General features: G+C 40.3%; 1 protein-coding gene across 2 annotated transcripts; it reads right to left on the bottom strand.

Moving 5' to 3' along the window:
* Nucleotides 1-35,874: 35,874 nt before the first annotated feature.
* On the bottom strand, nucleotides 35,875-104,707 carry LOC137331559 (solute carrier family 25 member 36). 2 transcript variants are annotated; one of them, XM_067995432.1, is made up of 7 exons: nucleotides 104,484-104,706; nucleotides 74,323-74,493; nucleotides 62,545-62,622; nucleotides 57,366-57,466; nucleotides 42,856-42,922; nucleotides 41,007-41,296; nucleotides 35,875-38,456 (listed from the first exon to the last, which is right to left on the bottom strand). In XM_067995432.1, the coding sequence occupies exons 1-7, from the start codon at nucleotides 104,522-104,524 to the stop codon at nucleotides 38,263-38,265; spliced, it is 942 nt and encodes a 313-aa protein (XP_067851533.1). In that variant the 5' UTR covers nucleotides 104,525-104,706; the 3' UTR covers nucleotides 35,875-38,262. The 2 variants fall into 2 exon arrangements, with proteins under 2 accessions (XP_067851533.1, XP_067851535.1); XM_067995434.1 differs by lacking the exon at nucleotides 62,545-62,622 and having other exon boundaries at nucleotides 104,484-104,707.
* Nucleotides 104,708-110,432: the final 5,725 nt, after the last annotated feature.

The raw sequence follows: 110,432 nt of genomic DNA, 5'->3' as shown, positions 1-110,432 counted from the left end.
CCCCAGGGTTTGCAAAGGGAAAATTGACAGAATCCTGTTCCTGATTGCTATACAGTGACCTCTGCTGGAAGTGTGTGTGTAGACCTCAGGCCCCAAATATAATGTTTCCTGAATCAAATTTCCTTTAACCTGAATCTGTATGAAAGGAAGATTACAAAACATAGTTCACAGTCTCCAGTATCTGACTTGATCTCCTTTGCATCAGGAGGTAGTAAGTATCAAACAAATAATGTACAACCTAACCAGCTCCCTGTAGCACATTCTAACACACTCTAACAGTATTGAATATCACTGCAGCATGGAATAAGGTTTTCCTTCTACATAAAGTATTGTAATTTTGCAAGTTTGGTTCAGGAGGTTCTCAAAAGAAATTAACAAATCAGGGACCAAGGAAATTAAAGAAATTTGAACTAGCCATGAGCACTCCCTGATTTACTGAATGAGCAAATATAATGTGTGGTGTGGTACTGAGTCAGACACGCCCAGAAAGCCCCAGATTTTATTCCTACTCTGAGCTGAGTTAACTACCTCAGGTAGGGTGTCAGTGGGTGCTGCATTTAGCCTCAGGGTCCTGGGGTTAGCAAGAGGAAAAACAATCTGCTAGGGATCCTGTTTCTCACAGCTAACCAGTCATCACTGCTGTAAAGTGTGTGATGTCAGGTGAGGATAGCATCTGGTAGACTTAGACACAAATTTTGACCATTTGCCTGAGGTACTGGAAGACTGTTAGTAGCAGGGACCATGTTCCTGCATTTATCACAGCCTCGAGGAAAAAAACAAAATAAAATGGGAAAAAGACAACTCCTAAGAGGGGTCAGCGGGAAAATCCAGTGTAGAATTGAGCCACAAAGACCAAAAGGTCTAAGGTTCAATATTTGCTGGGTTTTTTTCCTCACCAATTTTCTAAGCTTCGCTGCTCTTCTTAAGGGATTGTCTCTTTGTTGGGATATCATTCGATGGGCATAGGTCACCCTCTGGTAGCTTGGCAGTATCAGTAGGCTATTTCACTGCAGGTTGGAGGGAGGGGGGGCGGTGGGCATCACATCCAAGCCTGATAACTGCCCTCATCTGGTGTCCGCCCACAAATACTTCTAGCAGGGGCTTGCTGGATAGCAACCAAGAGCAGGAACCTGGCTGATTTTCCTCAGACTAACCCAGAGGCACTGAGCCCAATTGTAATACGTCTAACAGCCGAGGTTTGCTAACTAGAACAGACTGGGGTCAAACCTAGGACTTTCCTTGTCTGCATGGCTCAGCTACTCAATAGATAAACTTGCTGAACCATTGGGGAGCTTGCATAATCTGTTATGAGTTATAGCAACAGGAGGAGGTACTAAAAATGACCTTAGCGTCACTGGGCTAAGGAAGGGAAAAATCAACAGGATACTGATTTTTATCCAGCCATCTTGCTGGAAAGTACACCTGTGCAAAATTCTCAGTTCAAAACCATAGGAATACAACACCAAGACTTCCAGCAACTTTCTCTGTTATTCTGATGAGCTGCCCACATTAGGAATTATGTTGTCTATGGTAGGGACTTTCCAGTATTCGGTCACAATTACGGTTGTGTAATTATCACATGCAGCCTATCAGAAATTATATCCATATGAGCCATTTACTGGTCACAGTGGAAAACTTTCCTTCATATAAGGAATTCCGGTTCAGAGCTACCGAACTGGTTACACAGAATAAAAAAGTGAATGCTGTAATTAATTAGAACATTTTGTAACTGAAATAAATTACCAATTTTATCAAAAAAAACTATTAATATTCCCCCTGCCTACAATAAACAGCATACCAGGATACGATGTTCGTTACAATATTTTTTAGACCTTAGGCCTAAATTTTCCTCTGTGCCAGTTTACTGATGGAGGGAAGGGTGAGGGGGTCGGGGTGGGACTTCCATCCATCGCTATAACCCTGTTGCAGTACAAAAAGGAGAAGGAGGCACCATTAATTGGCACAGGAGCTCAGAAGAGGTATTTTGAAAAACATTTAGTAGACAAAAGCCATGGGGCCTTGCAAAAGAAGTAAGAGGACTTTAAGAGAGAGAGCGGAGTCCTCTCCCTCCAACGTTCTGCTGAGCATGATTACTGTTGAGGATTTACCGCCATCCCCCTCCTAGCAGTTCCTGAGGTCAAAGATTTCATGGACAGAAGACAGGGAAATTGGTTGGACTGCCGCACCCCTCCTTCCTGCCATCATTTACATGTGGTGGGGCAGTGGAGGGGCAACTAGCTGCCTTGCCTGCTGGAGCAGGTGGAGGAAAATAAGGTCAGGGTGGAGATGCAGTGATAACCACACTGCCGAATTATCCCCCATTTTCTGAAGCTATACCGACTTGCGGCGATATAGTAGAGAAAAACCCAAACCCTGGTCTCCAAAGCTCTGAGTTAACTCACTTGGTTCACAAAGGTGGTTAAGCTTATCTTCCATTTGGGTTTGATCCATTACCTGATACCACTTTGAATATTCTCTCCAAAACCAATATCTAATACAGAGAATGAAGTCCACGAAAATATATTGCACTGATACAGTCAAACCTGTTATAAGGATTTCTAACCTGCCTCCAGAAAATTTGCGTACAAGTAGAATTGATTACCCTGCTTTGATCTCGCTCTGAAAGCTTTTCTCATTTTTCTTGCATATGCCTCCCTATTTCTGCTTTCCCACTCACTTAGTCTTCTTCTCACATCCACTTGCCATTTCTCCTTCATGCGGATGAAATGGCTGCACAACTTTTTACTCACAAAGGAATATGGTAAAGTCAGGGATGGAGTTAAGACAGTGAAACAAGCAATTGAACTGCAGTTATACAGGGCCTTGGTGAGACCACACTTGGAGTATTGTGTGCAGTTTTGGTCTCCTTACCCAAGAAAGGATATACTTGCCATAGAGGGAGTGGAGCGAAGGTTCATCAGACTGATTCCTGGGATGGCAGGACTGTTGTATGAGGAAAGATTGGGTCGACTCGGCCTGTATTCACTCGAGTTTAGAAGAATGAGAGGGGATCTCATTGAAACGTATAAAATTCTGACAGGACTAGACAGACTGGATGCAGGGAGGATGTTTCCCCTGGCTGTGGGGTCCAGAAGGAGGGGTCACAGTCTCAGGATACGGGATAGGACATTTAGGACTGAGATGAGGAGAAATTTCTTCACTCAGAGGGTGGTGAACCTGTGGAATTCTCTACCACAGAACGCTGTGGAGGCCAAGTCACTGAATATATTTAAAAAGGAGCTAGATAGATTTCTAGACACAAAAGGCATCAAGGGGTATGGGGAGAGCGCGGGAATATGGTATTGAGATAAAGGATCAGCCATGATCATATTGAATGGTGGAGCAAGCTCGAAGGGCCGAATGGGCTACTCCTGCTCCTATTTTCTATGTTTCTATGTTTTATATTACATTTCTTCCAAAAAGCTTAGAAAATATCTTTCATTTGGGAGGAAGGAATGGCTGGCTATCAAGACTAATATTTAAACATTATTATGCATTTTCAAGACTAATATCATTATATATTTTCAGGTTTTATCTCCTGTCTGTGCTGAATTGTCTAATCTCAACCGGTTAGGAATAGAGTGCAACAATTGACCTCAGAACCCTTGGAGGGAAGGAAATCAGCCAGAGTTGCCCATCATTATTGCTATCTAGTGGCCCCTGCTACAACTGTATGTGCATAGACTTCAGGCGAGGATGGGATTCGATCGGGCTATGATGACTTCCATGGTAAAATAGCCTATCAACACTCCCTTGTCAAGAATCATGCATAAATAATGGCCACATAGGGGAGGTACAAGGCAAGCTATTGGCAACCCGACCATGGAACGACAACCTGGCAAGGTGCTAACGTCTTCAGGAGAGTTGAGGAGTAGAGAGAAACTTACAGGTAAAAACATTTTTAGGCCTTTTGAGGTGACCCTTTAAGAGTGAGGCATAAAATATCCATTATTTTTCCAGAGGTATCCTTTGGTGTCATTTTTCCCCTTGCCATTGCATTTATGTGTTTTTCACTTGTAAAACCCAAGGACACTGAATAACACATTCTCTCTTCTTGAAACTGCAGTGGAATCAATAAAAATGAAATGCACAGTCACACTCGATCAATAAACACCTGAAAGTATTATTATCTAGCTATCTTTAAGATTTCTAGCTGGTTCTCCACAAGCAGCAGCCTGATTGTTATGATAGTGTACCATGCTTGACTATTACCTCCTTTAATGTACATAAAGAACACTTGATTTATCTGCACATCCAGTGGCTGGTTTCTTCATTCGCCACTCCAATCCTGAATTGTCCCCAGACCATTTTAAACTTTAAAAAGTAAAAAGGAAGAGCTTGAATAGGTTAAAGAAAAGATAAATTTAAAGCTTTAAAAAAAAGGACAGAAATAGTAGGAGTAAAAAAATCAGGCAAGCAAAATATTTTTATTTTTATGTAGAATTGTATTTTAACTATTCAAATTTGTAGTTTAGGGTTAATATTACTGTGATAAGCTATTCCTGAATAAAGCTATTAAGCAGCTATATTACTGTCACAGTGTCACAGTAAGCAAGCTGAAAACAAAAAGCCTTCCCTCCATCATAAGGTCAGAAATGGGGATATTCGCTGTGTTCAGCTCCATTCGCAACCCCTCAGATAATGAAGCAGTCCGAGCCCGCATGCAGCAAGACCTGGACAACATCCAGGCTTGGGCTGATAAGTGGCAAGTAACATTTGCGCCAGATAAGTGCCAGGCAATGAACATCTCCAACAAGAGAGAGTCTAACCACCTCCCCTTGACATTCAATGGCATTACCATCGCCGAATCCCCCACCATCAACATCCTGGGGGTCACCATTGATCAGAAACTTAACTGGATCAGCCATATAAATACTGTGGCTACAAGAGCAGGTCAGAGGCCGGGTATTCTGCGGCGAGTGACTCACCTCCTGACTCCCCAAGGGCACAAGTCAGGAGTGTGATGGAATACTCTCCACTTGCCTGGATGAATCAGTTCCAACAACACTCAAGAAGCTTGACACCATCCAGGACAAAGCAGCCCGCTTGATTGGCACCCCATCCACCATCCTAAACATTCACTCCCTTCACCATCAGCGCACTGTGGCTGCAGTGAGTACCATCCACAGGATGCACTGCAGCAACTCGCCAAGGCTTCTTCGACAGCACCTCCCAAACCCACGACCTCTACCACCTAGAAGGACAAGAGCAGCAGGTACATGGGAACAACACCACCTGCACGATCCCCTTCAAGTCATACACCATCCTGACTTGGAAATATATCGCCATTCTTTCATCGTCGCTGGGTCAAAATCCTGGAACTCTCTTCCTAACAGCACTGTGGGAGAACCTTCACCACACGGACTGCAGAGGTTCAAGAAGGCAGTTCACCACCACCTTCTCAAGGACAATTAGGGATGGGCAATAAATGCCGGCCTTGCCAGCGAAGTCCACATCCCATGAACGAATAAAAAAAAAAGTTCCCAGAACCTGCTAGCAGTTTAAGGGTTAAGCCTTCTTCTGCTTCTAACTCACAGCTTTGTTTTCCCAAATTTTGAAACTTTAATCAATTTAATCTTTAAAAAATTCATTTTCAATTGGAACATAAGAAATAGGAGTAGAAGTAGGCCATATGGCCCCTCGAGCCTGCTCCGCCATTCAATGAGATCATGGCTGGTCTTCGACCTCAACTCCACTCTTTCCTGCCCTATCCCCATATCCCTTGATTTCCTTAGTGTCCAAAAATGTACCGATCCCAATCTTGAATATACTCAACAACTGAGCATCCAGACCCTGGGGTAGAGAATTCCAAAGATTCACAACCCTCTGAGTGAAGAAATTATTGTATCTTTGACATCACTGAAGAAATGCTTGATCCCTTCTCTTTCAAAGTATTTGGCAGGTACTTCAAGGTTTAAATCAGAAGTTACAGATAAAACGAAATGATATTTTAGCCTCACTTTTTCCCCAGAGATTCTATCTGAAGCAATCCTAATGGACAATCTATGATATGTAACTTTTAAAAAACCTTCTAATAATAATTAAACTCTACCCAACTTAATCTCCGAGGGGGAGGTTGGAGATTTCCTCTGGAAAATATGGATGGAGGATTTCCACTGATCATTATATTTAGTGAACTGTAAATTTGTTCTTTTATAATGCATTTATGATTTTTCTGGAAATAGTAAATATTACAATGTTGCTAACACATGGCAACCAGAGAAAATCTTTCCCCATTGGTAGAACTTCCATATAAACTCAGATTTTTTTCCTGGTCATTGAAGATAATCAAATTAAAATTTTAAGGTATCAACTTAACAATGCAATCTATGCTTTTCAACCTAGATTCCATTGATGATATTTTCTCTCCCACAAAGTTTGGAAATACCTGGATTCTGCTTGATGTCTGCATCTGAAGACGTTGCTAATGTTGGAACTCATCGTGCAAAGAACTATGTACCCAGGCCTTTCTGCAGCACAGTGCATTGGAACTCCAATTTGCAGCATTAACACAGTGCCTTTGTGCTATCATTAATTTTTCCTCCTTTATCCACCAATTTTCTCTCCTTCCCTCCTGAAAGTACGGACTCCTTGCAAGGGTATGGCTCGACGGTACTTCACCCAAATGCTCATTCTCCGTGTGCAAGCCTAGATGGTGAGTGTTGGCAGGCTAAACTTGTTCCAGTCATCTTCCAACATTCACACAAGTACTTCCAGCCGGGATTATTTGATAGCAATCAAGAACGAGAATCCTGGTTGATTTTTGAATTCCCTAACCCAGAGGAGCTTAAAACAATTGAAGCACCGCCTACCGACCCTGACTAGCTGAGAGCAAATAACACAACATAAATAGGGCATCAAGTGAAAATTTTTAGGATATTAATTTAACATTAAAATTTATGTTATTGAACTCCAGATCTACAGATGGCATTTTCAGGGTCCCTTTTCTTTCCTAGTGGAGAAGTGACCAGCACTGATCCTGGCTCTGATGGCACAGTTGACATAAACTCATCATGTGAGGAACCATGGACCTAGGCCCACATCAGTAGATGTGTACCACCTACAAGGTGCACTGCAGCAACTCACCAAGGCGTCTTCAACAGCCCTCCCAAACTCATGACCTCTACCACCTAGAACGACAAGGGCAGCAGGCACATGGGAACAACACCACCTGCATGTTCCCCTCCAAGTCACACACCATCCTGACTTGGAAATATCTCATCGTTCCTTCATCAAACTCCTGGAGCTCCCTACCTAACAGTACTGTGGGAGAACCTTCACCACACGGACTGCAGTGGTTCAAAAAGGCAGCTCACCACCACTTTTTCAAGGGCAATTAGGGATGGGCAATAAATGCTGGCCTTGCCAGCGACGCCCATATCCCATGAATGAATTTAAAAAAATTCTACCATACTGTGGCACAGCAAGTTAAAGCTGTAATTTGAGTATTAGCATGTCAGCCTTGGCTTAGTGGTAGTGCTCTTACCTCTGAGTCACAAAGGTCATTGGTTCAAGTGTTGAACTCATAATTATGTGCCCAAAGATTTGAGCACATAATCTAGGCTGACACTTCATTGCAGCATTGAGAAAGTGGTGTATTGTTCGGGGTTCCATTGAGAAATGAAATGTTAAACTGAGGCCCGGTCTGCCCTCACAGGTGGATGTGACAGATCCCACTGCACTATTTGATGAGCAGGGGAGTTCTGCTGTTGTCCTGACCAACATTTATTCCTCGACTAACACCACCAAAACAGATTATTTGGTCATTTATCTCATTGCTATTTGTGGGACCTTGTTGTGTGCAAATTAATTGCTGTGTTTTCCTACATTGCAACAGTGACTACACTTCGAAAGTACTTCATCAGCTGTGACACATTTTGGGATGTCCTGAGGGCATGAAAAGCATTATATAAATTCAAGTTATTTCTTTCTATTTTGTTCTGTTGATTTTTCATACTCCCTCTCTTGAAGATATAGACCAGGAATTTCCTCAGATCTAGCCCCACACCTCCACTGTAATTTTGCCAGAAGTGCAGCAGAAACCTGTTTAAATGCATAAATGGAGTTTCCAGTCCATTTCCAGTGAAGTTATGGCAGTGGGGCAGGACCAGCTCCAAGGAAATTCCTGGCCATTGACTCTTGTTACCCTCCTATAAATGTCCAACTTCCTGTTCTTCACATATGAACCTAGACAGAGGGAATGTCAGCAGAATTCTCGATCATGGTGGGAATCATAATGACACTGAACCTTCATAGCCTTCACCTAATTCGGAACTCTGTGACCCAAGTCCTTTTCCATGCAAAGTTCTGCACACTCATCACCCACATCCTTGTAAAGCTCCAGAGTGTGTCCCAGGACATCCAATTGCAAGGTGCCTGGCCTTGCTCCACCCTTATTGGGAAATCTTTTGGGAAATATGGACCCAGCCATATTTCTGCCCATCTGACTCTGCATTGCTGCTTGTTCCCTGCTCTCTCTGCTCCAAAGGCTAACTTTTCAATCCCGATACCCTGTAAGCTGGAATTCCTTTCTGAAACCACTTCTGTTTAATACCTTTCTCCTTGCTTTCAAAAGCTCCTGAAAACCTATCTTTTGAACCATGCCATTGATCCCACTCCCAACTAAATTCCTGCTCTTCCTGCTTGCTGTCTACCACTCAGCCTTTTAAAGTGCTCTGAGGCACTCTTCCAAACCAGGAATGTGATGAATTAGAGATGGTTTTTTAAAATCATAATAGACATTATGGGGGTGATATTAGGAGGCAAATGCAGGTGCGTTGGGGGCAGGGGAGCTCCGAAAATTGCACAAATCCCGTTCGGGTTCGGAAGCCAGCTCCAACCCACCGGCTTCTGAGTTTCCCAGGGACCCACCTGTGTGCGCACGGGCGACCCGAAAATGGAAGTCCCGCCGGCAATGAAAGCCGGCAGGAAGACAGTTAAAGAGCCAAATGTACCTCACTGAGGTACTTAAGGCACTTTACCTGTGACAGATGAAGGGATTAGAAAGATTTTTTAACTTACCTGGGCGGCTTGCCCACCGCTTCTGATTCATGCCTGGTGAAGGGCTGGATCAGGGAAAAAGAAACTAAATACATTAAATAAAAAACCATTACAATGAAGTGAAAACACTAAATGCACCTACCTTTGTAACCTGCTCCGACATCTGATGTCTCCCACTCCAACGTCCCCCTCTTCACCCTCCCGATCTCACCCTCCCGATGTCTCCCTGATCTTCCCCTCTCCCCTCCTGATCTTCCGTTCCAGCGCCGGATGATGTCTGGCTCGCTCTCTTTCCTGACCCCCCTTGCGTTGCAGCTCCTGATGGCAGCCAGCCTGTAAATCAGGCTAGCTGCCGGCACGAAACCCGGAGAGGACGTTAACCAGTATTAATCAACGTGCGATGGCGTCGGAAACGGTAAGTTTGGTTCATGCAGGTTTGCCACGCACCCAATCACCCTCCCGCCTCCCTGCTAATATCGGGGCCTATGGGTCCAATTTTGTGGTACCTTTGCAGTACTGGCGAGCCAGTAGCTTTTAAAGGGCTTCTGCTCACATTTAAAACGGAGTAACATTGAATACTGGGGAAAATTAAAATGGCTTGGTGCACAATGGAGGGCAGAAAATACAAGGAAAGAACTGTCCCTTTCAAGGATGTTGGTCCTGAGGTGCTGCATCAGGAGGTGCAATGAAAGAACGTTTCTCCCTTGGAAACAGAGGGGCATCCTCCCATCGGGCTCAATGGTCAAAATGCCTAGGGGGGAGGTGGCAGAGTGAGTGAATGCAATCTGCCACATCCATAGGTGAAAAAAATCATTTTCAGTACTCATGAAAATTGCCAAGGTATGATTATGTAGAATGCATCGACCCTTAAGTAAATGGCCACAGGATGCATGCCACAAATACTTAACTTTCAACTTGTTGCTTCAATGAGGCAACATGCAAAGCACTCAGGCATGCTTTCAGCTCTTTGGCACAAGTCCAAATTGCTGCAAGGCAGACTTTGATAATAGCGCACAAATCTACTTCTAATGACCCAGATAAATTTTGCAAGTTGGGACCACCAAACACTTTATCCACATAAGCTACTTGATGCTGAATGTTTAGAGACACAAAAGGTGGCATGTAGGCTGGGCACTTCCGAATTTCAACATATGTAAGTTATGTATCTGCTCGCAGGAAAAGGCCATACACATTAGACAGGAACAACAGTGACTAATCGTGAGCCTCTCAACTTTCACACATTGACTCAGTATAAAGAATCATCTGTCCATATTCTGGGATCAGAACCCATATAGTGAATTCATTCTTCTTCCACTCACTCACTCACTGACACAGATATAAATGACACAGCAGTAGTGTGACTCACAATCTTGGAGGTTAATGAATTGTCAGCACTGATGGTATTTCTGTGGAAATGTCTGCAGCCCAGATTGTTCCAGACTCACAACGTTTTGCCTTCATAATAGCAGTCACTGCATTTCAAAGCAATTGATTATTTTCAGTGTTTTGAGATGTATCTTCATGATCAGATGCTATAGAAATGAAACTATTATTTACTTAAAACTGATTACTTGAGAGTGAGAATAGAAGATGGGACTGGGGAAATTACGCATTGAATTCCCACAATTTGAACTCTTTCAATCAGATTCATTTGCTTAAAGTGTTAAACTAAGTCACCTGCATTAAATATTCAGAGCTAGAACGGAGGATCCAATCATCAAACTCTTCAAACAGAGTTTGTACAGCTTACAGCATTTCGCTTTGGGTGAAATTGTCTCTTTCAATTCACCTTTCTGTCAGAATTGTCGCTCATGTAATAGGTTATAGCTGTGTCCCCAGATGAGTGACAGAATTGGGACTGATTTTAAAAATATAATTCAAGGTCTTACAGTGTATAATGTTTCCTTTTTAACCTTCCATGGGGGAATATTTTCTCCGTGCTTTATGTGTAAAGAAATTATTAAAACCATATATCGAGAATGGAATCTTACCACATGTATGACCATAGCTAATTCTTAACAAATTCTTCATTAAAAATGGAAAAATTGTATGTTTCTTTTTCTTTCTTTTCACACAGATATATTTAAAGTATATGTAATGTTAAATATTATTTTAGAAAACTACCAGTGTCTTTTAATAACAATTTAGTAAGAGATCTTTCTTTACGCTCACAGGAAACAATATAATCCGTGTATTTTTTTCCTATCTTTTAATTTATCTGTTATTTATAGAGATTTTGTAACCTGAGTAAACTCCTTAGGATTTCAAAATATACTTTGGCTGAGGCCCTGGCCCTGGGATAGCAGTCTCGAAACACAATACATGTTACAAACAGACACTACACAACTGTGACTAATACAGAAATACAGCACAATAGATAACATTGATTTACACATTGTGATATCAATTTAGTGGGATAAAACTGTAAAGTACTGAGATGGCAATAGTTTTTAATCCTAGATTTATAAGTGTGCGTTGTTGAGATTTGTTCTATCTCTGTGCATTGGTATTTTCACAGGCCATCTCTTCTCCGAATTCCACTCTTGGCTTATTGAAGAAACAGATGGCTTTACTGCTGAATTCAATGGTGTATTGGTGTGTGTGAGAATGCTAGAGTTTAATTAACTTTCTGGTATGTCGTTTCGGAGACGTCATCGGTCATATTTCAATAGAAAAGTCGCAGTAAATTCAGTGTGTTTATGGAGTTTACCCAGTTAAAGTTTTATAAACTGTGGCATATAAATAAAAATTGGCTTTTATTTTCCTTTGAGTCCTGTTAAATCTAACCTAACGATTTCTGGTGTGTGCTGAATTAGCTGATTTCAAGAAGGGGATGAGATCAGTAGGTTTTCTACAATTGGCCTCAGTGCCTTGGGCTAAGGAGAGAAAAAGCCAGTCAAGGGTGCATACTATTCAGGGAAACTTGCTGGTAAATGCGCTTGTATGAGGATGTCAAATGAGGATAGGTACGGGCCTGGCTGTGATGGTCCTCCAAGGTAGAATAGACTAGTGGCACTCATTGCTTTTCTCGATTTTTTACTCTTCTGTCCCTCCCACCCCAACCCCCGTCCCAGTGCCGGACAGCACCTGATGTCACTGCTTCTTTCCAGGCTCAGGAGCGCTGGGATTTCCTGTCCTACCTCATTAACATGGTCCAGGGGCACCTAAGTGCAGGCTCACCTGGAGCTGGTGGAAGGGGCAGGAAATTTAAGTGCAGATGTAGAGAGGGGGGTGGGGGAAGTGTCAGGCCTCCAACATCAGGGAGATCAGTAGTCAGCAAACCTCAATTATGTCCAAATATCCTGACAGCATTAGGTTTGTAGAAGGAAAATGGAGGCGGGGAAACTGGGAATGCCCCCTCCTGCTTATTTGAATCTCAGAGATGGGCCTGCTCCTAGTGCAGACACAGGCCCAGCTCTATTCCCAGGGAAGCTCCAGAAATCCTGCAGCAATGTAAAAGGGAAAGAGACCCTTTTTCCTGACTTTGGTACCTGGGGCAAGGGTCAGGAAAATCAACCCTTCCGAGTCATGCTGAGATACGGTTCCATGGGAGCAACCCTTCTGTACCTCTCAAGTGGCTATTCTACATGTGAGCAGGTTATACAACAGTGGAGTGCTGAGTCCAACATCACACACTGGATAACAATTAGGAGCAGGAAGTCTGATTTTTACCTCCCGAACCCAGGAGAATTGAAGCCAAATGTAGCAGCCCTACAGCCACTCCAGCTCAGACCTGCTAACTCAGCACAGACCAGGGGTCAAACATACAAACTTCCTCCTCTGTATGGATAGACTCATGGGTCCACCAGGAGGGTCTTCAATTCAATCCGTGGTTTAATTTGGCATCTCCCATTAACTTTCAATGATACTCTGCGGGTGATTTTAATCTAACTTGCCCGTCGGGAAACTGACGGGATCAGGAGGAACACTAGTTTTACACCACATCCGATTTTACTCTCCATTTAAGTTAGTGGAGAGTAAAGTCAGATGGGATGGAAAATCAGCGTTGCACTAAATCCTGTCAGTTTCCCGATGGGCGGGTTAGGTTAAAATTGCCTACTCACTGTCAAAGCTTGCATGTGAAGAACAGCAACTTGGATAATGTATTTGAAGGTGAGCGGTACCTGCTAAACTGTACCCCAGCAAGAGTCAACTCCTTTGAGAGGGGAGGGCATTGAAGATATGGGCAAGAAAAGAAAAAGGAATGAGTTTTTCTTATTTAAGTTAATACATTATTCAACTGTTTCCTCCAGTAACTCACAATTTAATCTTTTCAGCTTGCTGGGAATCATGCTGGAAATTTCCTCAGAGATTCTCCCAATTGACCACTGTATCTTCAGCGGAAGATTGATGGAAACTCCAGGTAAATGCGTAAATGTGCTGTCCGCCGATCTTCTGCTGAAGTTACAGCAGCTGATCGGGAGAATTCCTGGCAATAATTTAAAAATTCAGTAAAAACAAGTACATTGAGGGGAAAAAGAAGCAGTTTGACATAATTATTAATTTTTGTCTGAAATATTAAGTTTTGAGATACTTATCCAGAATTACATTTCCTTGGAATGTTAAAAGCTTGGCTTCTCAATATTCCAGATTAAATTTGTCCACATGTATAATCTAACGTAATAGATGGCTGGCAATGAACTACAAGGCAACAATTCAATCTTGCAGTTCTGATGAAATCATAAACCAGGAAAGCAAAGCGCAGATGATTTATGAATATCCATAGAAGTGCTCAACTGAATAATTGCCTTAACCTCAATGACACATATTTGAATTATTTATAGTATACAGTTTTTGTAGCTTACTTTGAAATAATAATGCCCATTTTTTATTTTTCTTATCATTATGTGGTGGACACAGCACAGATAGAATGTAATCATGATGTAATTAAAATTATATTAAAATTGATATTAGGTAGAGCCTGAAAATAAATATACAATCATGAGACTAGCACGAACATTATATCATATTTTTATCTTGTCAGCTGGTTGCCAGGATACTTATAATATATCATCTAATGATCGCTTAACAAGCTCCTTGTTAAAGAAACATTTCTATTTCTAATCCAATCGGGCCGATTTTTTAACCCTATATTTGATTAAAATGGGAATTCAGAACCTATACAAATAATTAGGAAAGAATAGCTAATCCTAGTTTGACAGACTATTATCTTTATTTTTATTCCCTCACTCTCTGATTGCCAGCTCTCTCTTGTGAGCACTCAATGACTGGCTGCTTTCAATCTGCATGCCTGACCGTACATACTTTCATATTATTGGAGATGGGACAGAATTTGTTGAAGATCATTTGCTGCTCCATTGCTATGTGACAAAGGTTCAATTCCGTAGTTTCAATTCTGTTTTATCTATGTCGATGCAAGCTGTTGTTGTCGCCTATAAATTTTGGCTGTGGTGAGGACACCTGTTAAAGTTGTATGATGGAGGTCATGTTTGGAATCCCTCTGTATGTGTTATCTGGAAGAGAAGGATAAGGAGGAAGCTCTTTGGGATGAATAAGCAGTAAGGCAACACCAGAGGAGGATAGCACCAACTCAGAGGTACTCAGATGACTGGGTTTATAGACCCCGATGGAACTTCCTGGATCGTAGGAACAATGCTTCCAGAGGCTTTGGTTTAGTAGGAAGGTCATCAGAGGGCTATGTCATCTGCTGGGGTAAGACCTAAAACCCTGGTCTTGAACCTCTATCGCACTGCGTCAGTGAAGATCACCATGGCACTCAAGTTCTACATCAACGGAGAACTGCAGGGGGCCACTAGAGACATAGCTTGCACCAGCCAGTCAACTGTACATCAGTGCATCCACCAAGTGATGGATGCCTTGTTTGCCAGGGAAATCAATTCATCATCTTCTCCATGGACAGCAGGGAGCAGCAAGCATGTGTTCTTGGCTTCTACTGACTCGCTGGTTTGCGAAGGGTGCAGGGTGTGATTGATGGGACATACGCAGGCCTGTAGAGAGGAGTGCCCCTTCCATTAATTGAAAGGGGTACTACTCCATCAATGTCCAGCGAGTGTGCAAACACCAATACAAAATCATGCAGCTGAATGCCAGGTCCCCAGGCAGCTCACACAATGCCTTCATCCTCAAACAATCTATGGAGCAGCGAGCACTGTTGGTTCGCCATTGGGAGCAATTTCCGGCCCAAAAAGTTTTTTAAAAGTGTATCCATTTAGGCATACTTTACAGTGGCTGCTTTTATACTGATACTGGTGCAGATTTCACCACAAACATATATTAATCAGTTTTACAGTGAAAATTTGGTGTCACATTAGTGCCCTAAAGGCCACTATTGTAATACAAAAACCGCATTATTGCCCATGAGTTATTGAGATATTTCTCACAAGTGAAACACCAATACCAGGTACGATATTCTATTTTATGGATACCAATATTAAAAAAATGTTTTTTTTAAAAAAATGTTACAAAACTTAATTGAAAGGAGACCAGCAGAGACCACCCTAATGGAGGGCAAGGCATGAGAAGCAGCCTTGCCATTGGTTCTTGGTTTATTGCTGTCGTGCAGACATGGTCATGTCTCTCAATTGTTATCAAATGTATGTAATTGTTTTCTGATAATAGTGGTATAAAGTAAGAACTTGGGGGACTGAATATTGCAGTCTGCACAATTAGCAGATCTATCTTAAAATACAAAAACAACCATAGGAGCAATTCTACTTTTGAACAAACAAAAAACAAAATCAGATGTCAGACATCAAAAATTATTTGCACCAAATATTAATCTTAAAAGGTTGGCCTTTTTTCTTCTTTTTCTTTCAATGCTCTGCACTTTCTGTCTGAAAGTGCTATCTTTTGCTGGTTGATGGCAGCCTTTCAGTTCTTTATCCAGGTCCTTCAAATATGAGCCCAATGAATTTGGCAGACTATTCAACAGGTGGGTTTCGAAGCTGAACCCATCCCATTCCCGCCTGACTAACACGCATACTCAAATTTGACTGCAGAGGTTACTGGTTAACTACTGCCAATGTGGAGTTCTCCAGGAAAATGGCGGTGGGCAGGAATGGAGCAGTAAGTACAGCACTGTAATTTTCATGCATCTACTGCTCCATTACTGCCAAGCAGAATGACTTAAGATCAGCCATATTGGAGATTAAGGAATTTCTAAAGCCTCCATTGTTGCCCAGCTGAAACCAATGAACTCATCATGGATTGACTGTGGGACCTTCATAATCAGTATGCGTCAGTACCAAACCCAAGGATGGACTTACTATTTGATCCATCAGGGGAGCGTAGAGTTGGTCTTAAGTATGCCAGATCGGATTCTATTATCTTTCCCCCATATATAAAATAGAACATGTGATGGTTGCCTATGGTTTAGAACTTACACATCAGTTGCATGCTGAGTCAGCACGGGTATAAAATCCCATCCAGCATCGCCACTTTCTATTTCCCATTTGATTTTTCCATTCTTAAACTAATATTTATGATTGCATTGCTCTTGGCGTTCTTCATTTCTTCTTGAACAAAATGCACCACTGAAACTATTACTGTAAAGTGTGGAATATTGAAATATTAATGATGTGTAAAGAAGCATGCATTACAACTCAATATAAAAAGGAAAAAATTAATCTATATTTTTCCTTCAGCAAAATAAATATGCAATGATAGAAAAAGAAAAGAAAATCAGCCACAAATCTAAATTTGCCTTGAGGCAGGTGAAGCAGGGCAGTCCCACTTAAACCTGCACAGATACAAAAATGAAATCAAGTTATAAGAAAATAAACTTTGAAAAGATTACAGTTTGATCGTGATTTAGTAGGCATTTATCTTTCCTGACATGATAATTTTGGACCAGGAGTTGTGTTGTTCAGCCCCGAAGTGGCACATATTAGAAACAATGTTTATTGGATTTTCTTTCTGTGTTCTATAGCACCTGATCATATCTCTCAGAAACATCCCGAAGCACTTCACATTGTTTTCAAGTGTAGTGATTTAGGCAAATACAGCAGCCAAGTTGTACACAGCAAGATACCACAAACAGCAATTAGAACCATTGAAGTTTAACAGCACAGCTCAGAAAGAAGCCTTACAGCCCTACATATTTGGGCCGTCTCTTTGCTAGAGTAATAAAAAAAGAACTTGCATTTATATAGCGCCTTTACAATCTCAGGATGTCCCAAAGCACTTTACAGCCAATTAAATACTTTTTAAAAGTGTAGTCACTGTTGTACTGTAGGAAATGCGGCAGCCAATTTGCACACAAGGTCCCACAAATAGCAATGAGATGATGACCAGATAATCTATTTTTAGTTATGTTGGTTGAGGGATAAATATTGGCCAGGACACCGGGAAGAACTCCCCTGCTCTTCTTTGAAAAGTGCCATGGGATCTTTTCCATCCACCTGAAAGGGAAGATGAGGCCTTAGTTTAACATCTCATCTGAAAGACGTTACCTCCGACAGTGCAGCATTCCCTCAGCATCCACAGTCTTTTGGGGGAGAGCATTCCAGATTTCCAATACCTTTTCTTTTTAAAAGTGTTTCCTGATTTCACTCCTAAAAAGGTCTAGCTCTAATTTCAAGATTGTATCCTATTATTCTGGATTCCCCCACTATTGCCATGCTCTCTCCCCATAGCCCTGTATCTTCTTCCATTTCATATATTTGTCCATTTTACTCCTAAACAATGCAACAGTGTCTGTCCCAACTACTTTCTTTCACAAAGCATATAATGCTCCAACAATCTGCAGTGTAAAGAAGTTTCTCCTAACCCCTCTCCTCATGCTTGTAGTGACAATTTTAAATTGATGACCCCCTCATCACTGACTCCTCAACGTTTGATGAATGACCAGTTAAACTGGTTGAGGGAAGAATGTTCCTCCTTCATGGTGCCAGCAATTCTCAAGACCCCATCCCATGCTGCAAAATCTGAAGACTTCCACAATAGTGCTGCCAAATACCAGGTCCACTCCCTTAATGCTGCTAAGCCTCAGGACCCAACTCCTGTGTTATTATGCCCCGAGTCTTCTCCAATGCTGCAAAACTCAAAGACTCTCCCATGCTGTTAAACTCCAGGAGCACCCATTTATTGATGCGAAACTTTAGGACCCCCTCCATGGCTGCTAAGCCCCAAGACTCCCACAGTAGCGTTGTCAAACTTCAGTGTGCTCACCCCAATCCAGTCACATTTCAGGTCGCCTACCTCAGTGCTGTTAAACTGCAGGACATAGGAACATAGAAAATAGAAGCAGGAGTAGGCCATTCGGCCCTTCGAGCCTGCTCCGCCATGCAATGTGATCATGGCTGATCCTCTATCTCAATACCATATTCCCGCTCTCTCCCCATACCCCTTGATGCCTTTTGTGTCTAGAAATCTAGCTAGCTCCTTCTTAAATATATTCAGTGACATGGCTTTCACAGCCTTCTGTGGTAGAGAATTCCACAGGTTCATCACCCTCTGAGTGAAGAAATTTCTCCTCATCTCAGTCTTAAATGTCCTATCCCGTATCCTGAGACAGTGACCCCTCGTTCTGGACCCCTCCCCCAGCCAGGGGAAACATCCTCCCTGCATCCAGTCTGTCTAGCCCTGTCAGAATTTTATATATTTCAATGAGATCCCCTCTCATTCTTCTAAACTCGAGTGAATACAGGCCGAGTCAACCTAATGTCTCCTCATACCACAGTCCTGCCATCCCAGGAATCAGTCTGGTGAATCTTTGCTGTACTCCCTCTATTGCAAGTATATCCTTTCTTAGGTAAGGAGACCAAAACTGCTCACAATACTCCAGGTGTGGTCTCACGAAGGCCCTGTATACTGCAGTAAGACATCCTTGCTCCTGTACTCAAATCCTCTTGCAATGAAGGCCAAAATACAATTTGCCTTCCTAACTGCTTGCTGCACCTGCATGTTTGCTTTCAGTGACTGGTGTACAAGGACACCCAGGTGCCTTTGTACATCAACATTTCCCAATCTATCAACATTTAAATAATACTCTGCCTTTCTGTTTTTCCTTCTGAAATGGATAACTTCACATTTATCCATATTATACTGCTTCTATCATGTATTTGCCCACTCACTCAACTTGTCTAAATCGCCTTGAAGCCTCTTTGCATCCTCCTCACATCTCACGATCCCACCTAGTTTTGTGTCGTCAGCAAACTTGGAAATATTATATTTGGATCCCCCATCCAAATCATTGATATATATTGTGAATAGCTGGGGGCCCAGCACTGATCCCTGCGGTACCTCACTAGTCACCACCTGCCACCCCAAAAAAGACCCATTTATTCCTACTCTCTGTTTCCTGTCTGTTAACCATTTTTCAATCCATGCCACTATATTACCACCAATCCCATGTGCACACTAACCTCTTATGTGGGACTTTATCAAAGGCCTTCTGAAAATTCAAATAAACCACATCCACTGGTTCTCCCTTATCTATTCTACCAGTTACATCCTCAAAAAACTCCAGTAGGTTTGTCAAACATGATACCCCTTTCATAAATCCATGTTGACTTTGTCTAATCCCGCTGATATTTTCTAAGTGTCCTGTTATCACATCCTTTATAATAGACTCTAGCATTTTCCCTACTACTATGGCTAACTGGTCTGTAGTTCCTGGTTTTCTCTCTCCCTCCTTTTTAAATAGTGGGGTTACATTTGCCACCCTCCAATCTGCAGGAACTGTTCCATAATCTATAGAATTTTGGAAGATGACAGCTAATGGATCCACTATTTCCAAGGCTACCTCTTTTAGTACTCTGGGATGCAGATTATCAGGCCCTGGGGATTTAGTCCCATTAATTTCTCCAGCACTATTTTTTTTACTAACACTAATTTCCTTTAATTCCTCCTTCTCACTGGTCCCTTGGTTCCCTAGCATTTCTGGGAAGTTATTTGTGTCCTCTTTCGTGAAGACAGAACCAAAGTATTTGTTTAATTGCTCTGCCATTTCCCTGTTCGCCATTATAAATTCTCCCTTTTCTGACTGTAAGGGACCATCCCTCACTGCTAAAAACCCAGGACCACCTTCCCTCCCCACCCAGTCCAACAGCGCTACCAAACCCAGGACCTCCGACCTCAGTGTTGCAAAACCCAGGACATACCTTGTCAGTCCTGTCAAATCTGAGAACCCCCAAGCCAACCCTGTTCTGCCAAACTCAAGGACCATCCCTATTACTATAAACCTCTCGCCCCCTACCATTCTTGAACTGCTAAAAACAAGAAACTCTATCCAGCTGCAAAACACCAGGCACTTACCTCCAACTTGGTACATCTTTTCTATCACCTTGCTGCACATCTTGGACTTTAAAAAGGTAAGAGAAGAATTGGGTGTATAGGAAAAATTAATATATATTCATTAAGACCAATGATTAATAGCTTTCACTGAAAAATTGACAATCAGAAAATTCAATCCTCAAAACACTGGTAAAAATCTCAGAATACCCTGTAATAAATTGGAACTTCTCTTATTCAGTCACCGTACATCAGTAATCCTGATAATATTACATTGTGTGTTACATGGCACAACACTTCAGCTGTTTTATCCTTTACACTGGATTCTTGAGAGAAGGAAGGAATCATTCAAGATGCCAACTGGAGATCCCTTTACCCTTTGCTATCTTTAGCCAAGCAGTGAATTAAAATAATAGATATTTTAAAGTTTTGTTAAACCTTTAAAAACCTTCCTTGAAACCTTTTTAAAAGTCAAGGACCCATACCTTGTTTTCCATAGTATAATACAGCACAGGAAGCCGTTCGGCCCATCGTGCCTGTGCTAGCTCTTTGAAAGAGATATCCAATTAGTCCCACTCCCCTGCTTTTTCCCCATAGCCCTGTAAAATTTTTTTTCCCTCAAGTATGTATCCAATTCCCTTTGAAAGTTACTATTGAATCTGGTTCCACCACCCTTTCAGGCAGTGCATTCCAGGTCATAAAAACACGCTGTGTAAAAAAATGTTTCCTCATGTCGCCTGTGGTTCTTTTACCAATCACCTTAAATCTGTGTCCTCTGGTTACCGACCCTTCTGCCACTGGAAACAGTTTCTCCTTTTTCACTCTACCAAAACCATTCATGATTTTGAACACCTCTATCAAATCACCTCTTAATCTTCTCTGCTCTAAGGAGAACAACCCCAGCATCTCCAGACTCTCCACATAACTGAAGTCCCTTATTCCTGGTACCAATCTAGTAAATCTCTTCTGCACACCCGCTACAGCCTTGACATCCTTCCTAAAGTGTGGCACCCAGAATTGAACACAATACTACATCGGAGACCTAATCAGTATTTTATAAAGGTTTAGCATAACTTCCCTGCTTTTGTACTCTATGCCTCTATTAATAAAGCTAAGGATCCCATATGCTTTTTTTTAAACAGCCTTCTCAACTTGTACTGCCACCTTCAAAGATTTGTGCACATACACCACTAGGTCTCTGTTCCTGCACTCCTTTAAAATTGTACCATTTAGGTAATATTGCCTCTCTTCATTCTTCCTATCAAAATGTATCACTTCACACTTCTCTGCATTAATTTCATCTGTCATGTGTCCGCCCATTTCACCAGTCTGTCTACGTCCTCCTGATGTGCATAACTATCATCCACATTGTTTACTACATTTCCAAGTTTTGTGACATCTGCAAAATTTGAAATTATACCCAAGTCCAGATCGTTAATATATAGCAAAAGGAGCAGTAGTCCTAATAACAACCCCTGGGGAACTCCACTGTATACTTCCCTCCATCTGAAAAACAACAGTTCACTACTATTCTCTGCTTTCTGTCCCTTAGCCAATTTTGTATCCATGCTGCCGCTGCCCCTTTAATCCCATGGACTTTAATTTTGCTAACAAGTCTATCATGTGGTACTTTATCAAATGCCCTTTGTAAGTCCATATACACATCAACCGCACTACTCTCATCAATTCTCTCCATTACTTCATCAAAGAACTCAATTAAATTAGTCAAACACGATATTCCTTCAACAAATCTATGCTGACTTTCATTTATTAGCCCATACTTTTCCACGAGCCAATTAATTTTGTCCCAGACTATTGTCTTTAAAAGTTTCCATACCACTGACATTAGGCTGACTGGCCTGTAATTGTTGGGTTTATCCCTCTCCCCTTTTTTGAACAGGAGTGTAACACCTGCAATCTTCCAGTCCTCTGGCATCGCCCCCATATTTATGGAGGATTGGAAGATTGTGGCCAGAGTCTCTTCAAATTTCACCCTTACTTCCCTCTAGTAACCTAGGATGCATCCCATCTGGACTGGGTGACTTTTCTACTTTTGAGGACTGCCAACCTTTTAAGTACCTCCGCTTTATTTATTTTTAACCTATCCAATATGACTACTACTTCCTCCTCTACAGCTACATTGTCAGCATCCTCTTCTCTAGTGAAGACCAATGCGAAGTATTCATTTAGTGCCTCAGCCATACCCTTTGCCTCCACAAGAGGATCTGCTTTTTTGTCCCTAATTGACCCCAATCTTCCTTTGACTACCCTTTTACTATTTATGTGTTTCTAAAAGACTTTTGGGTTTCCTTTTATGTTAGCTGCTAATCTATTCTCATACTCTCTTTGCCCCTCTAATTTCCATTTTTAGATCTCCTCCATATTTTCTGTATTCAGCTTTGATCTCTACTATATTATGAACTTTACATTTGTCATAAGCCTCCTTTTTCTATTTCATTTTAATCTCTATATCTTAGTAATCCAGGGAGCTGTAGCTTTGGATGCCCTTCCTTTCCACCTTGTGGGAATGTTTCTACTCTGCACCCAAACCATCTCCTCCTTGAAGGTCTCCCACAGTGTTCAATTTCTGTTTTGCCTAACAATTTTTGATTCCAATCCACCTGGGCAAGATCCCTTTTTAACTCACTGAAATTAGCCCTCCTCCAGTTAAGTATTTTTATGCTTGATTGTTCCTTGTCCTTTTCTGTCTATAACAATTCTAAACCTGCTGATATAATCACTGCTCCTCAAAAGCGCTGCCACTGAAACATGCTCCGACGTCATTCCTCAGAACTAGATCCAGCACTGCTTCCTTCTTCGTTGGGCTGGAAACACACATATCAAGAAAGCTCTTTTCTACACATTTCAAGAATTCCTCCCCCTCTTTGCTCTTTACATAGTTACTATCTCAGTCCATATTGGGACAATTGAAGTCACCCATTATCACTACTCTATAGTTCTTGCATCTCTGTGTAATTTGCCTGCAAATTTGCTCCTCTATTTCCTTCTCAATGTTTGGTGGCCTATAGTATATAGCATAATAGCACCTCAATTGTTCCTTAATTCTAACCAAATAGATTCTGTCTTTGACCCCTCAATGACATCATCCCTTTCTAGTGTTATAATAGTTTCTTTGATCAATACTGCCACCACCACCCCCCTCCTTTTCTTTCCTTCCCTATCTTTCCTAAATATCTTGTAGACAGGAATATTAAGTTCCCAATCCTCCCCTTCTTTGAGCCAGGTCTAGGACCTGTTGTCCTGAACACGCTCAAGAAATTCGCTACCTTTCTGACATGAGCTCGTCTGCTTATCCCAATCAATATGAAAGTTAAAATCCCCCATTAAACCACTCTGCCTTTGCTACATGCTTGTCTAATCTCTGCATTTATACATCTGCTACTTTACAGCTTAAAACCAGGGGGCCTATACACATCGCCCACTACAATCTTAAATCCTTATCTATTTCTTAATTCTACTCATATAGTCTACACTGCCTAGTTACCTCTCATTATATCCTTTCTTATCATTGAAGTAATTTCATCCTTAATCACTGGGGCTACTCCTCCCCCTCTACCAGTTTCCTTATCCTTCCTATAGACCTTATACCCTGGTCTATTTAGTTTCCAGTCAAAACCATCTTGCAGCCTTGCAGGAATTACAAATTATTGTAATTTTACTCTTCAGTGAAGCAGAACACTTTTTCTCAACTGGCATGTTCATGAATGGGTGATTTTATGAATGGGCAATAGTGGTAATATGTGCTATCTCGCTTCCACTATAACATCAGCATGGTATGAATACTTGATATGTGTAGACACGACAAAGGCTTTCCTTTGTCTGGGGCTGCAGTCCTGCTGTTCCAGTTGTTCTGTTGGTGGCACTCTTCCACCTTTGTGTGAGGGCTTGATGCATGTTTGAGGATACTGTGAGTGTTGCTGGGCATTGCAGGGTGGGTTTAAACAGGGCTACTGAAGTTATTACTTCCCAGTATAATTTTCCCACCAATTTCTCCCCTCCTCTGCTAAAGCTGATGACCCATGTCATCAGAATGCCAGTCCTTCACCAAATGGCCACTTTTCATGTGTGAACCTAGACAGTGAGTATCAGCTATTTGACTCTGAAGGGCATCACTGCCAAAACTAATGTGATTCTGTCATCCACTGTCAAAACTTGCTCCCGAGAGTACAGGGATGTGGTAGGCACCATAAAATAGGTAGTACAGGGTCTATGAAAGGTGGCTTAATGGCTGAAAGACCTTTTCTTGTTCCATTCTCTGTCATCTGTTCTTATAATGTCTACATATGTAAACTTTCTACATAGGTACCAACCTGGAAAAACTAGCAAAAGCTGATCACTGGCTTCAAAAGCACTGGCATCTCAAAACCAGCTCTAAACATAGACCCATAAAATATAGTTACGTTGAAAGTGCAACAGACTTGTCACTGCTAAAGTGCAGGTGCAGCCAATATTTCATTAACTGTATAGTGGAAGAGTGCAGCAAAAGTTGTGGTAATTGTCCTTCATTTCTTATGGAGAGATTGTGCATTATTATGGCTATGTCTTGGTGCTCTATGTTGTTAAACCTGACTCTTTAAACAGTTGTCAGTGAATAGCAATTTTCTCTTCCTGCCTCAGTTCACAAAAGCACACTTCCCTTATTTCATCATAGAGGTTGAGCTCGAAGCTGCACCATGTTTCAAGGCAATGTTTGCTTATTGGCAATTGGGACTGAATCAACAACTTACATTTATATAGCACTTTTAACATAGTAAAATGTCCCAAGGCGCTTCACAGGAGCATAATCAAAAAAAAATTGACACCGAGCCACATAACAAAAAAGAGGTAGGTTTTAAGGAGCGTCTTAAAGTAGGAGAGAGGGTTAGAGAGGCGGAGAGGTTTAGGGAAGGAATTCCAGAGCATAGGCCCTGGGCAGCTGAAGGTAAGGCTGCCAATGGTGGAGCAATTAAAATGGGAGATGTGCAAGAGGCAAGAATTGGAGGAACGCAGAGATCTCAGAGGGTTCTAGGGCTGGAGGACGTTACGGAGGTAGGGAGGGGGCGAGGCCATGGAGGGATTTGAAAACAAGGATGAGAATTTTAAAATCGAGGCGTTGCCCGACCAGGAGCCAATGTAGTTCAGCGAGCACAGGGGTGATGGGAGAAGGGGACTTAGTGCGAGTTAGGATACGGGCAGCAGAGTTTTGGATGAGCTCAGGTTTATGGAGGGTGCAAGATGGAAGGCCAGCCAGGAGAACATTGGAATACTCAAGTCTAGAGGTAACAAAGGCACGGATGGGGGTTTCAGCAGCAGATGAGCTGAGGCAGAGGCAGAAACGGGCGATGTTACGGAGATGGAAGTAGGCAGTTTTGGTGATGGAGTGGATATGTGATCAGAAGCTCACCTCTCAGTCAATTAGGACACCAAGGTTGCGAATGATCTGGTTCAGCCTTAGACAGTGGGCAGGGAGACGGTTGGAGTTGGTGGCTAGGGAATGGAGTTTGTGGCAGGAACTGAAGACAACTGCTTCGGTCTTCCCAATATTTAGTTGGAGGAAATTTTTGCTCATCCAGTCGGACAAGTAGTGTGACAAACGAGAGACGGTGGAGGGATCGAGAGAGGTGGTGTGAGGTAGAGCTGGGTTTCATCAGCATACATGTGGAATCTAATGTTGTATTTTCAGCATGCTTAACACACTGTATGCAGCAACTTAGTAATTGACTAATAGGAACAGAAAATGGTTAGCGTTTTCTGGCCAATTTAAACGATTGTCTGATTTAAACGTGGGCGGTGTAAGTGGTGGGGACTGTACCTGCATGGTTTTACCAAATCTCATTTACTATAATGTGCATTGGCTTTCTAGGAGGCAATTAGTCTACCATTTTGCCAAGCAGCCTTACAAAAGAGCTAATCGTTTTAGTTGACAATGCAGAGAAGTTATTAGCTGCCCTATAAATCTCAAAGAATGCAAGGTTACTTGTGACCACTAACCACAATTCCAGTAAATGGGCTCCTAGAATTTAACAAGTTGACATTCTGCTCTTCTACTGTTCTTGTACACACCCACACAACTGTTTCATGTTCTACAAACGAATACTTCTCTGCACTGCCACCCTGTGTCTTAAAATGATAAGGATTATATGTTACACTACTTAGTAGAGGTTGATAGTTAGAGGGAAATTATACAAGTATTTTTTTAAAACGGTTCCTGCTGCGCCGCAATCATTTTATTTAAATGAACACCTAATTAATTATTTTACTGGATGAATCAAAATTGAAAATCCCACAGCATTTTCTACCAAAATTCATTATATTAAATGTAAATTCTGCATGATTATTGTACCAGTATTTGCACGTTTTACCAGGTTTGCTGTCTGAAGTTACTTCTCCATAATAGATTTCAGTTCTTTTATAATTTCTACAAACTACTGCAAGTTAAAAAAGGAAATGTCAAAGCAAGAGCAGATGCTTTTAAGGAGAACTATTTTCTCCCCATCACTAGTGAAGTCATTGACGACTGGTATGATTCTACAGCTGACAGTCACCCTCCAGTACCTCACCAAGTGTGCATTCATGGGAGTTTTGACAGCAAGGAGCTCAATCAATTTAGGTGACAGCCTTGGCTCAGTTGGAGCGCTCTCACCTCAGGAGTAAAATGGTTGTGGGTTCAAGCCCCACTCGAGAAACTTGAGCACCTAATCCAGGCTGGCACTTCAGTGCAGTACTGAGGGAGTACTACACTGTCAGAGGTGCCATCTTTCAGATGAAACATTAAACCAAGGCCCGTCTGCCCTCTCACGTGGGCATAAAAGATCCCATGGTACTATTCGAAGAGCAGGGGAGTCCGCCCCAGCACGCTGGCCAATTTTTATCCCTCAACCAACACCACTGAAACAGATTACCTGCTCATTACTGTTTGCAGGAGCTTGCTGTGCGCAAATTGGCTGCCGTGTTCTCCTATATTACAAGTGACTACACTTCAAAAGTACATAATTGGCTGTAAAGTGCTTTGGGAAGTCCTGGAGGTTGTGAAAGGTGCAAGTCTTTCTTTCTTTATCACTCCCACCAGACATTCATGCGTGATTCCAGTGGGGTTGGTGGATAGTAATCAAGAGTGGGAACTTTGGCCAATTTGTTCTCCGTAATCCAAGCGTACCAAGCATTAAATGTATTACTACCCCTCAGCTGAGATTGGCTGACTCAGTACAGACGAGGGATCAATTGAATCTTCCTGGTCTGTCTGGCTGCGACTTTCTGAAAATTGGTGAAGCTAGGGTCAGTAAAGTGAGGACTTTTTGTCCTAAGTACTTCCATAATTTCATGGTGAAAAAAAGTTTTAAAAACAAATCAAATTTCTCAGCTAAAGAGGTGCCTTCTGTGTTGGCTTGCTTTTCCATTGGGCCACCCTGATATCATCACTGATGGAAATCCCTGGAGTACATGCACTGATTACAAAGGAGGAGTGCATCTTTGAATTGACTTGGGGATCAATCCTGAATCAGCTAACCCTAGGATATTATGCCACCAGTGGAGTATATTGAGAATGTACTGTAAATAGCTTAAACAAAGTTGTTTTGCTGCAGAAAGTGGCACAGCATTACCAGAGCTCCAATGTGCTGTTTCACAAAATTCTAGAGTATAGGTCCATGGCAGCAAATATCTTGCCCAGCATGCTAGAAGGACAGAGGCTAGCAAATTCTAGGTTACTCTTATCCATCTACTGATTGCTGGATTAAGAGCAGCAGAGGCCTGGGCAGTCAGCAGCCTACTTGCTAGCCAGGGTATGCCTTGGTGATAGTTGGAACAGGGGAAAAAATGTCAATATATAACAGCAGCTTTAGAGATAGGGGCAGAGCATAATTCCCACTCCGAAAACAAAATCTATTTTGAGAAAATATTTGGGAATACTAATTTAATTTACAATGGCTTCTTATATCCACACAATAGCTTTTTACAAACTTATCTTACCCCTTTAATCACACAATTTATAACTAATATGCAACCACTTCCTATGTTGTAGGTAGGCAAGCAGTTTAATACAATAGTCAATAGATTATGTACAGTGAAAAATCCTGAAAAAAGTTGAATCACATGACATATTGTCTTTTAAAGAGCTTACATAGAACGTACAGCACAGAAACAGGCTATTCGGCCCAACAGGTCCATGCCGGTGTTTATGCTCCACACGAGTCTCCTCCCTTCTTCATCTAACCCTATCAGCATATCCTTCTATTCTTTTTTCCCTCTGGTTTATCTAGCTTCCTCTTAAATGCATCTATGCTAGTCACCTCAATTACTCCTTGTGGTAGTTTGATCCAAATTCTATCCACTCTGGGTAAAAAAATTCTCTTGAATTCCCTATTGGATTTATTAGTGACTATCTTATATTTATGGCCCCTTTTTATGGTCTCCCCCGCAAGTGGAAACATCTCTATATCTACCCTATCAAACCCTTTCATTATTTTAAAGACCTCTATCAGGTCACCCCTCAGTCTCCTCTCTTCTAGAGAAAATAGCCACAGCCTGCTCAGTCTTTCTTGATAGGTATAATCTCTCAGTTCTGGTATCATCCTAGTAAATCTTATCTGCACTTTCTCCAGTACCTCTATATCCTTTTTATAATATGGAGACAACAACTGTTCACAATACTTCAAGTGTGGTCTAACCAAGGTTCTATAAAAGTTTAGCATAACTTTCTGCTTTTCAATTATATCCCTCTAGAATCCAAGTGCGTGGTTTGCTTTTTTTAAAAAATTGCTTTATTAACCTGTGTCACTACTTTTAAGTGATGTATCTATCCCCAGATCCCTCTGCTCCTCTACCCCATTTAGACTCTATTGTCCAAGGAGTATGTGGCCCCCTTATTCTTCCTACCAAAATGTACCACCTCACACTTATCTAAACTGAAATTCATTTGCCAATTGCACACCCATTCTGCAATCTTATTAATGTCTTCCTGTATTTTGTTGCAGACCTCCTCGATATTATCTATACCCTCAATTTGGTGGTGTCCTCAAATTTTGAAATTGCTTGTTTGAATAACTTGCAATTACAATAAGTTTTGAAATCCAGCAACAAACAAAAAAGGTCCACTCTTGGAAATATGCATTCTGGTCATTAAAAAACAAACATTCTCTGATCACAGATCCTCAAAATTCTGTGTAGGAACAGAATCAGAATCCAAACATTTTTTTAAAAAAACATTTCTTACTCCTGTCATCTCAACAGCTTATATGCATTTACACAATATATTATTGGAGAATCTAAGGGTGCTCAGATCTTACAAAATAATGCATTTTCCTTAAAAGGTAAACGTAATCCTCTCCATTGTGGCTTGAAGCAGGTGACAGTTTGGGTGAGTCTAGAATCAAAATGTAGCATCTGGCAACCACGAGCAGCACCTGGAGCAACTGGCTGATGCACCTGTTCAACACTGCTGAGAAGTCCTAGAAAAGAGTAAAGAAAGGTCTTAGTAAATTCTCAGATCTCCAAGGTGGACAAGGTAATCCTGGGACAAATGATGTGGACAAGGCAATCTCATTCTCTAATCTTGTTGGCAATCTAACCTCATCTCTCACCCAGTCACAGAAATTTGTGGAACAAGGAAATGCTGATTTCCAAGTTTCTGTAAAAAAAATACAAATTGAAGAATCCTGAAAAACACTGAATCACATAGGACATTGATGTTGATATCTGACAATGTCTTTTAAACTGCTTGAACAAGTTTCAAAATCTAGCAACAAAACCAAGAAAGGTCCAGTTTTGGAAATGTGTCCACATTTGATTTAATAATTGAGTTAGAACTCGTATCTAATACCTTGCCATTAGTTTGTAATTCAAAAGGTTTTGTAAATCTGTGAACCGTAAACCATCCTTACATTAATTTGTTGTGAATCCTTAGAACAGTGAATGTGAAACAGAATTGGGAAAATTAGAGAAAGCCATTACCTTGGATTCTGAACTTACACACACACACACAATGAAGTGATGATCCACACCAATTAAAAACAGCAGTCACAGTGACTATTTTCAATTTTATTGACGTTTCACAACATTCACAAATATGCACAAAATAGTAACAGCTAAAACTATATAGGCAAAATGAAAATTAGTTGTAAATCAGCTTGTTAGTGTACCAAATTCAGATGCCAAATTAATAATCAACTCTTCCATTAGGTCACATTGTTCTAATGGTTTCCTACTTTTCAAAGCTAAGATATGCATAATAATACGAGTAACTGCTTGACAGATAAAGGTTTTCAATACTTGCATATGGGGAGCTTGGGAGACAATTTTCTCACTCCAAAATCAAAAAGGTTACTGAGAAGTGGTGGGGCTTCATTGTACAAATAAATATAAAAAGCTACTAGCGTTGAAACATGGACCAGTTTGTAAGATTGAACACTTTTTTGCATTATAAAATACTGGATTTCAGAAAAGCAGTTTAACTATATCTGAAGTATACAGCTCTAACACACTGACTTCACCTCTATTCTACGTGACAAATTTCTGTGGTGGTTGGAGGTGGGGGAAGGAAGGCTGATTGATAGATAATGTCTTAACATTTTAGAATTCATCGGTGTATCATCAGCACAAAATGAAGGCAACTGAACAGCAACGACAAGGAGAAAATTCCATCCACTGGTTGGAAGCTGCCTCAAATTTACAATCTTGCGATTGTACACAATGAAAGGGTGGTGGGGAAATCAATTTATAAGGATGCATTAGACTTTGCCCTTAACTATCGAAGAGATTTGCTGAATAAGCATTATGTATGTAAACATACAAATAGATTCTACGAACACCAAAACAGGATCTCGTACTATAAAGTTATCCTAACTTTGTAATAACCTTAAATATACAGGTGTAGAGTTTCCGCTTTGGGCGCAATCGATAATTGGGCACAAATTCGGCCCGAAAATTGCACCGGTTCGTAAAATTGAGTTTCCGCTAAAATGAATTTGCATAAATCACAAACTTAATCTTCCATGAACCAGAGCAATCCAATAGATTAATAAAGCGTATTCAGTTTTTTTCTGTGCAAAAAAAACTATTCATTGATGTACTTGAGTAGTAACTTGAGCAGTTTTATTAATACAGCTGAAACTAGGTTTATCACAAAAGATAAGCATTTTTAACATGAGTAACCTGATTTTAAATCACTGAAAATGACTTAAAACTATACTGAACCATTTACTACTTTCATTGGTGTACACTAGTCAGTATCTTAGTAAATTAAATATTTTTTAATATGTAAAAATGTTTAAAACATGACTATTAGTGCCTGTGTGCCCAAGAAAACGAGCTTACTTTGAAGACCCTCCACAAACGGTGGAAACTCGCCATCCTCATTATTTTGATCTGGGGGCATGGTCAATTTTGTGGGCTGGGCTGGCTTCAGGTGCAATGATTTGTGAACCAGCACAAAAGATCATGGAAACTCGATTTATGCCTGATGTAAATCGCGCTCGATTTTCCGCAATCTTTTCCGCTGGTTTGGGCGGCTGATCAATCAGCTGATAAAACTAGAACAATCTAGCAGAAAATCTATCCCCATAAGTTCTTACTATAGGAATCCATGTTTTTGTTCCCTTGTGCAGAAATTAGCATCATTTTAATAATCTAGTTGCACTCCAATATCTATGTTCAAATCAAATTAATTATAGGCTTGTGTTCTGGTAATGTTTTCTAATGGGTAACTAGCATTTTAACGTGTAAAAAGACAAGTGAACATTAAAACTTATTACTCAATACAAAAAAAGTATGCTTTCCAGCTATTAGACACAAACATTAAGGTTTACATCACAGAAATGTCACCTAAATACTTCTTTCTGCTTTAATTTAAAATAACCGCTTTTGCTCCACAAAGTGTTAGTGTTACACATGAATTTTTTTTTGCAATACCGTCGCATTGAAATGTTTAATATTGCACTGTGAAAATCTTTAATAGCTCACAATCTCAATCACATGATCAGACATTCATTCAGTATTTGTTTACTACAGTAAAACTTTAAAAACTGTACTACAACCATCCAGAAATATGTTGAGCAACAAAGAAATGTGGTTGGAAAAAATTTAACTGTAAACACCAATTCAAATTTTAGCTAAAGAAAACAATGCACAGACTAAGTCTTCATGAAGTTATGTGATGCATTTGCTATTGAAAACCAATGACCAAAGCTGGGGCGACAAAAGATGAAAAACATTAGGGGAATCAAAATTAATTTAAATATACACATTTACATACATTATAATTTATGTCTGTGCAAGACCGTGCCAGTGTAGGAGCTACTGGCTGAGCTTCCTCCTTCTTTGTCAAACATACACAAACTATCCTCATCTTCCCTTCATTTGATCCAAAAGGTGCTATACCCCCTTGAGTTGTAACAGGAGCATGATCAGAGCCTGGCACTTTTCCATTCTTTTCAATGCTATGCTGTGATTAGCTGGCAAGAAATACACGTCTGTGCAGCAGGTTCAAATAGCTTTTGCTCCTCCTCTAACAGAACATTCAACTACTGCCCAATTTAGTTACCTGGCTGACAGCAGGTAATAAAAAGGCATCGAATGGAAGAGATTTAAAGGGTTATCAAGACTGGAATTCAAATGCAGGCCATCCTGCTGGAGAATCTAGTTCTCTACTAGCAAAGCTATTTAGCTTTGTAACACCGCCAACATTTCCTACGTTATCATTATAAAAACAGAAAATGTTGGGGAAGCTCAGCAAGTCAGGCAGCATCTGTGGAGAAAGAAACAGAGTTAACGTTTCAGGTTGAAGACCTTTTGTCAGAACTGGAAGATGTTAAGAGTTAAAGTTTTTGAGCAAGTACAGAGCCAGGGAGTTTAATCATTTAATCACTCGCGCCCTCTACCCTATCACAGACCTTCCCTTTTGTTCTTTCCTCTCCTCCCCCCCTTCCCCTGGCTCTGTATTTGGGAAATGCTATGAAGAGAGACTGGGAAGATTGGGTTTGTTTTCCTTGGAGCAGAGGAGGCTGAGGGGGGACATGATTGAGGTGTACAAAATTATGAGGGGCATAGATAGGATGGATACTAAGGAGCTTTTTCCCTTCGTTGAGGGTTCTATAACAAGGGGGCATAGATTCAAGGTAAAAGGCGGGAGGTTTAGAGGGGATTTGAGAAAGAACTTTTTCACCCAGAGGGTGGTTGGAGTCTGGAACTCACTGCCTGAGAGGGTTGTGGAGGCAGGAACCCTCACAACATTCAAGAAGCATTTGGATGAGCACTTGAAATGCCATAGCATACAAGGCCACGGACCAAATGCTGGAATATGGGATTAAATTAGACTGGGCTTGATGGCCGGCGCGGACACGATGGGCCGAAGGGCCTCTATCCGTGCTGTATAACTCTATGACTATGACTCTATAAAAACTTTAACATCTTCCAGTTCTGATGAAAGGTCTTTGACCTGAAACATTAACCCTGTTTCATTCTCCACAGATGCTGCCTGATTTGCTGAGCTTCTCCAGCATTTTCTGTTTTTATTTCAGATTTCCAGCATCCACAGTATTTTGCTTTCGTTCTCATTATTATGTTCAAATAACCAACGTATTAATATTTGCTCTAGTAAATCAAATGCTCGGCTGGTTTCAACATTAATTTGCTGACAAGGGCACTTCAAAAACGGATTACAAAAGATGTGATTGTGCAGAGTACGTCTCCTTGGACCCAGTAATATTTATGAATTGGCTAATCTTAATTAATGGTTATTATGGTCCAATAGTAAAACTTATTTTGCACAAAAGGCCATCAAAAAGTATGATTAACAACAGATCAATTTTATACATCAGCAATTAGATGAATCAGAGTTTAAAATCAAACAAACAATCGTAAAAGTTTCATAAATAAGTGGACAGAAACTTCCTAATGCCTTGCCCCTTACTTCTACCATTTATAGTCAGATCGTTCTTATGCAAATAAGCTAAAAATCAACATTTACAAGATGCATATGTGGCAAATGTCTTATTGTTTGCCTCATACGGTAGGAGTTTCCAGTAAATAATGGAAACGTTAATCCTATACACAAAACATTTAAAAGTATTCACCGTTAGAAATTACCTGACACAGGAAACCTTGAAGCGGCAGTTGGCAAAGTATACTCAAAGCAACATGCAGTGAAAAAGTCATTACATTTAAACAGAATGGAAGAAAAAACACACACACACAACTTAAGAACTTCTTGAGAACATGACTCGATCAGCATTTCCTCAAGCTGGTAAAGGGAGTGTAAGTAACCTTTAGCATTGTTCCCCCACTTCAGATAGTCAAATTAAACTGTCTGATGCAAGGTTTTTTTCAAAAAATACCCTCAACAATTTACTTAGAATTTATAAATTCAGTTACTTTTATGCCCAATCTTGTTGAATGTCCCAGATATTATAAAAGAGGGGGAAAAAAAAAGTAATATAATTTGTGAATATCATTACTCTTTGGTGGCTAAAAGGGGGAAATACATAACATGATGTGGTACTATCAATGAACAGATCAGGAAGATCTCAGGTTTAAATTCCCATATCTGTTAACTTAGCTTAACTCAACCGGGCAGGTGAGGGGAGCACTAGAACTGGCCTGGGATAGAAGTGACAAAATCAGCCAGAATTCCCACTACTGACTCCTTATAGAAATATGTAAGTAGGCATCAGATGAGGATAGGATTAGGCTTGACTGTAATGGTATATCTCCATGGACCAATACACTCAAACTCACTGACCACACTTAAGACACTAAGAATGGGCACTTGGGTGAGACACAGGAGGTCCACAACATCTGCGAAACTACACTTCTGCGTGAGTCACCTCCTTCAAGCAAATGGGGGGTGGGCGGTGGCTTGAATATTTCTCAGGTCTGCTAATTGGTTTTTGTGCAGAAAAATATTCTGTGAAATGTCCAAGAAGTGATTCAGGCAATGCAACTCATTACCTATATGCTTCTATTCCTTCTCTTTTAATCAGTCTACAAAAGCAGCCATCCCCTCCAGTTGTGTTTATACAAATACCTGTACACAAAACAGCATTGTTTCTTTCAGATTCTGTATTAAGGACAGATAAAACTTTAGACAAAGGAGTGGATTAACATGAATAGATCAGCATACCTTTTAAGCTTAATACAGTCTTCGCTTCCCCAAATTAATTGAGAAAAATACCGTGGCTTGTTCCTCACTGCAGTAGAATTAATTTGAGATCTCCTAATAGTTCAACTTGATCTTAAATTATGTTTACAATTATTTGAACAAATAAATACAAAAAACTTTGTCCAATAAACTGGATCAAAAAGGTATTATTTAGCAGTAAACCTAGGCAGAACATCCTTTTACTCAGACCAAAATCTATTAATACAGAAAGGCATTAAGATTCTATACAAGTATGGGGACAAGAATGTTTGTGCTGCATTGAATGGACATCAAAACTAGAGTGACTAAATCTGAGCCATGTAAAACAAACTCTGAGTTCTTCCTTAAATGGAGTGCACAGAGATATTGTGAATCTGAAACTGTGGATGAGAGGCATATTTGTGTGAACTTGTAAACACGTTTTCTTCTAGCTGTTTAAATATTCTTGTGCGACAGGTCAATATACTGTATTTAGTTAGAGACATGCAGGAATACCACATACAATGTATATTAATGAAATTGTAGTAGCATTTGCTAATATTCCATTTTTAATCCTTTGCAATGCAAAAGCATCCAAAGCACATGAAGACTTTGAAGAATTAATGATCTTGTACAGAGTACGTACATACATTATTTGCATCCAAGGATGCATTATGCAAAAGGATCAAGCACACTTTAGGACTGGAATTGAACAGCAATATTGTTGCAAAGTATCAGTCTTTTACTAAATTGGCATATTTACTTTAGATATACTGTAGAATGTCAAATTCTGTTAACAGTTGGAGTGATCACATAATTATTGGTATTGTTGTAGAATTAAAACAACAATGACTAGGAGATGAAAGAGCTGCATAATCCCAGCTCAAGTGCAGACCAGATTCTTCCACGGTACGACGCAATCAGTAATGAGAAATAACCATTAAAAAATTAAAGAGTCCTCGGCTTTATAGCTCAATACAAGTCTTGTGCGTTTGAGATTCTGGATGGTTAATATTTCTGAAAATAGATTTACACTTACAAATAGGTGATGACTAAACTGTAAAATCACATTAATATTGCCTTGCAACTTGTTTTTTTGATGAAGTTATTCTGCTCTAGTACCACAACTTGCCAAATGCACCCACACTTCAATCAGTTGTATTGAAAAATGTCTTAATTGAGTTGTAAACAAATTGTGTGAGACACATCTTTCAGTTATCTCATTTCTTTCTGTACACAGTGCACTGATCAGACTTCTGTTTCTTAAACCGTCAAAATGTTAAACTCCATTTCTGTTCCCCAGCTCAATAGAATCTGTTTTATGTACAAAGATTTGGATAAACAAAATTGCACTCTATCAAATTATGGAGAGATCTTAGCACGGTCTCTTAAGTTCCATATTATGATCAGAGGAAACACCTCAAATGAGGTTTAAAAATTTTTTTAAAAACATTTTGTTCAGCAGGTTTCAACAAATGCAAAAATGTAGGTTGCAAATACTTAAGAGTATGCTATTCTCGTCCAAAATCCAAAAATACATAAATTATATAACGTAGAGCATGGGTCTAGAAGTGATTTATACTGCACAATGCACAGCTTTATCACTGGAAACTAATTGTACTCCAGAGTGAACAGACTTTTTTTGAAAGTTTTTTTTGTTAAGAACATAATTTTGACGATTTATGAACTGAAACCATCAGAACAAACAAAATCCACAAGGTAGAAAGGCCACAAAGTGCTTGAGGAAATTTTCTAGACAAAGCCACCTACTTCAGAAAATAATTCACATTTGCAATATATACTGGAGTATTACATATTTTCTTCTTCAAACTGCTCCATTTGTTGAACATTAGCATCCCTTTTTGCAGGCATCTATAGGCTGATTACATGTTGATTGTTTCTGCAATCATTCTTGAAGTAGATTTCTGTTTCTCAAACAATTCTCAATACAGCCTATATATATCCCACAATAAGTACATGCAACTTTTTAAGGGGAACACTAAACAAATCAATCTTAAATTATCTTGCTTTATATTCATTTACCTTCATATTTTAGATGCCAAGTAAACAAATTCTAAAAATATTTAGTAGTCATCAACAGAGGTGCACATCATCAAGTTTAGTTACATTTCTGCAGAGTTGGCTATTAAAGTAACTGATACACAGCAATGTTACTGTGCAAACCTGTTGTAATTTCCCTAAAGGAAACACTGTGAAGACTATTTTTCTGCTGCTCTGAGAGAAACTCTTGTACCAGGACACTAGATTGCAATTGATGCATTTCTGGCTTTATTCAAAAATTGTAAAATAAACCATAGAAAGCACCACTACGATGCAATATTCTATAGGCTTTAATATTGAATGAAGAATGTAAAACATCTTCGCTAAATTTTCACTTCAAAATGTGATTAATAAAGGTTGCTATAGAAAATATGGGTGAGAACCTCAACTCCCATTGATTACTGACTGCTTCCAACATTATTGGAACAGTGTGCATGATAACAAGGGTATTTTTTTGCACATAGTATTATCAGCGAAGTGATGGGGCTGTAAGAATTATGTTTGTATGATTAAAAAAGGTATTCAGCTAAACCACTAAAATTGAATGCTTTAGGGGAAAAAAAATCATAATACTGATACTATACTATAACGAAACATGGTACATAAAGAAACACTGAACTAGGATAATGTAAAATTTAGATTTGTTCAACTGTTCCCCTTCAAGTGAAGTGATTCTGTCTTTTTAAGACAATGCCATAGGGACTAATGGCTCCTGGATCAGAGCAGGTTTTCTTCAGGTATCAGACATTCTGTGTCTTAACAGCAGCTTAAATCTTCACAATTGATTCATCTTTCTCAGCATTAAAATCTATCTGGGGTTTTCTGGTCCAGTCAAATCCTTTGGTCTTCCATGTTCTCACATTAAATCAGCTTTTTCATTATCCATCAAGCAGGTAAACTACAAGCTCATAGGTGGCCATCATTATAGCGGTGTTTGGAATCTGTCTGACCAGATGAGTGGTAAGACCACGATAGAGTGATCTGTAACCTTCTTCAGATATTACTAATGAGAATGTCTGAAAAAAGGATCTGTATTTTGTTCCTTCTTCTCGTAGCCTAGTTCTTATGACCTCTGTATAAAAGAAATTTTAAACAATCAATTTATGATCAAAAAATGCTCCTCTTAACAGTGGCATTGTCTAGTCTCATTTCACATGGGACCTTAAGAGCCAATAAATACTTTCATACAGTCACTAGGGTGGATTTAAACCTGATTTCCAGCACTGAAAGAAAATGTTCACATCCACTATACACTCAATCTCTTCCACTTCCTGTGCCTGTTACCCCCTTTGCATTTATAAATTCCATTTGATTGGGCAAGAAGGTGGCAGATGGAGTATAATGTGGGGAACTGTGAAATTAATCACTTTGGTGGAAAGAATAGAACAGCAGATTTTTTTTTAAAAAGTGAGAGACCAAGAAATGTTGGTTTTCAGAGGGAATTGGGTGTCCTTGTGCACAAATCACAGAAAGTTACCATGCAGGTACAGCAAGCAATTAGGAAGGCAAATGGTATGTTAGCTGGGTGGAGTATAAGAGTAAGGAGCTCTTGCTATAATTATGTAGGGCTCCAGTGAGACCACACCTGGAAAACTGTGTACAGATTTGGTCTCCTTATCTAAGGAAGGATATACTTGCCTTAGAGGGGGCGCAAAAAAGGTTCACTAGATTGAATCCTGTGATGAGAGGGTTGACCCACGCATAGAGATTGAGTAGAATGGGCCTACATTCTCTGCTTAAGAATAATAAGAGGGGGTCTCATTAAAATGTATAAAATTCTTAGAGGGCTTGACAGGGTAGATGCTGAGAGGCTGTTTCCAGGCTGGAGAGTCTAGAACTAGGAGTCATAGTCTCAAGATAAGGGGATGGTCATTTAGGGCTGAGATGAGGAAAAATTTCTTCACTAAGTTGTGAATCTTTGGAATTCTCTACCCCAGAGGACTGTGGATGCCCAGTTGTTGAGTATATTCAAGACTGAGATTGATAGATTTTGGGACACTAAGGGAATCAAGGGATATGGGGCTAGGTCGGGAAAGTGGAGTTGAGGAGACTCAGCCATGATCTTACTGAATGGCGGAGCAGGCTCGAGGGGCCATATGCCCTACTCCTGCTTCTATTTCTTATATTATTACATTTCTGTACATGTAGTTTACAGAACATTGCATTTGTGCTGGGTAAATCAGATATTCCAAGAGATGTTGAAAACCATTAAAACTGCATAGGAATCAAAAATTAATGTCAAATATAAGGCAATGACTTGAAATCTACATCCAGGTTACTGACTCCCATTAACCTCATTTCAACATTTCTGATCAAGATAGGGAAGGGAGCGGGTGGGTGCTTGGAGTTGGGATCCCCCATTGGTACACCGTCGGCAGGGTGGTCTGTACCCCTGGTGTTGACTTGCCTGTTTTCCACCTAACCACTTTACAGCTCATCTTTCTTGTGGCCGTTCTACCCCCGCCCCCCCACCACCACCTCACTGTGTTCCTTCTTATGAGCTGTTCATCTGTAATATTTTCTGGTTTCTGATGGGCAATGCCTGAAATGCTGACTTGTCACTTCTGTCCACAGATGCAGTGCCTGACTTGCTGAGTGTTTCCAGCATTTCCTGTACTTGTTTGATTTCCAGCTGCTGCAGTATTTTAGTTTTTGTTTCAGGGTATAGTGAAAGTCTGTCCTCTTTTTAAAAAGTGCTGCTGAGACACACAAATGCTGGTGAAAGTTACTAGGAGTCTGTTCATTACAAAGTGTAGATCTAATACAACAACAGCCTTTACTGTGGCAAAACGTCCCAAGGCACTTCACAGGGGTGTTATCAAACAAAATTTAACACAACCACTTAAGACAGGTGACCAAAATCTTGCTCAAAGAGGTAAGTTTTAAGGAGCATCTTAAAAGGGAGAGGGAGGTAGAGAGGCGGTGAGATTTAGGGAGGGAATTCCAGAGTTTAGGACCTAGGCAGCTGAAGGCACGGTCACCAATGATGGAACGATGAAAATCGGTTGCGCAAGAGGCCAGAATTGGAGGTGCATAGAGCTGGAGGAGGTTACAGATAGAGAGGGGCGAGGCCATGGAGGGATTTGAATACAAGGATGAGAAATTAAAAATTTTAAAATACTGCTAAAAGAATGGTCATTAACAACTACTGAAAATAATGCTCAGCCTTAATAGTCAGCCAATGAAATGAGAAAAGACCAGATTTACATTTAGATAAACTATATTTGAGTTTTTAAAATTTACTATATGTTAGTATTCAACAGTTAGTTTAGTATTATACAGTTTTTGTGGACCGGTATAACTTTTTCACATATGCAACTAGGAAAATGGGCTTGAGGCTATCAACAAGTCATGGCTCCATAGTGTTATATACCGAGTCAGAAATAGTTTTAACTCAAGTCAAAGATATCCCCCACAAAAGAAATCATGAGGGAATCTGGGGATAGTAAACGGGCAGGAACAGCAAAGGAGAAATGAGGGCGCACTGATATTTCATCAGAATATGTTTTACCTACCCTAGGTTTAACTGGAATAGCCTATTAAGATGTATATAAAAGCTATAACAGGCTGGGAAAAGCACCAAAAAAACTTAAAGATTCAGATGCACACAAAAGATACTAACCATGTGGATATGCTATACTGGTGGCGCATGTTTTAGATGTTGCAGCGGCTAGCATCAGGCCAATAAAGTCAGAGGCATATTTCACAGAATCTTCTTCAGGATCCATGTTTGAAGATGCCTTTGATTGCATCAGTTTTTGCTTTATGCTTTCATAAATTACAAAGTGAATCACAGTCTCAGAGATGCCTGCGTAGGAAGCGGACATTCCTCTGTAGAAGCCTCTGATACCATCAGAGCGATAAACTCTTCGCACACATTCAAAAGCACTCATTCGCCTTTCGCCTCGGTTCCTACAAAACAAAAAATGGACAAAGAGATAGTAATTCCAATTAAACAATGTCTATACAGGTTTTCAATACCTTCTGTACGTCTCAACAGAACTTGAATTGAAGAGCTAGATAGATGGCAATTCTTTGACGGGTGGCCAATCCAGTCCAAAGAACAAAACAGACAACTTCATCAGCCCTTAATACATAACACTGTAAAAAACACACAATATTAGATGCCTTTCATTTGTGGTAATTAGTTAAGTGGTGATTATGTCATTAGGATTTCCCCAGCATTGAAGAAAAAGATGTTTCTCTGATTTAGCATTTGCTATCCTTCTATTTAAAATTCTATTTGTACAAAAATGATAGCGTTTTGAAATTCAAACTGTGCTAAGCAACAGCAGTGCAGTCCCTTAATGTTGCAGTTGTACTTAATATGAAAGCATGAGGCACTACTATATAAATGCTAAGCCTTCCTGTCTCCACATTTTTCTAGGACACATTCTTATATGGATTCTCATAGCAGAAGTCGCACAATGGGTTATCACAACACACTGGGGTCCATCATTTAGGGAAAAAATAGGATTCCGAGATTCCATTTTATAGCAATAAAAAAAACATACGTACTGCATTTATTTACAGAAAACAAAGATAAAAATACAACCCAGGTCTTCTCAGAAACAACCAGTAATACTTTATAATACATGAATCAGAGTGGGAATAGTTGAGACTATATGATTACATATCAAGGACAAGTAGGGCAACTCCACCCCTCCCCCAACCCCCACCCAAGAAACCTGACATCACCCTCACTTTCACAACGACAGCTTCTGTGCTATCATAAAATAGAGAACTTATTGTCTATATTTATGGAGCTGCTGGTCTAGAATTTACAATGCTGATAATATATTCACATTTTCTCTCAGCAGTTCTTTGATGGCCTAGATCCATCTATCAGTTATCTCTGGTGTACATGGAAAAGTAGATATGGCTAAAGTTAGTACAGGAATGCACTATTATAAACTTGTGCGCTAGTGCATGTGATAATGAATGGAATACCTTTATGTGAATGAACTTAATGTCTGTGCAAGCAAATTAAATTGCATGTTGCTTTATCATTCTGGGAAAGGAATAATTTTTAAAGTTATGGTATTTGCCTCGAGAGACTGCTTCACAATGTGACATCAATATCACGTGGTTTCACATGCAGTGTGCACCATCTATACTTATATGCAAGTTTCCACATGCAATTTAGCATAAACACGCTGATCTCCGTGTATTGTTACAGATATGAATGTAACAATCAATTTTTTTGTAAAATACAAAGGCTCAGGCATTTTACCAAGTCGCATATTTAATACAGCAAATCGATACAAAGGATCAAGACATCAATTTTGAAAAATGTTGTTGTTCATTAGCTGTTTGTGAAACTTCGAACAGCACTTGCTTAACTTTTTAAAGGGAACAATTTGTTCTTTTGCTAACAGTTGCATGACAATATGCAGAGTATGATAACAAGTTTGATTTTCTTCCCATTAGTAAAAAGTGCTGTATTAAACAAATAAAAAGAATTTATTTACCGTGCATCCAGTTGCAAACGTGTCTTTATTAGCCAGATGGGATTGGTGGCTGTAATTGCAGTAAAGCCTGAGAAGAAGTAACAAATACTCAAAACCAAGACGATCAACACTGAATTCGAGCTGATTTTAATGATCTGCTCAAGCTTAAGTAAATCCACATTTTAATATCTACTGCATATAAATTGCACATTGGCAATTTATGAATTCTGTAATGGTTTACTTTTCAAACTGACAAATGCGCTCAGTTTACTGAAATAATAAATCAAGTATGACTGTCATTGTAAAATGGAAGTATGTATGCGTAAGCAGGCCTGCACTTGAACCAAATTTCACTTGTCATGGTGCCAGTCTCCCAGAATAGAAATACTAGTTACAAATGAGGGATGGGAGAAAAAATAAGGGGGAAGAATTGCTTTGGTCATAATGAGATTGGAAACCACACTCTTTTTGAATGTATTTATGATATCACGGCAAATGGTGATCAGTCCAATTTTCCCAGAAAAGTTTTAACAACTTTGATGAATATTTTTCTCTAATTAACAAATGCTGGTGCCACAGACTTCCACCATTTACTATATACATTAAATGAAAAAAAATCTAGAGTCAGTCAATACAATTTGCAATTAGAGGTAATATTGTCCTTTACCAAATCTAACTGATAGAAGTATTATGCTGGAAACTAAACTAGTTCTCCAAAGCAAATTCTATTTACAAGAATTTTGAACATGTTTAAATTTATTTTTGACTTCAATTTTTTTTAAAAAATGGGACTATTAGTAAGCTCTTCTGATAACTTAATGAGTAAAAGCATCAATCTGTGTGGTACTGAACTATTGAGAACAATTTAGTTCCAGGTTTGATCCTCAGTTTATGCTAGTTGATCTCTGCCAAAATGGCAGTCAACTGACCTAAGTGTCCCCAGGTTAAAAGAAGTTAGCCAAAGCTCCTGCCCCTGATCCTTATCAAGGACCCCAATTAGAAAGAGAGAGTTGCATGCACGTTGGACGAGGATGCAACATGCTCAACTACAATGTCCACCCACGGTAAAATAACCTATTGACACTTATTGTGCAGGCTCACACTGATGAATGGTCACTTAGGTGAGGTACCAGATGACTGTTGGCATCTGTTGGAACGGAGGGTAGAAAATATGGAGTAAAAAAAAAATGTTTGTTGGTGTCTCACACATACCACAAGCTGTGCTAGTCACTTGTGTGAAATGAGTAGAAATAAAAAGTACCTCAATATGAGGATGACGTTGACACATTCTATCATAATTATTAGCAACATCCATGCCAATGTCATCTACAAACAATCAAAGTCTTAACTGCAAAAGAAAATGCTGACCTATAAACCTTTTAATTATTTCCCAGACAGGCTTCAAAGTAACAAGTCTACACTGTTACTAGACATTTTCACATTACCGTTGAGAAATTAGCTTAAAGTTTCTTAAAATCTACATTTTAAAAAAGTTACTGTAAGAAACCACTGTGCAACAAAAAGTGTTTCTTTACCTAAATACATTATAAACTAATATCCAGGAAGTCTTGAGCTGATTTTAAATTTTACAAGGCAAGGCAGCCCAACAAACAACTGCTTCCTGAATTTACTGTGGGGCAGATCAGTATTGATACCAGCCAACTAATTCTGTGACTTGAACTCCTGACTTCCAAGTAGCACTGGTTTTAATCTCCCCCATATTGATGAGCCGACAGGTAACCTTCAGCTGGGAAACGCTGCTCTGTTACTAATTCTAGTACTTGGTAAGTGTGCTCAGTAAATCAGAGATATAGTCATGATGGAGTGAAAAAAACAATATCATCTCAGGGGTTTCACACTAAAGATATGTACCTTGTGGCATTCTACCTGGTAGTTAGACCAAGTGGGTCTAACTATTGCTCTTTGTTATTGGTATAATCAAGAAGGTCTGGTACACAGGGCTGTAAAGAAAGTTGTAAGTGCTGCACTACATTGACAACATTCTTCACATAGAGATTTATCAATAAAAGGCAGCTTTATAACAAGGACAATCATCCTTTTCAAATTTCATTCTCGGGATGTGGGAGTCACCGGCAAGGCCAGCATTTATTGCCCATCTTTAGTCACCCCATGACGTTGCTAGTGGGCCTTCTTTTTGAACCGCTGCAGTCCGTGTTGAAAGCATTATTCTTTGTAGCAGTTCGATATAACGGAGTGGCTTGCTAAGCCACTTCAGGAAGGCAGTTATGAGAGTTAACCATGTCTGTGTGGGACTGGGATACATATAGGTCAGACCAGACAAGGGTGGTGGGTTTTCTTCTCTAAAAAGGACATTAGTGAAAAATGGGGTTTGTAATGAGACTGCTAGAACTGGGTTCTTTTGAATTCCCCAAGACACTCAAACAGCGAATGAGAGATGACCTTCACCACCCATCGCTGATCTGAAGTCTCATGAATTGAATGTTGTAAACAGTAGCATAGTACAATGTAACAAACACACACACACGACTTAAAATAAAAAGAAATGTAGTGCATGTTTTGAATGACAAATGCAATATTTAGAACCTGGAACAACACAACTTAAGCTATTAAATACTACAGAAGCACGTTACACTATAGGCTGCAATTGGTGCTCAGTTCAGTACTCACACAGTTAAAGCCAGTCCTTATTTCTGCTTAGAGTGATGAGAGGAAGTGATCTGATTGATGTGTAGCATGGGATGACAGGATTTCACTCTTTTCTTGGGATAAATGTACAGTATATGCCTAAAATAGACACAGGCTTTCTGTATCACGATGACAAGCAGTAACCTTATCAGGTGAATTTGCAATACTGTACCTTCTTGTAGAATTCAAAATAATTAATTGCAAGTCTCATTCAAGTTGTGTTTTTTCCCCCTTTTTGAATGACTGTGAATTAAAAACAGGGCTAAGAGATGATAATGTAAAAGCTTATACTTAAACATCGGAGTACTGAATTTTTGCTATTTGCAGCATAGCAAGGTAGATAAACTGCAAAATACCATTAAAGGAGTACACTTACAAAATCATCACCATCAGTACTACAAAGTGGAAAAGTACTACACTATAATCAAAAAGAACAGAATGTAGTTTATTAACAATGCTTTGAAACAGGTAAAAATGCTAACCTTGTCTTATTGTCAGAATGTAGCAAATATGCACAGTAAGTCAATGAGAAAAAAATTTACATCAGCAGCCTTTAAGAGATTACATTTTTATTTCTAGAGGAGTCTACCATTAAAGAATCATGGAGGATCTCCAAAGCTTTTATGATCTTAGAGTATATTCTTCCTCACTCATGCTACATGTGGGCGGCACCCCCAAGCAGTATAGGATGTGTCAACTGTAATGAACATCAATGGAGTTACATTAATGAATCTCTTTCCACATAACACTAACAGATTTTATCTCCTCTTTATAGTAAAAGCATTTGGAGTGAAAATGAAACAGGATCACTGAATTTATTTAAAGCAAATACAAAGTATTGAATATATATTTGTGTAAATAAAAGATACATGATAACTACTCTTCTAAGCACATGTATTTCTTGGTCAAAAACACTTGGGCCCTGAATTTTCACAAATGTTTTCCCAATCTCCTGCCATTACATCAGTGGGAGATCATCAGAATCCTGGAGAAACTGGAAATAGCAGTTTTTAGGCGTTTCTCTGGGGGTTTGGCCCATTTCCTGCCACGAACCCAATGTCAATTCCAAGCGTGAAATTTTACCCTCCTAAAACAAAGAACTGCACATGACAAACAGAACAAATACCATCCAATGGGTAAGAAACATTGAATTTCAGCAGTTTGCATGGTGCTAGTGTGGGTGAACTAAATATATAGTTTTTGTTTTAGTTCCCAAAGGGATAAAATTCCTGACTTCTTTGTCAAAAATTCACACAGCCAATGTGAATATAAAATGGGATATCCTGTTGTGTGTTTGCACCCATGACTTCACTAAAATTGGCAAAGATAGACATTTCACTTCAAGAGTTTTCAATGAATTGTGTCATGATCACAAGATGCAGACTGTCCACTGCAACTCCCCTCAGAGTGTCTGATCTTTGGTGTAGTCGAGGAGAAAACAGCTGGCAACTGATCCACCCTGGGCTGCTCAATCAAATCTCACTGTGGCTGTGAGAGCAGCAAAGACATGTTATTGTGGGGAGGGGGAAAGAGAACAATCAAAGATGAAAGTTTTCCAGACAAGACTGCATTTATTAGCAGTAAAATTAACATTTTCTTCCTTTTCTCAATTTTACGCTTCTACGAGCATCAGCAGCATAAGTGGCTATTCATGTTTGAGCCTCAGTATGTTATTCAATCAGGGAAGGCACAATGACAAAGATATCGGCTTATTTTAGGCGATCTTAAACAGGATTAAAACAATTTTTGAAAAATAGCTTCAGCCAGCTGTGTTTTTGGCAGTTGAGAGGAACCTAGTGCTCTGAAGCAAAATTGGTATGTGGTGACCAATACACATAACTGGCTGCATGAAATCAGACCTAGTCATCATATCCAATGGAAAAAGTTTGTCCTAAATGTTTTTTTTTGTCATTTTGAGGCATATTGAGCTACACAAAATACTGAGGCATTTAGGGGAAATCCATTAATGATGCAAAACTCAGTCTAGAGAAAATGTATGTAAAAAAGTCAATGGGGCAAATTTTGAGCCCATTAACACACCCTTTGCGTGCATGTCCCAAGTCATAAATTGGGCATGTGCTCACCCAATTTTGTGGCACAATTTGAACAATGAGGCCATACTACTGGCATGTATGATCTCATTAAAATATTTAAATCCAATGTGAAATCGACAGCCTCCATAGCCCTCCCCCTCTTCTCTTTGCATCCTCCCCCCACCTTATGTGCCAGCAATGTTGTGTTTGTCAGACTGGCCTCCTTTGCATTGCCCTCCTTCCTTCTGTTCTACCGTCAGAGGCAGAGCCTTTAGTAGTCTTTACTAGACATTATGGAACTCCCTCCCTAAATCCATCTGCCCTGCTCCTTCTCCCTCCACACCTTCAAAAGACTTTTAAAAACCTACCTCTTTGAACATCCCTTATGTCACCCCTTATGCAGTGCTTTTCATCTGTGAAACACCTTGGGACGTTTTACTACACTAAATGTGTTATTTAAATACAAGTTGCCATGCATTCTGAGCATGGAATACTTTAAACAGAAGTAAAAAATGAAACAAAACATGAAAATGATATTTTAAAATTCTGCCTTCAATTTATTCACTAAATTGACTACACCTGAGTTTCCCTCCCCAGTAAAAGAATTTAATTCTGATAATAAAACATCTTTTACAAGTTAATGCCACCACTACTTCATGCATCTTCCACAATCATAGCATAAAAACAAAAAAGTAACATGGAACAAAAGGACATGAAGAGCTTTCCCCTTCACAGTCTGAGAATGGGAAGGGCTCAGAGCTCAGGACATCCTACCATTTTCCTCCGTGGTTTGGGTGTATTTACTCAAGAATCTCTTACAACGGACTGTTGAAAATTCTTCAAGATTTTACCCACCCTCATGAAGGCAGGTGAAAAGTTACTTAAGTTATTTTTCTGCAGCTTCAAAATGCAACTCCTCCTCCCCCTACAACATGAAAATAGCTTTAGTGTGGTTTAAGTAAACATTAGAATTCTCATCTCAAAAAATTGGCTTCCATTTATACTTTTTGAAAGTGTCAAGTCATAAAGGATTAATTGCTAGGTGGGGGAAATGGGTGACAATGTTTTGGCACACAGCTTGCTTTATCCTTGGGACCTAGGTTGAATCCAATCCGGACAGATGCGATCAAAGCCTCCTCCACTAAATTCACTTAAGCAGTTTCAATTCAATTCCTAGTAGCTATTGGCCCAAGACACAAGTCACCCTAATTTGACCAGTTCACTCAGAGGCAACAGAATGGTTGGTGTGGAAACAGAAAATTTCACGTGAATGCAGGGAGCTCTCTTCTGAAATTGGTAATGCACAATGTTGTTGCAGAATAGAGAGAACTTTATTTTGAATTTGACCTGGGAGTGCTTGTTGCTGCTGCTGATTGCTTGAAATGGAAAATTGTTCCAATTCTTAACCCCTCATCTTGAGCAGCACAAACGATTTAAAAACAATTGCTAGAATTGGGGAATTCAACGTTTTACCAGTTCATTAGAAAATTTAAGAAAATAATTTGGGATATGAATTTAAGTATTTTGGTATTAGTTAAGGTGAAGGATTTCAGTGCTGGGGAATAAAAGTCTTTTCCTCTGCGGGCATTCTATCAGAATCACGGACTTGTCACAGCAACAACAACTTGCATTTATATAATGCCTTTAATGTAGTAAAGCATCCCATGGTGCTTCACAGGAGCATTATCAAACAAAATTTGACAGCGATCCACGTATCTGGAAAGGTAGCCAAAAGCTTGGTCAAAGGGGTTAGATTTTAAAGGAATTCCAGAGCTTAAGGCCTAGGTAGCTGAAGGCACGGCCGTCAACGGTAGTGCGATGAAAATCGGAGATAAGCAAGAGGCCAGAACTGGAGGAGTGCAGAGGCTGTAGGAGGATTCAGAGATAGGAATAGGAAAGCCACACAGACTTAACAGTAAGGTCGCTCTGCTCTGCTAATCATGAGAATGCTGTCCCACACTTATCACATACAAGGACATAGGTTTCAGATCACAGGAGACTCCACTGTTTTGCTGTGAACAAAATTTCTAAGTGTTGGGAACAAGCCTGAACTGTAACATAACCAGCAGAGAGATACAAGATTTTTATACCACCAGTCTGGGCTAGATTTAACCACAAGCTTTCTGAGGTGAAAAGTCAGCCTGCTAACCGACTCCGTCAGTCAGCTTTGTAATTTTCTTTTCAAGGGACTCTGTATTAAAAAAGTAAACAGGAGAAAGTGAGGTTAAATTTGATTTTTTAAAAAGGAGAAATTTTCTGAATGGGTTAACATCAAGTATGATGTGTTCTGGTTAGCTTCTCTTATTCACCGTATCAGAACCAATTATGTCCATTTGATAGGAATACGGTATTTCCTTGCCTTGCCTGCAGTGATTAGTTGCCGTTCGGTACCAAGGTCATTTTTTACCCGATCGTGTACTTGAACTGTCTTTTCCACTTCTAATTTTAAGATTTATTTTCCCCAGGGAAAAGCCTCTAACAAGTTGAATTCCCCTTTCCTTTGAATTCCAAATTCCTGGAATGTGCGAATCAAAATGCTATTGCATAAAAAGGTCAGATAGATCATTCAGTAACTTATTATTCATTCAAATGAGAGTTTAACTGCTACAATCTGATAAACTTGCAGAGTAATGATCTTTCAAACAGACATACTGCTGATCAATGAAAGAACTTGAGACTTTAAGATATAATTGTTCATATAAAATGACAGTACTCTGTGTTAATATAGAAGAAATAGGTATTAATAAAGGAAGATAATCATCTCTTATGTTTCCAACAAATGACAAGGTTAGCATTTTCTATCTGAAATTTTTATTACAAAAACATCTTATTACCTTTCTTTTTCAGCAGATTTTCCAAACCACCCACTGTAACTAAAACAAGCCTCCTTCTCTAGCAATTCTCATACTTGGTCACTGAGGCTTCTAGACTATTACGCCAAATAAGAATTGAAAATGCTGGAAAAAAAATACTAAAATTCTTTTTTCCATGTACATTATTTTTAGCTGTTCCCTACAATTTCATATCAAAATAAAAATAATTGTGTTGTAATGCAAGGCATGTGTGAAAATATCAACTAACCAGTGAGGTTAAAGAGAACAATGGCCATCCAAGCTGAAGACAGATCCTCATACCACAAGGAATCCACTGTGACTGATTGCCACCATGAAAGTTTGAACACATTTTTTGGTTTCAAGATATTTCTCTAATATGGTTAACAAATAAACTTAGGCCGACAAAATAAACAGAAAATGATACCATATCCATGCACTGCTAGTTTATTTCACACAAGAATGTTTTGTATTTCTACGTAATGGTACTTGTGAATTATGAATCTTTTACTATTATTCCTAGTAAAATAACATAACCTGGATTTTGTTAAAATCTTTGCAGTGCTGTTGATGGTTTTAAAAAGCAGTTTATACCACCATGCCACCAATGAAATAATCCTTACATTTTAGGCAAAAGGGTGAAAGATACATTAACTGGATAGCAAATGAAAGGCGAAAGAAATTATTCTTCCGTGGCCTATTCTGCAGTTTCTTCTTTTACCTTTCTGCCCAATTTCCTCCTATTTTGAAGGTACTGACGCAAACTGGGATATAGTTACAGGATTGCCAGGCATCATCTGGTATTTTGTCTAAGTGGACATTCTTTAGGTATGAGACTAGACAGTGAATATGAGAAAAGGCTTGCGAGGAATATCAAGGACAACACCAAACATTTTTACAAATATATTAAGAGAAAGAGGATGGCTAAGAGTAACTTGGGCCCCTTAATGAAGACACAGGCAATATTGTAATTGGAAATCAGGAAATGGCAGACTTACTAAATAGCCACTTTGTATCGATTTTAACACCAGCGGATGAGGAAAAAATACCAGAGATACAAGGAAAACTAAAAATAAATCAAGGGGAGGAACTAACTAGATTCAATATTAGTTAAAAAATGGTGACAGAGAAACTAATGTTGTTAAAAGGCAGACAAATCTCCAGGACTCTATGGTTTCCAGCCCAGGGTATTAAAAGATGTAGGTGAGGAAATTGTTGATGTGTTGATCATGATTGTCAAAAACACTCAATTCAGGAACTGTCCCCTTGGATTGGAAAATTGCCAATGTCGCTCCACTATTTAAGAAGGGTAAGAGAGATAAACTAGGAAATTGTAGGCTCATTAGTCTAAAGTCAGTTGTGGGGAAGTTATTAGAATCTGTTATTAGGGACAGTTTGACTAAGCATTTGGACAAATATGAGCTGATCAGAGAGCCAGCATGGATTTGTAAAGGGCAAGTCATACCTAACATGCCTAGTTAAGTTTTTTGAGGAGGTGACTAACGTGGTAGATAAAGAATTGTCTATGGATGTTATTTATATGGACTTCCAGAAAGAATTCAACAAGGTTCCGCCATAAGAGACTGTTAACAAAAATGAGAGTGCATGGAAATGGAGGCAACCTATTGGTTTGGAAATAGAATTGGTTAGGAGGTAGGAGAGAGAGTAGGGATAGTGGGTATGTACTCAAATTGGCAAGACGTGACTAGTGGTGTCCGCCAGGGAACTGTACAAGGGCCATAGCTTTTCATATTTATAAATGGCTTGGATGAAGGAATAGAGCGCCGTATATCAAGTTTGCTGATGACACTAAAGTTAGGTGGCACAGTAAGCAGTGTACATGGGAGTGGAAAGTTGCACTGGGACATTGATAGATTAATTGAGTGGGCAAAACTGTGGCAGATAGAGTTCAATGTGGGAAAGTAGGAATGAGGTCATCCACTTTGGACCCAAGATAGATAGATTGGAGTATTTTCTAAATGGCAAGAACCTAGGAACTGTGGATGAGCATAGAGATTTAGGGGTCCATGCACAGAAATCACTAAAAGCTAGTGGACAGGTGCAAAAAATAATTTAAAAGGCGAATGGAATGTTGGCCTTTATCTCAAGAGGGCTGGAATACAAAGGGGTGGAAGTTATGTTGCAGCTGTAGAGCCCTGGTTAGACCCCATCTGGAGTACTGCATTCAGTTCTGGGCACCGTACCTCAAGAAGGATATACTGGCCTTGGAGGGGGTGCAGCGCAGATTCACCAGAATGATAACGGGGCTAAAAGGCTTAAGTTATGAGCACATGTTGCATAGACTAGGCTTGTATAGAGTATAGAAGATTAAGGGGTGATCTAATTGAGGTGTTTAAGATGACTGATAGAGAGAAACTATCTACCCTATTTCCTCTGGTGGGAGAGTTCAGAAAGGGGCCATAACCTTAAAATTAGAGCTCGACCGTTCAGGGGTGATGTCAGAAAGCACTTCTTCATGCAAAGGGTAGTGGAAATCTGGAATTTTCTCCCCCAAAAAACTGTTGAGGCTAGATCAATTGAAAATTTCAAAACAGAGATTGATAGATTTTTGTTAGGCAAAGGTATTAAAGTGATACAGGACCAAGGCGGGTAGATAGAGTTAAGATACAGATCTGCCATTATCGACTTGAATGGCAGAACAGGCTCGAGGGGCTGAATGGCCTACTCCTGTTTCTATGCTCATTGTGCCATTTTACGATGGGCAGGGTGGGGCGGCACAACAAGCGGGAATTATACTGCCATTACCTGATATCCGTACACATACGCCCTTCAAAAGGCGCTGTCACTGGATGGGAATTAACAGTGGGAACTCTAGCTGAAATTTCCGCCGTCCCACTGCAACCCAGGCACGTGAAAGCAAATTGTAGCATCATGGTTTCCCTGGCTGTGAGCAATTAATTCAGTACAGGCCAGGGATCAAACCTGGGACCTTCCTGGTCTGTGAGACTCAGTACTACTTAGAATTTATCCATTAAGCAAATCAGTAAAAGCTCATTCAATGCTTAATTTTCACTATTCATTTTTGAAAGATTTGGAAAAAGCTATTAGACCATAGATTGTGTTAGATATTGTGAACCACAACACCTATGGCAAGATGTCGAGTAGGGTAAGCAATTTGGAGATTTTTGCCACCTTACAACAGCAAGTGTTCAGTCTTAGTCTGTCATAGAACCATAGACAGTTACAGCATGGAAGGAGGCCATTTGGCCCATCGAGTCCATGCCAGCTCTATGCAAGACCAATACAGCGGGTCCCACTCCCCCACCCTATCCCCATAGCCCTGCAATTTTTTTCTTTTCAAGTAATTATCCAGTTCCCTTTTGATGGCCATGATTGAATCTGCCTCTACCACCCTCTCAGGCACTGCATTCCAGATCCTAACCACTCGCTGTGTAAAAAAAAAAATTCCTCATGTGGTCTTTGGTTCTTCTGCCAATCACCTTAAATCTATGTCCTCTGGTTCTTGACCATTTCGCCAATGAGTACAGCTTCTCTCCATCTACTCCGTCTAGGCCCTTCACGGTTTTGAATACCTCTTATCAAATCTCCTCGCAACCTTCCCTGTTCCAAGGAGAACAACCCCAGCTTCTCCAGTCTATCCAAGTAACTAAAGTCCCTCAACCCTGGAATCATTCTAGTAAATCTCTGCTGCACACTCTCTAAGGCCTTCAAATCTTTCCTAAAGTGCGGTGTCCAGAACGGGACACAATACTCCAGTTGTGGCCGAACCAGTGTTTTATAAAGGTTCATCATGACTTCCTTGCTTTTGTACTCTATGCCTCTATTTATAAAGCCCAGGATCACGTATGCTTTTTAAACTGCTTTCTCAACCTGCCCTGCCACCTTCAATGATTTGTGTACATATACCCCCAGATCACTGTGTTCCTGTACCCCTTTTAGAATTGTGCCCTTTAGTTTATATTGCCTCTCCTCATTCTTCCTACCGAAATATATCACCTTGCATTTTTCTGCATTAAATTTCATCTGCCCTGTGTCTGGCCACGCCACCAGCCAGTCTATATCCTCTTGAAGTCTATCACTATCCTCCTCACTGTTCACTACCCTTCCAAATTTTGTGTCATCTGCAAATTTGGAAATTGTGTCCTGCACACCCAAGTCCAAGTCGTTACTATATATCAAGAAAAATAGCGGTCCTAGTACCAACCCCTGGGGATCACCACTGAACTCCTCCCTCAAAAAAACAACCGTTCACCACTACTCTCTGCTTCCTGTTATTTCGCCAATTCTGTATCCATGCTGCTACTGCCCTTTTTATTCCATGGGCTTCAATCTTGATGACAAGCCTATTATGTGGCACTTTATCAAATGCCTTTTGAAAGTCCATATACACCATTGAGTTTTTTGATGAGGGCAATCAAGTTAGTTAAACACAATTTGCCTTTAACGAATCCGTGCTGGCTTTCCCTAATCAATCCACACTTGTCCACGTGACTGCTAATTCTGTTCAGGATTATCATTTCTAAAAGTTTCCCCACCACCGAGGTTAAACTGACTGGCATATAGTTGCTGGGTTTATCCTTACACCCTTTTTTGAACAAGGGTGTAACATTTGCAATTCTCCAGTCCTCTGGAACCACCCCCATATCTACGGATGTTTGGAAGATTATGGCCAGCACCTCCACAATTTCCACCCTTACTTCCCTCAGCAACCTAGGACGCATCCCATCTGAACCGGGTGACATCTACTTCAAGTACAGCTAGCCTTTCTAGCACCTCCTTTTAATCAATTTTTAGCCTATCCAGTATCTAAACTATATCTACCTTTACTGAGACTCTGGCAGCATCTTCTTCCTTGGTAAAGACAGATGCAAAGTGTTCATTTAGTACCTCCATCATGCCCTCTGCCTCCATGAGTAGATCTCCATTTTGGTCCCTAATCGGCCCCACCCCTCCTCTTATTATCCATTTCCATGCCGATGGAAGACTTTTGGATTCCCTTTTATGTTGGTCGCCCGTCTATTCTTGTACTCTCTCTTTGCCCCTCTTATTTCCTTTTTCACTTCCCCTCTGAACTTTCCATATTCTGCCTGGTTCTCACTTGTGTTATCAACCTGACATTTGTCATATGTCCCTTTATTCTGCTTCATCTTACTCTCTATCTCTTTTGTCATCCAGGGAGCTCTGGCTTTAGTTGCCCTACCTTTCTCCCTCGTGGGGATGTACCTAGACTGTATCCGAACCATCTCCTCTTTAAAGGCTGCCCATAATTCAATTACAGTTTGCCAGCCAATATTTGATTCCAATTTACCCATGCTAGATCTGTTCTCATCCCAGTGAAATTGGACCTCCTCCAATTGAGTATTTTTACTTTAGAGTGGTCCATATCCATTTTCATAGCGATTCTAAATCTTACGATACTATGATCGCTGTTCCCCAAATGTTTCCCCACTGACACTTGCTCCACTTGGCACGCCTCATTCCCCAGAACCAAATCCAGCAATGCCTCCTTCCTCATTGGGCTGGAAACGTACTGGTCAAGAAAGTTCTCAACACACTTCAAAAATTCCTCCCTGTCTTTGCCCCTTATTACTATCCCAGTCTCTTTTAGGATAATTGAAGTCCCCCGTTATCACTACTCTATAGTTCCTACACCTCTAATTTCCCTGCACATTTGCTCCTCTATATCCTCCCCACTAGTTGGTGGCCTATAGAATACACCCAGTAGTGTAATGGCACCTCTATTGTTTCTTATGTCAACTATGTTAATAGTTATTTAATTTTTTAAAAATCATTTTCAAAATTGCTTCTACCTTTTTGATAAAGAGTCCTGTTAGTTGTAGGCAAGACTACATTTTATCACAGGAGTAACATATCATGTAAGTGTTCACTTTCATACAGTGGGCCTGCAGTTATCCCTTTTCTTAATTTTGTAGTTTTAACTTGATGATATGATGTAATCGTACTAATGATCAAAATTACACAGGGAAAATAAATTAATGAAAAATCTTCTCTGCCTATAAAGTAGAGTGTTAAGAATTTGTCTAATTGTTTTAGATGAAAACACTGTTCTCCAGGCATAAAATGTCATTCCATAATCAAGTTTATAAGTTTGAAAAAGTTGCCATTGTTTTCTCTCCTTTACTCTAAAAGCTCTTATGATAACTTTGAACTTAAATTTAATAATTATGGGGCTGAGATTTCCAATATGATGGCTCTTTTTAAACATATTATTACAGCTAGCTTTGGTGGATGATTTCCTTGTTAAATAGATTAAGACTACACAGTTTTAAAAAGTTTAAATCACTGAAAACTGCAGGGAGGAGATAAGGGAGAGACTGGCTCAGATTACATGCAACAGGGGATAGTAATCTAGTCAGATAAGGATGATTATACAGTGTCTATTGAAGTTGTCGTTCTCCCCCCTCCCACGCCTCCACTAAAATTATTCAGACATGAGCATGTTGTTTGAAAAATTGCGGGTTAACGCAAATCTGTAAACAACTTCTAAAAGGTTTCATTGTCCTCAAAACGAAGTCAGAAATTATGTTTTAATCGGCAAGTCTTTTGTTCTCAAGTACGAGATAATTAACAATGTTCTTCAGACGACGAGATTTTCTTAAAAACTGATTCTTCGAACTATGTTCGAATCACACAATGATCTTCTCTGTATTAAAAAGCATTTATATGAAAAGTGGATTTTTAAAATCAAATATTAAACACTGTCCATAAATTTTCCTTGTGCATCCATAGACATCAGACTCCAATTTCATTAAATAAAATGCTGAAATGAAACAAAACAGCAGACTACAATACACTTGTAACTGTCATGAGACACTTTACATATAAAAGATGTGTCAACATATTTTTGACTCACGCAGTTTTAAAATTCACCCAATCTTACAATTTTGGAAATTTACAAATACATTTTAAAATAATTCAAGACTATTCCCTGCAAATAATGTTAAGTATATTCCTAAAGACATTACATTGGGAAAGAAGCAGCACTTTTTACTCTTACCTGCCACTCCAGCTGAGACCATATGCACTTGGCTGGAATCTGGCTCCAGGACAGTGTTCAACTTTTCCTTAGAACTGGAGTAAGCAGCAAAGTAAATTGCCCTACAAGAGGGGATAAGATCACACCACCACTGGAAAGTTAGTTTTAGCTGAAATCTAATAACTTACCAATGGTTTAAATACAATTATAGTAATAACTCATTTTTCTACATGACATTACCTTTTCAGAAAAAGTAAGCGTGCCTGAATTTAATTTTGGTTTCATTCAAAATTTGAATTTTTCATAGAACAAAAACTAGCAAAACAGATACAGAATGCATTAGATCTTAGATTGACAAAAAGCAAATACATGGGTGATATAGCTTATATAGTCTGATGTTGCATATGACCATACACCACCTACTAAAATTATACATGTAGACAATAGCCCCTTTGGCCATCCCTTCAGAATGGGCTATCATAAAGATCCTGTACCAGAAGTCCAGTCAAGAAAAACAATAGATTCCCCTTCCCCTAACTTTCTCCCTCCACAGCTTTAGGCAGCGTTGTAGTACTTTGTTCAAACAGTCATGTTTCATTAATACGCAAGACACTGAGCGTGCCAAGCTTAATCCTGTCCTCATCTGATGCCTGTACACTTTAACAGGGTCACTGTATAGGATCATTGATAGAATTTTCCTTCCCTAGCCTAGGGAATGTTAAGGCCAAGTGTAGTGTCACCAGCATCATTCTAGCTGAGATCTAAAAATTCTGCAAAGATTAAGGATTAACTTACAGATTCAATGGGAAAAACCAAAACAAAAATACAGAAAACCTGCCCATATTATCCAGTGATAATTTTCAACTTGTTCCTTCCAAAAGGAGACTAATTTCCACTCAAGTATCTGATGGATTTTTAGCCTTCTATTTTCCAAGTCATTCTCCAGGCAGCCAGCCCTTTTAGACGTTTGTTCAAACCTTCCCCCCACCCCCCGCCACCCCCACCCAATGGCAGGTCAGATTAATGTAAGGAATCTTACAACATCAGGTTATAGTTGGACTATAACCTGGTGTTGTAAGATTCCTTACATTTGTCAACCCCAGTCCATCACCGGCATCTCCACATCAGGTCAGATTAAGGCTGCAGTTTTCAAAGATAGCTGCTTAATAATGGCTATGACAATGATCATTATTAAAAACAGAAAATGCTGGAAACACTCAGGTCAGTCAGCATCTGTGGAGATAACAGGGAAGTTAATGTTTTGCATGCGGACACTTGGTCAAACAGTTCCTTAGGGCAGTGTCCTAGGCCCAACCATCTTCAGCCGCTTCATCAATGACCTTCCCTCCATTATAAAGGTCAGAAATGGGGATGTTTGCTGATGATTGCACAGTGTTCAGTTCCATTCACAACCCCTCAAATAATGAAGCAGTCCGCGCCCACATGCAGCAAGACCTGGACAACATCCAGGCTTGGGCTGATGAGCGGCAAGTTACATTCGCGCCAGACAATGACCATCACCAACAAGAGAGAGTCTAACCACCTCCCCTTGACATTCAACGGCATTACCATCGCCAAATCCCCCACCATCAACATCCTGGGGGTCACCATTGACCAGAAACTTAACTGGACCAGCCATATAAATACCGTGGCTACAAGATAGGCCGAAGGGCCTCTATCCGTGCTGTATAACTCTAAGAGCAGGTCAGAGGCTGGGTATTACTGTGGTGAGTGACTCACCTCCTGTCTCCCCAAAGCATTTCCACCATCGACAAGGCACAAGTCAGGAGTGTGATGGAATACTCTCCACTGGCCTGGATGAGTGCAGTTCCAACACCACTCAAGAAGCTCGACACCATCCAGGGCAAAGCAGCCAGCTTGATTGGCACCCTATCCACCACCTTAAACATTCATTCCCTCCACCACCAGCACACCGTGGCTGTAGTGTGTACCATCTACAAGTAACACTGCAGCAACTCGCCAAGGCTTCTTCGACAGCACCTCCCAAACCTGCGACCTCTACCTCTTAGAAGGACACAGGCAGCAGGCACATGGGAACACCACCACCTGCACGTTCCCCTCCAAGTCACACGCCATCCCAACTTGGAAATATATCACCGTTCCTTCATCATCGCTGGGTCAAAATCCTACCTAACTGCACTGTGGGAGAACCTTCACCACACTGACTGCAGTGGTTCAAGCCAGCGGCTCACCACCACCTTCTCAAGGGCAATTAGAGATGGGCAATAAATGCTGGCCTTGCCAGGGACGCCCACATCCCATGAATGAATAAGAATCTGCATAATTTTGCATTTTACTTGTAATGATCAATATGATGGGCCCAAAATGTGTGCAGTCTGGGATACTTCCAGAGTATATCAGAGTTCAAAGGACAACCCAACACCTTCAACAGGTCTCTTTCCTAACCTAGGAGAGATCAAAATGTACAGTTCGATCACAAGAGCTGAGACCAGCTGACTCAGCACAGATACCAACTGAAATCTAGGACCTTACTGGTTCAGTACAGCTCAGTAACATGCCACAAGGTACATTTACTCACTGTTATTGGGAGATATTCAGCATTTATGGACTTGTTGGAGAAGCCAGGATTCTCCAGTTGCGTATAAAATCTTTGGATGCCAACCATGTTGTTCGTTCCTTTGGGGTCAACCCTTTGAACATGTGGCATTTCCAGAGGGTTGCACAAAAAAAACTCATTGACACAAGAAAATAATATCCTTCTGGTAACTTGTTAAATCTTTTGTTAAGTGGTTATAAAAATCCTTCAGCTGTCTGCTTTGCATAAACGGCTTCTCACTGCCTTTATTCTTAAATCCAACTTAACACACAACACAAAAGGTCATGGCAATTTTCCTTCTACAATCAGCATTACCAAAATCATAGAATGATACAGCACAGGAGGCCATTCAGCCCATCGTGCCTGCGTCGACTCTTTGAAAGAGCTATCCAATTTGTCCCACTCACTGCTCTTTCCCCATAGCCCTGTAAGTTTGTTCCCTTCAAGTATTTATCCAATTCCCTTTTGAAAGTTACTATCGAATCTGCTTCCACCAACCTTTCAGGCAGTGCATTCCAGTTCACAACAACTCGCTGTGTAAAAAAAAACTTCACGTCGCCCCGGTTCTTTTGTCAATTACCGTAAATTTGTGTGCTCTGGTTACCGACCCTTCTGCCACTGGAAATAGTTTCTCCTTATTTACTCTGCCAAAACCGTTCATGATTTTGAACACCTCTATCAAATCTCCTCTTAACCTTCTCTGCTCTAAGGAGAACAACCCCAGCTTCTCCACATAACCAAAGTCCCTCATCCTTGGTATCATTCTAGTAAATCTCTTATGCAACCTCTCTAAGGCAGAGACATTCTTCCTAAAGTGTGGTGCCCAGAACTGAACGCAAAGGTTTAGCAGAACTTCCTTGCTTTTGTACTCCAAGCCTCTATTAATAAACCCCAGGATCCCATGCTTTTTTAACGCCCTTCTCAACTTGTCCTGTCACCTTCAAAGATCTGCATATACACCACTCTGGTCTCTCTGTTCCTGCACCCCCTTTAAAATTGTACCATTTAGTTTATACTGCCTCTCCTCATTCTTCCTATCAAGATGTAGCACTTCACACTTCTCTGCATTAAATTTCATCTGCCACGTGTCTGCACATTTCACCAGTCTGTCACTATCCTCCACATTGTTTACCACATTTCAGAGTTTCGTGTCATCTGCAAACTTTGAAATTGCGCCCTAAATACCCAAGTCCAGGTCATGTACTACCTCATAAAAATTCCCATTCACAACAAGGTTGAATAAGTACACTATACTTAACGAGCTTTAGCAAGGTGCACTTTGAATGCTGGCAGATGTTCTGTATTCATGTTCTCGTTAATGAATTACTATTGAAGTGAGGGACTTATGATATTTCAGTCCATAGTTACTAATGTCCTTGTTCAACAGATAGGATTAATTAAGTTGCTGCGAGTATGACCTATTATTGCTTTTAGTCACAAAAAGGCAAATTCAACAAGCCATATGCTTACCATTACTATTGCTAAGTTTTATGAACATCATTTTGAAAAAACACCATTAAGCACATTTATATTAATTTTGCAACAAGTTTAAGTGCTCAAACAATGACTTCCAGCTGAATAGAACTGGAATAAAACAAATCAGCTATTTTTCAGACTCTATTAATGTCAAGCAGATATAAAGAAAATAGGCATCCCCAATTTTATCTAACACATTAGCAGCTAATTTATCTCTCAAATCACATCCTCCATTTATGCTGCGTCAAAAGGGACCCAAAATAAGACAGTCCTGTTTTAATACACATTTATATATGACAGATAATGCTTACTGGAAGTGTAATGAACTTTAATAGGCTTGCTGCGACAGTACAAGCATAAACTTCCACTATTTGCGTGTCATGCAACGCGGTAATTTTCTATATCACAAAATAGTGGGCAAAACTTGCACATGCAATACTTATTTGTAGGTTGGTTGCCTTCACTGTTTCTTCTACTTGCTCTCTTCCTTCTCTGATCTCATTTTCTTAACAGGCTCCTCACTATCCTTAGTTTTTTTTTTCGCTATCCTTGTTCTCCTACTCTCGCTTGTCTCGCCCCCGCCAATTCATGATACGTGACCAGACAAACATACATACACAAAATGTTAGCAGGAATGACTCTAGCACACGAGGATGATTCTTCCAATAACACCACTCCAAATAAAATTACCAAAAGAACAAAAATGAACTTGAAAGTGTGATTTACATACCATATCTTCAGATGCATTATGACAGTGAATCCTAAATTGATAGGATTAGTTTGAACTAGGTATCTGCTCCACAGGCGTATATAGTGGCTTGGAAAGCCATTTACCTTCTTTGAAAATTTGTTTTTAAAAGATTTTCATTTTTTGTTAGTGAACTTTCATTTTGTAGAGAATATATATTCTCCATAAAATGAAAGCTACTTAAAAAAAAAAGGAAAAGCTTTTAAAAACAAAATTTTTTTTAAAAGGTAAAAGGCTTTCCAAACCGCTAACAGTCAGAAAAACTATATTAACCTTAGCCAACATGTTAAGACAAACATCAGAATGAATATTGTACAAACTTTCCAAAATTGCGTCTTGCACACCATCCCAGGGCAAAGTTTACTGCAAACAATGCAATCTATAGTTTGACCGCTTACCTAGAGGGCGCGACGCCTACCAGATTAGGTCCCAACCCTCTGAAGAGAGAACGGGGACCTTCCTTTTCCAGAATCATCCTGAAAAAAAAATTGTTGAAGGAAAAATAATGAAAATAAGAAAAAAATTTGGTACTTATGAATTTAGTATCCATGGTGCATTTTTTTTTTATAGACGTGAGGTGTGAAACTGCAGTTCAGAAAGTAGATTATTGCTCAGTCTTAAAAATACAATTGCTATTATTTCTAAATTTGGTCTGGTCAAAACTGAACATAGAACCATAAAATTTACAGCACAGAAGGAGACCATTTGAATGATCGTGTCTGCGATGACTCTTTGCTACAGCAATGCAAGATTGATCCCCCTGCCTTGCTCTTTCCCCATAGCCCTGTATCTTTTTTCGCTTCAAATATGAATCCAATTTTTCTCTAAAAGATGCAATGGTCTCTGCCTCAGCCACTTCATGACAAATTATACCATGCTCCATCAACCTTCTGCATAAAGAAATTTCTCCAAACTACTCAGTGATCAATTTTAAAATTTGATGATTCCGCATCACTAATACCCCAACTAGAGGAAATAGTCTTTCCCTATTCACTATCAAAACCCCTCAATTTTGATCTCCACTTAGCCTTCTCTGCTCCAGTAGAAATAGTCCCAGTATCCCAAGTCTGTCCTCACAATGACAGCGTTCCATCCCTGGATTCATCCAGATGAATCGACAACATCTGGCACTAATGCTGTTTCTCTAATGGGGTGCTGAAAACAGTGATGAGAAGTAATTTGGAACGTCCTGCGGTCGTGACCGATGTAAGAGCAAAATCACACACACACGTACAAGTACTGACCCCTGGGGGCTGATGGACATTTCCTCATACCGTTTTCCTGAATTTTTCTGATAAGCTTCGGAAACCTTATCAAATGCCTTCTGAAAATCCATATACACTACATCTACTGCATTGTCTTTATCAAGATTTAGTCAAAAAATTATTAAATGTATCAAACACAACTTGCATTCAACAAATCCGTGCTAGCTGTCCTTGATTAACCCTTGCATTTCTAAATGCTCATTAATTTTATGTCAAATTATGTATTCCAAGAGTTTGCCCGCAATGGACGTTAGTCTAACAGGTCTATCTGCAGGTAATCCTCAAAGCATGACACATTTTGAATATAAATAGAGGTCATGCATAAAATGCAAAATATAAAGTAATATGTAAAAATTTAAATCATGCACAATTAAAACAAACGTCCTTACAAGCAAGACTGTGCTCAAGTGTAAAGAGGAAATCCATTTGGCTTTTTTTCCCTCATCAATATTCTCCCTTCCTCAAATTGGAATCAACTATTACAAATTGTGAGGTTTCCACCCCTCTCCAGAGTAAGGACATAAAATCCAACTAACAATTAGTACAGGGTAGGCTTTAGACAACGTTTGGCAAATGCTCTTAAAGTGCTATCTAAAGTCGATGCCCATTTTAATGTAGATAAATTAGGAAAAATAGACATTAAACAGCAATTAATAGAAATTTAGATAAACCGACACTTGGCAGAAATTTGATCAACATTTCTTGCGGTTGCAAAAATAGGATTGGGCGTAGAAAGGCATGAAAGTACACAAATACTAACTGCCAGCGTTTCAGCATTTCATCGGAAAATTAACTTTTTCTCCACCGAGCTTGGAGGTTTTCAGTATCCACCAAATCAGTTGGAGAGTGGAATTGGAAGCTGTCGGAACCACTCAGATCGCTTGATGGGTGGGTCTGGTAGCTATTTATTTTCTTTCTTCTATTGCTAGTTATGCACAGACTTGAGGCAGAAAAAATTAAAATGCACTCTGTTTCAGAGTCACAGTTACAGATACAGATATGTTTATTTAGTGTTTGTTCTCAAAAAACATTTAAAAATAACAAAAGCTGCTAAAATGCAGCTTTTGAAAAGATTTAATTTTCTTCACAGGAGCTTTCTGGAGCACGTCCGACTGTTGTGATGTTTATTTTCAAGAGTACAACTGGTGCTACTTTTTTTTTGAGATAAAGAGGTTGTGCCCTGGTGCAAACATACTAATTGGCTTTGAGTATTCGTCACTTTACTTGAGAATTGCTTCCCTTTGGAGATAAAATAGGGAATGGGGTTGGATTGGTAATGCATTTTAATGAAAACAAATTACACTGATTTACACTCAGATTCCAAAATGGCAGAGAATGCACCAAATATGCAGCAAAAATCAAAATTTCCTTTGCAGGGTGGAGATCATGTGTGCAAACCATCCTGAAAAATGAATTTCATGCCTTCAGCATTCATATGTCCTGGATTTAAATTTCCAAATGCACTACTTTACTCTAATAATTCTGCTTTTTAGTGATCTAAATCATAACCGTGTACCTGCGGCTTAGGTTATGACAAGTCTGTGTCCCACTACACTTTCAGTTGAACTCCTTGTCTTCTCATGTGCATATTGTCTAAATTAGGACTGTTTTTGAGCTGTGTGTATTTTGGGGATTGGATCGGCTTTTGATATTTTCTAGGTTAGCATGTGTGAGTATACCTTGAATAACCAATACTTTATTAGAGCTTAGTGATGGCAATAGACGACTAAAAGCATACAAGTACATGTACATAGCTGAGAGACATTCTAGCAATCACAACCTCAGAATTGGACAAAACAAAAACCTACTCTCAAAAATGGAAGCAAATTAAACAACAAAAATGACTCCAATGGTTTGGATGTAAGCATAATGATAGATTAGTGAACACTGCAAAGCATTATCACATTGAAGGAACATAACCAAGAGGCATACCATATCAAAACACTAGTTAGATTGCATTAAGGATCATATTAGGACTGAATAATTTATTTCATGGAACTAGCGCACTTTACAACAAATAGAAAAGGTTGGTGTAATTTTATTAATTCATGATCCCACTGCATTGGAAATCATGAAACTTTATCATTGGCTTCTTGCCGAGAGCCATTGGAAGAGTTTTAACTTGATTGTAACAGCTCCTCTCCTAAAGGCATTGACTTCTTGATAGGGCACAATTCCACAGGTGCTACTTGCCCTCCAGTTCCTCACCAATGTGGTCATTATTCACATACGAGCCTAGATGGTGAGTGCCAGCAAGCTGCCGAAGCAGAGTACAGCTGCGCTTAGTCTTGTCCTCACCTAATGTCCAACATCCAGGGGTCAATGGATGGGTATCAGGAGCAGGAACATTACTGATATTCCCTTTCCTAACCCCAACTGAGATCAACTGGACCAAGCATCAAACTCGAGATTGTGTGGTACAGTACTCGCTGAACAAACTCAATGACCCATTGTGATAGCCCTCTGAATTTGACTTAGATCAGAAATTTGCTGGGGTTTGGGTCTGTAACTGCAATGCATTCTGGAATAGAGATCAGCACTGTCATCCACTCTTTTTTTTTAATGAAGATAAAAAAAATATCCAGAGATTTTTGGTTCAGAAACAAAAATTTCTAAACCAGTAAACGCTAGAAAGTTTTACAGTATGGCACAGCATTTTATGGGACACTGACAGTGAGGTTGTCCTTCCCTCGTCCTTCCTAGAATGCATTGCCTGAAAGCAGAAATGGCAGTGCCTTCAGGCAAGTTCAATATTACAAGCTAATTTGTTTTAACAGCAGTCACCTTTTTACTGTAAAATATAATCTAATATATAGGCACATTCTTGCAGGTTTTTAAACTGATGTGCAAATTACCACTGCATCTAACTTCACAACACTTTAGAAGACTTGGTACAAGATTCAGTTTGTAATCAAACTACTGATATACCAATTTCATTTTGGAAAGGGTAAAATTCCTCTATAGGCCCTAATGCAATTATGCAGTAAAGTACCTAGGGGAAAAAAATACAATTATGTTTCAATGCACATTTTGAAATAGGCAAATATATAATGCTGGGAGGGAGGTTACCCAGAAGTCAAATTTGTGTGTCTTCAAAATGGTGTCAATTTTATATAGACCACAGCTTGCATTATGTACAAAAGCTGAACTTCAGTTTCTAAAATTGAAGTGGTTTCAAAGCGTGCAGATGACCCAGTGGCAATGTTTGATTGAGAAGCAGTATACCAAAAGGAAATACTTAGTTATATCATCACAGTTGAGTCACAGAAAAGGAGTTTACACTTTGCAACAACGCAAAAGGTATAACTTTACAGTTAGGTCACAAGCCACATCTAGAATGTAGCAGTGTAAAACCTCATGGGGAGGAAGTTTCACACCGCTTGGGGTCAATAAGTATGGAGCAAAGCTGAACCATTTGGCACTCCAGAAGGCCTCCCAGGCACTATTATTAACTGTAGCAGAGTGTTTATCCTTCAATATTTTAAGAACTGAAATGCTTCTGCCTACAGTCTGAAAACATTGAAAGTTTATGGACTGTAAGCGGGATTGCAAATCACAGATGGGCTACCTACAGTGGAACAGAGATCTTGCTCCTGCAAACTACTCACTGCAGCTACGCTCTCAGACCATTACCGCAACATTAAGATTTGATCAAAAGAAAATGATACAACTAAATGTCCAATTAAATCCAATTTAGAGAATGAGAATATGCAACCACAATAAACACAAATTTCATAAGTAGCACTTAATAATTAGTTAGAAAACATAAATGCCATTAATTACAAAGAAATTCCACTGTCCCTACTCATTTTAATATTGAAAAATATCAATGCAGCCATTTGAAACACACACAAGGGTAGATATGTTGATGTAATTTTCAGCCAATTAATTTTAGAATTTAAAAAGAAATGCAATACTGAGCCATGCAGACTGGCCGGTCCCAAGTTCAACCTGTGCCCTGCCTACTAAAAATAAACAGCCGGGGTTCCCACTTCCGATCCTTATCCAGTGACTTTTGTGTACATATGGAAGTTGGATGAAGAAATCACTGGGTTTGGCTGTAAACCCTCCCACAGTTGAACAGCCTGCTGACAAATATTATTTAGCAGGACAGATGAAGACTGGCCACTTTGACAAGGTACAGGAAATTGCAAGAAAATAGGAAACAAATAATCATTGCAGGGCCTTTGGTGTGATGTAACCTAGGGAATAACCAATTACATTTAAGAGTACAATGTCTTCAGTCAAGGTATCAATCATTTGAAGTTAGTAGTGTAGATACAAGATTCCTTTCAGGTCCTGTGAATGTTACATAGCAAAAAAGAAAAGACATATCATCTCTTCAGCTTCTCCCAGAAGTATAGTGAACATGTTTTAAACAATATTCTAAAAAGGCAAAAAAAAAACTAATTCTACAGGTAAAAAGGCTCGATTTGTAGAAGTTACAATTTGTTAAATCAAAATGGTCACCTATCCTCTCGGCTCTGAGAATATCAAAATTACAAAAAAGTCAAACTGCTTCAGGACAACCAACATATTAAAATGCAACTATTTATAGCTGCTGTTAGTTATGTATCACACCAAAAAGAGTACATTGGCACTGTGCGGTATCTTGCCTTTAATGCTTTAGTAAGTATTAACTCAATCCATCACAGCAGTCAAGGGAGGAGGCAGTTGCAGGCATGCACTAGGACAGTGCATCCAATTAATCAGAATTTAATCTTTTCTGCAATATGTTTGTGACTGCTTAGATTATGAATGGTTTGCTGAATACAACTCCCAAGCATTTTTATGTACGTGTTTATGTAACTTAACTGTCCGGATATACTGGATAAGTTATTAACTGTCACAATCTGTCCCAGGTTTTAATTATGGAAACTGTAATTGAGATCATACCATTTTCTGAGTTATAGTGCATTTTGTTGCCCGCTAAATGCTATGTAGCAAAGTTACTTCAGAATTGGGGATGTCATTATAACATTTAGAGGAACCAAAGGAACATCTGGCATAATTGCATGGAAAAAATCAAATGAATAAATAAAATCTAAAATGGATAGCTACAAAAGAGAGGAAAACACTAAGAATTGAGAGTAATGTTTCCAATACTCTTCCCTCCCAATAGTGAGGCAGTTTGAGTACTTAAGCCATGTGAACAGGACACAAACAGGAGGATAGTGTTATAAAAGAAAACCATGATGTGATAAGAGGACTTTAAACTAGCAAGTTGGGGGGAAGTGATCTGGTAACAATAACAAATGCGTAAAGATAAAAGAAACAGGAGATGAGTGTAAAGGTCAGACCAGAGTAAGGAATAAAGGTAACAAACGGTCAAGGAACAAATACAGCTATAACACAGAAGTATAAAAGGACTGTTAAAAATAAAGTAAAAGGAACTATTAAAGATGAATTAAACTGCCTGTACAGCAATGTACACAGCATCCAAAATAAAATGGGGGAACTGGAGGCAACAATCGGTAGTGAGGAACCAGATGTAGTAGGAATAACAAACATGGCTACTAAATATTGCAGGCTATAACATAATCAGAAAGGATAGGGACGGAAGAAGGGGGTGGAGTAGCTGTACTAATTAAAGATAACATAATAGCAGTAGAAAAAAGGGACATAACTAACAGAAGGATAGAAACAGAATCCATTTGGACTGAAATAAAAGACAGGATCGATCACACCAATACGGGTATATTACAGACCACTTAATAGTGAAAAGGAGGTGGTGGAAGAAATATGTAAGCAAATAGGTGAAATGAGTAAAGGACATAGAATAATAATCATGGGAGATTTTAACTAGCCCCAAATAAACTATCAAGAAGTGGTAGTAAAAGGGGTACAGAGAATGGAGTTTTTACATGTGTGCAGGACTCGTTTCTTACCCAGTATGTAAAAAGTCCAACAAGAGAGGAAGCACTGCTGGATCTAGTAATGGGAAATTAACCAGAACAGAGAAGTAAGCGTAGGGGAACATCTAGGCAATAGTGATCACAACACAATAAGGTTTAAGATAAAAGATTGAGAAGGACATAAATAAGACAAAGATCAAAGTAATAAATTGGAAAAAAGCTCATTTTCATGGAATCATAGAAAATTTATGGCACAGAAGGAGGTCATTCGGCCCATCGTGTCTGCGCCGGCCGGAAATGAGCCACCCAGACTAATCCCACTTTCCAGCACTTGGTCCATAGCTTTGTAGGTTATGGCACTTCATGTGCATATCCAAGTACTTTTTAAAATGTGATGAGGGTTTCAGCCTCTACCACCCTTTTAAGGGTCTGTGTTCTAGGCCCCCACCACCCTCTGGGTGAAAATGTTTTTCCTCAGTTCCCCTCTAATCCTTCTACCAATTACTTTAAATCTATGACCCCTGGTTATTGACCTCTCTGCTAAGGTGTGGAGATGCCGGTGATGGACTGGGGTGGACAAATGTAAGGAGTCGCACAACACCAGGTTATAGTCCAACAGCTTTATTTGAAATCACAAGCTTTCGGAGCTTTGCTCCTTCGTCAGGTGAAGTGAAGAGTTACATAAAGGCACAGCATATATAGTCAGAGAACAAAAGCTCATTTTCATGGAATCATAGAAAATTTTGTTCTCTGACTATACACGCTGTGCCTTTATGTAACCCTTCACTTCACCTGACGAAGGAGCAAAGCTCCGAAAGCTTGTGATTTCAAATAAAGCTGTTGGACTATAACCTGGTGCTGTGCGACTCCTTACATCTCTGCTAAGGGAAATAGGTCCTGCCCATCCACTCTATCTAGGCCCTTTACAATTTTGTACACCTCAATTAAATTACCCCTCAGCCTCCTGTTACAAAGAAAACAACCCCAGCCTATTTAATATTTCTTCATAGCTAAAATTCTCCAGTCCTAGGAACATCCTCGTAAATCTCCTCTGTACTCTCTTTAGTGCAATTATATCCTTCCTATAATGTGATGACCAAAACTGTGTGCAGTACTCAAGCTGTGGCCTAACTAGTGTTTTACACAGTTCTAGCATAACCTCCCTGCTCTTATATTCTACGCCTCGGCTAATAAAGGAAAGTATCCGGTATGTCTTCTTAACCACCTTGTCCACAGATCTCTGAAAGTAGCAGGATAGGTAGATAAGGTCCCTCACTTCCTTTACACCTCTCAGTATCCTCCATTTATTGTGTATTCCCTTGCCTTGTTTGCCCTCCCCAAATGCATTACCTCACACTTCTCTGGATTGAATTCCATTCGCCACCTTTCTACCCACCTGACCAATCCATTGATATCTTCCTGCTTTCCTCCTCACTATCAACCACATGGCCAATTTTTGTATCATCTGCAAACTTCTTAATCATGCCCCTAACATTTAAATCCAAATCATTAATACATACCACAAAGAGCAAGGGACCTAGTACTGAGCCAATACATACCACAAAAAGCAAGGGACCTAGTACTGAGCCCTGCGGAACACCAATGGAAACAGCTTTCCAGTCACAAAAACACCCGTCGACCATTACCCTATGCTTTCTGCCACTGAGCCAATTTTGGATCCAACTTTCCACTTTCCCTTAGATCCCATGGGCTTGTACATTTTTGACCAATCTGCCACGTGGGACCTTGTCAAAAGCCTTGCTAAAATCCATGTAGACTACATCAAATGCACTACCCTCACCGACCCTCCTTGTTATCTCCTCAAAAAATTCAATCAAGTTAGTCAGACACGGCCCACCCTTAATAAATCCATGATTACTCTATGCCTTTCTAAGTGACGGTTTATCCTGTCCCTCAGAATTGCTTCAATAATTTGCCTACCCCTGAGGTTAGACTGACTGGCCTATAATTACTCGGTCTATCCCTCTCCCTTTTTAAACAACGGTACAACGTTAGCAGTCCTCCAGTACCACGCCTGTAACTAGGGAGGATTGGAAAATGATGGTCAGAGCCTCTTCTATTTCCTCCCTTGCTTCTTTTAATAACCTGGGATACATTTCATCTGGGCCTGATGATTTATTTACTTCCAAAGATGTTAATCCCCTAAATACTTCCTCTCTCACTATGTTCATCCCATCCAATATTTCACACCCCTCCTCCTCAACTACAATGTCTGCATTGTCCTTCTCTTTTGTGAAGAGAGAAGCAAAGTATTCATTATGAACCATACCAACACCTTCCGCCTCCACACTTAAGAGACCAAAAAGGTAACCTAACGGGCCCAAATCTTTCTTTAGTTATCTGCTTGTTCTTAATGTATAAAACATCTTTGGATTTTCCCGGGATTTTCAGGGATGAGAATGGAACTAGGAAAATAAACTGGAAACATCTACTGACAAACAAAGAAATAGAACAGCAGTGAGAAACATTTAAAACTGTGATCAATAGAGTCCAGGAGAAATATATTCCACTAAAAAGCAAGTGCAAACTAGCCAGCAATGATACACCGTGGATGAATAAAGAAATAAAGGGCAAAATTGAAACTAAAGAAAAAAGGTATACACTAAGTACACAGACAACAAAGGAAATATGAAAAGGTTAGGAAAGAAGTTAAAAAAAAATTAGGAAGGCAAAGAGAAACTATGAAATTAAAATCAAGAAATAGTAATGTATTCTAGAAAGAAAAAAAAATCAGGATAGGGGCACTAAGGGAAAAACATGATAAACTCACAAGTAATGGCAGAAGTATTAAATAATTACTCTGCCTTAGTATTTATCAGGGAGCCTAACATGGTGGGCATGACATCAGAAGATCAAAAAAGATATAAAGATATTTACAATGGAAAGAGGGGAGATAATCAATAAACTGATCAAACTTAGAGAGAGGATAAAACCCCTGGTCTGGATGGATTGTATTCAAGCAAATTAAAAGTTAGGGAAGAGATAGCAGAGGCACTATTACATGTATATAAAAATTCACTAGAAAAGGGAATAGTGCCAGTGGACTGGCAGATAGCTCATGTGATTCCTATATTTAAAAAAGGGAGATAGAAACAGTCCAGGGAACTATAGACCAATTAGCTTAATGTCAGTGATAGGAAAGATAATGGAATCCTTACTCAGAGGATTTTATGTAATGTAAAAAAAATATATATTTTGAAGCTAAACAGACCAGGTGTGCATTCAACAATACAATATAGGGTTGATGCTATCATTTAACATGTCAAAGTAAATGCAAATATACTCCTGGCTAGGATTAGTGATCTCAAGATTCCTAGCTGCTGGCATTCACCTTCCCTCCAAGCTACTTGTTCATATATTTAATAGCTCGCTGGGGTCTGCAATTGCTCCCATAGACAGTAATAGGCAAGTTGCCAGAAGGGATCATTAGAGTCGAACTGTACAGTCATCTTGAAAGAGAAAGGGTTGTTAGGGAATCTCAGCATGGCGTCTGGAAAATAAGGCCGTTTCACCAACTTGATTATAATTTCCTCAAAAAAAGTCAAAGTTGGTGGATGTTGGCACTGCACATTTTGACTTTCAAAAAGGCTTTGACAAAAGTGCCACACGAAAGGCGACTGACAAGGTTGAGCCTTGTAGGATTAGTGGGAAGGTTTATGCATTCGCATAGACAGAAAATAGTTATTGATGATAGAAGTTCTGCCTGAGGGCCAGTCACTAGTGGAGTCCTGGGGCTAGTGCTCTTCACTGTTTTAATCAATGATCTGGATGAAAGCAGTGGGGGGAAACTATCTGCAAGTTCACAGATGACAGAAGGGTATGTACAGGTGTAAGGACCATAGATGAAAAAAAAATTGCAGGCGAATCTAGACGCGATGGGAGAATGGGCCCATGTCTGGTCAATGTCTTTTAATATAAAGACAAATGTAATGTAATACATTTACATAAGGGCAACTCCAAGTATGTTTACACCATGCAACGTTGCATACGTAAGGCTGTTAATGGGAGAAGACCCTGGGGTACAGGAAAGGCAGACTGCACTTACTCAAGCTGGAACAACGAGGCAGGTATTCAGAATCCTTTATACCAAATAGGTGGTTTGGTGAAGTGGTGGGGGGGGCGGTGAAAGAGGTGAAAAAAAAGGCAAGTAAATTGGATTTCAAACAATACTGATCGTAGGGTTGGGGGGGGGGGGGGTAGTCAACAGGTGGGTATAGACACAGAAACTCAGACACACAGGAAACAGGTACTAGGAACAGGCAGGCAATGAGGTACAGAAATGGAGGCAAATCTACAAGATGCCTGAAGCATTAGGCATAAGTTGTCAGAATGGGAGGCTGTTCTGGGATCTATAATGCAGACATATCAGAAACACAGCTAGTAATAAATACAACATACAAGTGTATGGAGTGTTCAGAAAAGATAGACAGAAAACGAGGTGGTATAGCCCTATACTTCAGGGACATCTGGGATGCTAGTGAAATTGATCCTGTGGGAGATAGACTATCAATGAACTACTTTGGTCAGACATCCTCAATGCATAAAAGACAAAGCTAACATTAGCAGATTACTGCCCATTAGGTCAGCATAAGATGGAAGACAGTTTGCTTTATGAACAGATAAAGTTATGCAAAAACCAAAAGTATTACATAAGGGAGGGGAAAAAATAAACAAACCAGGCTTCCCCACTCCATAACTCCTGCCAGACTTGCACTAAGAACAGGACTAAGCTCAGTTGCAATGCCTTCCTTAGTTGAAAAGCTTGCCGACACACCATCAAGGCTGACTCAAGAATCACGACCATTTGGATTAATGTATCAGAGGGTAACAGGTATCCCCAGTAAGGGGTTAATTGCTTTAGAAGAGGACAGGGGAAAGCAGGCAAGGGGAAAAAAAAATTAAACAAACCTCTTCGAGCACTCATTCTATATACAACACAACATCATATACTGGATTTAAACTTTTTTTTAAGAAAAAAAATTATAAATAAGGAGCTCAAGGACAATATTTACAACGTGGAGAATGTAGTACTTACTTTAAACAATGCAGAGGGCCAGGTGAGACGCGAGCCACCCGGCTCACACGAGCCCCATTTATTGTACTGAGGTGAACTTCTGGGATATAGAGAGTGACAGATGATGATTGCAATCTGGTTTTCACTACCTCCAGAGGGCATGTTAAAATGGCTCCTACTGTCCCCCCGCAGCTGCCAAAACAAATAGGTTCAGTTTAGTCCAAAAAAAAAACAGCCAACAAAAAACCGGCAATTAGAACAATGTTTAGAGAATGATAATTCCACAGACTATAAAGCAGTAAACCTCAATCGGTATTGTCATCACCAACATAATTCTACATTGCGCCCCAATAGCTCAGTGGATAAATGCACACATGGTATGGGACATACAAATCTGAATGAACCTAGGTTCAATCCTGGTTTGTAATAATTTTGTTTTCCTTTCTCAATTTATCAGTTCCCCTTCCAGATCAAAAAAATGGTCATTGCAAACTTTATGCCTATGTACAGTAAAAACAAGATTGGGTTTCACAGGTGAAACCCATGCGTCATTCAACTAGTCACGTTTGAAGAACAGCAATGCCTGGAGAGCTAAACCAAAAAGGTGGGAAAAAAAGAATTGTACTACAATTGATAGTAGTGAATACATTTGACACAGCAATTTCACTTATTGTGCTGGTTCCAGGTAGCCAAATAGTGCCAGGTACACAGAGACCTCGGCAGCAAGCAACAATCATCATCCCTTTCCACACCAACGAGCACATCATAAAAATCCAAATTTCACTTGAAAAAGTTTACATTTAAATAAATGCATAGATAATCAAATTAGTAAAAAGAGAAGATTAAACTCAACCTTGTGCAGATACAACTACAGTGGAACCTCCAAAATCTGCCTTACCAATTATCTGGCAGAATTTTTAAATGGGACAAAATCCTAAGTAAATCACTGCACAATGATATTCTTTGTGCAGTAACTTTGCCTGTTGGCATCAGTCACCTCCTGCAAGATAGAAATCACAACTCCAAGCTAAATTCACTTTCTTACTTGAAACTGTCTTCATTCCCATGCCTAAGGTACTGCTCTTTCATACATATGAACGCTAAATTAGGTGACTTCATTATCCACTGGATAAAAAAAGTCCCCCCCGCCCCCCACCATTATGGCAGATAATGGAGATTCCGCTATGCTAGTCAAAAGGGAACAGGCAGGTGCAGAACTACAATGAATGAATAACTACTGCACAATTAATTATTACTATGATTTTAACCATTGAACAATGTTTAAGTAGTGTATCACGCACCTTTCAGATCCTTCAACACTCCTGGTTTTATTACTGTGGCATGACTAATGATTAGGAATTCTGGGTTATTTGACACTGTTTGTACATGCCAAAGACTTCACACAGCATCCACCACAACAACTCAGAACCATCCATGCATCAAGCTAAAATCTCCCATTAAAAAGGGTAATTAGACAGATGGTCGAGAAACATATTTCTGTGTATTGGGGAGCAAGCTGGAGAGTAATTAGACTGGGTACCTAATGGAAAAAAGCACAGATGCAGTCATGATGGACCAAACGGCTGTTCTGTGTTGTAGCATTCAATGTAGAGTAGGTGAAGACTGCCTGACTGCACATAGTAAATATCTAAAAACAATGTCCAGGTGATTTCCAGATAACTAATTCTCATCTGTATGTGGGGGTGGGTAAACAAATGAGCAAGAGTATTAAATTACCAAAATGAAACTTGTTACATCAGGGGCCTTGAGTCTCAAAACCTAACTATGCTAAGAAACTTATAGCACGCAAAAGATTAAATTTAACTCTTATTTGGTTGGGCATATATAGAAAATCATAGATATGAGTTATGTCTACTTCGTTGTGTACATGTAGGTGTAGGACAGAGGATTTCTCATTTATTTCCATCTATTTTCAGGTAACAAGATTCTAGGTACCAGAAATAGCCTAAGATACAGTGGTGCAGTCATATTTAATGGAATAACTTAAGGGCCAAAAAAGATCATACAGTAGACTAGAAATTGGGTTAATCACAATACAAAGAAACAAAATGAGTGTATGATTAGGGATTAATCAGATTGGAAAAAGCCAATCAGGGTGATACAAGTGTACTAAAAGCAAAATACTATTCTAGCACAATTATGCATTTACCAAACATGAAATAAAGTTCACATCAAAATTGAAACAGAACACATCAACCGAGATTCAGTCTTGTTTCTTTAACAGTTCCTGACTTTTCATTAAATCGGTCATGTTTTGTTAAGCAACCAAATATCATTTAATTTTTTTCTGGCGAATCTAACTGCAGAAATGCAATAGGTCAAATTTTGAGAACAGCGACCACAGTAAAGGATGAGCTTCAATATTTCACAATAAGCAAGTAATCGCACATGGCACTGTCCAATTTTCAATTGATGAGTACAAGATTTTTTTTAAGATAGAGATGAAGTTGCGAAGAGACACTTCAGAAACTCACTACAGCACTGCCTACTGGCCAGAGCCTGTAACTATGTTGTGACAGGCAACTGTTCACACAGGATCTCCATTCTAAAATGTTTACATTGGCAATTTCAATGTTAGATGTTGAGAAAAGCATGTCAAAAATTGTAACAACAGGAAATTGGGCAGGAAGTACACACATACACTAAATTTAATATACTAGTTGATATTCCGTGGCACTGCATACAGTAAGGCAGAGAGTACACCCGCCTGCCTGTCTGTCTGTCTCTCCCCCTACCCTGAACTCTTTTTGCTTCTCTTTGTTCTCCTGCTTTTCTTTATCACTGTCCTTTTCTTCTTTCTTTTCAAGTAGGAAATGGTTAAGTGGCCAGGATGGGAAGAGGCCAGAGGCACCCTTACCCGCAACCACTTTCTCTCCTATGTTGCCTTCAAAGAGGCTTTGTTTGCTTTCAAACTGCATCTTATTTAAAAAGAAAAAAAAACTGCTTGTATGCCTTCCCATTTGTCTCAATTTCTTCCTTCCCATATCCCCTAACCTGACTCATTTGTGTTGACCTTTTGTCAACAAAGCACAGGTGAGATCAGTAATTCTATCTTTTTTTGAAAATTGAAGAAACATTAAAGGAAGACAATCTACCTCTCTCTCTCTCTGCCTGCCTGCCCGCCCCCCAGCCCCAGTCTCCTTCTCAACTTAATACAAAGATTCACAACCCTGTGAGTGAAGACATTTTTCCTCATCTCTGTCCCAATGGCCAACCCCATATCTTGAGACTATGACACCTAGTTCGAGACTCTCCAGCCAGGGGGAAACCAGCCTCTCAGCATCAATCCTGTCAAGCCCTCTCAAATCTTATATGTTTGAATGAGATCACCTTTCATTCTTCTTAACTCCAGAGAGTATTGGCCCATTCTACTCAATCTCTTCTCATCGGACAACCCTCTCATCCCAGGAATCAATCTGGTGAATCTTCGTTGCACCCCCTCTAAAAGGCAAGTACATCCTTCCTTAGGTAAGGAGACCAAATCTGTACACAGTATTCCAGGTGTGGTCTCACCAGAGCCCTATATAATTGCAGCAAGACCTCCTTACTCTTATGCTCCAACCCCATTGCAATAAAGACTAACAAAGCATTTGCCTTCCTAATTGCTTGCTATACCTGCATGTTAACTTTCTGTGATTCATACACAAGGACACTCAAATCCCTCTGGCTACCAACATTTCTTCTTAAAAAATATTCTGCTTTTCTATTTTCCTACCAAAGTGGGTACTTTCACATTTCCCCACATAAGACTCCAACAGCCACCTTCTCGCCCACTCATTTAACCTGTCCATATACCTTTGCAGCCTCTTTGCGTCCTCCTCACAGCTTAGTAACAACGGGGGCTGCCATGAAGAAAAGAGAGATGTGGAGGGATAGCAACCGAACATAGATGGGCCTTTGCACACCTTCCTAAATGGAACAGATCAATAACTTTCGATGTCCTTGTCCAAAAACAAAACATGTACTCTCCCTCTTTCTGGACGAACCCCACTGGTATAGCCCACATCTTAGCTCATCGTCGCTCCCTCAACTCCATGGGGCACAAACTTCAGCCTATGTGGCGCACAACTGGTTTAAGCACCCATCCACAGATCCTGAGTTCAAATCCTGCCACAGCAGCTGGGGAATTTATTTAAATTCAATTGAATAAAATCTGGACTCAAAAAAAAAACTAGTATCAGTAATGGTGACCATGAAACTACCAGATTGTCATAAAAATCCATCTGGTTCACTAATGTCCTTTAGGGAAGGAAACCTGCCATTCTTAGCCAGTCTGGCCGAAATGTGACTCCAGACCCACAGCAATGTGGTTGATTCTTAATTGCCCTCTGAAATGGTCTAGCAAGCCATTCAGTTGGACAATCTCGCTACAAAAAAAGTCATGAGAATAAAACCGGACGGACCACCCAGCATCAGACCACTAGGCACCGGACATGACAAAGGCAAACCGAGCCCAGTCGACCCAACAAAGTCCTCCTCACTAACATCTGGGGACTTGTGCCAAAATTGGGAAAGCTATCCCACAGACTGGTCAAGCCATACTCACAGAATCATACTTTTCAGCCAATGTCCCAGACTCTTCCATTGGCAGTACAGTGATATACAGTCAGGAGGGAGTGGCCCTGGGAGTCCTCAGCATTGACTCGCACCCCATGAAATCTCATGGCATCAGGTCAAATAGGGGCAAAGAAACCTCCTGCTGATTATCACCGACCACCCTCCCTCAGCTGATGAATCAGTCCTCCTCCATGTTGAGTACCACTTGGAGGAAGCACTGAGGGTTGCAAGGGCACAGAATGTACTCTGGGTGGGGGACTTCAATGTCCATCACCAAGAGTGGCTCGGGAGCACCACTAATGACCAGCTGGCCGAGTCCTAAAGGACATAGCTGCCGGACTGGGCCTGCGGCAGGTGGTGCGCGAACCAACATGAGGGAAAAACCTACTTAACCTCATCCTCATCAATCTACCTGTCGTAGATTCATCTGTCCAGAACAGTATTGTTAGGAGTGACCACCGCACAGTCCTTGTGGAGACGAAGTCTGGTCTTCACACTGGGGACACCATCCAAAGTCTTGTGTGGCACTGCCACCGTGCTAAATGGGATAGATTCAGAACAGATCTAGCAGCTCAAAACTGGGCATCCATGGAGGCGCTGTGGGCCATCAGCAGCAGAATTGTATTCCAACACAAACTGTAACCTCATGGCCCGGCATATTCCTCACTCTACCATTACCAACAAGCCTGGGGATCAACCCTGGTTCAATGAGGAATGTAGAAGAGCATGCCAGGAGCAGCACCAGGCGTACCTAAAAATGAGGGGCCAACCTGATGAAGCTACAACACAAGACTACATGCATGCTAAACAGCGGAAGCAACATGCTATAGACAGAACCAAGCGATCAGATCAAAGCTCTGCAGTCCTGCCACATCCAGTCGTGAATGGTGGTGGACAATTAAACAACTAACGGGAGGAGGCGGCTCTGTAAACATCCCCATCCTCAAATGATGGTGGAGTCCAACACCTGAATGCAAAACACAAGGCTGAAGCGTTTGCAACCATCTTCAGCCAGAAGTGCCGAGTGGATGATCCATCTCGGCCTCCTCCCGATATCCCCACCATCACAGAAGCCAGTCTTCAGCCAATTCAATTCACTCCATGTGATATCAAGAAACGGCTGAGTGCAGTGGATACAACAAAGGCTATGGGCCCCAACAACATCCCAGCTGTAGTGCTGAAGACTTGGGCTCCAGAACTAGCCGCGCCTCTAGCCAAACTGTTCCAGTACAGCTACAACACTGGCATCGACCAAACAATGCGGAAAATTGCCCAGGTATGTCCTGTCCACAAAAAGCAGGACAAATCCAATCCAGCCAATTACCGCCCCATTAGTCTACTCTCAATCATCAAAGTGATGGAAGGTGTCGTTGACAGTGCTATCAAGCGGCACTTGCTCACCAATAACCTGCTCACCCATGCTCAGTTGGGGTTCCACCAGGACCACTCGGCTCCAAACCACATTACAGCCTTGGTCCAAACATGGATAAAAGAGCTGAATTCCAGAGATGAGGCGAGAGTGACTGCCCTTGACATCAAGGCAGCATTTGACCGAGTGTGGCACCACGAAGCACTAGTAAAATTGAAGTCAATGGGAATCAGGGGGAAAACGCTCCAGTGGCTGGAGTCATACCTAGCACAAAAGGAAGATGGTAGTGGTTGTTGGAGGCCAATCATCTTGGTCCCAGGGCATTGCTGCAGGAGTTCCTCAGGGCAGTGTCCTTGGCCCAACCATCTTCAGCTGCTTCATCAATGACCTTCCCTCCATCATAAGGTCAGAAATGGGGATGTTCGCTGATGATTGCACAGTGTTTAGTTCCATTTACAATCCCTCATATAATGAAGCAGTCTGTGACCGCATGCAGCAAGGCCTGATCAGCCCAAGCCTGGATGTTGTCAAGTGGCAAGGAACATTCGTGCCAGGCAATGACCATCTCCAACAAGAGAGTGTCTAACCATCTCCCCATGACATTCAATGGCATTATCATTGCCGAATCCCCCACCACCAAAATCCTGGGGTGGGGGGGGGGGGGCACCACTGACCAGAAACTTAACTGGACCAGCCACATAAATACAAGAGCAGGTCAGAAGCTGGGTATTCTGCAGCGAGTGACTCACCTCCTGACTCCCCAAAGCCTTTCCACCATCTACAAGGCACACGTCAGGAATGTGATGGAATACTTCCCACTTGCCTGGATGAGTGCAGCTCTAACACCACTCGAAGTTGACACCATCCAGGACAAAGCAGCCCGCTTTACTGGCACCCCATCTACCACCCTAAACATTCACTCCCTTCACCATTGGCGCACCGTGGCTGCAGTGTGTACCATCTACAGGATGCACTGCAACAACTCGCCAAGGCTTCTTCGAAAGCACCTCCTAAACCCGCGATCTCTACCACCTAGAAGGACATGGGCAGCAGGCACATGGGTACAACACCACCTGCACGTTCCCCTCCAAGTCACACACCATCCTGACTTGGAAATATATCACCGTTCCTTCATCGTCGCTGGGTCAAAATCCTAGAACTTCCAACCTAACAGCACTGTGGGAGAACCTTCACCACACAGACTGCAGCAGTTCAAGGCGGCTCACCATCACCGTCTCAAGGACAATTAGGGATGGGCAATAAATGCTGGCTTCGCCAGTGACGCCCACATCCCATGAACGAATAAAAAAAACTCATTTTACACCATCACCTAAAGTTACAATTACCACCACCCCTCCACCCCCCAAGTTAAACACCACTCCATCTTAGCAGAGAAACGTTACAACTGTGCTTCAGACTACCCATGAGCAGCACCACGAGGTCCACTACGATATAGAAAACTATAGACTATAGTATACTTTCAAAGGCACATGGGAAATACAATCAGAGAAAAAAAAACTTGCATTTATATAGCACCTTTCACATCGTTAGAATGCCCCAAAGCAGTTCACAGCCAACAAAGTGCTTTTGAAATGTAGTCACTTATGTAGGCAAACATGGCAACCAACGTGCATACTGCAAGATCCCACATATTGTTGTGTTTTGGCCAAGTCGATTGAGGGATTCATGTTGTCCAGAACAGGGGGCGAAAGACCAGACTGTTCTTCAAATAGTGCCATAGAATCGTTTATGTCAATCTGAACAGGCAAACAGATAAACCCTCAAGCTTGATTCTAGTATCTTATATGACCTGAATATTATGATTTGTTGTTGCCTTGTGATACAGTCCATCTATATCACGATCTGCACTAACACTTAAAAGTTAATCTAAATATGCTATGGTATGGTATAATACAGTACATTACTCCTGAGGAAGCTCAAAGCTTGTGTTATACAAATACATGCAAAAGAAAGGGTTGTCATTACAGAATGAATCACTCTAGTTCCTTGCTGAACCCTTTAAAATGCTTAAGACTAGCCAGCAACTGAAACAGAAAACTCTTCAAAATCATCTTTCTCTTTCAGCCTGACTGATCCACTGTCCAATTACATTTTCTAAATAATTTTATCCTCCCCAATATTCTCCCCTTCATCTGCTGAAGATATGCTGAGGTATGGTTCCATGGGTGATTGCAACCTCCCCACATGGCCCTCTCTCATGGGGCAGCCTAGACGGTGACTGCTTGAATCCTATTCTAACAATCACACGCAACCACAATTAAGTCTGAGCACGTCCTTATCCAATGTACACAAACTAAGTTCCAGCAGAGATCACTGCATTACCAGCAAGACAGCTGACTGATATTTCCCTCTCCCTAGCCCAAGGGGTCAGAGGGCAATTGTCGGACTCAGGCTGCTAACTCAGTTAACAAGACCTGGAATTAAAGCAGAATCCTTTTGGTATGCAAGGCTTAATGCTGCATTGGGTGATACCTTTAGCCTTTTGGGAGAGCTGCATGTGAATCCAAAAGTGATAGCCATAAAAATACAGAACTTCACAAATGGATAATCAACAGTTTTGCATTTGCTGCTGTCGCACATTGAGACTGGAATTAATCTCTCTCAGAAGCACTGATGACAGATACACACTAAATACCACATCTATTGGTAAGTCCCTCAAGTTCAATTACAACAATACCTAAATGAAGCCTTACAGCCTGGTGTACTGAAGTGGAAAACTCACCTAGAATGTATTAAAATTCTTGAGTTGGTAACACGGACATTGAATCAATACTGTAATGGTAATATGCGTCATTCAGCCATGGACAACTAAAGAAGTAAGGAACAGTATAAGACATAAGGAAAGGGCATACAAAAAGGCAAAAAATGGCACAGATCCTGGCGAATGGGAAAGATACAAAGATCAACAAAGGGTCACAAAACAGATAGTAAGTGCTACAAAAAGAGAGTAGGAAAAGAAACTTGCAAGGTATATTAAAACCAATATGAAGAACTTTTATAGTTTATATTAGGAAAAAGAGGGTGGTCAGGAGCAGTGTTGGCCCCTTAAAAACTGAAAGTGGGGATATTGTCATTGACAATGGGGAAATGGCGGACATGTTGAACAATTACTTTGCGTCAGTATTTACAGGAGAAAAAGAGGATAGCATGCCGGAAATCCCAAGAAAACTTACATTGAATCGGGGACAGGGACTTGATAAAATTAACATAAATAAAGCAACAGTAATGAAGAAAATAATAGCACCAAAGAGTGACAAATCCCCAGGACCAGATGGTTTCCATCCCAGGGTTTTAAAGGAAGTAGGTGAGCACATTGCAGATGCCCTAACTATAATCTTTCAAAGTTCTCTAGATTCAGGAACTGTCCCTCTGGATTGGAAAATTGTACGTCACTCCGCTTTTTAAGAAAAGGAGAGAGAGGGAAACCAGAGAATTATAGACCAGTTAGCCTAACATCTCATGCAGGGAAAATGCTGGAGTCCATAATTAAGGATAGGGTGACTGAACACCTCGAGAATTTTCAGTTAATCAGAGAGAGCCAGCATGGATTTGTGAAAGGTAGGTCGTGCCTGAAAAAGCTGATTGAATTTTTTGAAGAGGTGACTAAAGTAGTGGATGTTTTTTTATATGGACTTCCAGAAGGCATTTGATAAGGTCCCACATAAGAGACTGTTAGCTAAGATAGAAGCAAGGGAAAAGTACAGACTTGGTTAGGAAGTTGGCTGAGCGAAAGGTGACAGAGAGTAGGGATAATGGGAAGGTAAACACATTGGCAGGATGTGACTAGTGGAGTCCCGCAGGGATCTGTCTTGGGGCCTCAATTATTCACAATATTTATTAACGACTTAGATGAAGGCATAGAAAGTCTCATATCTAAGTTTGCCGATGACACAAAGATTGGTGGCATTGTAAGCAGTGTAGATGAAAACATAAAATTACAAAGCGATATTGATAGATTAGGTGAATGGGCAAAACTGTGGCAAATGGAATTCAATGTAGACAAATGTGAGGTCATCCACTTTGGATCAAAAAAGAATAGAACAGGGTACTTTCTAAATGGTAAAAAGTTAAAAACAGTGGATGTCCAAAGGAACTTCGGGGTTCAGGTACATAGATCATTGAAGTGTCATGAACAGGTGCAGAAAATAATCAATAAGGCTAATGGAATGCTGGCCTTTATATCTAGAGGACTGGAGTACAAGGGGGCAGAAGTTATGCTGCAGCTATACAAAACCCTGGTTAGACCACACCTGGAGTACTGTGAGCAGTTCTGGGCACCGCACCTTCGGAAGGACATATTGGCCTTGGAGGGAGTGCAGCGTAGGTTTACTGGAATGATACCCGGACTTCAAGGGTTAAGTTACGAGGAGAGATTACACAAATTGGGGTTGTATTCTCTGGAGGTTCGAAGGTTAAGGGGTGATCTGATCGAAGTTTACGGGGAACAGACAGGGTGGATAGAGAGAAACTATTTCCGCTGTTTGGGGAGTCTAGGAGTAGGGGGCACAGTCTAAAAATTAGAGCCAGACCTTTCAGGAGCGAGATTAGAAAACATTCCTATACACAAAGGGTGGTAGAAGTTTGGAACTCTCTTCCGCAAACGGCAATTGATACCAGCTCAATTGCTAAATTTAAATCTGAGATAGATAGCTTTTTGGCAACCAAAGGTATTAAGGGATATGGGCCAAAGGCAGGTATATGGAGTTAGATCGCAGATCAGCCATGGTCTTATCAAATGGCGGAGCAGGCACGAGGGGCTGAATGGCCTACTCCTGTTCCTATGTTCTCACTTGCTCCAGGAAGAGGCACTGTAACTAATTATAACAGAATATACATCTAAAAGACAAACCATTTCCTCTAACTAAATGTGAGCAAGGTCATAGGTGATACACTAGTATTACGACTATAATTGAGAATACGTTGCACCATTTAGAGTGCTGCTGTTTTATTTTTGACAATAAAACTGTCAAGAGCTCAGAACACTTGCCTCAATTAGATAAATAAACATGCTATGTTGAGATGAAAAGCTGAAAATCTACATGGTGTGTGTGCACACACACAAACAAAAAGCACACTTAACAAACAGAATTCTGTATGAACTTAAGGTTTTTAAAACCTTAGTACAAATGAAAGAGATTATATAATGCAAAGAAAACTTAAAATTAACTGAACTGACTTCCCGTACAAAAATTGCTTCTTCTTTCAGCATGTCCTGTTTAAGCCATTGGACACAATTCATTCCCTGCTAGCTCTCAAAGTGGTCAGATTAAGAGTGAAAAGTACAATGTAACAACTATGGCCATGACCTAATAAAACTATGTACATTAAAATGCAGAACAAATTGCAGGATTAAAACTGAACACATGATCCCTCAGCACTTGAATCAAAAAGCTAAAGGCATGTTGAGTGGTTTCCTGTACCATCAACTGCTATGCAAGTGCTGCTCATTAGCCTAAATCAGAGAATTAAAACTGAACAGAAGGATATTTCACTCAAAATTTAAATGGTAACATTAAAAATATTTTATTGGGAGTAGGAGGGGTCTATTTCAAATTGAAGACAAAAAAAAGTGGTAAATTTGTTTAACTGCAGGAAGAGTGGAGTCAGAAAACAGAAAGTTCATCGAGATTATTCAAGAAACAAGGATAATGAAAGGGAATAAAATGCAACAGGATTGGTGAATCTGCAACCAAATAAACGAACACAACCAGATTTATTCTTGAACAGGAAAGTTTAGCATTTTTGTCTTGTGTAAATTATACAAATGAAAAATAAAACAAAAAAATTACAAATTCAATACTGTAGGAAGATAAACATTTACAAAAGTTTGTGCACATGTTCGCATTAATGACCACAGCTTCCAAATCCCTTTCAAAAGAGTCTGACAACAAAGATCCTGATCAAGTCTACCATATATAAACTTATTAAGCTGGCAACTAGGTGCTCAAGTACAGAAGGTAAATAGTCTGTTTAAGGATATGGAAAATAATTCCAAGTAATGATAGGATGATTTCATTCATAAACCTTTAGGCAGATGCCCTTCTCAAATCTCATGAGCATCATTGTATACCACCACTCTTAAGTCAACAACTCTATTTCGACCACGTGTGATATTTAGGAAATGTTAAATCCAACTTTCTTTCAAGTGAGGTAGTTTAGTTAAGACAGCAATCTGGAATTATACACTTCCGGAGACCAACACATTCAGAACATTAACATGCTGGAACATAAAGTGGTGGAGCACAGGTATGTATCTGAAATCCCTCCCAACCGAGTGGGTGAAGGGAGGTAGAGAAACGAGAGAATGAAAATATACAGTACTAAGAACATCTGAGTAACTGGAGACCATGTATGCCAGTCTTTTGTTTAGGTACTATTATGTTACTATAATCTGGCTAGTTAATCAGGTCTTGCATGCAGCATTTTGCACTGACGTGCTCAATGAAAAGCTTTAAAAAAATACACAAAACCATGGCTGGTGTACAGTTATATTGAACTGAATTGACTCCCTTTCTTTCCTGAAGATATAGATTTGTCTTGGGATGTGTCACCCTAGACAATGCCAGTCGGTTATTTGACCACAGAGGGAATCACAGCCAAACTAATCTTATGCTTATTTGATGTCTACAAATGCACACTTTCCAGAAGAGGTCACTGGGCAAAGGAGAGGGGGAGGGGGAAAACAGGAGTGGAAACCCGAGCTAATTCTTCCCCTCCCTAAAAATCCAGGGTACAGCTGTAGCACCCAGATAATGTCACAGACCAGGAATTGACCTTCTGTTCAATGTTTTGTTGGGTACCATGCTACGGACAGTAACAATTACTTTCCTTCCAAAAATATAACCAGTCAACTTTCTTAGGAGTGGGAATTGAAGAGGAAGGAATAAAGGAGAGAAACAGATTCCTGTTTTCCCCAACCACTTCATGGAAGAATCCCTCTAAGTATTGATCACCTTTGCAGCTTTTAAAATACATGTTTCATTGCATCCCGTACAAAAGTATGATTTCTATTGCTTAGTGGAATGCAAAATTGGAGAAACCAAGAACGAACCACAGTTTTGTCAAACTGTTTACATTCACTGTCTTGACAATAGAAGCAGATGGACTTGCATGCTCCCTCTTGAAGGGCTTGCATGCTCTCACCTGAATCACAAGAACACCATGGTTAATTTATTTGGGGGGAAAAAATTAGAAGAGTTGAGGAAGAGAAAAGACTAGAAAATTCTCCCCAGTACCATCAAGTTTTTCATTAATGAGTGCAATAAAGGTTTACAAGAGCAAAGTAATACTTTATTAATTTTAAAATAAAAAAAAGCTTTCCAGTGCCAGAGAGACAAGTAGTCTTCAGATTTGATTCTCACCAACAATGCTAGTTGATCTCAGCCAAGATAGTAGTTAGGACACTATGGTTGGCTTCAGTGCCCCTTGGCTAGACAAAGAAAATCAGCCAGGGTTCCCATTCCTGCTTTCTAACCCGTGGTCCCTGCCAAAAAGCGAATGTTGCGTGGTAAAAGGATCTGACCTGGCTAGGATGCTAACATTCACTGTCCAGGCTTCTACGTGAAGAACGGCTGGTTGAGGTACTGGAGACCTCCCAATATCTCTGAAACTGTGCCTCATTAAGTGCTGCTACCTTCAGAAGAGGAGTGAAAAACAGATAAAAATCATGGGGAAAAAAACGTTACTGTCAGTTAGAAACGTAGCTGGAACTTGCATGGAGTCTTTCTCTATCATGCTGTCTAAAAACATTGAACTGAACAACACTGTTGCAATGCTTCACGAGACTCTCTCCTAAACAACGGAGCCGTTTCACAATTAGATATAATAGGAACCATACTTGCATGCACATGTGCAGCCATAAATGTGGACTTATCTACTTAATAGCTTTAAAAATTAGTCATTTGATTTTAAAATAAAACTTCACAGAAGGGAAATCCTGTCATCACAGAAATTAGGAGAAAGATGGAAATGCTGAAAATTGCCTGTGCATCTTATTTTCATGTTTTTTTTTAAAAATTAGCAACACGAGGTCTCCGATTAAACTAACTTACTGCAGTTATCAGCAATTAACTTAGTAAAGCATTTCTCGCTGTCATGTGACTGCAGGTCTGACTAGATAATCAATAGTTCTCCCCTTCTATTCTCCCTCCCCACCTCCCGTAAGTACAGTCGCTCACATCCTTACACAAATCAGACATCTCAGGGAGAATAACGGCTGAAACAAAAATTATATTTATGCTAGCGAAAAACTACAGACATTGCATACACTGTAAAGATCAAGACAAAAGAAACCTGTATCTAACACTTAGCACCAATGTATATTCAAGTCAATTTTTTCATCAAAGCGAAAGTTGTTACTGCTGAGCTAGGGAATGGAACACTTTTCATTAAGGGCATCCAGCATCAGCATTAATCACTGGCGGGTCAGGTATCACATGATTAGGATAAAGCTCATGTTACTCTGCCCCAATAGCAATAGTATGATCTTTTTCCATTTCCCACATCAGCCATCCTATAGCCTCTTAATCAGATTGTCAATTTAGTACTAAATTAGGGACAATTTTTGTGCCGTGTGCCCAAGTCCACCAGAAGCTGGATTGAGATGGCCTAATCTTATTTTATATAGGCCCCATATAGTCAGACAGGAGACTGTCATCCCATCGGTCTGAGCAGGTTTTGTATTCAGATGTCACTGGTGAAAGGCCAACATCTAACTCAATGCACCACCAATCTACCCCAATCAATTGCTTTTCAAGTAAATTTAACGTTTTCATGGTGGGGCTGGAAAGTATCCAGAGACATATCTAGATCATTTTGGAATTTAAATTCTCACACGTTAATAAATTTAAAAATGTGCTAAATAAATGTAATTCCCCAATACCAAAAAACAGAAGTGTGAATTAATACCATCACAAGTTTATATCACTAAAAAGGCACTTCAAGTAAAAATGGAATAGAACTTGTGATGCTAATCTTGTTTTCTCTGAACAGAACAATGTGGGGATGCAAATTTAAATAATTCCATTTTTATTTAATAGACCAACGGTATAAGGTTTTATATAAATATTTAGAACTATTTCTAGGAAGGTTTTACGACAGAGTAACATTCAGAAGCAATTCTAAACAGCAAACCTAAGTTCTCTATAAACATTAATAGTCTACATATAATGATTAATAAGTGTATTAAAAACTTAGATTTTAGAGGTCTGTATGAATTAGCATGTGATTGAAGAAGCAAGTGATCTAAATCAGAGATACTTTGTGAAATTAATAAATGTGCAATAGCTCTCAGTGATCAAGAAACTCAATTATATGGTTAAAATGGAGTGATCCAATTCATATGATATACCATAGTTTGGTCTCAAAATGGTGCTCTTCAGCTCTAAATTAAGTCAGAAAACAAGGGTTGACCAAGGTCCAAAAGTATGAACAGCCTCCAAAGCCAACCAGAAGTGCATGAAGCAAAATGTTCGATATTGATGTCACATGGCACAGGTCACATGTAAAAAAAGAGGGCCATAAAGATTCAAAACTTATTAAAAGCTTGTAGAATATAAAAGAACTGGAGACGAAAGGCTGAAGGAAATCTGAGAAGGTTCAAGGAGGCCAGAATTAGTGAGGAGAGTTCAATGCAACAAGGATAGTCGCTTTCTGATGGCTGAGGAACTGCGAGACAGGAAGGTATAAAGAAAAGGGATAGGGTACATAGTGAAGTCTTTATTGTAGTGAGCAAACTTACACTACTAATACAAACCAAAGCAAAAATGAATTTGGTATGAGAAATTAAGGAATTGAATTCAAACCATTTCTCTGTGGTGGATTTCATTAGCCCGCAAATTCTCCATTTTCCTGACTTGTCCTTGTTAATTTTGTCATTCTGTAATGTTGTTCATGTTTGCTGGTATTTTTAAAATCAAACTCTTTTATGAAGCGCCATTTGGATAAATTTGCCTTCAATGAAATCCATAAGAAAAGAAATATCATCAGATAAATCCACAGAATAGAATGACCTGGGGGGAGTTCTCTCAATCTCCCACCGTAACTTTGGCAAAATCTCTGAAGAAACGGAGTAAATAGCCATTTTTTGCTGTTTCTCCATTTTATCCTTAAGGGGCTAGAATCACTTGGCAAAAAGAGGGAATCTAAAATATTTTACGCAGTAAATCAGATCTGTGGTGTTCTTTGTAGTGTACTGTCAAACTTCGGGATATCTATTTCTCCAAGCAAGAAACTTGGTGTGATTATTAAAATGTTACTCAAATCAAAAATGGCATATCACTCTAGCTTGAGACAGGAAGTCATTAACTCATCCCAGACATGAGATTGAGTGGTTATGCTGACATGGCTTCTTTCCTTTTCTGGGCACCACACTTTAGGAAGGATGTGAAGGCCTTAGAGAGCATGCAGAAAAGATTTACGAGAATAGTTCCAGGGATGAGGGACTTCAGTTATGTGGATAGACTGGAGAAGCTGGGATTGTTCTCCTGAGAGCAGAGAAGGTTAAAAGGAGATTTGCTGGAAGTGTTCAAAATCATGAAGGATTTATATAAAGTAAATAAAGAGAAACTGTTCCCAATGGTGGAAGGGTCGAGAACCAGAGGACGCAGATTTAAGGTGATTTGCAAAAGAACCAAAAGGCGACATGAGGAAAAACTTTTTTTAAAAAACGCAGTTATGATCTGGAATGCGCTGCCTGAAAGGGTGGTGAAAGCAGATTCAATCGTGGCTTTCAAAAAGGAATTGAATACTTGTAGAGGAAAAATTTGCAGGGTGACAGGTAAAGAGTGGGGGAATAGGACTAACTGGATTGCTCTGACAACGAGCCAGCAAGGGCTCAATGGGCCGAATGGCTTCCTTCTGTACTGTAATCATTCTATGTGCCATCCAGACTCATTACGACTGGACAATCTGAGACAAAGCAAGAGATGGTTTTTATGGGGCTCCCACCTGGATAGACGGTAGCTGATTTAAATTGCAGTTGTACAGGCAAACTGTTGACAACATGTCCAGCTAGGAACAGAGGTCAGAAATACATGGCCTGGATTCAGTTCTGGAAAGTTTGCTGAGAGGGTGGAATGAACAGGGAGGCAAGTCTTCCTTAAGAATAATTCAGACAAGCCTTGGCCAATGAAAAAAGTGAAATTTAGCCTAATGACAGGGACATGGTGGCACTTTTGTTCTTTTATGAGGATTAATACAGAATCAAGTTGAAGTTTGGCAAGACTCTACAAATTTACTGATTTACAAATCAGCCTCATCTCATTAAAGCATGAATCAAACTGCCTTTCAGGAGGCATGGATGAGATTAAAGTATCTGGTTCATTTAATATGGGGCTTTATTCTTGAGTCATGTTGTTCTATGACTGGATATTGGGCACAAAGGTAAACTCCCGATCATAAGGGGCATGTGGAGAGACCAGAGATGCTGAACCCGAGAAAATATCTAGAGCACAGCTGAAATCTGTAACAATCACTCTAGAAATTTACCTGCCTGAATTTCGTCCTGGATACCAGCTCAGAAGTACAGTTATTTCCTGAGTCCAAGGGCAAGTTTTCTGAATAAATGACAAAGAATAAAAGTGGACTTCCTCAGCGGGAGCTGACTAAATTTTGTGCAGCCCAGAAGGGCTGAAGAGAATTGATTGGTCCTTCTAAGACAAAATCTATGGTAGGCCACACAAGTGTTCGTGGAAATGCAGGTAAATCAGCAGCAGTCTAGGCTGCAGCAATGACAAACTGCAAAGACAGCAAATAAGGGCATCCCAAAATTGATCTTACTTGGGCATTTAACTCAGCAAAATATAGCTGCCCATGTTACATTACAAATACAGTACACACTCATCCTCTCCCACCCTGAACTTGAAGACCACAACGGGTTCGGTCAGCAAGATCTGTTAGCCGAAGTCAACTGAACTTTATATAGCAAAGACAGCCAGCAACATATCAGTCAGTTTGGCCAACACTCTGAGGACAGTTACACAAGAGTTTGGTACACAAATGCATATAGTACAAGAAATAAAACAATGAGTTAGAAGCACAAATTCAGCTCAAAGTGTATGATGCAGTAGCCATCACACACACACCTGGCAACAAGCTGGGCATGACTGGTAGCTAAATATTTCAGATTATAGGATCTTTAGAAAGGAGAGGAAAATTGGGAAAGGAGGAGGAGTAATATTGATAAAAGACATGCTGTGGAAACACTATGGGTACAACTAAGAAACAGTAAAGGATGCAAGACTCTGATGGGAGACATCCATCAGATGGGATATTTTAATTTTCTATTAACTGGGAGAAGCAGAATAGTTCAAGTGGTAAAAGGAGAGTTTTCTGGAACAACAGGTTTCAGAACTGACAAGGGAACAGGCCATACTAGATTTAGCAATGAGTAACGAACCAGAATGAGTTAACAATCTGACAACTTGCATTTATATAGCACCTTTGAAGTAATGCAACGTCCCAGCGGTAAGGGAACATCTTGCGAATAGTGACCACAATATGATTTAATCTGATATTAGCATCGAGAGAGACAAGGGACAGTCATAAACCAATTTTTTAAATTAGGAACCACTTATTCCACATAAAGGGAAGTGGAAATCTGGAAAACTCTTCCCCAAAAGGCTGTGGATAATGGGTTAATTGATATTTTCAAGACTGAGATCGATGGATATTTGTTTGGTAAGGGTATTAAGAGAGGGGTATTGGAGATATAGATCAAAGTCAGGTAAATGGGGTTGAGGTATAGATCAGCCGTGATCTAATACAATAGCAGAACAGGCTTGTAAGGCTGAATGGCCTAATCCTGATCCTAACCTTCTGAAGCTTATACAGGTTGGATCAAAATAATCATCAATTTTTTTCACCTGGAGAGGCACTAACCTACACTGGAGTACAGTTCCACAAACACTAGCAGCCTCCAGTACTTTTCTCAAACAGCCATTCATTATGCTGTAAGCCTTGAAAATTAATGTTTGCAGGCTACTTAACTGTGAAGGGCATCACAGCTGTACCTAATGCTATCCTCACGCTTTCCAACAATACCCTTGCTAACTGAACACAAACCAGGTATCAAATCTGGGGTCTTTCACATCTGTATCACTCAGTACGATATCACGCAGTGCATTTATCTACAAAGCATCACGGGACCTATTAGACAATAAGATTTTAACATCTACCAACATACTAATGAATCCCTGCACAACTAGATTGAACAATGGAAAGCTAGAGGGAAGAAAAGTCACCTTTTCCCGAGATGCTCCTCAAACATATTCAAACTCTGCATGGTCTGGCAATTTTGGCTAAGAAACAGAGGATACAAGGGCATGTTGACAACCTGCAATATGCTTCCCACCTATATACACGTCATCCAGAGCAGAGACACTGACTTGAAGACTCGGGAATTTGCATGGATCTACAGGTGCTCATTTAGGAAATATGCAGTTATACGGTCAGAAGTTCCAGCGTTTGCAGACAGCCTCTCCAGAGAACTTGGCAGGCAATCTGATAAGGATCACAACTGTTAAAAATGTATGTGTTAACAAACAAAAAAAAAAATCAGTGAGTAAGTACATTTCCTGAGACAGATTGCAAGGTTAGTGGCAGGTCAGAAGATTGGTCAAAATATAAAAAACAGCAAAGAATGACTAAAGGAATAACAAGGAGGGAGAAATTAGAGTACGAGAGAAAGCTAGCTAGAAATGTAAAAAGATAGTAAGAGTTTCTACAGGTATTTAAAGAGTAAGTAAAGTGAGCGTTGGTCCTCGAGAGTGTCTGGGGAATTAATAAATGGAGAATAAAAGAACATGGTGGATGAATTGAGCAGATATTTTGTCCGTCTTCACTGTAGAGGATACAAATAACATGCCAGAAATAATTGTGAATCAAGAGGTGAAAGGGAGAGAGGAACTTAAAACATTTACAATCACCAGGGAAAGGGTTCTGAAAAAATTATTGGAACTGAAAGCTGACAAGTCCCCAGGTCCTGACAGACTTCATCTGAGGGTCTTAAAAGAGGCTGCAGAGATAGTAGCTGCATTGGTATTAATTTTCCAAAATTCCCTAGATTCTGGAAGGGTCCCATCAGATTGGAAAATAGCAAATGTAAGTCCTCTATTCAAGAAAGCAGGGAGTCAGAAAGCAGGAAACTACAGGCCAATGAGCTTAACATTTGTCATAGGGAAAATGCTAGAATCTATTATTAAGGAGGTTATAGCAGAGCACTTAGAAAATCTCAATGCAATCAGGCAGAGTCAACGTGGCTTTGTGACAGGGAAATCGTATTTGACTAATTTATTAGAATTCTTCGAGGAAGTAACAAGCAACGTGGATAAAGGGGACCCTGTGGATCTACTTGGATTTCCAGAAGGCTTTTGACAAGGTGCCACATCAAAGGCTACGGCACAAAATAAGAGCTCATGGTGTAGGTGGTAACATATTAGCAAGGATAAAGGATTGGTTAGCTAACAGGAAAGAGACTGGGGATAAATAGGTCATTTTCAGGTTGGCAAGATGTAACGAGTGGAGTGCCACAGGGATTAGTGCTTGGGCCTCAACTACTCACAATTTATATCAATGACTTGGACGAAGGGACCGAATGTATGGTTGCTAAATTTGCTGATGACACAAAGGTAGGTAGGAAAGTAAGTTGTGAATAGGACATAACCTATCTATATCCCTTTGCAGACTGCTTAAGTGAGTGGGCAAAAATGTGGCAGATGGAGTATAATGTGGGAAAATGTGAACTTGTCCACTTTGGCAGGAGGAATAGAAAAGTAGTATATTATTTAAATGGAGAGAGATTGCAGAACTCTGAGGCACAGAGGGATCTAGGTGTCCTAGTACAGGAATCACTAAAAGTTAGTATGCATGTACAGCAAGTGATTAGGAAGGCAAATGGAATGTTGTCATTTATTGCAAGGGGAATGGAATATAAAAGTACAGATGTTTTGCTACAGTTGTACAGGGCATTGGTGAGACCACATCTAGGTCAGAGGCTGGGTATTCTGCAGCGAGTGACTCACCTCCTGACTCCCCAAAGCTTTTCCACCATCTACAAGGCACAAGTCAGGAGTGTGATGGAATACTCTCCACTTGTCTGGATGAGTGCAGCTCCAACAACATTCAAGAAGCTCGACACCATCCAGGACAAAGCAGTCCACTTGATTGGCACCCCATCCACCATCCTAAACATTCACTCCCTTCACCACTGGCGCACAGTGGCTACAATGTGTACCATCCACAGGATGCACTTCGACAGCTCCTCCCATACCAGCACCTCTACCACCTAGAAGGACAAGAGCAGCAGGCACATGGGAACAACACCACCTGCACGTTCCCCTCCAAGTCACACACCATCCCGACTTGGAAATATATCGCCGTTCCTTCATAGTCGCTGGGTCAAAATCCTGGAACTCCCTTCCTAACAGCACTGTGGGAGAACCGTCACCACATGGACTGCAGCGGTTCAAGGTGGCGGCTCACCACCACCTTCTCAAGGGCAATTAGGGATGGGCAATAAATGCCGGCCTCGCCAGCGACGTCCACATCCCATGAACGAATAAAAAAGTGTGCAGTTTTGGTCTCCTTATTTAAGAAAGGACATAATTGCTTTAGAGGCTGTTCAGAGAAGGTTCACTCGACTAATTTCTGGGATGAGGGGGTTATCTTATGAGGAAAGGTTGGATAAGTTGGGCCTGTATACACTGGAGTTTAGAAGAATGAGAGGTGATCTTATTGAAACATAAGATCCTGAGGGGACTAGAAGGGGTAGATGCTATGGGGACGTTTCTCCTTGTGGGAGAGACTAGAACTAGGGGCCACAGTTTAAAAATAAGGGGACTCCCATTTAAGACGGTTGTGAGTCTGTGGAACTCCCTACCCCAAAGAGCAGTGGAGGCAGGGTCATTGAATATTTTTAAGGCTGAGTTAGATAGATTCCTGATTAACAAGGGAGTCAAAGGTTATTGTAGATAGATGGGAAAGTAAGGTTGAGGTCACAATCAGATCAGCCATGATCTTATCAAATGGCAGAGTCGGCTCGAGTGGCCAAATGGCCTACTCCTGCTCTTAATTCGTATGTTCGTACGTCAAAAGGTGCTGCCATAACCATTTAACTGGTCCTACATTAAGGCTGCTCAGTGTGGCATTTTTACAGTTTTCACTCCCACACAAAGTGGCAAAAACATACTAGGGGACAAAATTAAAATCAGCATGAATCATATGACCAGGGCAGCATATATACACAGAATACATGTACAGAACTCCAAGAATCTGTGGAATGTAAATATTTAAAGGTCATAAATTTCATTATTTGGTAATAAAGTTATAAAAAAGTATATAAACATAGCAACTAGAACCTCATCCAACGGCTGGCACCCAGAGGAGACTACTTAAAAAAAACAGTATTCCGGTCACTTCCAATTGTTTAGTGGGAACTGCCAATAGGACCCAATTTACAATAACTTTTATTTATATAGTGCCTTTAACATAGTAAAACGTCCCAAGGCGCTTCACAGTTGCAATTTTCAAACAAAATTTGTCACTGAGCCACATAAGGAGATATTAGGACAGGTGAGGTAGATTTTAAGGAGTGTCTTAAAGGTCGAGAGATAGGGAGGCCAGGATCTTTCTTGTTAACCTGTGTTCTCTCCAATGTTCAGCTGGGGATCCTTACACAGCAAGTCTGAATGGGATACAGTTAATGCTGTATCCATCAACCTAGAGCTGTTGCAAATTATACAAAACTATGTCAACTCACAAACTGGTATGTAAAGGCTTTGCTAAGCAGCACTTGGCAGGTAGTATACAATTATTACAAGAATGTCCTTGTGTGCCTGTGTGGTATGTACACTTTACATAGCACCCTGTGCTCTTTTTGGTACCATAAGATGAAAATTCTTGGTAAATAAAGGACATAGGTAGCAAATATAGAGTAAACGTCCCTTGCCTTAAACTGTTCCATTGCTGCAAGTAAAAAAGGCTTTTTAAAGTTAAAATAATCTCAGATGAATTACTGTAACAGTAGATAATGAAATAGGATAAATACATTTGCATCTTCAATGGTCACAGATCAGAAACATTCCCCTCACCAATGCTGAAATAGCAGATTCTTATTTGTACAATTCAGGTTATATACTGCTATTTTGTCTACACATACTGTAACCCTTCCAAGAATGCAATGCAAAACTTCAAGAACTTAAATGTTATTTTTTTTTAAACCATTATAAAACATATATTTATAAATAAATACACACTTAAAAAACATTTATTCAGTAAAGTCAGTGTTTAGTCATTGAAAGGTTAATGCTCATTTCTTGGAATAATGCTCAAATGCTTCCAAAACTGAAGTGGCATCGGTAATAGTGCAGCTGCTAAGGACCCTCAGTAAGCCCAATGTGTCTCTGTACAAAGTTCAGATATCACTGCTTTTTAAAGCATGTGCTTTAGGTGATTTGTACAGATTTATTCCAAACTCAATTATTTTGTCATGATTTTTCTGTTGCAAAGAGAGTGTTACTCATTTTACACTTAAAACCACCACTCTTGTCCTGAATTGTTTTTGTTAATCAGACTTACACTGATGATTCACACACTTGTTTCTCCTTAATGTTGATCGGTCAAAGTTTGTGGTTGTGCCCAGTATGCAACTAATAAGACAAACTGTGGACAAAAACACAACTGCTGGCGAGAAATCATAGGACAAGAGCCTTCAGGGTGGAACCAGTAACAAAACGTGGAACCAGATAAACCTAAGAAAAGCCACAGAATCTAGAACAAGTAGTTTAAAAACAAAGTTATCTCTGACCTTCATGTACTGGTCACACACTTTGAACACTGGAGGCACCAGAAACACTGACAGAGTTGTCCTGCTGTAGGCCTCATTCTAAATTTAACTATTTTCTTTGAAATAGGAAATGAGAATTCATCAATTGTTTGACTGAATTATTAACTGGAAAACATATCGAGGGCTCCACTCCCATTCCACTCCCTGAGAAACAGACATCTCCATTAGAAATACTTGCTTTTTAAATATTCACACCATGCCCATGTGTGGCTTTTTGGGTTTAAGGAGATTGGAATTGGTGAGACATGATAGAAGTTTTAGCACTGAACTACCACTGCCTCTGATGGGTACAAAGAAACATTTTTTTAAAGCATCAAGTTGTAATGATCTGGAATGCACTGCCTGAAAGGGTGGTGGAAGCAGGTTCAATAGTAACTTTCAAAAGGGAATTGGATAAATACTTGAAGGGAACAAACTTACAGGGCTATGGAGAAAGAGCAGGGGAGTGGGACTAACTGGATAGTTCTTTCAAAGAGCCGGCACAGGCATGATAGGCTGAATGGCCTCCTCCTGTGCTGTACCTACTATGATACTATGAAGATTCAGTGTTTAAGGATGACACAGAAGGTTGGTTCCATTCCCTCCGAACTCAGTACCTTCAGGAAAGAAAAAAAGGGAGAAAAGTAAAGTTTGTTGTACAGCTGAGGCTCAGTGGGTAAAAATGCCACATGAACAGTGAGGGCTCAGTGGGTAAAAATGCCACATATTTGAAAAATAAGCCACAAAGTCCAGGAGAGTCCCAGGTTTGACATCTAGCATCCAAGTAGCTCAGCAGGTCTGGCCTTAGGATGCCACAACTGACCTCAGTGTCCCCAGTGGAGGTGGCAGTGGAAGAAGAAACGTCAGACACATCCCACCACTGATTGCTATCCAGTAATTACTGCTGGAAAGCGCACATACATGAACACGATTGAAGATAGGACTGGTCTCGGTTATGTTGTAAACAAAGTCGAATAGCCTGCTGAGCTCACAAATAACCATTTTGGCACACGAAAGGGAGAAAGAGTTTGTAGCGGGAATATCCCTCTGCAATTACAATCAACATCACAATTCTTCTTGTGCACAACAAAACTGGTTAACACCTTGCAAACCCAAAAGTTAGGAGTCGGCAGAACACATACAGAGGTAAGTACGTCCAGCTAATAGTTAGTTCATGACAATAGCTTCCTCAATGGTTCAGCTAATTCAGTGTCTGAGCCATCCTGACTAAGAAGGTCTCAGGGTTGAACAACAGCCTGTGCTAGGCAACCTGATCTCAAATCAGAAGCAAGAGCACTAAAATTGGTTTCAGTACCCTCGCTTGGAGGAGAGAAGAATGAAAAAAAGTTGGTCAGAGTTTCTGCTGCTCAACACTATCCAGTGCCCCCCCCCCCCCCCAGATAATCACTCGCGTTGATGCAAGACGAGGACAGACCAGGCTGGGCTGCGAAGTCCAAATGGTCAAATTGCTTACTGACAGTTACTGTCTAGACTAAGGACACCACTGGGTCAAGGTACCAGAAAGAACTGTACTTCAGCAGGGAGTCAGTCCTTTATAAAAGAGCAGAGAAGGAGTAGAGAGGGGAAAGGAGCAAAATTGGCAGAAGAAAAACACCATATGTTCAAGAGAAAAATTATAATTCTTCACAAGAATTTTTTTTAAAATTCATTCATGGGATGTGGGCATCGCTGGCAAGGCCAGCATTTATTGCCCATCCCTATTTGCCCTCGAGAAGGTGGTGGTGAGCCGCCTTCTTGAACTGCTGCAGCCTATGTGAAGGTTCTTCCACAGTGCTGTTAGGTAGGGAGTTCCAGGATATTGACCCAGCAATGATGAAGGAACGGCGATATATTTCCAAGTCGGGATGGTGTGTGACTTGTTGTTCCCATGTGCCTGCCGCCCTTGTCCTTCTTGGTGGTAGAGGTCGCAGGTTTGGGAGGTGCTATCAAAGAAGCCTTGGCGAGTTGCTGCAGTGCATCCTGTAGATGCTTCTGGCATCATGTAGGTTTCTTTCTGGATTCACTCCCTCATATTTGGAAGGTTAAGTGCAACAACAGACAATATACAGCAAATACAGCTATTTGATCAAACTGCTCATTGTGCATCAAGAGAGTACCTGGATAAATCGCACGTTAAAAGGTATCAGAAGACTTAGAATTACTCCACTGATACATGGTACACAGTACTGAAACAAACAGCTTTTGGTTTTTTCCTCTTTGTATGGAGCCAAAAGTGCAAGTAGCTCATGACTCATTTATGAGAGCAACATTATTTTGGGCTGAAACAATCATGTAAATTGAATACTTGGCATTTGAAGATTTTCAAGATGCTAACTAATTACATTCAGAGGCAAGGTTAGAAAGTAGTCACACAGTTGAAAACATAATAAACTGGTTGCTTGTAATAATCTTAATTTCTGTGAAAGATATGCAGATTTGTTTTGAAACAAAATACCATAAATCCTCATATACAACTTAACCTTCATAAGATGACTCTACCCATTACATCCAAGAAATCCATTACTTCCTTATAAGATGAGGGTCAACATTACAAAGCCCCGACCCATCAGAATTCTCACCTTCATATCAGCTGGTGCCACAGATATATTTTCTCTCCATTTTTGCTTGTTTCAACTGGTGCATTCATGTCCACCATTGCACTGTTCCGCCAGCGCAAATATTTACATAGTAACTCTCCCTCCCAACTTCAGTCCTGACTGCTTCTGCTAATTTCAGTCCAGTCTCCTTACATTCTTCTGGGTTGCCTTCAATTTTAAGTTAGCAGTAGGCGCTTAAGATTATCAGAGGTCAAGAAGGAACATTAGCATTCAAAATTACAGCACTGGAGAAGAAGAGCAGAACAACAGCACAATGGCATGGTGCTTCTGCTGGGCCCACCGGCTTTGAGGAAATTGCTTTGCTTGGCGGAAGCTTGAGGGAAAATAGAGCTCGCGTACAAGTCAACTCCACCACCACCACCACCCCGCCAGCTCCCTTCCCACAGATATATTTCTTCTGACAAAGTCTTTCTCACTGATTGAATTAGCTGGGCACCCACTTATCCTTATTATGTATCCATTATAAATAACAGCATTTACTAATCCTGCACTACTCCTAAACAGAAGGATGACCTTTCACTCAGATTCACTACCAGCAGGTGCTGTGCCAAATACTCACTGCCAATGCAAGGCCGGGGGTGGGGGATTTGCCTTCACTAGTTTTAACAAAAAGAAAGCTGAAAGAAGTATGAAGTCGTGACACACTACTTTTTACTCACACCTACTTCTTTGCTAAACATATCGAAAAGTGGAATTTCACCCAAGATCGTTAAACTTTCTGTACTGTGACATAAGTCCATGCCAATAAGCTTTATTGAAGGGTCACCTTACAATTAGGATGCCAATTGCCCTGGGGAAAAGTTGTAAATAGAAACAATTTGGAAGTTTGTCAAAACACACACACACACACACACACACACACTAAATAAGCCAGAGAAATTACTGGAGATGTAAATACATATATTGCAGATGGCCGCTTTTATATCATAACATTTGGATGTCATACAAAAGAAACTATATTGGGGCACTTTACATACGGTATCACTGCTGAGGGAGTGACAACAAATCTAAATTGGATGACTATTACTGCAAACGATAATCATAGTCCATCAGTATATCTAGTTATTTTCTCCTCTTCCCACCTCTTCATACGAGAGTTATTGTATGATGTTTTGATAAAATTGTAAAACCTAAGTATCCACAACAAACATAACCAGAAGTTGCATTTGCTTGCAGGGGTGCAAAGGTTCGGTTTGGGGCCCCTACATTTTACTAAACAATTATATTAAATATTACCTACTTAATTTGGTGTCAAATCCACACATGTAATTGTGAAAAGGCATGTCTGCAATAGGTAATATAAAAATAGTTGACAAAATGATTAGAGATTGTCATTTACTTTTGTGTTACCATCGAACGATTATAAAAAGGTCTGAAAACACTAACGTTATTTCAGTATATGCAGCAAAAATCGTGTGTAACATGAGTAGTCGAATGCTCGCAAGGACTGAATTTCATCTTCACCCACCTCAGCCATGACTACTAGACGGTAAGTGGGATAGGTGAGAAGACAAGCAACGAGGTCAGAGGTTGCTGCACGTCCCCTGGATTATGACTATTATAGGAGAGCTGCAAATCTCTGTTCTCCTCGTACCTCTCATTTAGTAAAATAATATGCCCTCATTTTCAAATTATTTGCATGTTATAAAAATTGCCTTTTTTCCCCCACCCATAAGGCTAAATTAACTAAATGCTCTCAATAAAATGTATAAAATTCTGACAGGGCTAGACAAACTGGATGCAGGGAGGATGTATCCCCTGGCTGGGGTGTCTAGAACGAGGGGTCACAGTCTAAGGACACGGGGTAGGACATTTAGGACTGAGATGAGGAGAAATTTCTTCCCTTAGAGGCTGGTGAACCTGTGGAATTCTCTACCACAGAAGGCTGTGGAGGCCAAGTCACTGAATATATTTAAGAAGGAAATAGATAGATTTTAGAAGGCATCAAGGGGTATGGGGAAAGAGCAGGAATATGGTATGGAGATAGAGGATCAGCCATGATCATATTGAATGGCGAAGCAGGCTCGAAGGGCCGAATGGCCTACTCCTGCTCCTATTTTCTATGTTTCTATGTGATAGGGAGAAAGAGGGTGATGTTCAGGGATCAACTATTACCACTGCGTAGATGTCATTTGGAGTATTGTATCCAGTTCTGGGCACCGCATTTTAGGAAAGATATGAAGGCCATAGAGAGGGTGCAGAAGAAATTTACTAGAATGATTCCAGGGATGAGGGACTTTACTTACATGGATAGACTGGAGAAGCTGGGGTTGTTCTCCTTGGAATAGAGAAGGTTGCAAGGAGATTTGATAGAGGTATTCAAAATCATGAAGGGTCCAGACGGAGTAGGTGGAGAGAAACCATTCCCATTGGCAGAAGGGTCAAGAACCAGAGGGCATAGATTTAAAGTGATCGGCAAAAGAACCAAAGGTGACATGAGGAAAAACTTTTTTTTAAAAACACAGGGAGGGGTTAGGATCTGGAGTGCACTGCCTTCGGGGGTGGAGGAGGCAGATTCAATCATGGCGTTCAAAAGGGAACTGGATAAGTACTTGAAAGTAAAAAATTTGTAGGGCTACGGGGATAGGGCCGGGGAGTGGGACCAGCTGGATTGCTCTTGCATAGAGCCAGCGCGGACTCGATGGGCCAAATGGCCTCCTTCCATGCTGTAACCTTTCTATGATTTCACCGGATCAAGTCGGGGCCCTCAATGGCTTGGGGACCCATGCAATTGCACGGTCCTAATACCACCCCTGAATATAGTAACTACAATTTAGTTTGATTTATTGTGAACTATAAAACTGCAACATAGACTATATACAGCTCAGCCTCAAAGCTATCATAGGTTTCTGGGTCAAATGAAGTATTCTAACCATTCACATTAAATATTGATGGAAATAACAAGATTGCTAGAAGAATCTCAATCAGACATACAGAACAACTTACAGTTTATGGATGCTATGCTTTAAATTTCCTCCTATCAAGCGTTGTTTAGCAGCTACTATTGCAAATTAAAAGAGTATACATGATGTAGTTTTTGTCACAGAACCTTGTTTTAAAATTAGAAGTTTTTTTCCCCCTTAAAAATCCTGAACTGTTATACCAAATGGGATATGGATATATAGTCACAGGATAAAGAACCAAAAATTCAACTCTTTCATTTGTCAAATTGTGAGAATGTTAAAAAAAAAGTAAAGCATTATACCACAGACATCTGATTTTAAACTAAAAAAGTTCCTTTTCCTCGCAATGTTGAGGTGTCAGGGAAGAGTTACCCGCGATCACTGAGCCTCTTGAACCCTCGGGTGAGTGCTACCACAGCGGGAGAGCCGCCAGGAGAGAGCCGCGGATTCGCGAGGCCTGCTCTCCACGGAGCTGCAATTTCGGGAGATCACAAAAAGACGTTGCTTAAAACCCTCTTCAAATCTTTAACTTTTACATTTTAAAAAATAAAGCGAAATTTTCGCGAGCTGTCGCGGTTGTGTGCAAACAGTTGGCAACACGCCCTGTGCAGATATGACATAAAATAAACTCGCTTCTGCTCACCTCCCTGCCCTTCAGCTCCGCGAGAGCAGCAAGAACCGCACATTTTATACAAAAAGGTAAACATACCACGCCACCGACACTGGGGGAGGAAACCTCAACACAGAATAAAGTCACAATAAAATAAAACCCAGCTCCAAAACACTAAACATGTGGCTCGATGAACTCACCCTCACCTCCACACAACCGATTCAATAACCGCCCCACCCTCCACAGGTCCAGCCGTACCTACCCGCCAGCAAACAGATGCACCAGAGGGTCTTTCTGATTCATTGTGAATCATTATTATCCTGAGCGGGATCGGGTATGGTTTCCCCGGGAGCTGCTGCCGCCACCGTCTCCTCCTCCTCCTCCTCCTCCTGTCTCTCTCTCTCTCTCTCTCTCCCCCCACCCTCACCCCGGTCCGCTCTCTCTCTCTCTCTCTGCTCCACTCGCGCTCCCTCTAATGTACCCGCTACCTCAGCCTGACGCGCTCTTGCTGACTGCCACAGGAGGAGGAGGGGGGGGGGGAGGTGGTGGAGGAGGAAGGGGGTGTGATTATTAATAATCTACAACATAAGGGATATCTAAATGCGTTCTCCCTTTAATTTTACTGGCTGCTTTACCCAATAACATTAGGAGAGACACACACAATACAGTCACGCCCATTTATCTCTCCGTCATTCACTCTTCACATGATCAGCATCAATGAAAATCTTCAGGACTTACAGTACATCTAAAAGTAGATTTGTTATTTCGATTGCTGTTGGAGCAGGCGGGACAGATTTTTTTTTAAAAGAAAGTTTGTATATATGAAAACCTTGATTTGAAACTCATGGCAACTGTCCATCTTGAAAGAGGATAGTGTAAGCATCCAAAGCAATTTGGTTACTTTGCTATGCTGTAACATTGTAAATGGCTGAAGAGTCCAATTCTTCAGCAACAGTCCCTGCCACAAATGGTGCAGGCGTAAATCACAAGGGCATTTGATGAAGCCTGTGCTGTATTAACTCTTGAGGCCTAATGCACTTTCTTCTTTGCTCTCCTCTTTCTCTCAGCCACCTCACTTCAGCCTCAATGGCTCCCTGTTGCAGCGCAGCCCTCCTGTGTGGCCTGTTATTAGCCACATCTTCCCAGTTTGTGGTATCAACCTTGAAAGATCGATCTAGGAACGTCTTTGAACCTGAGCCTAGCTCGGTCCAGCGGGCTTGAAGCATTTGCAAGTTCTCCATGCTGGAGATCATTTGGAATACGTCCTTATTCCATTCTGATGTAGATGATCAAGCCAATGGAGGCATCTGTCTTTGAGAAAAGTTATTAAACTTGGTAACTTAGCTTCTTCAAGTACTTCGGTGTCAGGAACTTTGTCTTCCCACTTGATATTTAGAATGCAGCGGAGACATCGAATGCGAAAAGAGTTTAGCCTTCTCTAATGCCACATGTAGGTGGTTCAGGTCTCACTACCATACAGCAGCATGCTCAGAACGCACGTGAGGTAGATCTGTATCTTGGTGTACAATGTTAATTTCCTATTGTATCATATACACTAAGTCAATTGGCTGAATGTGGTTGCTGCCTTTCCAATGCGAGAGTTTAGCTCGCCTAGATAGCAGAACTTGTGTACAACTTCTGGCATGATTTTAGCTATTGAAACTTCTGATGATCAATGCACTTTGATTCTTTAGATCACTGCCTTCTTTAGACTGATGGTTAGTCCAAATTCATCGTAAGCTAGTGAAAAGCCATTGCAGAGTTGTTTAAGCTCCAATTCGCTGTGTGCGACCAGCATTGCATCGCTGGCAAAGCGAAGTTCTCTTATCAACAGGTTTTTGATTTCACTTATTGCTCTTAGGCGTGCAATATTAAAAAGTTGTCCAACTGATCTTGTATGGAGCATTCCATTTTTGCACTAGATGAGAAAGAATAAAGACATAGAGAGAAAAATATACCAAAAAGTGTTGGTGCCAAAACACACATCCCTGTTTGACACCATTATGGATTTCAAAACTGTCAGATTGATTACAATCCTACTGGATTGTAGCCGTCATACCATCGTGGAAGGATCGACTCAGACTGAGGGGAAACCAACAATTGGAAAAGGCCCTTTCTGCTAACCAGCTCAAAAGCCTTTATAAGATCTATAAATGCCATGCAAAGAGGTTTTTCTTGCTCCTGACATTTTTTTTGCAGTTGCTTTAGTGCAAAGACCACATTGATAATTGATCTACTGGCATGGAAACCACACTGACTCCCTGGATAAACACTTTCAGCAAGTACTTGCAATATTTTAAGATCACCCGCACGATTGCCTTCCCAGCAACACAACAGAGAGCAATTCCCCTATAGCTCATGCAATCGCCCCAATCTCCTTTGTTTCTGTACAACAGAATGATGTCGGCATCCTTCATGTCTTGTGGTACTCGTCCTTCCCTCAAACAGGCAAGCGAGACATTGTGCGGATGTTTAAGCACAACTTGTTCTCTTTGTTTGAGTACCAGCTGGAATTTCATCTTTCCAAGTCTGTGTATATGAAAATCTTGATTTGAAACTATAGGTATCACCAGATTAGGTCTGCACACTGCAGATGCTCTATAAATTCCACCCCTTCACACTAAATTACTGCTTTAGGGGCTGTGAACGGAGTGTCACCCTCCTCCGCATATTCTGTCATGCCCCCGCATCCAGCCACTGTGGACAGCAGTCCTTGAGATCACTTGGAACATGACCTTTCTCACGATCTCAGAGGACCCAGCCTAGTACTTTCTGGGCCTGTCCACTGAAGCAAAGGGCCACCAGCACGGAGCAGGCTAACATAGCTCTGGCTACTAACATAGAAACATAGAAAATAGGAGCAGGAGTAGAACATTCGGCCCTTCGAGCCTGCTCCGCCATTCAATATGATCATAGCTGATCCTCTATCTCAATACCATATTCCCGCTGTCTCCCCATACCCCTTGATGCCTTTTGTGTCTAGAAATCTATCTAGCTCTTTCTTAAATATATTCAGTGACTTGGCCTCCACAGCCTTCTGTGGTAGAGAATTCCACAGGTTCACCAGCCTCTAAGGGAAGAAATTTCTCCTCATCTCAGTCCTAAATGTCCTACCCCGTATCCTTAGACTGTAACCCCTCGTTCTGGACCCCCCAGCCAGGGGATACATCCTCCCTGCATCCAGTCTATCTAGCCCTGTCAGAATTTTATATGTTTCAATGAGATCCCCTCTCATTCTTTTATACTCGAGTGAATACAGGCCGAGTCGACCCAATCTCTCCTCATACGACAGTTCTGCCATCCCAAGAATCAGTCTGGTGAACCTTCGCTGCACTCCCTCTTTGGCAAGTATATCCTTTCTTGGGTAAGGAGACCAAAACTGCACACAATACTCCAGGTGTCGTACTCAAATCCTCTTGCAATGAAGGCCAACATACCATTTGCCTTCCTAACTGCTTGCTGCACCTGCATGTTTGCTTTCAGTTACTGGTGTACAAGGACACCCAGGTCCCTTTGTACATCAACATTCCCCAATCTATCACCATTTAAATAATACTCTACCTTTCTGTTTTTCCTTCTGAAGTGGATAACTTCACATTCATCCACATTATACTGCATCTGCCAAGTATTTGCCCACTCTCTCAACTTGTCTAAATAGCCTTGAAGCCTCTTCACAACTCACGATCCCACCTAGTTTTGTGTCATCAGCAAACTTGGAAATATTACATTTGGTTCTCTCATCCAAATCATTGACATTGACTAGCTGGGGCCTAAGCACTCATCCCTGAGGTACCCCACTAGTCACTGCCTGCCAACCCAAAAAAGAAACATTTATTCCTACTCTCTGTTTCCTGTCTGTTAACCAATTTTCAATCCATGCCAGTATATTACCACCAATCCCATGTGCTTTAATTTTGCACACTAACCTCTTATGTGGGACTTTATCAAAGGCCTTCTGAAAATCCAAATAAACCACATCCACTGGTTCTCCCTTATCTATTCTACCAGTTACATCCTCAAAAACTCCAGTAGGTTTGTCAAACAATGATTTCCCTTTCATAAATCCATGTTGACTTTGTCTAATCCTGCTGATATGTGTCCAGTTGTCACATCCTTTATAATAGACTCTAGCATTTTCCCTACTACTGATGTTAGGCTAACCAGGCTGTAGTTCCCGTTTTCTCTCTCCCTCCTTTTTTAAATAGTGGGGTTACATTTGCCACCCTCCAATCTGCAGGAACTGTTCCATAATCTATAGAATTTTGGAAGATGACAACAATGCATCCACTATTTCCATGGCTACCTCTTTTAGTACTCTGGGGTGCAGATTATCAGGTCCTGGGGATTTATCGGCTTTCAGTCCCATTAATTTCTCCAGCACTTTTTTTTACTAATACTAATTTCCTTTAATTCCTCCTTCTCACTAGTCCCTTGGTTCCCTAGCCTTTCTGGGAAGTTATTTGTGTCCTCTTCCGTGAAGACAGAACCAAAGTATTTGTTTAATTGCTCTGTCATTTCCCTGTTTCCCATTATAATTTCTCCCGTTTCTGACTGTTAGGGACCTACATTTGTCTTCACTAATCTTTTTCTTTTTACACACTTGTAGAAGCTTTTACAGTCCACTTTTATATTCCTTGCAAGTTTACTCTCATACTCTATTTTTCCCCTCTTAATCAATATTCTAGCTGCAAGAAGATGCGTTCTTCCTCTTTGGTGGCGTGCAGCCCATCTACCACAAACACATATGGGACATCTGCCAATTGGAATCAGTGATGTTTGGCCTCCATCTAGAACTGGAGAAATACCAGGTTGTCTGAGCCCCTTTCTTGGAGAGCCACAAATAACCCCAGCAACCCACCTACTTGCCATGAGGGACATTAACCCCAACCAATTTGACCACCGGTATTCAGTTCCCCCCGCCATCATTTCCATTCCAACTAACTCCAGAACCTAGGGCAAATAAAATGCCTTGGCCTCCTGACCTGCATTGCTTCCAGTGCAAGCAGCCTGATGTGGTGACATGTTCCCTCCACAGGCACCACGCGGTCAAGATGCGAAATGACTTCATAAACTATGTATGGGATATGCATTCTCATAAAAAGTGTACGATCTCAATGACTTCATAAAATGCAAATTAACATGGAGAATTCAATAAAAATGTATTTTATTTAAAAAAAATAATCAGCTGTGATTTGTTGCTGTTCTACAAACATAAAACAAAGCCAATCAGCTGCAAGAAATTTGAATATAAGAAAATAAGGTGCTGAAATGACACCTGAACTGTAATGTTTGAAATGTGGCAGAACAGGTCCATGTGGTACGGAACATTTTTTATATGTAGACAGATAGATGCGTAAGTGTGGATGGTGAATGTGGGACGGACCTAGCACAGTACATCTTGCAGTGCCCACCAGTCGTGGAAGACTTCCACGGAGCCAGCCAACTATGCATTGTGGTGTTCCAAAGTCATTCATGGATGGAGGTCAACTTAACTGGTGTTTGTTTGGCTCTACTTTATTTCGGTGATGGAAGTATAAATTTGTTGTGTGTTCTGTGAATGAGTTACTATGCCAGTGAGATTTTTGTTTGTATTATTGTTCATCAAAATGGTTAAGGGCAGTTGTGGTGAGGAGACAGGCAAGGTTGAAGCTGGTACTTACTGATTCAGAGAGCCCTCCCATTTTCCTTTAACTAAAGGAATTTTGTATATCCTTTTTAGATTGATAAAAAATTTCCATTGATCTCATGTATTAATTGCAGTTCTTCCTTCGTCGAAGCACAATGTCAGTATAGTTATATATAATGATATGTATAGACTGAGATAAGAACATAAGAAATGGGAGCAGGAGTAGGCCATACTGCCCCTCGAGCCTGCTCCGCCATTCAATCAGATCATGGCTGGTCTTCGACCTCAACTCCACTTTCCTGCCTGATTCCCATATCCCTTGATTCTCCTGGAGTCCAAAAATCTATCCATCTCAGGCTTGAATATATTCAATGACTCAGCATCCACAGCCCTCTGCGGTCGAGAATTCCAAAGATTCACAATCCTCTGCATGAAGAAATTCCTCCTCATCTCAGTCTTGAATGGCGACCCCTTATCCTGTGACAATGCCCCCTAGTTCTAGACTTTCTAGCCGGGGAAACAATCTCACAGCATCTACCTTGTCAAGCCCCCTCATACTCTTATATGTTTCAATGAGATCACCTC

This window comes from Heptranchias perlo, chromosome 13 (genome assembly GCF_035084215.1).
Source record: "Heptranchias perlo isolate sHepPer1 chromosome 13, sHepPer1.hap1, whole genome shotgun sequence".
NCBI lineage: Eukaryota > Metazoa > Chordata > Chondrichthyes > Hexanchiformes > Hexanchidae > Heptranchias > Heptranchias perlo.
Note: the sequence above shows the minus strand (reverse complement) of the source record. Positions and strands in the feature narration are given on the sequence as shown.

Coding starts and splice junctions, on each gene's coding strand:
- LOC137331559 (XM_067995432.1), bottom strand. CDS start 104,524: ATGAATCAGAAAGACCCTCTGGTGCATCTGTTTGCTGGCGG. Junction 62,623..74,322: donor GGCCCTCTGCATTGTTTAAA/GTAAGTACTACA, acceptor TTTTTTTTTCAG/GATGATTCTGGAAAAGGAAG. Junction 57,467..62,544: donor GTAGGCGTCGCGCCCTCTAG/GTAAGCGGTCAA, acceptor CCCCTCTTGTAG/GGCAATTTACTTTGCTGCTT.